Source organism: Manacus vitellinus, unplaced genomic scaffold, assembly GCF_001715985.3.
Source record: "Manacus vitellinus isolate BGI_N305 unplaced genomic scaffold, ASM171598v3 scaffold_67_pilon, whole genome shotgun sequence".
NCBI classification, from domain to species: Eukaryota; Metazoa; Chordata; class Aves; order Passeriformes; family Pipridae; genus Manacus; species Manacus vitellinus.
In genome coordinates this window covers 224927-369105 of record NW_021940737.1, presented here as the reverse complement: position 1 = coordinate 369105, position 144179 = coordinate 224927, and the positions used below count along the sequence as shown (strand labels likewise).

Below are 144179 nucleotides of genomic sequence, written 5' to 3'. Positions count from 1 at the left end.
GCTCAGGTCTTGCTCGTGCTCTCAGGAAGGACAGTTTTCCTCTGCATGCCTGTGATCCCTGACACAGTGCGGCTCTGACGCTCAGGAATCCTCTCCTTTAATATCTAAGAATATTGTGTGTTCTGTGTCCAGGACTGTTCAGAATCATGCCCAATGGGTTTGTTCAAGATGAGTTGATTTTATTTTTCCTTTACAACCGAGATGTTGGGGTCTTCACTGAAAACTAAACAGGAAACATCAGTGAGGCGCAGCATGATGTGAATGGACTCAAAGGACTGTTTAGAGATCTGTAGAGAATATATAACACATAGATCTCTCCTTTGGGAGGGAGCCTTTTTATCATTAGAATATATGTTTTCTCTCTTGCAGAACAGGACCCTGGGTTTTTAAATACAGAACAAACGCTCACAGCCCTGTAACGTGACATGCAGGAAAGCTGAATGTGGACAAACGGAGCAGTGAAGAGAACTGCAGCCCTCAGACCCAGCACTGTTCCTAACAGAGCTGCACAAGGACCCAGGGAGGCACCACGACAGAGAACCTGCGGGGGAAAACTCGCCTGTGGAGTACCCTGGAAATACCCTCACTGCACCTCAACTCGGAGCAGATCCCAGCCCATCTGCTCCTCCACTGCTGGCAAATGTTCACCAAGGAAGGACTAAAAAGCTACATGTGTCTCACCAGCAGCTGATATCACTGAGCCAGCACAGAGAACAGCAGAACATCCCCAAAGAAGGCAGGAGGACTGAAAGGCTGCACTGCTGGCAAGGAGACACCACGGTCAGTTTAACATTTGTCTGCTCCACTAACTGTGGATCACAGAGTTGAGTACGTCTGCTACATACGTTTATTTAACCTGTTGAAAAGTCATGGGGAGAGGAGAATGAGCTCAACGCTTTTACACATTTACAGTTGCTGGGAAAAACATTTCCTTTAAATCCACATGTTCAATATATCCATCTCACTTTGAGTCTGGCCCTCTGAAAGGAAAATTCACAGCCTAGCATTGGGAATGAAAAAAAAACTGAGAGAAAAATCCCTATTGACACATTAAATTAGACATGTTTGCAGGGCTGCCAGAGATAGCAATTACTCTACTGCAGCTTCTGTGGATGGATTATAGCAGAAAACACTGACTGCTATCAGGTAATTCTACCTGCTAATTACTTGGGAAGAATCAGGTACTAAACTGACCTGAATGTTTTCACAGGTCCTGGGACCCATTAAAGGAAAGAACTTTAAAAAGGCACACAGTGATGCTGACAGGAACTCTGGAGCTGTTGAAAATCCATCAAAAATATTCTTGCAGTATAATGATTAGAGTTTCAGTCAGCCCCAATCCGTGCAGGCATTCACATTTCTCAGCAGTTACAACAAAAAGAAGTACTTTAATGGGGTAGTGATTTTTTCCCCCTACTATATACTTTTTCTTTTTTTTTTTTTCCAAATTATGACCGTAAAAAACACCCACAGAGCTAGTCCTGGTGACGCCCTGAAGTTTTTGTGGTGCCGTGCTGAGACAATACCTGCAAAGGTCAGAATTGGGACCCAGGTTGCAAACAACTTTCTCTTGTGGCAATATCTGCCCCCAGCCCTTCTGCCAAAGAACACTCCGGTCAGCAAATCTCCTTTCTTTGATAGCTACTTGCCAAAGGGACTTCTTAACTGTGGAATGTCCAAAAAGAAACCCAGACCAAGGTGCAAACATCTTTCCATCACAAAGAAGGTTCTGCATGCAGTCACCAAGGTAGAAAACACACAGAAAGAATAAGGGAGATTTCTGTAAATAAATCTGCATGTACCAGCACTTCCCAAGCAGCAGACTCACCCCTTGGGGGACTGGAGTTGTCCAGTGTCAGACATTAAATCAGGCTGAGGTATCACAGTCAGGAGCACATGGCAAACAGACACACTGTTAAACAAGTTCACATCTCTTATCAGCATTTCTTTTAGCATCTTGTACAGTACGAAGGTAAGTGGAAAAAATCTGTCAGAGCTCCAATACACAGGCAAAGCCCAGATAATCCAGGACCCACAAAATCCGCATTTCACATCTAAAAATTCAAATCTTCCACCACTAAGACAACCTGCCATTTGCCATTCTGTAAGAATTTGGGCATGATTAAATACTGCTAGAGATGTAAGGAAAGTAGTGTTATTTCCTGTGACGAGAAAAGGGTGACTTAGAGGTTTTTAATATTATAGTTATTGCTTTTCAGAAAGTCTCCTCAGGAAACACCAGAAAATCCCTCATCTCCAAATAGACAAGCTTAAAATTACAGATTCATTAAATCAGTGTGTGGGAAAGAAGTTTCTTCATATAGTATCACTATGTTTAAAACAGAGAAAACACCACCTCTTTTCATCTGCTGAGGATGAGAAGTCTATAGCAAAAAGAGAATATATAAACAAAGCACACTGAGGCTCCCTGGCACAGTCTCTGCTGGCAAAACTTGCTCCTGCCCAGGGTCTGTTTCCCAATGCTACTGATGTTTAAACTACCACTGTCCCAAACTGTTATTCCAGGGTTGCATTAAACAAGCTAGGATTGACTTATTTAGCGAGCAACAATGCCACCAACCTTTCAGTTGACACCAAAGACATCTGATCAAGGCTCTACTACAGAATTTAATCCACTAGCAGCTACCATGAGAAAGTACTCTCTACACAATGTGTCTTATGACACACTTCTGAACAAAAATATTCTCTTCGCTATATCCAAAGAGTCCACTTATCTTTTTTTGAGATTACAGCATACATCAAATTAAGGAACAGTGCAGCAGAGACGTTAAATAAACAAGGTCCATGGTCTAAATCAGTTGAGAATTATGAGATATATATAAGTTTAGGTCAATCTGGTTATCTTCTAGTGAGTGTAACTAAACAAAATAAGCAGGGAGTAAACATTTTCATAAACTTAAATACTTTGAACTGCCCTAATCTATCTATTCCATCAGACTAATCTAATTTATCTGAGCCAGTAAACAACAAAAAATGTGAGCTGCTCACATTTTCCCACAAATAATATCCTGCCATGTTGTCTGTGACCACAACAATTCTTGTCCACATTCCACCAGGATTTGGTACATGTTACCACTAGGAATGATTTTTTTGTCTTCCAGACTTTGCTTCTCTTCTGTAAAATGAGCAGCTATTATCAACATGCAAGTTCCCCAGCTAGACAGGGAACCAGGTGTCCAAATCAGGACTCAGCAGAAGCTGATAATTATGGATGTCTACAGATTCTCTGGTTTCGTGGATCTGTGCTACCTCCTGAGCCAACACACAGCTCTGATAGCGAGGCACAGAGGCAGCAGCTGCCCTCTGGCTCTGTACTTCTGCAGAGGTGCAAACCACTTCATGTCAGCTTTCTTAAAGGCAGACTTGGAAAGTTTCGTGCCCCAACAACACGCTCAGATCCCAACGCTCTTTCACCCAGGACAACAGTGCCACCACAAACAAGGCTCCCAGGGCCCTGAAGCTAAATATGCACTCCAGAGCCTTGCTTAGTGCTTGCTTCCTTTCCTAGCTCTGGCTGCCAGAGCAGCTTCCTGCAGAGGTGCAGTGAGCTGGTGTCACACTGTAGATATGCTGGGAAAACAGGAGGATCTCCTGATGCATCTGTGATTGCAGGACAGGCAAATTTGTTTCCCTGAGAGTTGTGCCAAGTTCCAGCAGTGATCTGTAAGAAAATAGTTTTCTTTCTGAGCTCTGTTGCTGAAATGTAAAAGGGACTAATACTTGCATAATGACATTGCACCAACTCATGGAATATTGCAAACATTAATATCCATAAAGCACAATGAGCAGGAGACTGGGAAGAGTTACTAATCCTGCTCCAAGACTGCCCCCAGTGGCTCATTAGCAGTCGCCTTTACAGTTAAATATGCAGTTTTCCACATGGGCCACCTCTTAGGGAAAACAGATGGTGAGAAAGAACCTTCCTTCCCCTTACCACCATCCCCCCAAAGAAGTAACTTCTCCAGTTTGACAGGTTTTTTCCCCACTATTAACTTTTAACTTCACAAAAAGAAGAAAGTATTGGTGTGTCTTGGGCAAATAAACAGCTGTACACAAGAGAAACTAACACGTTCAAAATAAAAGGGATATTTCTATATTTGAAAAACTACATTTGTATTCTTTTTTTTCCTTCTCTTTACAGGAAGCTTGTAAATGTTAGAGACTTATTTGGTCAGTGCTTCCACTGGATTGTAACACATTACTATACAGCAGATGACAAATGAAATTATCTTTTATATTTATCATTGGTTTATATATTTCTTGACCTTCCCCATTTTTTTCCTCGCAGATGTACAGAAATGCAAGAGAATTCAAATGCATATTGCACTGGTCCAACAGTACAATTCTGCCTCTTACACAGCTCAAATAAAACTGTGCTATATTTTACTGAGTCCATGGATAACTTCCTCTGTTCCACATCATGGCAGTGGTCCTAATGGCAGGGAGGGCAAGTAAAACCTCATGGTCCTCCTTCCACTACACAAAAATATTTATCTGTGACATAAAACCACATACAAATCACCGGGTCCTATTTCCACCTAACACAGGCATGTTGATTCAGATAAAACCACAAAGCTTCCTTCTTCAACCTTGACACAAAATATTCCAAAAAGACAGGTAGAAATGTCTTTCACAAGTCAACCATGTTTCATATCTGTTTCTCTGATTATGTTGTAGTTGATTTAAAGGTATTTTTAAAAGACAAAGATTCGGGTATTTTGCTTGCAAAACCTACTGCCTAGTTTTCAGTAATTAGCTGCTGCTACTTTGAATAGAAGAGATAGAAGGGGACCATCCCAGGTCTGACACTCCAGGGGCACTCTGCCTCTGGCAGCACAGCCATATGCAAAAGCACACACACTAACCAACCGGCTAGCTCTTCAATAGCAGCTGATTTATATAAACTACAATGCTTTCTACTGAGTTAAATGTATTTATAACACAGTGCAACATATAAATATGCAGCAGGAGGGGACCCCATGCTTTGCATGTCTTTTGATCAGGCACTGTGTTTATTGTCACTCATATTGAAATTAGATGCCAAAGTAGAAGGGACTTCAATCACAGTAACCCTATCTCATGGTGGTTTCAGAGAGCACCCTCCAGCAAAATGCCTAATTAGCAGCATTTTCTGCAGATTTGGGGCACCCAACTTGAGACAATCTGTGTCTGATTTCCAGAAATGGTGAACATCTATAGCTCATGTTGAATCAGAAACAGCACAAGGTATCTCAGCCTGAAGGGCAGAGATGCTTCAGAAGACCAGACATTACAAGACACAGGATGGGTGGTCACTTCAGTCTGAACACACACCCAGCAGCAACAGAAAACATTACATGTTGCCTGATTCCATCAGCATAAAATTAAGCTTCTTGTTAACAGACAAGCAAAATTAAAAAGCCCTGTTCTGTATCTGAGTTGCTGCTTTGAAGACTGTGACATCTGTTGGTGTGTATCTGTTGTAGAATTAAGAGCAGCATCTCATGTACAGACTCATTTATCTTGGTATGCAAACTCTCCATTTTAAGGTGTTCTTAATTTCTATTTCTTTCTCTAGGATTCTGTAAAAAATTGTGATTTGGCAATTATAAGGTACATCTAGGAACTACCTGGAAGTATTTCTTATAGCAAGAATGAAACTCGAGAAATTTAGAGAAGCTTACCAAATGCCTCAATAATGCTAGAATTAAAGATATGGGAATATAATCCCCTATGCCTCCAGCACTTTGAAAGTAAAAGAAATATATATTCTTTCTTTCTTATTTTTTTTCTGGTCAGGAAAAGATCGGACAAGGTGTTAAGACAGCTAAAATGAACTACAGAACAAAAATGGTCACACTTCATTTACTCCTGTAGTGCCACACGATATGTAGAATATCTTTACCACCAAAATTTTCTACATTTAGACAACTTAGAGAAGAAAGTTCTTGGTTTAGAGAGTGTGGTAACTTTCCTGGTGAGGGTGTAATCTTTGTTTTTTAAAATCTAATGAATGGTATTTTTGCTTTATAGCTTCCTTTACAGTTGCTGGTTATGTATCTGATGTGACTGTCATTGATAAGAAAATACTGAACTGATTTTTATTAGGGGCAACAAGCATCCAAAGGCTGACCCAAACAAAAGTGATGTCATGGTTGCAAGGATTTGAATTGACATTAGAATTTAAATGCTTTCAATTACTGAACTGCATTTTCACTTTTTGGCTACAGGGTGATGGAGGCACAATGTTAAAACAGACCCACTGAGGGGGAAGCAGTCCCAGACCCTCTAATGGTGCTCTCCAACTGAGAACTATTTGAACTGGTCCAGACATGTGCTTGTGGGAAAGTGAAACAAGCCTCAGAATTCAGAGAACTGTTTCTAAAGCTACAGTTTACCTAGCACTGCTGTTAAGACAGACATTTCCAATCCATGCAAGGATGTGTACACTGAAGTACCAGAAGGGATAGCTCTCAATTCCCTTGAGCATGAAGTAGTCCAGTTAAACATTTTGCACAGGGACAATTTTAGCTCATTGTGTTACAAGTTTCATTGCTACAGCAAGTAACTGGCAGCGTGTTTATCTGCTCCACAAATAACTAATACCCTGTGTGCCATTGCAATGTGCTGTTACCAGGTAAACCCAGAGGAAGACCAAACAATGGGATACTTGCTGTTCACTCTTATACAGATTAAAGACACAGATAAATTCTATTTGGAGGGAGTAAAATATTTTCTACGTTACTATTAGAATTAGTAAAATGAGAGCTTAGATTTCACATTAACTACTGTGATCTCAAACAAAAACAAAGGATGTACAGTATCACCCTTCATGCTGCACATCCAGGAATTATGAAGAGAAGGGAAAATCCAGTCTGCATTGCTGGGAAAAGTTATAAAAAATTCAGAAGTATTTAATAATTTACACAGTCAGACCACTGACCTTAAAAGTTATGCTAAAAAATTAAGAACCTCAAAGAAAAGATATTCAAAACTATGGGCTATGTTTAAAATACATTATTAGCTCCCCAAAATCATTAAATATGACTGAATTTAATAACAAATTACATATGAACACAATGACATGGATAAGTAAATGTGATCAGATGGGAGGACTCGAGAGCACAGCTGTGCAGACCAAGTGAGGCAGGGAGTGAGTGTGACACCTCCGGAGGAAGCTGAGGCACTAACAGCTCATCTGTGCTCAGCTGCTGCCTGCCATAACACTGGGGACATTCGCAGCCTGGCAAAATATTTATTGTGAAACTCACCTGAATTTATATTTCACTGCAAATGAGACAACAATCCCTTTCTCCACCACACCTCATGTATGAAAAATTGTCTCTAAGTGTCAGATCCTTCCCCTCCATCTTATTATACCTGATCTATTCACCACACAGTCCAAAGTATAACAATATTTGAACAATGATTTAAGAAACCCAGCTATGATCTGAAATCTGGTTTAAAAAAGGATGTGTCACTAGCTGTCACTAACATGGCATTCAGTGGAATAAGTGTTAACATGCTACCTGAACAAAATTCAAGACTCAATTAAAAATGGAGAACATATTCTTCACATCTCATTAAAGCTATTACACAGATTTATTGGTACAGAATATCAGTAATTTGGTCGGTTGGCCAGTGATTAATCCCTAGATATACACTCTGTAAAGCACTTCATGATTCGCTGCAAAGAAATAAGCTCTGGACTGACTGTTACTTTACAGTACACACTGTGAAGATAACAAGCCCTTCACTTGAGAGGAACCTTTTTGGGTTTCAGGAAAAAAAGGAAAGCAGTGTTAACCTGCATGCATGAGAAGTGCATCTTTGATTGCCAGGTGCTGAAATATCTTACTCAGTTTGCCTTGACTCAGGAAGTGCTCTCTGATCTCAAAACTGTTGATGCTAAAGAAAAAAAGAGCATTGTCTTAAAAGAGCCAAGCAGACAGTACTATAAAAATAATGAGCTGGGAAGACTCTTAAGCCTTTTCCATAATAGAACCTCTCACTGCACTGAGGAAGATTCCCTCAAGGCCCAGTGTAGCTCTTTACTTTTATTTTGGTTTAAACAGGCAAACACCATAGCATCAATTAAAGAGGCCACTTACTTACTAAGCATTCAAAGTCTACAGCAGTTAAGAGGATTAATTGTCTCCATGCATATGAAATTTAAACATAAGAGATTAAAGACAAACCAACCTGGTCACACACAACTAACTTCAATTAACCTATCTGCACTCCCTAAGCATTTTTGTTAATAAGCACAGACCACTGGTCCTGATCCAGATCCTGATCTTGCAAGAAGTTTTCTCCATGTGAACTGTGAGAGAAGGAGTGCTGTCAGAACACAACTTGAGAAGGGAAAGGGAAAAAAAAAAGACAACTCCTGGAACAAACTGTAAGCAGCAGCTGCGACAGTATGCCCGTTGAACCACAGTGAAAAACACGTGGAGACGTCCACAGCCACCCTCAGAAACTACTGGCATTTGAGCATCCAAACACTGAAAACAACTGTACTGTAATCTGGAATTTGAAAATAGCTGCCTGCTAATGACAGCACAAGAAATGTCACAAGGTATAGCTGTGCCATTCATTTCAATGACATTACTATGCCAAATTGATTTATATCTACCATGTGCAACATCCCAAAATGGGCACTTCAGCCATTTTATCCTTACACAACTAAAATAATAAGTCTCAGACTTCAGCTCTGCCTGATTAGGAGGCTGTGTTCTTCTGACCTTCACTACACAGGAGACTGCCAGAAAAGAGCTGCTGCAGTACTGTCTTGAATAGCACACACTTGTCAATATTGGTTTTCAGTATTAGAATCAAGTCCAGTTCTTCCTAGTGAGACATTTTTCACAACAAAATACTATCTTTAAATCTTCCCGGGTTGTAGCACTTGCAGTCATTGCTATGGACCAATGCTGGGAGAGTAGAGGAAGGAGGAAAGGTTAAACACTCTCAGTGTTGTAACCATGGGGTTTATTTACCCAGAATGTTATGGACAAGTCCATAACAAATACAAGAAATTTCACTTAAGCATAAGAACAGCCTATTTTTATCCTGTAAGGGCAACTGAACACCGGAACACATTGCCCAGACAGAGACTGCAGTGTCTCCATCCTTGGAGATGTCCAAAACCCAGCTGGACACAGCTTTGAGCGACCTGTTCCAGCTGCCCCTGCTCTGAGCAGGAGGGTGGTTGCACCAGGGGATCTCCAAGCTACCCCACTTTCTCTTGGATTCTGTAAGAACTGTTACAATGGTGGTACCCACTGCTTCTGGTCTGTGAACATGCCTCAATCACCCAGCAGAACAACAGTAACAACAAACCTCTCCACAAATTCAGAAAGCTCTGTAACTCATCCATGGCATGGAAGTTTCCCTACTACTTATCTTCTGATACTTCTGTCTTATTTCAAACCACAGCACATCTTCAAACAGCCCCCCCAAGTATCATAATACAAGTCCCAACACAAGATACCATGGGGTTTTCAGCTTATTTGGGCTTTTTAAACAGAAGCAGATTCCTCTGACAGCTGTTACACTGTGCCTTCCCAGTGAACTGCAGGCCAAGTACACAACTGGGCAACAACGAGGAGTCACAGAGCAAAACTGAACCTAGGATCTCTAGTTTGCCTGATTAACAGTTCACTAGAAGGGGTCTTGAGATAATACTAGTTTTAGCCAATAGCTTCATTTGCAAAAGTGTCTATTCAGACAGATGATTTTACTACCCTTTAGTCCTTCTAGCCCTGTGCAGGTAATTACCCCAGACAGCTGCAAAGGATTGTGAATTTTACTCCTCCTTCTGAACTGCCAGCAGAATTATTGTCTAATTTCACTAATTTCCAGCCCATTACACCTGGACAAGCTCACGGGCCCTTCATAAAAGCAATATCAGAATTTGGCCTAATGCATCTTTACTGCTGGTGATGGCACACAAAGAGCATCCCCCAGCAACTGAACTGCCCCTTCAGCAGAGTATGCCTGGCTGTCACCCCTCCTGTCCCCTGCAGCCAGGCCTTTCCTGCTGCACACCCTTCCTGCTAAGGAGCCACCTAACTCTAGGTACCTGGAGAAATCCAGAGCTCCAACCGAAAAACACTATTCCTTTTTTTTAAATCAAGTTAGATTAAAATACCTCTTTTAAATAAACATTAATTAGAGCAGGACTGTATTTCTTTCTCTTCTAGATAGCTGCTTTAATGTCTGGTCTCAAGTGTACCTTTTTGGCTGTAGGAACAATTAGTCCATTTGTAAAAAAGCGAAGAGTTTCAATGCAAGAAATTTTGTGTATTCTCTCCTGCAACATTTCATATCCAGTCAGCCGACTCCACAGGCATCAAAATTTATCTGCAGTTCAATATCTAGGATATCATTTTAAGATACCAGAGACCCAAATTTAAATTTGTACTGCAAAGTAAAAAACAAAACTTAAAACCAGAATTTTTCTCACTCTGAGCAAGCACTGCAATCACAACATCTCACACACCATAGCTTCTCTGCTCTTGGTTTCAGCTGCTGTCAGCTCAAAAAGTGCCTCTGCAATTCAGCTTTGCTGATCTTCTTGCAGAGCTCTGGTTTCAAACAAACAGTTGTCTATGAGGTATCAACAAGTGGAGGTAGCAAGGGCTGGATGATTTTAAAACAATCAATGGCACTTAAAAGGCAAATCAAATGCCTAAGGGCTTACAGAGTTGTTGAGAACATTTGAGAACCTGAACCCAAATTATCATTCAGAAGTCCCAAAGAAAGCCTGAGCCTCCAAAAATCAAAGCACTTTAATCACAGCCTGATATTTTAGCATATTGCATACACAAGCAGAAGGCATATCTGTAATTTTAGAGAGACAACAGAATTGAGCAGACCCCTCCCCTTGTTATCCACTGCAGGGTTGAAGTCTACAGTGTTCCCTTTATTGGTTCCATCAACTGGTAGAGTGCTCTCAGCAACAGAAAAAGTGTTAGACTTGAAGGCACATCAGCTCAGTTAAACTGGTCAAAACAGCTGCCAAAGAACAGACCAGCAGTTTTGTAACAGTTCTCCAGGCAGCCACTGCACTCTCCAGTAACAGCTATTTTGTTTTAGAGAGACAGTACCAAAAGGACAGATGTACAGAATAAACAACCAATTCTGGAATGAAATGGTTCCATGAAAAGATACGTCCTTGCTTCTGGAAACTCTTGCTATTCAACAGACAGTAAAATTAACATCAAACCAACCAACAGGGGTTGGTTGCTTCAGCCAGCCTGAAAGGAAGAAAACGTTTTTCTCTGTTTTTCACATTCCCCCCTTCTTCACAGACCTGAACAGTCACATCAAGCAAGGTGCTGTCAGGTTTCCCTAGGCTGTAACATTTATAGTGTATCACTGATTTCCCAAACAGTGCCTGTCAACACTGGGAAAGGGGTCTAAAATGCACCATCCAATCTCATCAGTACAGAAGTGCACACACTGTAGCACACTGCAGTGGTAGGCCCAAACTAAAGTGTCAGTGTTCATTTGAGGCATCAAGCTTTCCTCAGTATACACACAGTAATTAAAAATAAATAAATAGATAGAGAGGTGATCATTTGACAATCAACAATTCTCTGCAAGGAAAGCAGAGGAAGTGCAGAGGAGGCTGACCCTGTAAGAAAGGATGTACAGTGACTGGGGGCCATCCTCAGACAGCACTGTAAGCCACATGAAAAAAAAAAAAAGCTCTTGCCTTTTTAAGGTGTGCCACTTAAATAACAAAGACCTCTTTTTTAACCTTGTATTTCACATTTGCTAGACTGGCAGAACCACTTTAACCTAGAAGTCTTTGTGTATAATCTTCATTTCTTGTCTGTCCTCTTTTGTTTTTATCTTACATTCTATGTGTGTACAGCTGGTATATAAAGAACCTTAGCCTGAACAGAACTAAAAATCACTCAGAAATCCTCACTGTAGAAAGAAATCACTGCATTATAGGATTAATCTGTTGAAAAAGCTTTTTTTTAAAGCTGCAAAAACTGCTGAAACTGGCCATGTGTAAAGTCAAGGTTAGCTGCTGACTCCAGGAGAAAGGCAGAGCAGTTGGTGTCACCAAACAAGAGATGATTCGTTTCACAGTCCCAGAGTGTCATTCCCAAACCTTTGATAACCTCCTCAGGTGAGAGGACTCACGTCATTTCACATTTCAAAGGTAAAGCCCTAAATAATTGCCTTAGTAAAAGCAATGAGGATTATAAAACCCAGAAAGCTGCGATTTTATCAAAACAAATATGAACAAGATTTCTGAAAGAAATTCTAAGTGTTCTCATGTATTTTAAAGCACCATTTTTCATTACACATTTAACACCACATTGCACTTTTGCAAATGTCTAAATTTCAAATAAGTCAGCTTTTCTTTCCAAATGTTTGCTTTCTTTCAGTTTAGGTACAAGTTTAGATACAACCCCCACATAATAGTACACGATATGATTTTTTAAATGATGTAGAATACAGATTTATGGCAAATGCTGCAGTAATCACGTGTATTCTGATGTTGATTACCCAAACCTCAGTTATCTGAAATTCCTGCTCGCTGAAATAAGGTTGTAATGCTGCTGTACCTAACTATCAGGGGAACCTATTTAACATGATTAACTGAAACCCTGATCCTCTGAATTCATGTTCCCTCTGACATTTAGATTATTAAAGCTATAACTGCTCTGAAAAAGAAAAGGCTAAAATGAGCTAAGAGGCAAAGACTTTTCTAAAGACTTTGTTATTTTAAAAGGAATGCCAGGTGCTTACCCAGGCAAGTAGAAGGCAGAGTCCCCATTTGGAGTGGCCTGCGATGCGCTCAGACACGACACCTGAAGGCACAGAAAGGCTGAGACCAAGGAGTACCAGAGTTACAGTAATATGATTACACGCTTGCATAGTTAAGGAATGTGAAAATCTTGATGGTTCAGTGGCAAGTCTGCTGGTCATTTTGTGTGTGTAATTATTATTGATTTACTTCTTGACAGCAACTCAGAGAAAGCACAAAAAAAAAAAGATCCAGATGTAAAGGCAGATTTTAAATGGTATTTTCATTTGGCGTTAATTATTTTTATGGTATGTTTAATTCTGCTTTCTAAGATATAATTTTTTTTCCCCTTGGCTTCAAGTTATCACGTACTCTGCTTTAGCAAAATGAAGCAATCAAGTGTGGAATGGACACTGAAGGCAAAGACTCAATAAAAGAGCAGCATGCTTTTCAATCTGGCCTTTTAAAACATCCACTATCAGAGGGCTTTGGAGGTTTAAGGGATTAGATACCATGACACATCTGTCAGATTATTATGTAAGAAAACTGTCCTGCTGTTTTCTGTGGGTAGAATGTCTGCTATGGAATATTTAAAAATAGTTTTAAAAACAAAACCACACAAAATAAGCAGTATTTCATTTGCTTCAAAGTGTGTTTTCATGGGAAAAAAAGATAACTTATTTTTCCTGGCCTAATATATTTAGCACTGTGACTGCAGGCTTCTATCTGAATATGGATTAACAGAATACACATGCTTTTACTGTTCACAGCAGAGATTATGCAAAGATATCAGGATTTGTAGGTTGGCCTAACTTAGCTATAATTTACAGAGCCAGGAATCACTGACAGCATGCAAAGAATAGCAATGAAATATGAAATGATAATTCATGTTACATTCCAGTTACATGCTTAACAGCATTTAAATGACTGCTGAACTTAGGAAGCTTTTTTTGTCTGAAACTAAAGCCAAACTAATTTTATGAAAAATACCAAACATCATCCTCGTGCTCACATGCTTTGTTTGGGTAACACAATTACACCTTGCCAGTGGTGTGGCAGCAGTGTCCACATCCTGCTGCTGAGGGCACTGCAGAGCAACGACCCATCTCCAAATTCACATCACACATGGCTGGAAAGCTGCTGCTTCATTAAAATTATGATGAGAAGCAGAAGTCTGAAGCCATCATCCACCACCAGTTGGATACTACAAATTTAAACAATTATTGTAAGTTCTGTATTGGTCAGTTCTGATCTTCAAGTTCTGCAATTCTCATGCCCCTGCTGTGCTCTTTTAGACATCTCACCCTTACAGCAGGGGAGCAGATGATGCAGGGCTGTTTAGGTGGTGAGAGCTACAGTACTGTGCTACACAAACAAGTCACAAGAAGCAAACACAGCAAGAGATGAATTGGATGTTTCTCCCATTCCCATAATTTTTCTCTCTCACAGCACCTGAAATCTACCTTTGCCAGGAATTCCATTATCAACTGCACAAAGCATTTTAGGCTCTGCTTTGCATAGACAGATGAACAGAAAATAGTTGTCAACAGACAGAAGCTAGAGAGGCAAACTAAAAATCATCAACTATAGATTATGATCGCTATTAAATATGGCCAAACATGGGGGAACAGATGGGGAGTTTTTTAAATACATATATTATAAATAAACAAACAAATAAACAGTTTCTCCCAAACCTGACCTTCACAGGAGCACGGTATGACCATGAGAAGTAATCCCTGCTCAAGGATCAATCCTAACTGTTTTTTTTATACTGACATTATCACAATTTGGAGCTACAGGGTTCCAGTCTCGAGCAATAACCCATTATTCTCAAAGGGTGCAGGCTGAAGCAAGAAACTCCTGTGCAGCTGCACTTCCTGATTACACAAAGGAAAAAATTATATCAGGGCACTTCCTGAGCACACAACGCTCTCAGTGCAGACACACGCTCACCACTCCAAGATCATCACCCCACTCACACAGTGGCCCTCAGTTTTTAATGTTTCCCTGCACTTTCCATGAGTGGGAACCTAAAGGCAGCATGTTCTCAGCCACACAAACTCATTTCACCAAAATCTCCCCGAACTTGTGGTCTAAGACTGTTTCACTCTTGTCATGTCTGTAAACCAGAGCATCCTGAGCAGAAGGCTTGCACTGACCAAAGACTGGGGGAGCAGGAGCCATGAAAATATACATTTCAGTCTAAATAAGAATGGCTCAATCACAGCATTGCAGATTATAAAGATGAATAGATAACTTGTTAGTAAAGGATAAACACCTTTTGTCCACAGGAATTGTACAAACTTAGTCTGTAAACATTAAGTCATATTTTCTCCTTGTGTGCACCACTGGCATTCATTCTGAAGTCAGTTTAATTCACATTGATAATTTTACACAGTTTAGTAGGTAAAATACCATTAATGATTGATTATGTACATACACAGACAACTACTACAGTGAGTCAAAAGAACAGTCAGGTCATCAATTCAACATTGTTCAGAAGAAGAGGGTTTCCAGGAAACTGTGTGACAGTGGAGATTCAGAAATGCACGAGGGTCTCTCGTTTAGATGTCTCCTGTGCCAGAGCTCCTCCCTCAGCTGGGTTCCCTTGCCTGGCTTTACAGCCCATGATTAATCTCACTAATCTAGGAAGAGAGAATACTCTTGCTGCATGTTGGAAGTCAGAATTAGGAATGCGAGTTCAGCCCATAGAACAAAGTGATCCATTATCTTGTACAGCGGCCTTCCTGAATTCAGCTTTTTAAACTATGCTAAACACTGCTCATTTGGGCAGAATCAATGTACCCCCACTGTATAAAACTAGCCAAACTTTGTTGCAAGAGCCCATACTCTTGAAACAGGAGTTTCGAAAGTGCTCTGTTTCAATCTGAGATGTGAAACATCCAGAGTCCTAAGGCTTGAAAGCTGTAGCAGCCCCAGAACTATTAGGCTATGCTTCTTTCAAATGATTATTTAGTCTGAAAATATTTGGAAAAGGGATGATGTCTTGGCTAGTAGTCAGAAAAACATACTTTTATTAAACAATCTATTCTACCAGAAATCTGGATCTAAATATTTTGAGCAAAATTCATGTGTGTACATACATGTAGATCTGTAAACATATACCCATTTTGTCTTATTTACATGCAGTCCTTAGATTTAGACTTTGGGCAGCTTATGCAGACATCTCTTCTAGTGGGAGTGAAAACCAGGTTCAATCCAATGTTTATACACAGCTGGCAAAGAGATGTGAGAGTGGCTCTTCAGGGGCAGAGTCTGCCTGGCACACACAGGGTCACTCTCTGTGCACAGAGGTCTCAGATGAAGAGCTACTTATTCCAACAGACACAGCACAACAAACAAACACAGGCTCAAAGCCTCCGGCACAGCCAAATCTTGCTGTATCTTCGCTCAGCTCTCCAGAGCCCAGCACACTCTCACTCCCACACCGAGCATCTCCCAGGGCTACCCTTTTGTTCTTCACAGGGAACTTCCACAGAATACTGAACTCTGAGATTAACTATTTATTTATTTTTAAACAGAAGTAAATAGGGGCACATACATTCAAGAATGCAGGCTATGGAAGGGTATCATTTTCTTTCCAGTGACACCCACACCCAGCAGTTCCTGGCTCCAGCAAGATTTTCATGCAAGGTTTCTATTAAAAATGTACCCTCATTTGCTTTGCCTCTGGCCACATTTAGATTCCAACTCACTTCTATTTTACATACAGTTCACATTTCATTTCTGTTACTATGCATCACCCACATTCCTAATAAACATGATGGGATGATGGTTTTCCTCCAGCCAGTTTTCAGCATTTTCTTTTTCCCTGTTTTCCTGCACTTTGACCCCCTCCATCCTGCCACAGGCCTGAAGATGTCATTCAGTTGACATTTTGCTGGACCCCCTGAAGTGAATGGTAGTGAAGCCATTTGGACTACAGGATCCTTCCAAGAGTCTCTGCGGAGTCTGGGACTTGCCTGAGGCTGTCGAGTGCCGGATGGCTGCTGGCACAACCCAACATCACACCTCCAGCCCCATCACTGTCCAAGGACCTCATCTCACAGGATGTCCTCCCAAACAGGGCTCTACTGTGTGCAGTGTTACTATATGGAAGAAATGTCTATTATTGGGACACTGGAAGTGACTGGGAAGTTTACAGACCTTAGTTACTATTGGCTTAGCAGGAACATAGCTGAAACAAACTTGCATCTGTTTTACTTCAACCTCTAGACTAAGAAGGAAAAAGTAGTCAAACCATTCATTCTCTCCTGCACACAGGAAAGAGGGAGGAGAAAATTGCCCTTCTCAGCCTGGCACGGGACAGACTTTGTTGCTCAGCTCCCCCTTTCCCTTCCCAGCTGCAGGAAGATCTACCCTTGTTTCAGCCTGCAAAGATCCCAGGATCCAGGAATGCTCTGAACCAGGTCACAAGACCACGCCCCAAACCCCTTCATGTCAGTGAAGGACCACGAGATACAGTAATACAGAGACTGTGAACAACCAAGGTGCCAGTAACCAACCCCAAATGCAAGGGACGGGAAAGGCGGCGGGTACGTTTTGGACACTGCACATAAGTACTGACTGTCTGAAAACAACCCTGGGCATTACCAATTCCTGGGTCTTTTATTTTGAGGATTGCTTGAGTTTTGCTTTAAAGAAATTCCCAGCTATGAACTTAAGATGGACACGATACTTTAGGAAAGAGACTTCAAAGAACTTTCACACACCTACCTAAATAAGTACTTTGACATATATGAGTGCATTTATTGGCTTTGGGGTTGAAAAGATTATTCAGCCAATTGAAACCAAATATAAAATAAAACGGTCTACACACTCAGGATGGTGAAAATCATTAATACAAAAAAAAAATGCTCATTTCTAAGCCTACAAGTGGGGGTTTTTTCAAGTGAATCAAAAACATCACTGATCTCATGCCAAAGCATTTAATAAAACTAAAAATGTTAAGTACATCTTAACGACTTTAGCCAAAGAAAATTCATTAATACAAATTCTGCTGCTGAAAAAAGTTTCTAGCAGAAAAAAAAAGCAGCAGTGTTTTAGCAAATGTATAAACATGTACTCTAAATGCAATAATAATGAATGAGGAAACATATTGTACATAAACATGTGAAAGACAAAAATATGGTCCATAAAACATACATCATCAATAACTATAAACCTAAATAATAACTGCACCACATCCATCCCGTTCAGAGGCAGGTACGATCCAGACTCTAAACCAGAGGACAACATGTTCCTGCTCACAGGGTAAAATGGCCCCTTGCCTGAAGCACCTTCAGCGTGCCGAGGTTGCTCTCTTTTGGTGAATGTGCAGTACTGACACAAATTTCTCTGTGCAGCAATTCCAGCCCTTAAAAAAATATTTATTCAACTCTAATTCCAAAACTGTTCTGACAAATAACTTTTAGCTTCTCATTTTAATACCATTAAAATGCTGATTCTTTTTTCATCATTATTATATCTAATAAATTGCTAATGATGCAAAAAGTTAGCTGCTTTTGTCCTAGCTCCTTCACCAGACTTATAGTCTTATATGTCACAGGCTACTTTATCAAAGTGATTAATACCTTATCTACATGCACAAAAATATTAATCAAAAATACGTATGTTGAAAGGGAAGAATAATTTTGGAAACAATATTATGATAAATTGCTTGGGTTCTTTCATGTGGCAATGGCAGCTGTACTTGACTACTCTTGAGGTTGAGGCAGGAAAAGCAAAGGCAAACAGTAAAGCATTCACTGAAAATTTCAGTGTAAATACAGCTGTTTGTGTGCAGTGGCAGAATAAACAGGATATGACAATTAAAGCAAACTGATTTGTTCACTTCATGCTTGTTGAGAGAACCCCATCACTGTTCACAGAGCAGAGACTGAGCACAGCATCACAACACAGCCCTTCCCACTTTGCTCTCCTGCAGCTCGCCCTCAGAGGCCCTTCCCACCCTCCCCATCCCCTGGGTAAAATCCTCCCTTGGCCAACGCCTTCTCACCACCGTTAACTCTACACCCTTGTTTTCCTCAGCTCTTGCCCTATTTTGTCTCCTCTCTGTTAGCCTGTTTGCTTGTACATATGTTGTGCTATAAAAATGTTTAATAGTAATCCCTGTCCTTTCCACCTGGGCTGCACAGAACTGCAGTAATAATGTTTATAACCAGTTCTATGTGGTAGTTACACAGGGCCCAGTAACTTTCAGGCTATTTCTCATTCGGGACAAATAATCTAAATTAAAGAGATTAATCCTTAGGGTACACATGGACTTAAGGTACTAAAGGAGGGCAAATACTCTGCTCCATTTATTTTTGTGAAAAAGCCTAATCAACAAAGGACAGTCTTAAAATAAGCATCCAAAATAAAGCTTTCAAACCTACATGAATAAAAATAGGTGAAAATCGTTCCTCATTAACACAGGAGAGCATTTATTGGTTCTCTCCGATTTCAATGGCCCAAAATGAAATTCTCAGAATCTTTAAATCCTCTTTCTTTTACTGAGATGTATTAACTGTGGTGGCATATTTTAGCCACCACAGTTTGAAAGCTTTGTCCTCTTTTTTCTGTGAACAACAAATAAAGAAATACAGATTTTGCATAAGTATAAAAAAAAAAGTAGTTACTGAAGGACTTAGTGATATTTTAGAAAAATCTTATCTTTTAACATATTTCAAAAAGCTGCTTATCCTATCCCACTTGATCCAGATGCACCCATCTAATCTGTAAATCAAAGAAATCACACCCAGAAGAGAGAGCTAAATCAGATGAGTTCCTGAACCTCTTTAAAACTTCCCTAAAAGTCCATGAGGGAACTTGTGTAGCTAAATTGCTGCATCCATATGTCGAACAGAGTAATAGCAGGAGAACTGTTGTGACCATGCCATTTGATGGATATTCCCACCACAGCTGCTGTCTCAGGAGTAACTAGAAGTTATACTTAATGCAGACATCCTGATAAGTGAAATTTTAAACTAATTATTACATATAAATAGTGAACAGAGAGATTAATGGAGCCATACTTCAGTCAAATGATTCTGCCAAAGTCAAGAATGGTAAGAACATAAACTGAATAATTCATAAACAGTAACACACCTTCTGGAGCAGAAGTTGTAGTAGGTGTTTTAACCAACTGCTCTAATGTGTATCTTTGCAACATCCAACAAAATCAATACAACAGTGCAATTCAACGGACAGGATATCAGATAAGCAGTAATAATGGAAACTGATATCAAATGCATCAGAATGATTGTAAAATCATAGAATCATCAAGGCTGGAAAAGACCTCTGTGATCAAGTCCAACCACTAAGCCAGCCCTGCCAAGTCCACCACTAAACCATGTCTCTAAGTGCCACATCTACATTTTTTTGAATACTTCCAGGGATGCTGATTCCACCGCTTCCCTGGGCAGCCTGTTATAATGCCTGACCACCCTTTCACTGAGGAAGTTTTTCCTAATATCCAATCTAAATGTCCCCTGGTGCAACTTGAGGCTGTCTCCTCTTGTCACCTGGGAGAAGAGACTGACTCACTGCTCTCTTCATTGCCTGTCCTTTCAGGTAATTGGAGAGAGTAGTAAGTTCCCTCCAGAGCCTCTTTTTTCTCCAACTCCCTCAGCTGCACCTCATAAGACTTGTGCTCCAGACCCTTCCCCAGCTCTGCTGCCCTTCTCTGGACTTGCTCTAGCACCTCAATGTCCTTCCTGAATTGAGGGGCCAGAGCTGGACACAGTACCTGGGGTGTGACCTCACCAAGGCCGAGTACAGGGGGACAATCACTGCCCTGCTCCTGCTGGCCACTGCAGTTTTCTATGCAACACTATAAATTGTCTCTTGATCCCCTAAAAGGACCACCCCATACAGCTCAGCAGCCTGCCCATCTTCCTTTTCTGCCATCCTGCAGACCAGCTATAGAGAGCAGGAGAGCAGCTGTCCCAGCCTGGAGAGCAGGGGGAAGGAGAGGAAGGCTCCAAACACTGCTCCGGGCTGGAGCTCCACAGCCGCAGGCACAGCCTGACACCCCTCACACCTCAGCCCGTTCATGCCCTGCTGCTGGGCTGGCTCACACCCGAGCTGGAACCACTGCACTGGAGCCCTGACTGAACAGGAGGCAGGAATGTGCTGGTTACACTCCCTCGGCACAGCTGATACATCCCAGACCAACTTTCTAGCACTGAGGTTTTATTGAGGTCACACAGATTATTTCCCCTTTTAATTTACAGCTTACAGAGTACATGCAGGGTCAAACACCCAATCCCAATAACCCATAGGAAGTGGGGAGAAAATATCCTGAAATATTAAGCTTTAAAAATTCAATTAAAAATATAAATAAATAAATAGCCAATCAGTGGTTTTGCAGTTATTCTAACTTTGATCTTTAAAATCTCCTTGTTGATTTATATCCTATTGCCACAGAAATCAAATCATTTTTACAGCTGATAAACACTCAAGTTTACTAGTTAATTAAATCCTTTTTGGATTTTTTTCCCCCCTCTCTTTCAGTTTTAATGGAGAAAAAGTTTAAGCTTTTAATAGCAAAGTGGAGCAGCATTAAATAATTCTTTTCGTTGATGTTCTTAATTGCAATTACTGGTTTAAACTAGAGAACTCCTCTGGGGGGGAAAGCCCAGGAAGAGTTTGGTTTTTCTTCCTTAACTAGAGCAGTAATTAGAAAATACTTAAGCTTTTTCTATACCTCTGATAATCTACCTTTTTCTCCTCCAAACAACTGTAAGTATTCCATATCACTAAGACTACATGTACTAGGTTTGCAAATTATCTGTGACATACTTAGTTCATGCAAGTTACGTGCTAGTGACATTTCAGACTCCTGAATAACACTCATATTTTATGCTAATAAAAGATACTAAAAATCTAATTTTCATATGATGCCACACAACTCAAAAATGTAGGAAAGCAAATGCTTTTAAAAAAGAGAAAACCTAAGGAGGTCACCTTTGATTTGTATTTTTGTATGTAATAATTGCAGGTTTGATGCTGAAAGCCTTCAGCCTGACAAGTATCACAACCCAGAGGAGCCTGGCTGAACTCACCTCAAAGCCTCCTGTTTTCCAGAAACCATCAGGGCAAATTTCCTTGCAACCTGCCAGCCTAACCCTGCGAGCTGAAACCCCTTCACCCCTGCTGCCCGAGCCCATGTCTCAGCAGCTTCACTGCCCACGGCTCCCACGGCCCCGAGAGCTCCCAGAAGGAGCTGCAGGGCAGGGCTGGCTGTGCCTTTGCTCACCTGAGGGCACAGCAGACCAGCCCTGACTGGGGTTGGTGCAAGCCCAGTTGGCTCAGACTTCCTGCAGATGAACACTCCTCAAACTACTGTCTGACAATATCTGGTTGCACAAATGCTGCTGGCCCCTACATTCCACCTGAGAAAATAACACAAGATAATAACTGGGGGGGGGGAAAAAAAACCCAAAACAAAAAAACCCCAAACAAAACAAACCCAGGCAAAACAAACCTTACTTGACGTTAATTTGTGGAAAACTACTGCTATCTTAAGAATAGCTCCTAAGTTAGGTAGGGGTAGGGTCATTTGCATTATGTGATTAAAGGGTGTTAGCAGGAATTAAAGCTTCCAGAAGAAAATGTTCCCAGAATCGATAATTACCAGTACAAAAAGGCCAGGGTAATTATTGCCAGACTGCTCTCTCGCTTGACCTTGGCAACAAGAAAATTTAACTTGGGAAAAAATCTCCCCAATCAATTTTGAATAAAATAGTAAAAGTAATAGTAGGTAAGAAAACTCATCATTGGTAGTGCCATTCCTTCACTGCCACGGCACCACAAAAATTGAGTCCTTTGTGCCGACGGGCTTGTAGCTGGAGGTGGATTGTTTCACTGGCGTTTGAACAAGCGTAACCTGCAGGCTGAGACAGCCCTCCCTCAGAGGAGGGCTCAGAAAGGAGAATTATTTCTTATAAGCTTGCCCACGCAGACTGACAGAACCCAAAGACAAACAAAGGCCAGCATTAGAGGAATGGGAGGAAGGGGACTTCTGTGGCTGCCAAGCCCTGCCTGACACAGAGCCCAAGAGCAGCTTTGCTGTTGGAAACGCTGATGGCACGTGCAGAGGGACAGGGGACAGGACTGACACCTGCTGAGCACGGGAGGTGACACACACACTGCCCTGGCAGGATGACAGTGACAATCTGCAGGGCCTTGGGGCTCCATGGCTTTCAGATTTCCACAATAAAGTTCCTGAAGTAGAAATAACCTCAACACTCAGTAGTCTAATACCAACATGACCAACCTGTGAAACCACTTCTCCCCACAGAATAGCAACAGTTGATATTAAATTTTATAGGTGTACAGACACAGGAAGGGAGCATTGCTAGACTCCAGTTATTAACTATACTGAAGAGCGATGGTTCACTCATAGGTGTGCAATGAAAGCAGAGTTGCTTCTGACAGACATGACATTTTATTTAAAAAGAATAAAACACAACAGTACAACACAGGAAAGTACAATTTAGTGTTGATTAAATAATTACAGTACAGTGTTATACTTCCTGCTGAGGCTCTGCAAGCTAAGCTGCAACTCAGGTGAGATACAAATTCCTAAATAACAAGAGTGCTGACATGACAATGCATATTAGTTACTGGATGTTGTTATCATTGTTGATATAAAAAAAAAGATATACAATTGTCCTCCTAGAGTTGCAGAACAGGTTATACAGCAGCCAACTCAAAGAAAAGCATATACCAACTTTATTTACTTGAATTGACCACAAGAGCCAGTAAAGCTATCCTCACTGTGCTGTTCCAGCCTGTACAGGAGAAAACAAATTACTGTGAAATAAACCCCATCACTGCAAAATCTTGACTGAGAGCCCAGCCTCTTCTCAGCACGGGTGTTTCTCAGGTAAGAGCAGACATCCAATTACTTCAGCATTCTAATCCTAAGTAGGATTTCCATTATCATTAATAACACCTGAATTGGTATACTTGAAAGAAGACATATAACAGGCAGAGGTGTTAAAAAGTATAATAATTGGATACCATTTGGGCAACTGAAATAAGTTTTTTAGCAAAAGAATGGTATTCAAACATAGACAAGAAGGTATACTGGGATAGTTTGAACACTGATTCACATCACAGGATGATGCATACTGCTATTAAAGCTTTTTCCTCAAATCCAGATTAGTTAGCATTTGGAAGCTGTAAGATATACAAAGCTTACTGTTTCCTCTACTTGAGCAGGCTGGGCGTGGAGGGAAGAAAGGGAAGAAAAACTGCAAAGTGCCACAGCTTCAAAAGAACAGTCTGCATTAGTGACACGTTCGTCCCCACAGCGGACAGCCACTGACAGCTGTAACAATGTGTGCAGGGAGATACCAACAGCTTGTAAGGTGGCAAGGATAAAACTACTGCACCATACCTGCTTTTCAGAAAATTTCCCTTGCCACCTAAGTCCCCATTATTCACCAGTTGTGACCAGTACTGTCATACTCAGTGGCACACTAGTGCAGGAAAGCATCTAGCTACTCAGGATGTCAAAAGGCATGTCACAGCCACTTCTCGTTCACCTCCCATTTCAAAACAAAACTAGAGGGTGTGGTGACAGGAGAGGAACACACACACTGAAACCACTGCAGACAAAAGTAAAGGTAAGCACCAACTCCGTCTGGGTGTGCCACAGAGTCAAGCTCAGTGCACCAGGAGTATAACCCAACCACACAGCTTCAGGCAGTCACGCTGATTCATCTGGCAAATCATCCCACAGATTAACTAATTTAAAGATTGGAAAGGTGCTGCCAGGTCCATTTTACCAATACTGGTAGAATTGTTTTAAATGCCAGAGGAACATATTTTTTACTATGCCAGTAAGCTGTCTCAGTTGTTCCTGGCTGCACAATGTACTGAACACCAGAGCAACCAAATGACATGACTGAAGTTAAACTGCCCCACAGCATACTGTGCCATTTTGATGCAGCTACTTTATGCATTCTCTGAATCAGAATAAAGGAAATCAGATGGCTTGAATCCTCCACAACTGGGAAAAAGCATTTCGCTCCCACGAAGAGGACAAACCCTGCATGGGGAGGGAGGAGGCTGTGTGCCCCATGGCCTGACTCAGCAGAACACCTGCAATCCCCTAGTAGGGCTGAACAGGAAAGGGTAGGTGGGATGGAAGAAAGTCCATCCAACACTGCCAGATCTCTGAGACTGCAGCTGACAACTGTTTATCAACATAGCCTATTACAAAAATATGTCTACACTGCACAGTGCCCCCTAATTCATTAGTTACCAGAGAAAAGTAGAGATGTTTGCACAGGACAATTTGCACTTCTCAATGGCAGTGGTTAGTTGTTTGACTAATTTAATGCCTTTGCGAGGGATATTGCGTATCAGTTATTTTAGCAAACAAACATTAGAACTAATGAATCCTGCAGCTGCATGTTTCATTAGACTGGCAGCACAAGCAGTGTCAGAGCTGCAAGGAAGCAACTTCAGTTTTGAGCCAGAGACCACTCAGCACTGAGCAGAGAGGCGCTTGCGCACAAGGGCTGCTCAGGGCACAGGTGTACACTCCTGGAGACACATACTGAGTTCTCATATTTGTCTACTCTTGTGCCAGATGCACCACTGCTGAGTCCACTTGTGTGTCACTCAGAGCTGTACTTCCCTTTGCAAAGTAAATTAATCCCATCCCTCTTGTGCAAGGACAACCAGAGGGCTTCTGATACCCAAGTCGGATGAAGAAATCTGTGCACTACATAGAAGTTTTCAATACAAGTACTGAATTACTTTTTTTTTTTAATCTTGAAATTGAAAGGATCTATTTAGAAAATAAGGCCCTCTACGTCCTTCTGAGAAGCTTCCAAGAAAGTGGATTGTGGGGAATTGTGGCAGGAACAACCGAGTGGGTATAATGATGCAGATGCTCAGATGGTCACTATGCCACTCACTTAAAAATCATATATAGCATTATATGAAACAGTCTGTTCTGCTGTGACAGAGTAAGTAATTTCCACAAAGGTGGGCACAAGGAAAACCTTTAATATGAAACCTTCTCCAGGATAATGTTTTTCCTCACCAGATCTCTTTATTCCTAATATCCTTTTTGGGCTCCAATCTACTTCACGACCGTCACCCTCAGCCTTCAAAGCCAGTGCTGTGCAGCGAGTGGACTGCCCGTGCTGCCAAACCTCCCTGGCGTGGCACAGCGTGTGATGGTGCTCAGCAGAACTGCTGACAGGAGCTGGGAGCAGTGGCTCTGTGGGGGCACAGCAGGAAAGGCTGGTAGGGGTCACTTCCCTACGCTCTTCTCCCCTTCCTGATGCTGCTGCTAACTCCTGACAGGGCCCACACGTAGTGTGACCGACTGCTGTGCAGCCACCTGAGCCACTGGGCACCCGTGTCAGCCACCATTCCAGCCAGGCCCAGGCTCCACTGGGATCCACGGCGCAAAGAGCAGGCTGACTCATCCAGAGAGCACTTGGGCCCACACACAGCACTCTTAACTGCACTGTTTTACAGTATAAGCTAAAGCAGCTGTGCTGAAAGGAGGACAGTACTCAGTTCAATATCATGAGTTCTCATTACTGCCTTTTGGTTTTTGTTTTGTTTTAAAAGAAGAAATGAGGATATGTTAAAAAACACCAGGAATACACCTGCTTTGATCCTCCACAAGCAGAACCTTTCATTCCATATATGTAAATGGTAAAATTAACCCCATTTCCTTAAGAGTCCTAAAGTGCTACAGGTGTTTACAGCCTAACAAAGAGTATTCTATGTTAACAAGAGATTTCAACATTGTAGGGAACTGCATAGGGGTAGCTGGCAGAGAACAAAGAACACAGATGCAGAATAGCAACAAATACGTGTGAATTTTACCACATACAGAAAAAATTACAAATGTTTTAGTAAATGCTGGAGTGAAAGATTTTCCAGTAAGCATGCCATGTAACAGCAAATTATTTCCTCCTGGAAACAGATTCCCATTTTAAGCTTCAAGTTAATTGTTTTAACAATGCATGCAAAGCTAACTTGCGGATACTTATACTTGCTAACACCTAATTACACATTATAACTGTCAATGCAATTCATTCTTTTGACAGAATCAGTTAGGTTGGAAAAGACCTCTGAGATCATCAAGTCCAGCCTGTGACCAAACATCACCTTGTCAACTAGATCATGGCACTGAGTGCCACATCCAGTCTTTTCCTAAACACCTTCAGGGATGGGCACTCTACAACCTCCCTGGGCAGCCCATTCCAACATCTAATCACCCTTTCAGTGAAGAAATTCCTCCTAATGTCCAACCTGAACCTGGTGCAACTTAAGACTATGTCCTCTTGTTCTGTCACTAGTTCCCTGGGAGAAGAGGCCGATGCCTACTTGGCCACAGTCGCCTTTCAGGGAGTTGTAAAGAGTCATAAGGTCACCCCTGAGGTGCCTCTTCTCCAGGCTGAACAACCCCAGCTCAGCTGCTTCTCACAGCACTTACCCTCTAGACCCTTCACCAGTTCCACTGCCCTTCTCTGGACTCCAGCATCTCAATGTCCTTCCTGAACCGAGGGACCCAGAACTGGACACAGCACTCGAGGTGTGGCCTCACCGGTCCAGGGGGACAATCACTGTCCTAGTCCTGCTGGCTGTATTATTTCTAATACAAGCCAGGATGCCATTGGCCTTCCTGGCCTATGCTGGCTCATGTTCAGCTGGTGTTAACCAGCACTCCCAGGTCCCTTTTCGCTGGGCAGCTTCCCAGCCCCTCTCCCAAACCCGCAGCACCACAGGGGTTGCTGTGACACAAGAGCAGGACTCGGCACTTGGCCCTGTGGAACCTCATACTGTTGGTCTCAGCCCAGCCAGCCTGTCCAGATCCATCTGGGCACATTTTCGGTATTTTCACTTCAACATACAGGGTAAGTCAAACTGTAAACTTAAGGTTTTATATATAAAAATGAATTTGTTCTAGAACTCCCAGAACTCCCAGCTAAGGAACCAGTCAGATGTAATTTTAAAAGCTAAATAATTTGTTTACTTTCCTGCACAGAGAATCAACAGTTAGAGACTAATTCCCCCATAAGGAGGATAAGACATTCCTGTCTAGACAGCACACTAACTCGAGGCCGAGATCTACCAACAGGGGCCCTTATGAGGTGCTTCGAGTAGCGTTTCAACATGGCTCCGTCAAAAGAACGGTTTCGAAAACGTGTTTTCCTTGCTCTTCGGACCTCAAATAACGTGTGAAGCCTTTGTAATGCTTCTTAATCGGCATTTCTGACCCACCCCTACAGGTGCCCCTCCTGCCCTCACGCTGGGGCAGTGCAAGCACCGGGCCCCCGTTCGCGGAGCCGCCCCTTACCTGCGGTGCCTTCCTGGCGGGGCTCCCTCGGGGCAGCGCTGGGCTCGGCTCCAGGACCCCGTCCCGGCGGCGGGGAGGGCACTGCCCGCGGCAGCGACCCCTCACGAGGCGGCCCCTCGCCGGCCCGGGCGAGGCGGGCCGGCCGGGCCCCTCACGCGAGGCGGCCCCTCGCCGGCCCGGGCCCCTCACCCCTCGGCCCCTCACGAGGCGGCCCCTCGCCGGCCCGGCCCCTCACGAGGCGGCCCCTCGCCGGCCCGGGCCCCTCACGAGGCGGCCCCCTCGCCGGCCCGGGCCCCTCACGAGGCGGCCCCTCCCGGCCCGGGCCCCTCACAGCCGGGCGCACCCGCGCTCAGGGGCGGCTCGCGCGGCCCGCGGGAACGCTCGGGGGCTCGGGACAAAGCACGACCCACGAGCTCAGGATCCACCGCACTCCACAACACCCCCTGACCTCCGCCCTCTCTTAAGTAGGCAAAGATCAACCCCTGCAGACATTTGTCCCCGCCCCGTCCCTTCTCACAGCTCCCCAGCACGTGGGGCCACGCCCGAGGTGTGCTCGCACTAGGACAGGCGCTGCGGGCGCTGCCCTCAGCTCCGCCGCGGTGAATTTGTTGCTCCCCAGGCACAGCTGGGCTGGCGGGGCCGGGTGAGCGGGGCACAGCCGCGGGCACCGGGCTGAAGGTGCCACCACGGCAGCGCTTGCAGGGCCAGACCCAGGTAATATTTCCCAGGAGCAGCGCTCTGATCCCAGAGGGAATGCTGCCGTTCTGCACAGAAAAGGGGGAAATGCTCCGCCCGGGGCTGGGCTCCAGGGGCAGCCCGAGTGACCGCAGCCCTCACGCGCTGGCTCTCAGGGGCAGCAAGGGGAGCACGACCTTTATTGAAGGGACCGATTCACACGTCAGTAGGAACAAGGACCACTTCAGGAAAGGTTATCAGAAATACAAATATATTAAGTAATGTCAGACGTAAACCACTGTCTGTTCCACTTTTGTACATGCTAAATGTGTTTTTTTCCCCAGTCTGGCCATACTGCATAGGTATGGTTAGTAGCCCTCTTTCTTTTGGCAGAGTGTTCTGTACAGACTGACTTGGCCCAGCACTGGCATTTGGGAATAGAAATCATAATGAAATTTAAAAAATAAAAAGGAAAAGGGGGGGGGGGATAAAAAGACATATGAACCTCCTACCTAAGCTCTGTTTGAGTCTGGCAAGCTAGGTTGGAAGCTGATCTTATCCTTATGGCCAAAAGTAGAATACAATGGAAGCCTTCTCCAAGGAGAGAAAATTTACAGCTTTTATTAGGTCTTACAGATAACCAGGGTAAGCTTTAGTAGTCACTGTATGGACCAAAAGAGATATACAATTAATGCAAACATGTTATATTACTGAACTAATATTACCACAAAAATTAAAAAGACTTCACCAGACAAAAAGACTGCTTTTATCTGGCTAATCTCAAGAGAGTTTTTTAATTGTTTACAAATAGTCTTCTGCACTTGTAGAGCTGAGGCACTACAGACAGGCATCAAAAATCTCACCCAAATTCCCAGTTTTATATATCCTATGACTAAAGTAAAAAAAAAAAAAAACAAAACCAAAATCAACACATTTCCATACAACTTCAACCTCAAATTTCTTAAGTCTCTTAAATTTGTCTTAAATTGCTGGATATCAAAAACTATTAACATACTTGCTCCTGAGGATAAGTAGCCCCCAAATTATTTTTTTAAGTATACCTGAAATACATCAATAATTTACAAACACATGTCAGGATTAAATGATTGGTAAGTACACAAGTCTTTGGTAAATAATAACTACTCTGTTCTTTACTCAGTTAAAAAACTTAATTAATTTTTAAATCTAGATTAACTGATTTGTTTAATAATTATTTCTATAATGAATAAGGCTCACATGACACAATGCTGAGTGGGATGAATGGCTGTATGTAGCAAAACCTGAATGATGTTTTCAGGCTACAAATCTTGTTAATACTAAGTTCCTGCTCTGGCTTGTTTTATTTTTGTGCCCTTCAGCCAGCCCCAGGAAGCTGGATCTGAGCGAGAGCTTTCAAATGAACTACATTTCCAACATGTAACCATGTCAGCAATCTAGAAAATACTGTCCATTGCAAGGATACATTCCACAGGAGGTACTGGATTGCATGCTAAAAACTACAACAAACCAATTAGGTTAAGTTCGAAACAATACATTACAGCTGCAGTAATTCCTAAAATGTCTGCTTTACCACTCGTGCAGTAAAACAGAAGAACTGTGCACTATGCATGCTTGGGCAGCTGGAGATGACTTCCTGCTCCCAAAGGAAACCTAAAGGCACAGGGTATGGGTAATGTGACCAAAAATCTGGAAACAAACATTGGCTTCCATTTTATCACAACAATGCAGTTAGAAAGTCAATGCTTAACTGATATTTTACTGTTTGTCTACTAGATGCCTTTGCTTTGGCTAAAAGATACTATATCATGTCCTTTAAGAAAAATAGCAGCATTAAATAGATCTTGTCATTTCAGAGGAGAAATAAAAATATGTCTGCTTTAGGTTTGGCTTACAGAGTTTTGGCTTTTATTTTAAACATGTCCAAGAACTGATCATATTATTTTCAATGCCTGTTACAGTTTTACTGTTCTACTAGAGTTTTTTAATTATCTGCCTTGTTAAAGGATCAATTACACTTGAGACAATAAATAATATAGTTTACAATAAATAATTTTCAAGTCAAAGTATTATACTTACAAAATAATGTAATACTGTAATAGAATCTTCAAGATCAATTCCATTTTATATATTCTGCAGCAAAAATAACATTTCTAGTAGGAAGGAATTACTTATAAACCTAGCAAGATCTACACATTCACATGTGTATGTAAACAACAAGATTTATTATGTTCCCAGAAAAGCTATGCTTTTACAGTAGGTTTTAAGCTAAATTTTATTATAATATGATGGTAGGAAATATATAACAGTGTTTATATTTAGCTTCATCACAAATTTTAAACTGAAAAAAAAATATTGGTGCTATTATTTACAAACAGCAACTTTCCTTTAACTTCACAAGTGACTGTATCTGTGTGTGAACAAAATGTTAGGGCGAGGCATTCCAGATGAACTGCAGCTAAGTTTGGATGAGGATGATTTCAGGATGAACAGTGAAGGTCCTGGCAATAAATACCTAGAAAGGATATGAAAAATATAGCAGAGTTTACAGACAAAGCAACATTCAAGAGCAAAAGAATTAATGTTTATGCACCATACCTTATAATTGTTGTATGCAAGGAACTGGGTACAGTAAATACTGTTAATAAAACACGGAGGGCAATAGGCACAAGCTAGCTCAGAAAAGGAATCTAAACTCTGAGAAACTCTTTGCAAAATTTCAAAATGTTGTATGAGGACCAAACAGCTTTCTAGACCTTTATGTTTCAAGCCATCTAATAAATAAACAATGAAACCCTGTGTAACACTACTACCAAAAATTAATACTATGACCAATAGTGTTTGTTATTATAGTACTATTTATTTAATTTAGACTAGGCAAAAACTGCAAGTGGCATTAAACAGCTTATAAAAAGTTAATTCATAAAAAAAAAAATTATTAGAGAAGAAAAAAGATTTTCAGCTTTGGTTTCCAGCTCTAATTCTCTAAAAATAGACATGTTATCATCACTACTCTTGTAAAGGAAGAAATAATGCTACACCTCGTAATTCACGTCAGCGACTATTTATCTTTTAAATTCAGGCAACTGTATAGCTTGTATTTCATATAATACTACAAACAATAGTTTATCGTATGCCTAATATTAATTCTTAAATATTTTCATGGTATAATTACCTAATTGTAGAAATCATTAAATGAGCACAGTTAAGTGTGCAAAAATAACATCCATACTAAATTAGAATTTCACATTTAATTATGTCAACGTTAGGAAGGATTAACACAACAAATTGTATAAATCATTGCTTAAAAATTGTTGTACAGTTCTAGTGAATCATATGGGCTAATGATGAATAAGTTAAAAGACTGATCACATGGACAGAAACAGCACCACAGTGTCAGCAGGAGACTGTACAGAGCAAATGTACACAGGAGGTTTGCTTAAGCTTGAGAAAAAGTTTTATTATAGAATATTATCACCAATATATTTTTAAACAATTTGCAAAAAAATAAAGTCAGGTTTGGAATGGGTTGATGTTGAGCTTGACAGTTCACTGTCACCAACCCGAGTCCTGCCTTTGCCTGATGATACAGTAAAAAACTCTGATACTTCCCAGGGTTACTTGCCATGTAATAGATAAGATCACTTAGCAACATGTAAGGACCTAGCAGTACATGTTCTGGGTTTTTTTTTAATTTTACAACACAGGTGAATTTATATAAATATTAAAGTCTGACTTTTTATACAGCTTGATTTTAGCTAATTTCTAAGAGCTTTTGGCATATTTTTTGAGCTCTTCCATTGTTTTATTTACACTTTTAATTTTTTGATGAAAAAAGTGTCATTAATAAACATTTCAATGCTCTTATTCAGGAGCATTGTATTCTTCATGACATACAGTGGATTTACAGTTAGGAGTAGGATTCAGAATAAATTTAATTTGTTCTCAGCTTTCATTATCTTTTTCTCTCTCCCTATACAAATAAATTTCCTCAGCTAAAGAGGTACCTATGTGTAATATTTGAAAGCTTTAGTTTCACATACTTTGTTTCTTAATCACAGGCAAAATAAAAAATTGGTTAGTGCTCAGAAAAAACGAAGTTCTTCAAATTAAATTTTTTTAAGTCCTGAAAAAATTTACTTCCCATACATTTATTGAATTATACTCTGATCTTTTCTTGCACCATAAAATTTTATGGCGAGTCAAGAAAACTATTATTAATAGTGCAGATTCATTAAAAACAGAAACCTAAGTGAAATAGTATTGTGGTTTTCCCATTTCTAGAAAAATATTTCATTACCTTACAATTGTGGACTATAACAGGTAAAAGCATTTATTTCCATATATATCCTTCATTTCACAAATTCAGAATATCAGTTACATAGCATATTGTTGTACTCAGCTATAGATGAAACATTTGTGGAGACATATAAAAACTGTAACTTAGATCAATCAGAGTTGTCATGACACTCCATTACTGATACTTCGAATAAAAAGGGCTTAAATTCCTCTACCCTGTGAAATTTATGAATAAATTCCCTTCAAGCATCCAAAGAAACACAGAAACTGGAGATGAGAGAGTTCTCTTGGACCATTCCTTTCACTGCTTTCCAAATGCAAGCCTGTTAGCTGCAGCACATTAATCTGAGCAGTTTGAATAGTTTGTGGTTGGTCATGATGTAAAATTTTCTGCAGCATTAACAGTAAAAGCAATAAAAACTTCAAGGTTGAAGATTTTCTAGTCTTAGCTAATCCAAATGACTTTACCATACTCCTGCTATAGCTGAGTAGATGGTAATATTGAATATGATTTGGTTTGTGGCTAACATACTTCTACTTTTGCTGTGACCAAACAAATTCAGTTTCTGATTGGTTTTACATTAAGTTAGAGTGTCTTGAGATCCACATGTCAATAACAAATGGGTTCAGTGTATCAAATAACTAATCTGAGCTATATCAAGTAAGCAATTAAGTCATAAAATAAGTTTAACAGATAATATATCAAAAGTTTGCTTTTCACATAATGTTTAACTCATAAAGCCCTTCTATGAAATAATATATATAAGATATTTTATATAAACGAAGCATTTGTAAGTTTATATACACAATAATTAAAATTGCCACTATGGATAGAATTTGGAACCTAAGTAATTTGAAACTGATATTTAATTCTCCACCTATGACTGTTTAATCCCAAATCATTGACTTCCACAGTTGGAGCATTTCCAGTAATCCCTGTACTGACAGTATTATAATCCCTGTTGTATCCAGTTGGAGAACTAAACCAGCCACTGGAGAATCGGGTAAGTGCCAAAGAATTCTTTTACTATATGATGCTGTTTTGCAAGGTTTGAAAATATATTTATGCTCTGTAAGATGAAATAATAAAACTTTCAGCCCATAGGTTTTGGAAATGACCTTTGCAAACCTGTGCAATACAGTAAATGAGATGGCACTTACCTGACCCTGGGCTGGAGCTGTGCCCCTATAGCATCCCACTGCGAATGTGGAGCCACAAGTGTCTGACATGTTAGGATACCTCTAGGAATGCAAATCTGGAAACAGTGACTTTGAGGGATCTGAGAAGGGGAAGAAAGGACATTTTCAGTTCACTTGATGGGAAGCCTTTGCTGCAGCTAATTAGGCAGTGGGCAATCAAGAGTTTAATAAGTGCACTTTCACACAAGATCTGTGTATCAAGTCTTCCTTTGGTAGCACTTCATAAGTGGGCTGGTGAGGTTGGAATGACTGAAACCCAGGAGCAAGGGAAATGTTGGGGAGTTTGCTTTTTGTTTTCCTTAAATACAGAGCGAAGCAGGCTTGAAAAGTGGAGTGGTAGCAACACAGACTGAAACCTGTTCCAATACTATCCGTTACACTTATAATATTCAAATTTATACCTTGTATCATCCCAGTGGTGCCTAATCCCAGTTGGGGATCCTCTTGAATCTGATGAGTATTTGTAAACTACCAGCAGGCAGCGTTTACAAAGCTGTACTACTCGTTGGCAACACTGCAGTTGCTCAGGAGTCACCACCTCTGTGCTTTTACTGAACATGGTTTCCCAAGAGCTCCTGTTGTGGAGAAAGACACAAACTCATGTTTTCTGTCACAAATTGCAATCTAAGAGCTTTATTGCTTTATATCAGATTTAACAGCAGAGGAACAAGAGAAAAGCATGACCTTGCCTGCGTACAGGAAAACTGTCCAATTTAACACAAATACTGGCAAATGCTGAGTCCAAAACACAAATTAAGAAGTTAATCTTCATATGGGAAATGTCCACTGCCATTTTTCACTTGGTTTGTTCCCTTAAGTGTTTATAGAACCATTACTTACGTTTAGCAGATAAACATTTACTGTCACATAATTCTCTATGTGTCTTACAACAGGAATAACAAAAAACACTTTTTAACAGGTTACCACCTGAATGCAAATGTGATATTAAAGGAATTAATAAAAGTAACAAATTATTTCTAAATGTCTTCACAGCATAATAATACTCTTTTTTTTAAGGGCATGACACTAAGAAACAAACACTAAATTCATTTACAGGAGATTAGTACATGCTCTGCTTCCTTATCAAAAAAAAAGTCATACGAGGAGAGTCTCTTGGTTTTCTCAGTTAAATACATGCTCTGCTTCCTTATCAAAAAAAAAATCATATGAGGAGAGTCTCTTGGTTTTCTCAGTTAAATACTACTTATTATTTCATCTGGTCATATGGGGTTGGTCTGCTACAATTAAGTGCAACTTGAAAAGCACATCTATAGAAACATTCCTTTTGTTTTCTTAAAAAGACATTTGTCTTTGAAAAGAAACCCACCAAATCCTACCACACTAACATAAAGCAGGTATGTTTTAGCACAGAAGACTACAATGGTTTTTTGCATACACCTCAACACTCCTGTTTGTGCAGAATTCTGACCAAATTACAGGTCATTCCATCTGTTTTAAAAGGCAACATGGTCCCTGTAAAGACTTTTTTTTTGTTCAAACTCTTATCCAGCAGCACAGATAGTTTGTAAACTTGAGGTTTTTTGTTTGTGTATGAAAGAAGCACTTTACAGAGTGAGGAAAATTTACTGCATCTGGCCTCAACACAGCATCTAAGATGATTTAACCTTGTCCATGGAGATCAGCAGTAACAATGCTGGTGTAGAAAGTTTGTCCTCAAAGCAACGTCAAAGAAGCAGCAAGCTTACTGCTGCCTAGTTAGATTTTTTAAATGAGCTTGTGTTTCACTGTGAGGGTGGTGAGACACTGGCACAAGTTGCCCAGGGACACTGTGGATGCCCCAACCCTGGCAGTGTTGGATAAGGCCTTGAGCAACCTGGTCTAGTGGGAGCATCCCTGCCCATGGCAGGGTGATCTATAGGGTCCATTCCAACCCCTTAACATTCTGTGATTCTAGGATTAGGTTGGCATTTGACCATTAATGACTAAAAGATAAGCTGTATGTATAGCTAAGTGATTTGTCAGCCTGGCTCCTCCAGATGACACGTTCCAGCTGAAACTGTTCAGTCCTACAGAATTTTCATTGCAAACATAATTTTCAAGTGATGCAAGCATTTCTCCTTAATTTTTATTCATACAATTAATTAAGAAGTATTGTTTGTTACAAATATAATAATCTATAATACAAATATAATAGATACAAACTGTTTAATTTCACAAACTGAATAATCAGAGAATCATTTAGGTTGGAAATGACCTCTAAGATCATTGCATCACAGTACTACTTGAACAGCTACTATTTTCTTTAATATATTTTTCTCAATTCAAGTTCAAGGGAACTTTCCACATGTATTTTTATCTGGAAATTAATCCATTGTCTTCATTCTTTCCTCATGAAGTCATGTGATGGTTGGTAGAAAGTACCAAGATGAAGTTCTAAGTATTACATTCATTCAACAGATTCACAGTGCTACACATAATTATATTATAATTCAATCCATAAACCTCAGAAATCCTGTAGAAGAAACTCTCCTGATAAATTCCTTAACTTCTGGATTTTAAAGTCTGTGATACCTTTCCTTTCCTACAGTTAGGAGGAATTTTTTCAGTGAAAAATAATATGTGGCCTGCTGTAACTATGGCTGACTACGAACAGAGTGCTGTCCTGTTACCCTGATAACAAAGGCTGACATTTGGACAGAAATGGGCCTGTGCAACCTCCTCCATGTGCTACACAGGTTCAGTTTATTCTCCATTATACTGCAGTCAACAGGGATCAGAGTACTGTTTCCTAAGAAAGCTTAATTTGTTGTGCTGTAACTTTAGTTTCCATATATTAGTAAGAAATCATGGGGTCCTCACCAGATCAGATAAAGACTAGTACACTTGATTGTGCAATATGGTCAATTATGTTCAATATGGTCAATTATGTGTTAGTCTTTTTCTAACCATCTGAAGTCAACAATTTGTCTTATTAGTTTTAATTGTTTATTATACAGTAAAACAAATGTAGCTTTATGAAACCATCTACATCCCTTTTTTTTCCCCTGAGATTTTCATTTTTCATTTTTTTTACTAAAATAGCACATACCAAGCAGAGATCTAATGATCAAGAGGAAACCTTAAGGCTATTAGCTCCTGTCTTCTCCCAAGACATATATCTTATGAATAGTTAACATACTGCATTGCTTAATATATTTTCATATAGTCATGCTGTTTCTGAATCAGCACATTAATACCCCCTTCCCAACATGTCTTCCCAAATTCTACACATGCCCTGTGTTTATCCCAGTCTGTTCTTTAAGATGGTACAGCAGGGCAGTGATGAGAATTGGCCTCTGTGCTGCAGAGGTGCTGTCAGGAGTTCTCAGCTGTGTGTTCCATGGCCAGAAGGTGCTTCAACTGAATAAACAAGACTGGGAAGGTACAAACAGCCTTTTTGTTTCCTTCCACCAATTAGGTACTAAGTGTATTACATGCAGAGGGATCTCTACCCATGCTGGATATTTGTATATTACTTTTACTTTTTTTTTTAATCTTTTACATAGCAACTCCTCCTACAAGGAACTGGACCTTTGCCAAAGAATAGCTCCACCTTGGAGTCAGCTGAGTCTTGTTCTGCATGAACAAAAAATCCTAGTCTCCCTTGAACTCTTCTTCTGGCTCAAAGACTCTTACCTCAGTGAGAACATTTCATATTCTGCATATGCTTAGGCTTCCACCAGTATGGGAAACAGTAAATGTAATCAAGCACAGAAATTTGAACTCGTTATTTGTAAACCACAGAAGTGACATTGCATTTGGCATGAGGTGTCAGATGCACTTGTGACTGAATTCTTCCCTTCTAAGTCTGGAGCTCAAACAGATGTGACAGTGATTTCTGTTGATGGCAAGTCCATGTTGGACACAGTGGCCTGGCCTGAAAATCATGCACCGTCCCATGGAAGAGTTGATTTAAGGCTCAGATATTTTGAAAATTAGATTATTTTCCCTAAATTATTATATTTGTAAATACATAACTAAATACTGGATTCCACTTCTGAAAAGGTTGGCCTAGATTATTAGATTTAATTATACCATATCTTTAGATGCTGTTAAAACAAGTTCACTGTATTACAGTATTCTCTTGAATAAAAATCAGCAACAAAGTATGCCAGCATTGACTGTAATGTTGAAGTTATGAAGAAGGCTAAGAAAAGAAAAGTAGGCTTACCCTGAATTACAGAAACAGTTCCATAGGCCCTGACCACGGCTCCAAAGCAAGCGACTAAACACGCGGTTAAACAGACGGTAGAGATGCAAACTCTCCACGTCTGGAGCTTTCCACACATGCTGCAGAACTGCACGAACACCTGTCCTGACTATATCCAAAACCTAGGAAAGAGTATTCCAAGGAAATTAAAGCAAAGGCATATTGCAAAACTGAAAACCAGCTGATGGCTGACTGACTGCACACACACACACAGATGACTGCACAGCTATAAATTCCCACAGATGTCTGTGTTTCATTTCTGTGCATTCATCAGCAAACTTTTATTAGATGCTTTTTCTGTCAATAACATTTTGCAAAGCCAAATCAAAATATTTTATTTTTACTAGAGAAAAGTTCATTTCTATTTTTTTCAGTCTGTTCAATACTAGTTCATTTAAATGACAAAAAGAGTTTAAAGAGAAAAAAAATTGACACAATTACAGACTAGAAGCAACTTAACTAACAACCCAAATATTATATATCTTCTTTTCTCACCCCCTTTTAAAATATCATCTATTTTACAAAGAACTAAAATGGCCTGAAGAGCTACAAACTGCTCAGTGTTACTCTGGATCAAACCATATTAGTTTACCTGGCAGGAGATAGTGCAGCAAAATCAATAAGTGAGAAAATGATCAGCAAGATATTTAAAATAGCCACATTTATAGAAATGTCATGGATTTATTCTACACAGACTACCTTTAAATGTAAGTACCTGCAGATGTGGGAGGAGAGCTGAGCTGCATTCTGTACAGCACAGACACCGAGGCAGCTGCACACCCAGCTCAGCACTCCTTTGGACACACCTCTGCACGTCCCACTGGACTGCACTGGGCTGTGGGAGGGAGCTGGGACTCACCTGGCCTGCTTTTAAATATCTGCATGTTCTCTGAAGTCGGGCCCCTGGAGAAAAACAGGTTCCAGAGTGTCGTGGATTCTGACTATTCCCAGACTTACTGACAGCATCTAAATGGTTTTGTGCCCAAAGTAGTGTTTAGGCCTGACACTGGCACTCAGAACAGTGTCAGATCTGTCCTACAAAAAAGCCCACGGTGCATGTAACAAAAAGTCAGTTAAATCAACATCATTTCCTCTAAAGGAAACAGCCTCTGCCTCTTTTGCCTGACAGCATCTTCCAAAAGCCAGTCAGACTCGAGTGAGTGGTAAACAGATGGAGGTATTTATTGATTTGATATAGGATTTTGTAAATGAGAAAGTACAACGCTTTCCCAGGAAACTTTCAGTTATGGATGACAAACTGATTCACATGGTCTCTCAAAAGGTGAAAGAGATTTAGTAGAACAGTAAAGTATGGAAGCATGGTGTAGAATTGCAATTTTTTGGTTCTGCATAACAAACTTGTTTATAAATAGCCTGATAGGACACCATGAAGGAAACAAAGCATAAATAAATAAAATGCTTGCAATAGCACAAGGAAGCTGTGTAGCAGTGCTTAATGGGCAGAAAATCTATAGATACCTAATAATGTCAGCCTTGATGAAATATGGGTTTTCCATGTTACTTAAGCTCTTTTTGAAGACCTCGAATTAGTTTGCATGCATAGGTCTTGCACTTAATCCATGCACATAATAATCCAATGCAAATACAATACTGTCATCTCTGTTGGGAATCTTTATGCATGCAGGTGTCTAGCCCACTAAAATTCACACCCATAGTCTCCTTCTCCCAAAGAGTGAGATGGAAAGAGGAAGAAATTATAACCTAAGGATGTTTATCTTTTTTTGTGACAGGAGGAGCTAAACCCAGGTTTTGGATTGCCCCATGCCTGAGGAATGGGTCCAGACTTTCAGACACTTCCTTAGGAGCATTAGCCTGTTGTCTTCATGCTTCTCAAGCACCTTTCCTTGTGTCTCACCTGTCTGAGGCTTTCCCACACAAATGGCAGGTATCTGTGGTTGTATCCACCCATTTGAACTAAGTCCCTAAATTACGTAAGGATCAACCATATATTTCTTTGCAATGTTGCACTGCCTAGTGGTAATTTACCTGTTGGGGTGGAACAGAACAATTCCACCCTGTATAGCCTCTATCACTAGTCCAATAGACATGAGCTAAGAACAGTGATGCCAATGTAGAGCTTTTACTTTAGCACCTGGAGTTGAAGAAAACTGGGTATCTTAGAGCAAGCCACAGACTGCCAGGTACTCTGGAAAAAAAAATTACTTTTCTTTGTCAATATGCCAGAGCAGGAAATGTACCAGTTAATTGTCCTTAATTTGCAAACATGGCCTCAATCATCCATTTAGGAAAAGAGACAAGGCATTGCACAAGGGCTGGAACGTCACAAAACCTACATCTTCACTTTTCTAAGTTAATTTCCCTAGCTTGCCTTCATCTTTCTGTTTACTTTAATTTACAACATTTACTTTAACAAAAGCAATTATCTGGGTGTAACGGAACAAGATGTTATGAAAGAGCATATTCAAAACCCTCTGGTAAGCATCAAAACACTTCTAAAGAAATTATGTAAAGTAATAGAACATGAAGCAGTCATAACTCCCCCTCCAGAAGTCTCTTTTTCTTGAAAGTCTTAGAGGTTAAATTTCTTTTTAGCATGCACTGATTGCATTGGTTTACTCTGAGCTTGCTTCTGAATGCCTCCTGTTCTTGTGCTGTAATTCTTGGATATTACACACTAAGAATATGAGCAGAAGTTTAATTTTTCTACACCATGCTCAATAATTGTTAAGCAAATACAGCTGTCAGGGATGAACACTGTGAAATCTAGTACATTGCCCAGATATTTTCTTTTTGTGTGTTAGAATTTCCCAGTAAGCATAGTGAAGGGGACCGAGATTCTGGTTTGTATTTCACAAAGTTGTGGAAAGGTACCTTTGAGACAGATTCCTTACATGCATAAATATTCCCCACCTTGTGCTCACTTCTCCTTCACCCACCTCATTGGAATATAAAACATACTTCTTTCAAATCAACAAAAGACATTTGGCAGTCCTCAGCTGCAATGTCATTGTCAAAGTTAATCCATTTTTATAAACTACCCTTCCAAGAATAACTATCTGATTGCTTGAAGGGATTGAGGTTAAAAGCAGTTAAAAAAAAAGGCAAATCATTTCCAGTGCAAGCAAAGATGAAGGGCTCGCTAGTGCTTCAGGAATGATAAGTCTCCTAAGTTGTAAAAGATATCCTCACAAGAAGAGCAAAAAGTCCCTGTTTCTGGTTGTGCAGTTTTTGTGAGTAACAACCTGGATCAATGTGTGTCATCCTGATCCTACATGTACCCCTGGTTTAACAGGACTGCCAGTCAAATAAAGGGCAGAACCTCCCTTTATTGTGGGCTTTCTGAAATAATGCTTAAAGGAGAAAATTCTTTGCTTGGCAGGTCCATTTTTTATTCAATATAATCTATTCTAATACTGTGGGTCAAAAACTCAAATAACCAAGTGCAACATCACTAACTCTGATGGAGTTTTAACATTCTTGGTCTGAAACTGCTGACTTTTTAACCCTTATGAATCAAACCTGCCGAGTCAATACACTTCTAAGAATGTTAGATAAAATTAGGTATTTAAGCTACTAATCATTTATTTGTTTCCTTTTCTTTCAGCAGATTAAGTTTTTAAGAAATTGGTTTTTAAATTATAATCCAGGATAATCATGCTTCTCCAAGTATGGAGCAAGATGATTTCCTACAATAGAATTAATTCATACATATGTTGGTATCAATAGCCAGGATTTCAGCATCTCAAGTCACTCCCAGCTACTGCTAAACACCAGTAGAAACACTGCTGTGCATCTAGTTCAGTTGACCTTCAGCAAATGAAATATGTCACTTACTTTTCGTTGCTTTGTTGGATCCAGTTTTACCAACCAATAGGATGACACTTTTGGTTTATGATACTTCCAATTATCCATAATCTGTAATCATTGTAAAACACAAGATAAAAAATACAACAACTGAAAGCTGGTATTTCGTTCATGAGCATTCCTAATGCTTAAAATTGTGAGCCTCTAAAAGACCACTGTGAGAAGAAGTTTTCTCTAAAACAAATAGAAAAACATTTGCAGATTTATGGGGCGGGAACGTTTGCAAAGACGTGCAATTTCTGCTTATATATCTTAATATTGTTTTTAATTGACCTTTAGTTGGGCACTGTTTCATGTCTTTGATAAACTACGAGGCTCAGGACTGTGTTGGATGTGAGAAAGGCTAAGCTGGTAGACCAGAAGAGCCAAAAAGTGTGTGACTGGTGTTCTTCATGAGCAGCAAACTCCAGTCTGCCTTGCAGATACCATTCTGAGTGCTCTGCTGTGCACATCTGAGAGCCAGTTAAACACGTCAGGATCTGTTTTAACAACATCAGATGAAATATTAATTGTGACATTCTTCTTGCCTTACTTAAAAGTTTTAACTTTCTCCACAATGAAAAATTGACTTTTCCTAACCTTCCTGATTGTTTCTCATATATTTTATAAGGACATAGGAATGCTTTCAGTGCTGCTTTTTTAAAGTCAGAAAGTGTGCAAAGCTCCAAACTTCCAAACTCTTCTGAATTATCCTGAGTTTTGGAAGTTCAAAGGCTGAAGGAGCTCAAGAATCATGGATTGAGCTTTTTACTTTGATTCATTTCAGTGGTCTAAACAGTGTCTAGCCTGTTCTTTTTTCTTATTTATAGATACTCACATCTTCTATAATTAATTCAGATTCTTCATCTGTTTTTCCTGGGAACTTGATTCTCATGTCATTGATAAGGAGAAGAGTCTCTTTTGTCAAAGCAACTTCTTGCTCTTTTGTTTTCTGTTGCAGCAAAGACTCACTCTAAAAACCAATACGAAGCAGAGGAAAAATTTCAAGAGTGTCATTAAATCACATTATAGAGATGTTTGCTTGAAAAAAATTTATAAATAGGGTGATATAAAATATATTCTTTAAATTTATAGACATATTATCTAAGATATAACTAATATACACACGTCTTGTACATTAATGCATCACCATTACTTAGAGTTGTCAAGAAATTCAAGAAAAACAGTTCAAATGTAACTTTGTTTGAAACAGAATACACAAATATATATTCAATATTTATGGTGCACACAATTTAAGTATAAATTTGAAATTTAGATAACAGACTTTGAATTCAAATTCAGCATTATGAAAAATATTATTAGTCACAAAAAGCATCCTTTCAGTTCTTCACTTCAGCAATTGAGCAGAAACTGGCAATATATCATTAAGCCAAGATTTCAGGAAGCATTAAAAAGTAAGGACACTTTGCTGCAGCTCTGGTCAGTCAGGGCTCTGACAGTGTCTTCAGTTGTCCAGAATTTTGTTTAAAATGTCAGTGCTTTTTATACCACCACTGATCAGAACCCCTACAGTGTCTGTAAAAGACCTTCTCTGGAGGGTTCGAGGGTTTCCTTTAAAACATAAGATACTATGTAGAAGTATTTCTGATCCTCTTTCTTTACTTTAACATACTTTTGCATTTTAATTTTTTTCAAGATGAAATTCAAAATTTTTAGGCATTTCTAAATCTTTGTATCTTGTAAAAATACAATACTTAAGGATATTTTTGCTCTAAGCGACGGATAAATACTTCCAAGTACAAAAAAATACCCTGCTATTTGATACATATTAATGTGGCTGAAATAAGATAGCAAATAGTTCCAAATTGTTTAGAACTGCTATAATAACGTCTGTAATTTCCAACTGTAAATGGCTTATTCTAAACTTTGTTTCCATATCTTTAGAACATTTGGATCTCAGCAGCCTCTAAAAAATGGCAACGTACTGCTCTTTTTTTGCCCAAAAGATAGATAAACTAACACTTCATCATGCACAAATGATTTCTTTTTAGGAAATCACAGTTTATCAATTTTAATTTTATTCTAGCAGTAATATATATTATATTATTCTTAGTTGCAAAAATAATTATGAAGAGAGTTCCATTCAGAATACGGTGCTAAATTATGAGTAGTTCTTATCCATTCTGTAAGTAATTTTACCAACATTATTTTTAGGAAGTGTGACCTAAGCTCTATCACCCAGTGTAATTGTTCTGCATATCAAGATCATTTCTGTGGTGGAGCCTTCTCAATGAAAAAGAGAGTATAGTTTCTTACTAATGTTAATTTAAGCAAGTAGCCCATTTTTAATGTCAGATGGTAAGAGACTGTTCTTAATCTTTCAGTAATTTATATTTGATATAAAGTTAATGTGAATAGAAAAATCTATATTAGCCCTGTCTCATTAAACTCTCGGAGTACATCATGATGATAAAAGGGTGCTTTTTAAACTCGAGATAGCTAATGCGATAAAAAATACCTTCGGCGCCTTGTTGTGAAGACACAATCTTAATGTCTTTCCAATTCTATTAACTGACTTTAGAGATGGAAAACTCTGTTAAGGAGTATTTCACAAGATGTCAGCACACAATTTTAACAGGATCCTTTTTCATCATTTAGACAAAGCCTCACAGGCAAAACAGACAATGAGTGTTCTACTGGATAAAAATGATGATTAAAGATAGTAAATACTATGAAGCAAGTTAATTAGCATCACAAAAGGATTTCTCAGAATCAAAGCTCACCACAATTCAGAAAGGCTGCAAATATGGGTTAAAAGTGCCAATTTGTTTTGCCCCATCTCCAGTGAATGATGTGGGTGATGGAATATATAGGTCAGGCATCAAAGCGGGAATGGCAAGGCTGTGGCACCACATGCAGTGCAGTGTGAGCCTGGGCCTGAGCCCCACCAACACTGCCTGGGTGAGTGAATGTGTGCCCCACCATGCAAACACAACAGCACAAATGCCTGGGCTGGGAAGGAGATGCCAAAGAGGATGACAGTCTGGTAACAAAATGAAAAAATATATATGGTTCAAAGTACATTGTGAAATTATAACTAACCACACAAATTCTAAACACCTATAAGTGTTTAATCTGATTATTAATTATTCAGTCTAGTTGCTTATCTGTCTCAAGGAGAGGCTTCAAAATGAAGGAAGCTTTTATCTTCCCTTTTAAAGAAAGAAAATGACTTGCAGTTATTGCAGTGGCAAATCCTGAAGACAACAAGCACCACATAAATTTTCAATTGTTCACTGTGGAAGTAGAGCTCTACTGCAGTGGTATAGCATACATAAAACAAGTACAGGTTGAAAATTATTTACACCTTCTTCTACAGTGGACACCTATACAAAGTCTTACTAATGTTTTATTTTGGTACAATATATTTACCCTTGGAGTATACACTGGGTTTGGAATATTGATCTATTTTTGTTACTGTAAAGATTTTGAAGGCAGGTGCATCCTTATTTCAGAACCAGAAGCCCCCAAACAAATCACAGAAAATTTTTGAGAGAGGTAATGACCCTTTCCATCTTCAAAAACCTATTTAGTAGAGAAGGCTGCCCATTCACAAAAACTCTTCAGGCTTCCATTCTCACAAAATGTAACATCTCTATTGCTGCACCAGGAACCCTGAAACATTACAGTTAGCACTCACCCCGAGTCATAGACAGGTCTGGAGATCTTACATTCCCAAGCATCTGTCAAAATAACCTTAGGCTTTCTGACATGGTGAAAATTAGTAATGTGTTTCTTGAGTTCTGGAGGAATGGAACACATTTTGAATGCAACTGCTGTGTTAACTCACCCCTGGAGAGTTCCCAGTCCCCCAGGTGGCTGTGTGAGAGACTCTGGCCGAGGATGGGCTGCGGTTTAAGGAGTGAGACCTGTTCACTGAGGATGTTCTCTGCAGCTGCAGAGGGGCTTTGGCTGAGCAGGGCCGTGGCTCAGCTGCCTGTGGCTGCACAGTGAGCACTGAGATGGAGCGAGGGCAGCTCACTGAGCGCCTCATGGGGCCTGGGCAGGACGTGGGGGACGAGTACGATGGAGATTTGACAGTTTTATTGGAGGGTTTCCAGTTCATTCTCCCTGCAGACAAATTAAATGAGAAGTAATTACTATTCTCTTAATGCCCATTTTTCAGTCTTTGTAACTAATAACATACATGATCAGCACGTGTGAACATATGCTGTACTACCCTGTATGATGAATAACAACAATAAATGTAGCACTCGGTCATGTCAGATCCCCTAATAAGACATCATTTCCACACTCTATAAGAAGATTTATTTCTTCCCCATATTCAGCTTTAATCAAGTAGACTCCAGTCCTCTATAACATCCATAAGATTTATTAGAGAGGGCATGTGCCCCGTAGGTCAAAAAGTATGTGACTACTGAGTGTGACTTCCTGACCGTAAGAATATGGAAACAGGAGAGAAAATGTGCTCGATGGATCCCATATTTGCAGATCTGGTATCCCTCCTCTGCTCCTGTATAGCTGTAGGTTTTTAATTCTGTCTTCTGCTAAACAAATGCTATGAAAAATAAAATTTTAGAAGCAGTACTACACATGTGCAATTACATTATGAAAGTCTTTGAGACAATATACTACTAAAACAAAAAAATAACATGCTATATCTATTAATTTAGAAAATACTTTAAAGAAAATGAAAGCAAACAGTGTTTACTCCTAAGATACAAATGTTGATACATTCTAAAATGCTGAAGAATTTCATGTAATTCATCATCAAAGCCAGACTTACTTGGAAAAATGATTTAACTTACCTGATCGTTCCAAAGGTTTGTATTTATTTTCTTCAAGATCATATGAAACTTTTTTCTCTTTTTTTTCATTGTGATCTTCCTTTTCAGTTTCCTCTCCCGACTCTGACTCACAGCTACCACTATCACAGCTACTATCACTACTGTGGTTCTTAATTTTCCTTAAGGACTGTGCACTTTCTGGCATTGAACACAAGGGCTAAAGAAAAAGGGGAAAAAAAAAGTACCCGATTCAGGCAGGTTCAGGCAGGATTTGCACAGCTATAAACCCTCCCAAATTAGACTGGAAGTTTGTTCTATATTTTAGAATAAATGCTTAAATATTTCATTAAATTGACTCCACAGTAATCCTAATCTTTCTCACATGAAGAACAGCATAATATAGTAATGGGAGGGGGGGAATTATTTTATTTCAAGTATGACTTGCACTACCAGACATATTGAATTATAGTTTGAAATCATAAATCAAGTGCTATAGAATACTATTTACAATCAGTTTAGGTCCTTTGCTGATATTTGCAATAACTGAAGTTAGAGTTCAGCCATGATCAACATGGAGTAAAAAAACATGCCAAGGAACTTCAGCTGCTATACTTCTGAAAAAGAAAGTGATTAATCCACATCCTGCAGAGAGCAGAAACTGGAAGAACATAGAAAGCTGTGCTGGGTGTTCTTGGTGTCCCATATGCACATGGGATTCAGTGCCATTGGCTAATGAATCCTGAGCTATTTCCAAGGATACTGCAAGACAAAAATCAGAAAGTAGGAGACAGAGAAACTGATACAAGAACAGAAACGACAAAGGAAAATTTTCCTTCTTCCATCTGTCATCCGTCAGACACGAAAAATGCAGTATCCTCCATTACCTCTATTATCCTAAGCAGATTTAACTGGTCACCTTCTTTTCCTACACATTTTCTTTCCAGTAACTCTCAGCTGTAGGAAGCTATGCTGATGGCAACATCTTCCTAGTCATCGAATGGATTGCAATTAAAGCTCAGATTTAAAAAAAAATATCGTCATTTCTGAATATACTTTGAGTCAGAGTGAAATAGAAGAACTCTCCAGAAGAATTTAAACTTTCCTAATGTATTAACATCATGTAATGCACCTAGATTTATTAGGAGAGGTAACAGAAAAAAGCCCCAAAACATGCTGTTGCTGCAAGATACATTTTATAACTAAACATATGCTTCCTAAACTTCCATTCCAGACAAAGCAGGGAAGAGATTTCTGCCTAAAAAGTGACAGGCTGTTTATGCAATCCCAAGCTGTTAGACCAGATAAAGAGAAGTTAAAGAAGAATATTCCATTGAGGAGAGCCCTGACAATTGCTGTTACACAAAGAATACATTGCTATGTATTTATCTATCTGCCAAAAGGACAGTGTGCCTTACTGCTTTCTTAAAAATAGCTGTCCTAACCATGAAATACTGTGTATGATAGAAATACATTGATCAGACATCCCTGATGAGTTAGGCAAGGTATAATAAACATTTTCACTCAAAACTCACAGGGGCTTTCCACTTATCATATACATGTTCCTCACACATTCTACACTAAACAGTAAGAACATCCTGACCAGGACTTCACATCAATTAACACAGAAGAACAAAAAGAAAAGTTGAAGAATTATGAAAAGCAGTAAGGACAAATGACCTCCTAAAGTAAGAGATATTTGATTGCTTAGCAAGTTTAATCACCTTGATTTTCTTCTTATGCTAACCTGATTTTTCTGTGATTAAACTCATCTGATCTTATAGCAAAGGACTGAAAAGGACAGTAATTGCTCATTTCCTCTCTACTAGCTGTTCTTTTCTTTGCCTAGCCCTTCGTCCCACACACACAGGTACAGTGTGAGACACGGTAACCCCGGCAGTGTGGAGGTGGAAGGAGACCTCTAGAGGCTACAAATAAAGTGGACATTTCCAGAAGGCATTTCTCAATCTACACAGAACTCAGTAACATTTTCATTGCAGGAAAAAAAAGGCCTTCATTCTGAGAAATTCTTGATTTTTTTTCTACACGGAGTTCCTAATCATGTTCAAATAAAAATAAGGCTGAAATTCCTGGCAATTATGGAACAGTTGTTTATACACACCCCCCTCTACCCTTCATATATAGATAGGTATGTGCAAATGTAGATATTTATATATGTTTCTATGTAGGGAGGAGGATGAGGAGGAACACACGTCTCCCCTGACTATTCCAGCTGTTCTGTACAGAGTTTTCTGAGTCCTGACTGTTCTTTTTTTCTGAGGAAGGGAGTGCATCTGACCTCCTAACAGTAGCTTCTGTCAGCAGGCCACCTACTGAATTTTAAGGGGGGACAGACTTTATGACCTTCTAAAAGAACCTTTCATGTTGGATAACATGATGTGAAAAGTACCTGTCCCATGGTCAGTTTAGGTTTTTTTTCTGTTAGAATTTGCATACGTTACTTTCTTAATATGCAAATAGTTCTTTATTTGTAGGATTTTATGGTTACCAAAAGAGTTTTACAGCTGGATTATTCTCCTACCTGACACATTGACAGGCAATAGTAAGTTCTACTGCCTGTCCCACTCTCCAGATTTCTATATAATAAATATTTAGAGCCTACACATCTCATAGCATCCCCTTTACAAAGAGGTGGCCAATTAAATGCATATCATTGGCCATATGCACCTCACCCCTTATAGGAAAGAGGTGCTGCTCTTTTGGTAACAGATCCAAGCCCATCCACAATGGGCATCTGTATTTCAAAGGGAGTGCACAGGACATCATACAACCAGGGAGGGTTAAATGATTGAGAAGTGTAACAGGACCATAACAAAGATGCAGGACTAGAAATCCTGTATACCATGAAGTGTGCACACTGCAAGGAAAAGAAACAATCTCCCTGGAATAGCTAGTTTCATTGCTTTCCCTTTTGATTTCATTGATTTTATCACCAAAAAAATGGAAATTTCCATCATAAGCAATGGTTTCTTTCTCCTCCAAATGCAAACAATATTGTACTGGTAGAGCAGCTTGTAAGCTATACAGTCCATTTGTCTGCTATAAAAGAAGGCTGTGGCATATAGTCTGACTCATAATTAATCAAAGTTCATCCTAAAACTAATTGAGAGAGGTTTTTCAATTTGGGCTTAGTACCCTTTTAAACATTTACAGCCTCCAGTTTGGGAATGGCTTGTGTGCAACCAGTGTAGAGGTAGAATAGATCAAGTCTGTGTGATACAGTCAAACAGGTGGATGCTCTCTGGGGGTTGCTGGGAAAAGACAGGCTTCTGGAAAAAGGAAAAAACGTGACTGAGATGTTAAACTTGAATTAAGTGACCCTATGTTAAAGAACTGAAAACAAACTTCCAGGAAAAGAATTCCTGAAGAATGGGGATTGAGTGTGTTGCTTGGGTGGACTGGATTTTTGTTTCTTCTTTAAATGAATCCACTGCTGTTAAAGCACTAGCTCACAAAATCCCCATATTTGTAATGAGGTCCCTGCAAATCTATCTTAATACCAGATTGGGTATGTAGATCCTCTTTCCAGTATGCATGCCTGTAATAAGAGGTAGCCCTTTGGATTCTTACACATATCTGAAGTACCTCTTCAAGCTCAGAACAATTGTCAGCATTCATTTTGCACTTAAATTCACAGATTTGTACACCATGTCACCAGAAACATGAAACGCTGTAAAAAAATCTACATGCATCAATAAACAAATCCCTCAGAGCTCAGGAACACAGATGCAGGCTCTTCTAAGCAGACTTGACCTAAAACATTTGGAGGATATAAAAAACATACTTATTTTAGCCAAGCTCAAACTATTTATCTTTACTGGCTTACAGAGATATGCCATTTATTTAAGGCAAAGACTCACATGAACTATGCACACAATCAGAAAGCATTAAGCTAAAAATAATATACATTCACATTAAAAGCAGATTTGGGATACAAAAGAGGTTCCAAGATACACTGTACAACTATTTTAGCAAGTGAGGAAGCCACAGACATACTAAAATTATAATTAATTCTTCGATCTTCCATAGTGCCTTTTATTCCATGATCTCAAAATTCCTAATTTTGGAACTAATCAATTAAAGATGAAAGCATTCTTTTGAGATAGGCTATTGATATAAAAATCCTTTCACACACTGAAATCAAGCAATCTCTTGCACAACAGCAGTTGCCAAGCATGGCAATTCCTCAAAACAGCTTAGAGAGGGAAAGAAGGATCTTATATACACTTAAAATTTTAATGGGATTTAGTTGGACAAATGGTAGTGATGCTTCTCTCCATACTTTAAAAAAAAAAAAGTTAGTGCCAGTCTGAAGAAAAAAACTTCCACCAGGACCAGCTAACTAAATTCCCCACTTAAAATTCCCAGAATACCTGTCTACGAGTGAAACAAAAAATTGGTATCTAGAAGTCAAATACCTTAGGTCCTCGCTGCCTGGTGCATTTTCCCATTAGCTTTTCATCATCTATTTCACACTGCTCCAGAAGATCCAAAATGTCCTCCTCCTAGAAATGGGAATTTCATTAAAATTCATTCAAAGCAGGACATACCCTGTCCTTCCAAAATTCAAGCAGAAGGTGGTAGGAATTTGAAATTACTCTGATTACTAATTCCCGAAATAAGACTATGAATTCCTCCACAGGAGGAAATAAAAGAATTTCTTCTCATGCATGCATCTCTCCTTACAAGCAAACTGAAAGTTAAAATCAAGTCTTAACATTTATTAAAAATAAAAGTCTGAAGAAAGGGTTAAACAAAGATTCCTGTAAAACTGCTGGATGATGCCAACTACAAAGATGCAAAATCATTTATTTCTCAGATTTCAAATTAAATCACATTAACTGGTTATTAATATAGTCATTTTCCTACTGTCTCTGACTAAATAAGTAAGCAAACAGGCAGAGTTTTTGGATGCCTTTAACTAGTGGAGCTGGTTTTAGGGTATCTCTTGTTCCAGTCCATAGAGGTGGATGAATAGGCTGGGAATGTTACTGGAGGAAGAAGGAGGCAATTACCAGCTCAAAAGCAGTTTCTGCCAACCTCTGGTTTGGCCAGGGGTAAGGCTGAGGATCAGGGATATGGCAAAGTAGCTTAAAGCCATCTAGCCTGTCTCCACCCTGGGTCCACTGCAGTTCATCCAGATTCAAGGATCTGGCCCACAAGCTGCGCAAAGAATAATAATAAAATCATGGAAACATTATCAAATGCTATTTATTGGCCATCACACATGATTATCGTGAAACTAAACCACAAGGTCATGAATTCAAAGATAAGTAACTTCTAAATACTTCATGTACTTCAGTACCTTCATTCTTTTCAAAGGATTATTCATTTCCCGCTGCAGTGAAGCTGCTCTTCCAGCAAGAAAGGTCTGGAAAGCAGTGGCTAACAAAGTGTCATACTTTTCAAGTAATGTCTTATCATCAGGAGGGTAAATTCGCCTAGCACAGGGAAAAGAGGAAAGGAGTTTAAGATAGAAGCTGAGCTGTTTATCAGGCTAAGAACAAAAGTAATGTCACTAATACAGTCTCTTCTATAATGCATGTGTGTCCCATCTGTAATAATTATATAATATCATACCATAAAACACAGACTCTGAACATTGCTCTCTAAATCTAATTTTAACTCAGTCAACACATCGTGTTTAAACCAGCAAAAAGAAAACCATGCAGGTCATTCCAGAGGTACACCAAAACCCAGTTTTGCAGTGCTCAGAAATTTCAGTGGGTGTGAATGATGCATGCAGGTGTGAATGATTCATTAAATATTAACAAAATATCACATGTAAAATGTAGAGCCACAAAATAATTTGTATTAGCAATAAAAGGACACAAACCAGTGAAAATCTGAACAATTGCTTTGATTTCGTGGACAGGATGTAAATTAAAGATTGAATATGTACTGAACTTGAATGCTAAATCCTCCAAGCCTCCAAAAAAATAGCAGAAAGAAATAGGCACTATAAGAAAGAAAACGAATTCTGGTACATGGATATATAGAGTGACCCTGATTTCCATTAGAGCAGCAATGCCATTATTCTCTAAAATCACAGGTAAGAAGATTATGGCAGTATGAGAAGCAGGATTTGGTGATTTATTCATGTTCATCAAGCAAGAATGGGCTTTGAAGAACACCACTCAATCCATCTGTCACAAATGCCTGAAACGCAGCCAGAAATTATGAAGATGGAAAACTTAATTTCTAATGAATTGTAAGGAGTAATCCATAAATTAATTTTGCCTGCAGTGTGCAAAGCATAGACGTTGTTTATATAGTGCTGGTATTATGTGACTTTTATGTATTTGTGAGTCCTTTCTGAACTTTTTACAAAGTTCTTTCTCCTTCTTCCTTTTCAGACTTTTTCTCCTTGGAAAGTTATCTATCATGAGGACTTTGTTGCAATGAAAATAGGATGGTTATAATATCATTAGACTCGGGGCAGTTCTAGAGCAAAACGAGGATGGTTTTGCTGAAGGAGCTCTAATTGAGGCTCAGCCAACATGTTTTAATGGTGTGGATTCTACTGCAGAAAAAGTGCCACAGAACAGTACTTTAAGGGAAGGATAATACTTTTAATATAGGTAGAAGTAGACTGCAGCTGAAAGCCATTTCAAAGTCATATATGTCCTTTCCAATTCCTCTGGAATTCCCAAAATCTGGAAAGCAGAGCTCCTCCTTGGGCTGCCCAGACTCCTGCTGGAGCCAGCTGTGCTTGCAGACAGCCATCAGCTGAGCCAACTGCTGAGCTGACACCCACAGACTAAACCCAAGCCTGCTGAGGGTCATTGAGGTTTCCCTGGATTTTTGTTCAGAGTGCAATATTAATCCAGGCAGCAATACTAGCACCCAAAATGTCCATGATTCCATGTCCCTGCCTGACAGAAGTTAGTCCTGCTTTGCAAAGGAATCTCACATGGAGAAAACACTGCATAACACTCCGATAAAATTCCTCTGCATCTCTGGCCAAGATTACTTTTCTTCTCAGGATCTACTGATTCTTCAGCCTTTTCTCTAGCCCATGGTAATAAGAAAATACAAAGCTGTTCTGCCCTTTTACAGGAGCACATTCCTCATGAAGTGACACTTCACTTTTTCCTGAGAAAAAAATATTGTTGTGTTTTTATTGACTGACATTAACCCAAAAGCTCAATAAGGAGAACATGTGGCTCATTTTCAGTCAAGAACTGCATAAACAACCTAAAACGTGATCATTTAACACGGGAGATTTTAAAGTTAGCAAAAAAGAAAAATGTGTTAAAGCACCACGGTGTTTCTCTAAATGATATGAAAATAACCACTTCATCACTTCATTTTACATTTAGGGGTTTTTTTACATACTAGTTCAGCTCCATCAAGAAAGGATGTAATTAAAACTGGGAAAGTTACAAAGACAGACGTTTTGAAAGCAAAATGTTAAGTCATCAAAAATGAAAATTTCACACAAACATCTATCTGTTTAAATGGGAACTTTTCTGGGAATTACAGAACATCTGCTCAAAAAAAGCCGTGATGAAGAACAGCAATAAAGGCATTCTGACTAATTCAGAATAAAATATGTAAACTCAGATCTCCCACGTTCTGGATGAATATTATAAAGAGTGGGCAAATATTCCCATCATCTCTTCCATATTCTGCTCCCTTTCAACAAATATTCATAGGCCTTGCTTTCACTTCTCATTGAAGCACAAATCAAGAAATAATAATAAAAACATCAGTAAACAAAATTTTTGTTTTCTGGCCAATGCCTATTGTAACTGACAAGATAAAGCTCTTGTTGAACATATTTTACCAAGGAATCTGAAGGTACTTATGTACAAATATAGTATTTCAAATATCACTCTATTAAAAATGGTGGATTCACCAATAAATTTTCTGAATTTTTGGCAAGCCTCTGAGATACAAATCAGACTTGATTTCTTTACAGGGGAATAATCATACCCCTATATTGCCCTCCCTAATCCCCAGTGAGATAAGAATGATCATATGTGTTTACAGGACAGGTCCATAACAACAGTCATGCTCCTTGGCACACTGAGTGTGAATAATCACGTCTTTCAAACAAATGTCTTGCACAAATACTAGGGTGACTGATGTCATATAAATTCCTAGTGCATATAAAAAATTAGAATCAAGAAAAGAACTACCTGGATAAAAACCTACCTGATGTAGATGTATATATTTTCTATAAATGCCTACACATTTTTAGCAGAAAATTGTCATCTACCACAAATACTTATTTCCATTATTCCTGATGAATGCATTGAATACTTCCTACTAATACAGTCAAAAATATGCACCTGTAGTTCCCCATGTGTCTATTTTCATGCTCCTCTTTGGAAATCTGTTTACGTACTTGTGCAAGTCTTTCCTTCTACAAATCAAGAAAATAAGACAATTAAAACAAAGAGACCATAAACCACGGGCAAGAAAGGGCACTTTTTTCCCCTTCCTACCAGCTCTTCTTTTCTCCTCTCCAGCGTGTGGCGCTGCTTCTCCCAGTCTGAGGAGCCTGGCAACAGTTTTCTCATCGACCCTTGACCATACAGTCTTTTTTGAGCCTCAGCCTTCTGCTGAGCTAAATTTCTCCTTTTATCACTTGTCCTGAAACACAGATGATATTAAGAAATGTCAATCCAATGCAGCTAAGATGCACTTTCATATCAAGTGTATCATCTGTATTTTCCAAACAGTCATGGGTGGTTTATTACATAAAATTAGAATTGAAACACTCACTAAGTTGGGAGTTTATTTAGTATTAACTTTCACGGCTACAAAATTCTTTAAGGGTACTGTATAAACTCTCTGCTATACTTTAATGTACAAACATGGTTGCTTCTCTTTTCCTGAAGTGTAGCTTTTTTCCAACATATCCCAGCTACAAACTTTTCCTGTAGAGGGTATGGCTTTTGGCTGTATATGACACTATCACCATGCCCATGACTGCACACACATCCCAACTTTGAGACCCCTTTGAAAAATAATTTTTTTTTAAAGTACAAAAATTACTATTACTATTCATTTTTTTTGCAAGCACATATGCAAGAAGAAAAATTAAATTTGGGTTATTTCTATAGCAAAACTGACAGCAAGGGAAACATTTACATTTTGAAAATATGAAGGTGAAAAAACAGTCTTCATTTTCTCCCTGACCAGTTCAAGTTTTAAAAAAGAAAAAATTTTAAAAAATCAAAGCAAACAACGATCCAGACTGAAGAAAAGAGGACAAGTTACCGTATGTTGAGAAGTTGTAATGCATTCAGCAGAACACCTTTTTTTACATCATAGTCTATTTTTTGATCCGTTCCAAAGCTTGGGGCACGATTAATCTGAAAAAAATAAGATATAGAATAGTCAGGAATGTTCAGGTTCATGTGGAACACACCTGTTGTAACAGGCTTTGGAGAAATGACTCTTTCAGATATAGCAGAGATTTACAGAACACATGTGGAGAAGCTCTTTTCCATTTGTATTTTTTAAAAAATAAGAGTATTGAGTATCACAGCTACTGGGAACCAGGAGCTGTACCTTTCAGTCACCAAGTTATCCAGCCACTTACAATGAACACCATTCAAGTACTGGCACTGTGAATCCAGTCTGATCTACTTGCACTTGCTGCAACCAGAAAATTTACCACACAAAGTGCTGTTAAACACATGTAACACATGATATGACATGCTGTGCTGTGGTGGTCTAGCACAGGAAGAGTTAAACTCTTTCCTAGTTCCCAGCCTGAAAGCCACTTTAAATACTACTCTAAAAGTAGCAACTATACAAGAACAAAAAGAGCCTCTAATTCAAGGTCTGCTCAAGCATATTTAAATAACTTTTCAGATGCACTTGACAGCAACACCTAGAGATCTATGTTATTAAATCAGTACATAGTGTGAAAACAAAAAATAATTAGATGTCTCAGTAACAAAAAGTTTATAAGCTAAGTACAAGAAAAGAGATTAAAAATGTTACCATAAGTATAGAGAAACAAGGAAATGCAACTGGGAATCAACAAGACTAAATCACACTCTTAACAGCCAGGAGTCTCAACCAGCCACCCTACAACTCTACCAAGCTGTGGAGTCCCTTCCATTTTCAGAAAGCTTTGAGAATGAATAATGATTTACTCTAGGAATCCTTTCCAGGATGGCATAAAAATTAATATTTGAGCAACGGGTGCTAGTGAGAGGCAGCAATCTCACCTTGATCGTGAATGAGCAGTGCTGGTTCCAGGAGGGACAGACACAAAAGGGCTTCAGCAGTGAATGCTAACACCTTGTGCCCCGTGCAAATCACAAGTGGGATAGTTTGTATGTCCAAAGCAGAGGGGAAAAGCGGTTAATTAATATGTTGTTTTAACACTCTAAGTACATCTTACAGCCTGTGCAGCTGTGGGACAGGACTGTGCTGCTGGTGAGCCACCAGCTGCCCTGTTCTGGGTCCCAGCTGCCCTGTCACTTATGCCCATAGCCAACAGGTGCCTTTCAGCTTTGGAATCAGCTTGTTGCCTGGTTTTGCAGACAGGCTGGCAAACTGAACAGTGAGTGCTGATGTTGAAACAAAAAACATGAAAATTTGGTAGAAATAGTGAAAAGATTTATACATATTGTTTTTTGGAAGACTTTCATCCAAATATCTAATTTTTTAACCTCTTTAGACTGACCCGTTCCTCTCCTATCACATCACAAAGGCTGATTTTTTTCTACACTGTTACAGTACAAACATTAATTTACATCCCTTTTTTCTTTTCGAGTGCCAATGAAATGTGATGAGATACATCAGAAATGTATTTCCACATGGTAGTACAAGGAATGCAAATACCATCACTCTCTATATTCAGCTGTTTGATATCTGCATATAAATTTACTTATGTAAGGAGCTAAATATTCACTGGAATAAAGTGTCTCGTTTTATCAATTGTGGTCATGGATGAAAAGCTTGAGAAGTCTTATGCAAAAACTGTATGTTAAGGCAATTGATTTTCCCTTCAATTATCCTTCAAAAGAAAGTACTGTCCCTTATCTGTCATGTGGTTATCCCTTACTTCCAGACAAGAAATATGACTGCTGACTAATCTGTAAGACAGTAGTACAGTAATGTTGATAACATACTAGTGATATGCCACAAGAGGTACTCCTTATAACTGGTTACCAAACCATGTGCATCTGCCAGCTGAGAGACTCTGATGTAGAGTTCAATGACCCATGAACTGGGACATACTCAACTAGGTTGTGTTAATGTAACATCAGTAATTTTATCAGGAAGGCACATCTTGAAGGTTGTTGACAAGAACAGGATTGTATGAGGGACTGCAAAAGTACAAGCAAATTATGACAGTGAAGGCCTTGGAAATCCAGAGGCTCAGATACACACAGAGCACAGTGGCCAAACTGCGTTCACTGCAGGAATGCAGCCTTGTACACTGGATAACACGGGGTCTGGGGATGACAAAGAGAGCACAAGAAGTGATTCCAGGAAATGTGAAAGACTGGTGGTAAAACTTAAACACAGTGTGGAATTGCTGGCCAGTGAATGAACAGCCAGCAAGTGGACATGGGCAGCAAATGAATAAAAATAACCCTAAAGTGAAGCTAAGAGCAAAGAGGAAGAAAACTTCACCATCACAACAGTATGTTCTTCCTGGTGAAGAACCCAAGACACTGAAAACTTCCTATAACCACCTACCCCTCTCTTTTTGGAGAAGCAGACCTCTCCTGCCTCATGTTGGCCTTTGGACCTCCAGGGACATAGGCAGGGCCAGTGTAACACGAGGGAATGGAGTCGATGCTGGAAAGCTTGTGTATGTGAACTTCAACTACTTCATTAATAGGAATTAGCAATAATTGGTGGGTCTAAGATGTTCACATTCATGGGCTGTTAACAAAGTTTTAAATAGATTTTGCTAGTTCAGTTACAGTAAATAATACACTTCTGAATGTGTGTATAAGGTTTGTGTTGACCACATAAATCACAAGAGAAGGTGGGTACCCTGCACTTCAGGCAGTTACTAAAATATATGTGATCTTTTTCTCCGATGATCACAACTGGATATAATGAGGTTGAACAAGGTTGGAGTCCATCCAAGAACCTCAAGTGTATGATTTTCCCTCTCATATAAAATAAGCAAGCTTGGAAATTTTGGTCAAAAAGAGTAAAACTGGATTTTATGGGAACTGAAAGGAGATCTAGATCTAGGTAGTTGTTGCTACTCAGAAAGGATGGAGGCTGCTGAGACTGCACAAATGCTTGCCAGAAACATTTGGTGCCACAAGATGGCAATCCTGCATTTCCCAGAGCCCTCGCTCCGGTAGAAGGTTCCGGAAGTTCAGTAGCATCAAGGAGCAGGAGAGCTACAACGCATCAAGGCAGTATAAACAAAAGTCAACTCAGGGAAGCAGAGTCATTATAATATGTTGCACAATTATTTCTTGTAATAGTTTATTAAGCTATCTTTATAACAGAAAAGCTACATGAGGCGTGGAAACATGAAACTAGATTTATCATCCTAATGCTATTTTGGCAATTTTCCCATAACACTGGGAACATTCAGGGCCTTGTGATTAGTACTTGTTACCACTGTTAGAAAGAATGATTCACTCCCCTAAGGGGGTTTTGGCCAGACTGGAATGGTGGAAAGAGATTAAGAGTGGAAATCTGGTGAAGAAGCCAGAACTGTTTTAGAAAAAAAAAATTATCTATATATGTACACATGGAATATATATATTATGTATAGTGTATTTATATACATTGAATTTTTGATCTTTACTACATTACATGTAGCATACATACAGTGTGCATACATATAAGTACTCTGTTGTGAGTGCTGCAAAAAACATGAACAAGCACAGTAAAAAATAGTAGACAAATACAGAAACCAAGTAAGTTTCAAAGTTTGAAATTTCTGTTAGTTTAGTTAAATGTCTGGCAAAGTACTTAGACTTTTGTATGAACAAAAAAAATAGTAACCAGGCATACAACTCCAAGCCCTGAAGTATTCTCCAGCAACTCAAAGTACCAGAGCAGCATTTACTCCTTTATGAGTTCTCTCTCTCATAAACCAGAAGTCTGGGATAGTATGATTCTCCTTGGAGACCCATTATCATAAGTGGTGAATCAAGCCCCCCAGAATCTCCATGCCTCATGCAAACATGAGAGGACATAGAGGTGTGTCCTTCAGAATGGATTTACTACACAGGCTGCCTCGCCATCTCTCACAGAAGAGCTCTACCAGCTTTAGCTACAAGGCTGGCTGCAATGTTACATGGACCAGCTTTAATCTGCACTTCAGTAACTACATCCAGTTATATGCAAGCCACAGGCAATCTACAGATGGTAATCTGGAAGTGTAGCACTAAATCAAAGGGACAGCAGGCTTCACTGGACAAAAACAGAAGATGTCAATGGAGCACAGACTAAGTTCATGTCATGTGCTGCTTTTGGCGAGAACATCAAAGCCACCAAATATGCCTGTGTCTGCATGGCAACAGTGGAGGAATTTTATTCTTCTAATTAGAATTATGATGAACCCCTGAGAGAAATAAGAATGACAAAACAATTGTTGGCAGTATTAATGGCCTAAGAATGAGGTTATAATTCACTAAGTTAATTGTGTACATTTTGCTCATCAGTAGCAAACCATATTCATGATTTACTGTCAAGACAGATTTTTAATACATTTTGCTGTTTTCCTCCAGCAGCATAGCCTCCCAATCAGTTAATAAAATGATGTAAGACAATCTGAAAAAGACAAGTGAGCTTCATCTATATGTCATTAATAGTGCAATTAAAGAGACACAACAAACAAACTTCAAACACTCCTGTTTGAAAATGTGTGTGAGCACCACTTGAGCTTAACTGTACCACTACCAAACATATCAGAGGAGAAATGTTTCTTCCAGTCCATTTATGCCAATTGCTTGCAGTATTTCATGTATACTGAATTAGTTTCCTCTATTTATGGGGGTGCTTTTAAAAAGCATAGGAGAGAAAAAGAACACATATCCCCAAAAGGGAGCAAATTAAGAGTGTACATTGACAAAAGTTGCCAGAGCTGTATTACACAGCCATGCTTCTGAAGGAAATCCATGTAGCACCCAGCTGCCTTAATCAGTGTCCTCCAGCTACAGTAACAACTACATTAACATCACAATTCCCATTACAACTTTCAAAAACATCTGAAATGCAACAGCTGTCCAGGAAAACAATTACTTTTACTTGAGTATCCAAAAATCACTGCAAGGTAGTGTTTCCATGGGGGTGCTGCAGAAAAAGCACCATTTATGTACTCAGCAACAGCACCTCCTGCAACGCACCGATTTTCTCTGCCAGTTTTCTTCCACAGATATGGATTCAGCTGGGGCTTAGTTACCTTTACTCCTAAAACTTTCCTTTACATGTGTGTGAAGAGGCTTACCTCTAGGAGCCATGGTTTTAGTTTTCTGTCCAGCAGAATATCAAAGCCCAGGACCTCGAAGCAGACGCTGTCGCTGCCCGGGGCCTGCCCGGGCCTGCACATGCGATAGGCGTGCAGGACGTGCGGCTCTGCAACGATCAGAGTCTTCACCACCAGCTCCTGCAGGGGTGGGGCCCACAGACACTCATCAGGACACAAGGCACCAGGATGTACCCAGTTACTGGGTTTCATACTTTACTAGTTTAAATTTCATTTACATATCTACTAAAAAAATTAAAGTACCAAACAAATAGTCTATAATAAATAAACTATTTCCATAGGAGGAAAACATATAATTTTATATAGTTCTAGACTATATTGTTATACTTCGCGTGGTACATATGAACTTGGAGAAAAATAATAAGTTAAATAATAAAAGCATATGGGGAACATAGTACAGTATAGTCAATCTTCACCCATTTCATTTTGCAATATCGTTTTCAGCAAGTATTCTCAGAATCATACATACAGCTCTAAGCTCTAACAGTCTTAGGCCTGTTCCTCACCTAAAGACACCTGTAATGCAACCACTTTAGTGGTGCTGGTCAAAGTCCACAGATATGTACAATACTGACTACAATATTGTAAATATTCACACATAAAATTCCCTTTATACTCTAGAAAAGTCTCCAAGAATTTAAATGGGATGGTTCCTTTGTATCACATGACTTATGTGAACCACTCTTTTAAAGGACTTTTGATCCTCAGAAAAACATTAACATTAAATTTGTCATCTGACTCTGAAGTTAGTCTTTTAAAAAACATAATAATCATTTCTAGTATGTCCTTTGTGGCATGCATTGCTGAGAATTTGGATTAATAAACTTTCAGAAATCATTCTGTATTGCAGTAAAACAGAAGCAACTAATTTTCTAAGAACACACAAAATAAATAAAAGCGCATTAGTTTGTCTTACTGAAATATCACTCCAGAATTTGGAGACATCAAGATTATTTGTTTCTAGAAACTCAGTAAACCATTTTATGGAGCGTTTGCTTCCTTTGTCTTCTGTTTCATCCCGTTCAAAGTGCTCATTATGTTTATTGACAGAGTAGTTAGTCAGATGCATATACAGTTGACTCTAAAAAAAGGGAAAAAGGATATAAAAAAAAAACTTAAATACAACTCCAGAATAGTCAATTCAAAACAATGAAAATTTTAAAAGTACATTAAATCAATAATGACATAGCCAAACAGTTCATATTTGCAAATACACTATATGCAATTCTTGGAGATTTATACTGAATGCTGAATGTTCTAACCCTCTTCCAGCAAAACCTGGGCTCATATTTAAGCCAGCTGCAGTCCACTGATCTGCCACTCAATATCTGGTTAGATAATATAATATATCTGCCATTTTTACAGGTCTGTATGTAAACAACTAGCTAAAAATGTGAAAAGCAATTATGATAACTTACAGAATGATTACATTCCACAAGAAGCAAACAATAAAGATGGTATTTTGAAGTGCTACTTTAAAAGTGCTAAAAAACACTCTGGCATCTGTTTCATAGACAATCCCACATTTCAGTTTTCACTGTAGCTTATTTATGAGAAATGTTCTCATTATAGTGATACTTTAAAATATCTTTTACATATAAACTCATCTGCCACATTGATATCTGCCAAAATTGCTCATTTTTAACTGGCTGGTAGCCATACATCAGAGGGAGGTAAATTTCAAGACATACACAACATAAATGAGTGAGTACTACAGTTACTTTAAGGAGCAAAATGTCACCAGCATTAGATTCATGTTATCAGTTGAATTTAAAAAAAACATTCCCTTTGCAAGGCCAATTTATAAATCATGCTCTGTAGATTTATATTATGTCCCAGTGCAGATATTAATTTAGCTTTCCACTTACACTACCATGAGGACTGTCCTCATCACAGTTCTCTGTCATGTTTGATTACATACAGGAGAGCAGTTGATATTCTAAGTTGACCATAAGCTTTCTGTTCCATTTCCTCTTTGATAGCTAACACAAGCCTTCTGCTGTCATTTATCTCACTATACTTCCTTATGTTTAAAAAAAACTTCATGAAATTTAACAAACAACTCGATTTAACTGCAAACTAGTTAAAAATATAGTGTAGTAGCACTAGAAGTAATGAATTTCTCCCATGGCTTCCAATTACTCCTTTGAGAATCATTCTGAAATCTATTGGTTTCAGTCATCATAACTGTAATCTTTCCATGAAATTCAAATTATTTCAGACAAAAGTAATTATTTTTCGGACTACAAAAAAAATGAAAGTGTTTTGTTAAACATGTGAACTAATAGTCTGAAGTTATTTGGAACAATGTCACTATGGAATAATGTCACCCAGAGAACAATGTCATTAGGGACAGGCCAGGTTATTTCATACAATAGACAAACCAGAGCATGAGCAGTTGTGAGAACAACAGAAACAACTGCCTGTTCCATTTATCCTCTCAGAGCATATTTCAGTGCTGCTAATGCCGAGATTAGTAGCAAAACAAAAATATTAAAAGCAAGCTATTCCAAATATAGTACTGGAACCCTTCCAAATACAGCATTTGTACTGGGCTACAAATTCTACCTGCGTTTTTCAAAGATGCACCAAGACACAGTCACAATTTTAAGTTGCAAGTAGGGAGAAAGGCTCTACATGTGTTGTCTGCTACATAATTACACTGAAGTAGCTCTAAAAGTATATGTTATGGAAAAAGAAATATACAATGGAGTACAGAGTGAGGTATAAGAAATCAAATCTACCAGTGCTTCAAATCTACTTCTTTCTTACATATCTGCATTTTAGTCTGTGCCAGAAGAGAAGGGTTACACCCCTCAACAGGCCAAGATGCTATCCAGTGAACAAGGGGATGAAAGTGTCCAAAATCTTTAGCATGCTCCTCACCATTTCTTGGTTTTCCCCAAGTTCACAGGCAGCCCTACTGATGACCCTAAAGCTCCAGGTCTGTCCTGTCCGTGCTGCAGCGGGCACTGGCCAAGAGCAGCAGATCCCTCAGTTCAGTGACCCCCTCCCACACTGCTCCCTTCTGCTGCTGCTTCCCTCTGTTCTGAAACCTGCAGCACCCTCAGCACAGGCTCTAAACTTCAGGGACATTAAACAACGACCTGGCAGGAGATAAACCTTATTACCACCTCCCACCCCAGCCCAGACTGAGTCTCACATGAACATAAAAGCCAAGTGACTGTTCTTGGAGTGAGCTGATTTACTTTATTTTTTCTTGGTTGAATGTCAATAATTGATATCTTTTGCTTTCTTGTAGAAAACATTTAAATATGTACGTATGTAGCATACATACATGCAGTCATATAAAATTTTTACACATAAGCAATAATATGGCTATGCTTGTGATTTTGAAAAGCATGAGTTAAGTACTTTCATTTTAATTTTTTCTCTTCAATGACAATGCAGAAGTTCATCCAGATGAGCATCCAATTAAATCTCACACTCCAATTTATTTTATCTTACCTTCTCCAAACCCTATACAGGTGGAAGTCTATATGCATAAGCAATAAATTGGAATGAACTCCAACTTACCAAATTTGAGTCACTGGGGGGGTGATACTTTTCCGTGCCCATTCTCACCAGTCCATCATGATATAAAAATACTTTTAATGGATCACAGGAGGTTACAAGAATATACACACGTAAATCAAACTTGTAGCCTTCCATAAGAAATGGTTTGTCAAGATATTCCTGAACAATTAAGTGATCCTGAGCTTGTAACTTTTCTCCATTTCTTATTAAAGAGATCCTGGTAAAAACAAAAGTTATTTTAAAAATGTGGAACTCGAACATTACTCTATGAAATACATTTCCATGGTCACTCAGCCAGGTAATCAGCTAAAGTCTACCCAGAGAAAGAGACGTACGTATCTAGTTTTTAGGGTAGAGAAAAGGTTCCATTCCCTTACATGGCTTTTGGTTTCCTGTCCTTTATGGTTCTTCACTGGATGAAAACAGGCAATGAGCCATTTCAAAATAACTTTCTGCTTGCTTTGATTCAACAATTTGTAGTAATGGGTTTGCTCTGCACTCAGAAATTGTTTGGCAGAACGACCAGTCTCCAGCTTCTGTGATTATTCCCCCTGCAGCTCTAAAAATAGACTTCCAGTCTTTGTCACAACTCCTGCACGAGGTACAGGCTGCAAAGAACTTTCAGTGCTAACCTGACATACTGATGATGTTTGCAAAGCAGGACACTGATCTGCATGGCTAAGAATGGCATAGATTAAGCTTAGTATTTCTGTTTTTCCAGTTTCCCCACATCAGAATGAAAAAAGGTTTATATATGAATTATGAACTCCCAATTTCTAACTACATAGACTTTTAAATAACTGTAAAAGCTAATATTTTAAGTATACAGTTATTAACCTCAAATTCCCAGAACTTTGCTACCTTAATCTTATTCTGTATTATTTAAGATACATTTCAGAGTTTTGGTGCTGAATATTCCTATCACTGAAGGTACTGAAGTACCTTCCAGGCATTCCTCTGAACTATGCTGGTACCTTTCCCTTCAGCTTATCTTTGTCCTTATCAAGAGGACTGAAAAATGAGGAAATGGAGAATTTCAGGGGCCTTACTTTTCTAGTAATTCTGATATATTTTGAATAACTAAGAGCTTTACTATATTGTATAGTCCAAATTGATATTAAAAGCAATAAAAGCTACAACTGAAATATCTAGAAACAAGAACTAATAATACAATTGCAATATTTATCTCATTAGATTTTTACTATGCAGCCCTGTTACAGACAAAACTGTTTCAATTCAGCTGCAGGTCGTGGTCTCTTCAGGGGTGTCCCTCTTCCAGCATGGGTGTCACCTCCTCCCAGGAGTGCACCTCCAGCCACATCCCCAAGAGCAGTTCCTCTTCTCTCCTATACCTTGCAGCTGCTGCTCTCAAACACATTTCTGCTCCTCTGCCTGGCTGTGATTTGGGAATGCAACGGGGTGTCTGGGCTGGTCTCAGAGCTGGGAAACATCCTGACATCCTCCCACACGACACCCCCACAGCCTCCAGCCACCAGAACCCTCCCCTTTATGCCCAGTGTGGTCTCACCCCATAAGTCTAAAAGCAGCAGATAAATTCATAATAAAATTATCATGAACTTAATAATTAAGTGAGCTTATTTGAGGCTTGTGAAGCCTTCACCCTATATATGGACCTTCATACAACTTGAAATACAATATTCTTACTAATACACAGCTTCTGTTAATGTTATTAGCACTGGATTTCACGTTTGATGGGTGAGAAGGTTGAAGTGAACTCACAACCTACCCATGTCCCATTGCACCATTAGCTGGTTTGACTATGAAAGTTTTCTGTCTACGTTTCTTCTTCAGTTCTTTTACATAGTTCTGAAACTGTGTGTATTCTGCAGGGAAGATCCACGTCCGAGGAATAAAACTGTACTCCTGAGGCTGACTCTTGATCATTCTGTAAAAAAAAGTTTATTGAGTTAAAATCTTCTGACTACTTTGATGTTTCAATCCTCAGGATTAAAAAGCATTTATGACAATGTGACAATGGAACTTTTTCAACAAAATTCTGTAACATGAAATCAAACTTCTGCATTTCTTTAAGCATAGTTTGAGCTCTGTAACATATTCATACGCATGTGCATATGTTATATTCAAACACAGACTGTCTTGTGCATTTTTGCTTATTATCAAATGTGCTTATTATGTTACTTGGCATCCATCTCATTCTTAGCATCCATTTGACTCCTGTTACAATTTTTGACCAGTTACTCAGATGATTTCCTGCTATTCCTATTCTTTGAAATATTTTAGAAATATGGATATTTTGGGGGGGAAGGGGCAGAGAGATATTTGGCAAGTATTTTAATTTTCATACTGTTATGTGTTTGGGGAGGTATGAGGATCAACACACACAAAGAAGAGGATAGGGGATATTTGGAGTTTCTTCATGGGTGCAAAAAATACTAATAACAGGCATCAAGATAAGTGTAAAAGAGGCAATATCATTTCCATTTTTCATTTCTACTATGAGCCTACATAATAATCCTGATGCAGTATAAGATACTTTTTCTTTAAGTGGCTTAAATACTAATGGAAAAAACAGAGCTGTCAGCCACATCTGTAAGGCTAGGACTGCAGCCAAGCCCTACTGGCATAATAGATATGCTGTCACCAAACTGCGTAGCCAACTCCCCAGCAAATATTCTGCAGAATCTACAATAGCTGGAGTATAGTCCTGCATGAGGGTCAGTGCTTTCACAGCTTCATCATAACTATTATTTTTAGAAATCTGATTTAATGAAAACCACTAAATATTCAGGAAAATTTTAAAAAACATAAGTAGACATTATAATTCCTGATTCATGCATATTGTTAAACTACTCTCCATCTGCTCTATATTTACAAGTGTTATTACTTTGCCAACTGAGTAGCTTATCTAGGCAGAAATTGTCTTATTTTTAGGCAAAAAGCAATTTCTGTGTTAGTTTAAATCCCTCTCCAGATTATTTATCATATGCATCCTGTTACATGTTAGAGACTTGCCATTTAACTTACTCAAGGGTTTCAATACACACACTCCCTACTCAATGAATATAGCTTCAAAGTATTCCAGATATATTCATAGTATTCTGTGACTGCAAGTACATCAGTCCTATATGCCTTTTCCTTTTGATGCATAACTGGGTAGATTACAAACACTTAATAATATGAAGTGGAATACTTGGGCATTGTTTACAAGTTCTGGGGCTCACTAAAACTTTCAACAAAAGAATTCAGCTCTGTTCTTTCCTCGCTTGGCCCTATTCAGAAAGGGCTTAGGAACATAATCAAGTAGCTTGTGGAATCAAGGCCTATTCCACTACAATAGCCCTATTTTTCAGCACATCTGCTGTCCACTGCTGTGGGTAACCACTTTTTCACTGTGCTGCTCTATTCTTTAGCCTTCACAGTCCTTACCAGGAGGTCTGAGAATTAAACACCAAATTATTGTTCTTCTGAGTGCTATTTTAGCTCACAGATGTGGTCAGACTGTGCTCTTGATCTCAGAGTACTTTCTGTTCAGCAGAGTCCAAGGTATTGAACAAAACACAGTTTACTAAAGACATGACTTGTCAGTCCAACAACACAGGTTCCACTGCCCAGGTTTCAAAATCCTCCGGCTTTTCAAGTATGAAAGGAGGTTAGTAGGTAGGGATGGATGAGAATGATTCTTGGCCCATGATCAGTTCATGAACCTTTTAAATATAAATAACAGAGGAGCTGCAAAAAACCACCATCTTACAGATGGATCCATTCATCCATTCTCCCCCATTTACTGTATTCATTCTCTAAGCACACTTATCCTTCACATGAGGAGCTCTCATCTAAGAGTGCATTCAAAAATGGTCTCTTAAGATCTAGCTGGCCCTACAATGGCACTTCTATTACTATTATTTTTTTCTCTCTTGTGTTCTGATTATCACCCTTGAAAATGTTGCTCATGCCTGTTTTTGTTCTCCATTACATTCCTCTTTCTACCTGTTCCATTACTCCACGTTCACTTTCTTTGCTGGGTTGTCTCCATTCATATTACACATGCTACATATTACACTGCCCCCTTCCACTCTTCTGCATGTGAAAACCACGTTGTCCTATGATCCAGACCCTGGATATTAGCTGCAAAAGGAGTTCCTGAAGTGCCTTTCCTCCTGAATAGTATTTGCCTATAGTCAGGTAGATTTGCTCTTTCACTCCATTCCCAATAACTTGCATAAAATGGAAGGGTGAGATCAGTATAACATCAAATGTAGAAGTAAAAGAAAAAAAGACTCTACTCCCCACCAATTCTCAAGAGAAGTTCATGAACTGTCAATGATAGCAATCAGTAGAGTCAGTAATGGGAATAGAAAAGATGGCATGCAGCAGAAAAGCAAGAGAATAGAATTAGTGTTTCTGCACAATCCTGTTTAAATAAATTTTAAGACAGAACAACAGCTGTAGGGGAAAAAATCCTGCACTCTACAGGAAAGAGCCTGCTCAACCATGTATCCCAACTGGCTTGTGATTTCACAAGCAGTCTCAGGGCACATAATTTTGTGTGTTCTAGTTACAGAACAGAAAAGGGAAGAGAAAGAAACTGAGAGAGAAAGAGGAGATAGCACATTAATTACATTAATATGAAAACAAATTCTCTTCTGGTAACAGTAAATGCAGTGTAAGTAATGTTGGGAGCCAGAAGATTAATTCTATTAATAACTGCTCTTCAAACTAACTTAGATTAGAATAACCAAAATACTGACACATATTTATCCCCAAAGTTTTCCTTATTTTCAGGCTGTCAAATCATTATTTAGTAGTGTTTTCTTACAGGTCTTGCTCACAGATTCCCAGTGAGGATAATTCCTCAGAAGCCAGTTACTCCACTATAGTGAGAACGTTTAATTAGACAAATGAGCCTCACTGACTTACTTTTTATATAAACAATAAGATGCTTCACCTTTGGTCATCTGGTCCAACCTCCCTGCTCAAGCAGGGCTATCCTAGAGCACATTGCACAGGATTCCAGATTCACTATCCATCCACATACTAGTTATTTTTCTGTTCTACCACTATAGGATATATAGCTGGGTGTATTATGGATTAAGTTTATTGTACAATAATTCAAGGCTCACCTACATTCTTCAATGTGCAGACAGAGAACTGAACCCACATCATTTTCCATTGAAGTCAATTGGAGAGATACAGTAGCCCACTCCAATACTACAGATCCAGGACCAAAGCAAAAGTTATTAAAGAACTTTGGAAATTATTCTTGGTCCTCTCACAGTTTCTCAGTAAAAATGAACTAACTTTACAAGCAAGAGTTCCATATTGTATTGCATTAAATACTATAGCTGGAAAACTTCTTAATATTAAAAGAAATATTACTTAGTCATGTTTCTTGCCAGAAAATCCTTTCTGCATATCTCTCCCATTCCTGGAAAATGGTTGATTCTCTGAGGAAGTAGAAAAAAAAGAAAGCTGGTTGATACTTCCTAGTTTTTCTGGTATACCTAATACAATCATTTAAAACATTCAACTGCATGCTCAGACAAAAATAAATAGTATTAAATCTAAATTATTTAAGATAATATCTTACATTATACTACATATTCTTAGCAATAGTAAAGATGCTGTAAGTTGTATTCTCCTCCATCAACATAAGTGCCTATTGATTTCATTTCATACATGAGACTATCGTACCCTTATTCACCAAGCTATCTAGGAACAAAGAATGCTATCACAAACTAATGGTAAAGAAAACAAATTATTTATTCACAGAAACTGTGGAGAGAGCTCTGGTTGTTAACTTACTGCTTAAAGGCTTACGAGATACTTATACATGAAGTTTTGCGTTTCTTTCAAACTCTGATATTCACAACACCCCCCAACTGGCAGACAAAACATGAAAGAACAGCCCCAAATATTTAAGCACCAGATTCCAAGTGGTTTGAACAAATAACTCTGGGAAAGAGAATAGGATTTTAAGATAGGCAGTGGTACAGCCTCATTGAGCCTGGCTGGTTGTGTTTTGTGGGGGTTTCTTTGCCCTCCACACCAGTGAAACGGAGCACTGACACGTTACTGAATATTTCAGAGTGAAGCAGTGTACTGAAACATGTCACAAATCTGAAGTACCAAAAACCTCCTCTACCTGATAGTTCCGCAGCTCAGCAATCTTCTCTTGCTGCACAGCACAATCACTCCAGATAAGATTGGCTGTTTCATCTTCATCAGGTGTTTTCTCAAATCCCATTTCTTTTATTACTATACGTACTACGGAGAAATCACACACATAGGGACTATTTTGAAACTGTAAAATAGATTAATTTTCAAAATTTAAAAAACCAAGATTTTAAGCACTTCCAATATACGACCCTTTGTCTGAGAACAATGTTAGCATGCAAGCTATTTATCTTGCAATATCAGCTATTGCAAACCTGCCATTAAAATGTTACAGCACCTTGCACTGAGGCAGGAGTCAGAGCACAACCACTGTGGGAACTGAAAAAAGCCTCAGCGTATTCCCCAGTCATCTGGCAAAAGTCCACTCGTACAGCAGTCAGACTTAATCATGGTTATGACATAAGTTAATTTTAAAACAGTGATGCCTGTAAGTGTCAGTGCAGATAGGGACAAGAATGCCTCCTTAGTCCAGCTGCACTAGTTTCCAAAGCAAATGCATGCATTATTTTAATTAAAAAAAAAAAAAGAAAGAGAAAAAAAGAAAAAAGGCTGATTCTGTGCCATACATAACTCTGATTGTAGGAAACAAGATTTTAGCACCAAGAATGAAAATACAAAACATTAGCAGATTTTATTGAAAAGCCTCTGTGTTATAATTAGAGTATTTAAATTTACACTGTTCATGTTTCAAGGCTTTAAGACTTACAAACACATATATAACACATATATAGAGGGCTCTTCCCCAGCCTTCTTGATTACTTAAGTTTTTACCTTTCAAGGCCCTTCCCTGAGTAACAAATGGGGATTAACAGATGCACAGTGCTCAAAGCTATGAATTCAATGTTACAAGAAAACTCCAGGTTTCTTACAAAATACACTCCTTTGGAAATGTCTCACTGTCAGCTTGATGCAAAGTCTGTTAATTCACTCCATTTCTTAGTAATTCACTCACATCAATGGCTATTAGGATGAAAACAAAATATGTAGCTTCCTACCAATTTCATATTTTGTGCCAGCAATGTTTGCAGTGATGGCTCCATTGTTCTTCTTCTTTCTGACTTTTCTTTTAGTTGTGCCTTGATAGGGTAGTTCTGAACTCAAAGTCAGAGGATCAGTTCCACGGTTATCTTTGAAAAATAATGTTGCAACTATCAACATTTTTATATCTCAAATAACATACACAAATGAACTAAAACTAAAAAAAAATGTACTTCATCACAATTTAGAGGTACAGCTATACTGAATAATTAATAGGTTATATTAAAAATTCAAGACTGTCATACCTCCCTCATTAGAAAAGGACGGCATTATAACCTAGGACAGTGCAGAAGTAGAGTTCAAATTCTGCTCCAAGTTCTTAGAAAATGGTGAAACTGTCAAACTCAAATTACTTAAAACTCCAGTCAGGCCATTTCAGTCTCTGGTTGTAGCAAAAATTAGTTCTGGAATGGATAGATATCTGCGTTAAAAAAATGTAAGAGAGACTTTGTTATAGAGAAATCCTGAAAAAATAAACAGCAGAAAACTAAACATGGAAACACTTTTAATAACAAGTATAAAGAGTTGCTTATTTTGAAAGATTGATCAAGTTATTGTACATACAAAACTTTGTTCATTACAATTCAATTGTTTTCTTTCTGGGAAAAATCATTTGCATATTAATTTTCAAAATGAAATTATATTACCTTATCTTCCGATTTTCATTTGGATATGGGAGATTTTGGACATGCAAATAAGTAACACTGAATTCAATCAATACTGCTAATTTCTATCTCCACAAAGCTCAATGAATGGGTTGAAATATCAGGAAAAAACTCAGGAATAAAGCACTTCTAAACACACTGCTACACGACTTCGGGCATGCAGCGCTGTTATACCAAAGTCTGCAAGGAAACAAACACTGTCTTTGGCAGGCGGCCTCAAAAAAATCTACCAGTGTTCAAAACATATACAATATGTCACTGATTTTTCAATGCTTTCATTTCTTTTCTGCATTTATATGTGTAGCCTAAGTTCCTTACACTAGCTTGAGATTATTGCTGCTTTTAGTGATTGCAAAACTTATTTAAAAGAGCACAAGGAATTTCTTCTGCTATAAATAGCAGAAAATTACAGGAAAGTCAAATTCAGCCATGACTTATGATTGGTCATAATATCGGATAAGATGTGCATTAACAAAATTACCAAAACATTACTTATAAATCTTCATTTTTAATTTGTGCCTGTCTGTGTGTGTATACACATGACAGAGAGAGAAGAGATGCAAGTATGTTCTGGACAAGTCACACACTTGGTGAGAAAACACAAAACCAGATATTTTGAGCTGTAAGATCTTACTTCCTTTCAAGACAGACATTTACCCTTGGCAGTCCATTAACACAAAAGGATCAAAAGAACAGATTACGGTTCTATTATGACTGCCAGAAATGTACCAGGAGCCAAAACCTGCTTTGTAACAAGACGACCAAATATCCCTCATGTCCACTTAGTGGACCATGTGCATTTACCCACAAAGTAAGAACAGGGGATGTTTTATACACAGCTACAATGTCAGACAGCACAGCAGTAACACCCAGCCATTTTGAAGTTTTAATGTTTTGGATGACATTATCCAAGAAGGTGGCCTGAAAGTCCTCCAGCCTGCTGGCAGACTAAAATTAGACACAGAGATGGGAAAGCAAAGCATTCATCCTCCTTAAAACCACTGTGAAGGAAAGGCAGTGCTGGGCACAGTGAGTCACTGGATATTGCATGTTATCTGTCTCTCAAGCTAAGAATACCATCAGAGTCCAAGACACGTTGAGTTCCTGGGAATAATACTGAAGTACGTCTGTTAGCCAGTTAAGGACTCCCATGCACGGACTCAAATGCCTGCCAGTTGTTTCTTTGCTGTACTGACTAAGAACTTTAAACAAATATGGAAGAATGCTAGGAGGACTAACATTTCACTGTGAGAAGCACCAGCCCTTTACTAATGCAGCATGATTAACAAGCTATGATATGCCAATAAAAAGCAAGCACCTCATAGAGCTTTCATTCAGCTTACAGTCAAAGAAAACTATCTGCCTAAGGTTACTATAACACACTGTATTCTGGAGGCTCTGAACTGCACCACATTGTTGAATTACTGCTTTTCTTTATATAGAAACTATTCTATTTCTTTTAAGAAGAATACTCTCTAGTATATAAATAGAATGTACCAACACTCAGGGTCTGTGACTTTCAACCAGTCAACTTCTTAGCACATACATGAGCTGAAAGTAAAGATTTATGATCACCTTTAGAGTAAACTATGGACAATTTGTAGTTCAGCCATATGGAAAACGAAGCAATGGGACTGTACTCTGTATTAAACCTTACTCTAGGATTTTCACTTTTCACAAGCACTGTCCCATACTAATAAACTGTATTCTGCCTTAAACTTTCATATAATAATTCAAAATTGTTTTACAACTGCTTCACTTCTCTTCAGTAGCCCATCTCCAAACAACCATTTAACTGAATACCAAAACACCAGCAGTTCTTAATCAGTAGTTTTCAAAAATATTTACATAGGATACAGTCCTTTTCTTTGTCCCTTTCCAAAGGGCAAATACAAGTCCAATGAAATGGGACAGTTTCAGCTTTTCTTCCCACCATGTCGAGTGACAGATGAGAGACACTGCACCCCATCTAGGGGGATACACTACCCAAAGCACTACCTGGGAATCGTACACTAAGCCATGGGAGCAGCAGACTTGTCCCTGTTTAGACCTCCATGCTTTCTATGTCCCCAGCAGCACAGTAGTGGGAATTCCAATTCTGCAGCAAGAAAACCTAATACCAGCCTTCTGAGGAAGCTGCAATCTTTCCAGGTAAACTGCAACTGTTCCTCAAACTCCCCTTTAGATGAGCAGTTCTCTAACTGGAGGAACGGGTCACTTGGAAGAGAGGAAGACACCTCTGAGAGCAGTAGATGAAGGGCTGCTGCTGAGGGGGGAGAGCTGGAAGGACAGGGGCCCACTCTGACAGAGCACTGTGATGCAACATTGCAGGGCACAGGCCCTGGCAGCCACAAGCTCCTACACATCTTTCTCACTCTCTTTTTGAATTCTATACAGCAGAAATCACTCCAGAGTCACTTCGTCCTCTGACCCAGGTCCTCCCCAGGCACCTTTTCTTGGGTAACACCTCTTGATTTGTTATTATTGCCCAGCCCTACTCCTAGGTCAGAGCACAGGGGAAGGAAAAGACTTGGAGCACACACTCTGTGGGGAGCCTGTGCCACCTGATGGAATTGGCAGTTACAAGGCACAGCTCAGAGCAGGACTCACCTGCATCATGCACAGTAAGAGCAGCAGCACTGTCAGGTTATGATTACATCGAATTCTGAGGCAGTTCTTACAGCTGTGACAAGTTTTTACTTATAAAATAAGCACAACCCATAACCTGTTTTCAGCTACAGCAATGTAGAGGCATATCTCACTAGTAGTCTACCTGAAAGGCTTGTTTCTAAGAGATTGCTTTTAACAATATAGAAGAAAGTGTTCTATTTTCAAACTGGGACTTATGGAGCAAGTCAGCTGTCAGAAGTCTCTGAATTCACACTCAGAGAGAAAAGGATTGCAGTTCCTGCTGCATATCCCATTTCTCTGCTGAAATCCTGATACACATAAATTGGTGAAGGTTTGTTGCTCAACCACACAGATTCAAGGGTAGCTGAACAAAAATGGTTAATCTAAAAATGGAGAAAGATTTGTGAAGAAGAAACGAATGCGTCTTCCTCAGGTTAGCACATTCTTATATAAACAACCACTTTGACTAAAAGTGCTCTACAGGGAAAAAAAAGATGAGATGTTATCTTTACAGCTGCCTGGCAAAGGTGTGAGAGTGCCAGGAGGAGAGATACATTGCACACAATCCTGTCCTAGAAAGTGACAGAAGAAAAAAAAAAGAAAAAAGAAAAGAAAAAAGGATCTTTCTTCCTCCAGGGACAGGAGAAGCAGGATACTCTTGTTGGGGAGGGAAATGTTGCACACAGAGAGAGACCAAAGCAGATGCCTGAGTCCATCTAAGGGCACAGTCTGAGCAAGACACAAAGGTGCCTCAGTAAAGAGCACAGGACAGTGGGAAGAAGTGGTTTCATAGTTAATGGAATGATCCCTGTTTCCTTGATAACAAGTTGTAACATATTACAGAAAATTAAAATCTAAGAGTATTTTGTGCTGTTACACAAAGTGTAAGGAAACATAAGTTAGGAAATTGCCTGGAAAAAATTCCTCGATTATCTACAAGTATTTTTTAACAAACCCCTCTTATTTCCTGTTATTTGCACCAGACTCCTCACGAGTAACCTCTGCCTTTCACGCTCCTTCTCTTTACATCTTGATGCAGTAGGGAGCTGAAAAGATGATTTTTCATCTCTAAATAGGAATTGCAGGCCATTAGACCCCAGGTTTTTGTTTTGTTTTGTTTTTGCCAAAAAGTAAGCTTCGCAGAAAAAGGTTAATTAAATCAGGTCAAAAAAGAGAATGGAGAGTAAAATTCAAACTGAAAATAAAGGAGTGCACCTTGAGAATCTATTCCAAAAAAGTCAATGAGATTCTTCAACCTAACTTGGATCATACCAGTAACTATGAAACTACTACTGTGTACCCTAACAAAAAGATACTGGATTGCACATTTAAAATGGATTTAGTCTAATAGATTTAAGCATTAAGAATGGTACAATCACCTACTATCAAATACTCCATGTTCCAAAACAGAGACAACACTGTCATTCAATGTGCTGTTTTTAATGTGAACTTCTTCCTTCCTTCTAAGCTATTGTGACACTACTGGTGGCCAGTTTAAAAGGCTCCATGGACTAAGCATGTGCTTAACTTTACATACATGACCTGAAAACATGACTTCAGACCTTAGTCATGGTACATATGACAAGACCTCTCAAAGACAACTAACATTTCTCAAGTATCTTCCTATTTACCTAGGTGAAATACTACAAAAAATAGATTGCCGGGAGGTTTTTTTTAATTCCCTGCATTATTTGGGTACAGATAAATAATCACTCATCAACAGTGGAATATTTTAGAATAGATTTTAAAACCAGCAGACTGCTTTCCTCTGAGCCCATCAGTACAATTTACCCAGTGCTGTCACAAGTGGCTGGAAATGCAGTGGCTGGAAAGAAATCCTCAAAGCTCCTGACATAAGGAGCTTTCATTGTGAAATGGAGACGCACTGAAGACACAGTTACAGAACTTGGCAGGTGACCATAGGTGGGAAAGACAGCATCACAGTGCTGCAATCCCCACTCTGCAATTAGCTGGAAAATCAAAATAACAAAAATTTCACAGAAACATGAAAAAGAAAGAAGTGAAAATAGTCTTCAGAGCATTGACCTAGTAAACATCTGAGTTCTGTTTTTTTTCACTCTATTCTAGATAATAAAGTTTTTCAGTCCCTTAGATCTTAGAATGTGGAAGTTTGGATACACTGTAGCAAGGGGTTTGCTATTTATTACAATTATGCAAGACTATAATCTACTGTTGATCTGGAATTAACATATAAAATTCAGATCCACAATGAGATTAAGAAATTAACAAAAATTATGATAGAGAAAAATGCCTTTCTCAGTACCAGCCTCAGCAAGGCAGTAACAATTTTCAGTAATGAAACTGCACAACTAAAAGTCTCACACACTTTCAGGATTTTTTTAATATGTGTCCTGATAAAATGTATGTTGAAGTGTTCCTGCTACAAGCAAGCATAGCAACCAGATTTATTGTTACATGCTCAAAGAACAATTTGGTGGCAAGTTCTCACTCTTACAGAGAAATTCTAAATGCAAAAACCAATCCTCATTTTAAGGCTTGATATGTCAAAGTTACAAGCTTGTTTTTAAAAGGCTATCTGTCAACTGGCTTAAAATTGCACATAATTAGGGTTTGGTTCAAAATATTCTGAAGTCAAATGAAATCTATTAATACCAACATCCTTCATTCTCACCATGAAATGAGATGAGATGAGATGTATACTGAGCAGTTCTTTCAGATACAGTGAATGCATGGAGTTCTCAGGTGCTTGGTTTGCTAAATGGACAACTACAAGCTACAAAGGAATACAAACAAGCATGATTTACACAACTTTTTTTGAATCATGCAGTTCTGTAAAATGATTCTCTGAACTAGGTTATCTGAATGGCCAGCATTTCTAAAACTTCCAACTTTTCCCCGAGCTACCAAACAAACCAACCGAGCCAAGCTATGGTAACAGCACTCTGCCTCTGAGCCCACAGGCTACATTTAGTGTGAGTTTAACCTCCCAACAGCCATTCCAGACCCCAGTCAGTAAAGGCCCTAGAATTAGTCTTCTGCAACACAGGACATATATCAGACATGACTCAGCACCACCTATTTAGTAATACTGAAAGCACAAACTATCCTGACCCTTCCAGTCTACCTTCCAAGCACCATGCAAAGCAGAGTGTGCACCACAGTTGTGAACCTGTGTCTTTTGCTGGGGAATGTAAAAGGTGTGTTATCTCAAATAGTTGGAGCCTGTCAGGAACTGACCCTTCAGAGCCAGCTCAGAGGCTCAGCCACACACAGCAGCACAGAGCCTCGGGAGCTCTGCACTGTTAGTTCTTTGGGCTTCTCCTGACTTTGCACTTCACAGCTTTGGATGGAATTTTTTCATTGTTTCATATCACAAAAGGTCTACGAAATGATAAGTATAGATTCTCCAATTCAGAAAACAGGAAATGTATAGGAAGCTGTTAAGATGGTAGAAGTTTCACATCTGAGTTTCACAGGCATTAATCATTTTCTACTCACAATATACGGAGATCAGAATTGAGCATAGAAGCAATTTTTTTTCTTTTCAGTGTTGTCTTGGAGTAATATTACTTTTTTTTTTGCATTCATCCATTTCCCAAAAGGAAACTTCAAATCACTGGCCAAATTTATACCAATGTCAAATGTTTCAAAGCTGAAGATTGATTTTCTGTTTAAAAAATGACCTCCAAACTGTCTTTCATAGCAGAGCCCACAGTGTGATTGTTAGCTCATTCTCACCCTTCAAAAGCCTTTTCTAATGTGATAATGTATTTCAGACTGTTAGAAAATTGAGTACTATAGAGTTTCATATTTACGCTCTGAATATTGAAAGAGGGCCATCAAAGAAAGTGAAACCAAATTAGAAGACTGCAGTAAAAGGATAAGGTTTGAATCTTTTCCTTGTTCAGTAAAACATAGAAAATATATTAATTGACAAAAGAATTTGCATGACTTACAAATCAATAATTCAAAAATAAAGTGCAGGGAACTTTAAATAAGCATTATTTAGCATTCATAATGGCAAGGAAAAATATTGACAGAATAGTCCAAACAAGCAAGCATAACCATGTTTTTATATAGTAAAATCTGAATTTCAGAAAATACATACCTCTGTCACTTGCTGCTAAAAAAACTATCAGCTTTCACATTGTACTCTCTGCCAGCAAAAAGCATAGACAACGCATGGGTCTTGTACTACTGTTCCCCACTTCAGTGGGGATAAGACCATAAATCTGTCAGCAGGACAGCATTTCACCAACTCTGGAACACAAAGTATTCCTAGCCCCTGATCACAGTAAATTCCACTGAACACTGTTGGATGGAAAACCCATCTCTATTTATTATAGAATCATTATATACAACCATTTAATATATATATATAACATACATTATACATTTTATGTATTATATATGATGGTTGTGTGTATATTTATATTACATTCTATACAACGATTCCACCTTCATTTGGTGTGATCCAGGCATGTCCAGCCTGGAAACACACCCTGCATTAGAGCACATTGGCCCCACTAGCTCTGCAAGCTGAGCAGCAGGACAGCTGGAGCCCGTGCAGGGCTGGAGCCCATGCAGGGCTGGAGCCCTGTCCCCTCAAATGAAGCACTCCCTTTAAAGCAGAGAGCCCAAGCCCCTGGTGTGATTTGCCCTGAGGACCCAGAGCAGCAAGCCGTGCTGGCTGAGGGACCACCACGCTCCAAGGGCCGAGGCTCTAGTGCTGAGATAGCCAGGCCACTGCTGGAAGGAACAGAGCTGACAGTGTGCAGGAATGATTACCTGAACAGAAATATTGAGATGTGAGAGTGACAATGTGGGTTTGGGAGGGGAGAGGGTAAATGAGAGAGTTAGGAAGGAATTTGAGTTGTGGCACCTGTGGGAACATCTCTGCTGTCATCTCTGTGCCATCCACGCTCTTCATTACAGTGTGTCAACATACACCAATAGCTACCACAGTGTGCTTTAAATTCTGTACACCACACACCAATCACTGCTGGAATTATGCTACTCCTTTCTTTATCATTCACTTCTCAAAAGATTTATTTCTCTAGCAAGAGCTAGAGGTCTTAGGGATCTACAAGATAGAACAATTTATCATTTTACATATACTGAGACAACTCTGCTGTTATAACAGAAAAAGCACTAATCCTTTAATAAAGCTGATACGTTTGCAGTGATTTATTATATTATAAGTAGACCTTAGGGGAGAGACTTACTAAGGATCTGGAGAAAGAAAATAAAGAAAAAGATATCTTTAGACAGTTCCCCCTCACACATCCAATTTTCTCTCCTCTGTGACAAGCTGGCAGCATTGGCTTAGTGTGAAAACAGCATCAAGCTCGGGGACAAAAGAACACAAATATGGTTAAATTCACTTCTACAGATCTCTGTGTATCACAAGAGCCACACCTTAGCCCTACATGGTCTGCCCTGTTTCATCTTGTATTTTATAGGCCTACAATTCATAGATCCATTTTAGCATCTCTAGACATGGACTGCAGTCATCATACAGCCCACAACAATGCTGATTGAGGATGACATCATCCTCATTCACACGCTGCAACATAACAATGTTTTCCAGTTTAGCAACAAGGGAGACACTCCCACAGCAGCCTGAAATACAAATTGGCAGACATTAGCCTGCAGTTTCAGCACCCAAGGTGCAAATGTTAGACAAAAATCAGCCTTTGAATAAGTTAAAGTTTCTTACACTTACAAGAAACATCTACTCAAAGGCTTCTTGACCACAAAAGTACAACAAAGGTGCTCTTACACAATCACCAAATTCTTTATCACATTATCCTGACACTTCCAGCTATGAATCCATTTGTTCAGCTCCACTGGCAACGCTCGTGTGCTTGTATGAGTGTTGGTAGACCTCTAATATTTTAATGACTACATCATATACTTCTACCCTGAAAAGAATAAGTGACAGTCAGAAATATTCACAGTTGGCCTACAGTATCACTGAGACTACTGCAACCAATAGTGCTAGTAACAGTTTGCAAAGAGCTGATAAATGAACCAGAAACATTTCACAAAAACATGCTTTCCTCCCCACAGCTTAGTACTTGGGGCTCAGTGGGGTACCACTGATTGAAAATATTTTTGTAAATGAAAACAGGAGAACATCAGCAGTTTCAAACAGATGTGAGTCCTCAGAAGCTTCTCTAACTAGAATTGACCCAATTTATAGCAATTCCTTTAAAAGACTGGATTGGCTCCAAACCCTCTGTGTCACACTGTTTTTATCCATTGTAGGGGATGTAAAGAGTCACTATCCTCATCAGTAAAGAGATGAGACTCCAGTATCCTGCTATAGGAATATTTTTGTATATACTGTTCACCTGTAGAAAAATACAGCATGTGGCCACAAAGCCTAGAAAAATAATGTCTTAAATATTGACCCTAAATTGAACACACTGAATACCCAAAAGAAGAGACAAAACTGAAGTGCATCAGACTTTACACACACTAGTTTTAGTTTTTACTTAAAAGAACAAAGCATGAGAATAGCCTACCGAAAAGTAATTTTCCAGCATGTATTTGGACTCATAGGATCAGGATAATGTACCTTCTGAATGGTAAGTACAGCATTACTGATGAAACCTTGTAGTATTCAACAGTTTACTTATTGAGTAATCATACATTGCCTCTGAGCTGCAGAGACCAGACTGACAATTGCATCGTGGCTTTTACTGTCCTTTAAAATAACTCCAGAATCCAAGAGATAACTGCCCTAAGCATGACTATTTGCCTCCATCACTTTAATCATAGCAGAAGCAGAATTCCAAGTTTGGAACAATATCACAGTTAGTCCTGTCCTCATCCATCTTGGTCAACTCCCAAAAACCAACACCTAAAAGCAATTTGCTCTGGCATTTGTGTATTGTTTTTTTTTTTTTTCCTTTTCTTTTAAACTAAAAAAAAAAGAAAAAGGATTCTGTGTTGCTTAAGAGCTAAACTTGAGAAATGTTCTGAAACAAAAGTCCTCAGTCAGAGGCTAGAGCAGTGGGATATTAAATTCATTTAGCAGGGCTCCATTTTATTTTTCATTGCTTTAATCTTGTATTTTTTAATGGTACATTCTTAACCAAACAAAAAGGCATAAAGTTATACCCTGAAATACATGCTGGCTGCAAAGCTAACTGGTTTTCAAATATTCAAAAGAAACAAACACGATAATTTCTTATTATGTCATCAAAATGTACATCACTGCCACTCAAACCAAAACGTGACTGGGAACTGAACCACACACTATTTTTTTAAATCATATTATCTTAGGTTGAAAATTACAAAGTTTATTCTTTGTGCTTCTGACTCTCTCAGACATTCCATACCCTTCATGCTATACAAAAATTTTTTGTAGCCAGAGAGTAGTATATTTGCCTGATAACCACAATTAAGGAAAAAATAAATGTACCCAGTTGAGTCAAAGGCATTTATAAATACAAAGGTATGGAAAAGTTACAACACACCTAATAAGCAGGACAATAAATCTTTCAGAAAAAAGTTTAATGCAAAGTGTTAGTAGAAACAAGAAGGAAGGAGAGGACAATTGATATACCAAATAGAAAGAAAAGGAGAATAAACTGGGATTCAGAGTTGGCTATTGATGCAGGACACAAATATGAAACTTCTTCCCAGTTTTTTATGCTCCTTTGATTGCTCAAAGGAAGAAAGAGCTTTCTCCAGGAAATTTCCCAGTCCCATCACCTTGAAGATATGTACACGTAGTACAAAATTTGTCTCAAGTCTACAGTGTAAATGAGTTCAAGCCATGCATAACAGGATTTTCTCTGTGGCCCAGTGAAGTAAACGTAGATATTTCTATTGACTTTTGTGGACTTTATATCATAATGTTTCAGTTCCAGGACAGATCTGCTGGTGACACAATTCAGAACTATAATTAAGACACAGACTCGTTTGGTCTCATCCCTGTCAAAACTAGAGTATGCTTCAATCAAACCTTCATCTCACCTTGAGATTACAGCTCAAATTAACTGAGTTGCCTCTGAATTACTCTCTTTCTTGACAAAGATTACAAGCTCCCAGTATCACTTGCAGAACTGCTCTGCTGTCTAGAGGCAGCACTTCATATTTCATAGCTCATGTAGGATTCACATGTTCAGAAACAGGGATTACTGTGCAGGTGACATAAACATGTATTGCCACAGAAAATGTTTCGTGCTGTTCTCCAGAAGCATATTTTTGTCTAACTAATGTTTTACAATTTAATGCATTCAGTAGATGCTCTTGAATCTAGTTCTCTGTTATAAGGAAAAATAAACTGCAAGCTAAAGGATGGATGAGAAAGAGCATAAAAACAAAGAAAAGTAGCAAGAATGATGGAAAAGGAACTTACTACAAAATATGTGGTGGACAGAATGCATAAGTATTCAAACTGAGGGTAATGAATTTCAATTAACACAGTCTGCAATAGAGAGCAATAAGGGAAAATTACACAAACAAAAACTCCTAACAAAAAAAAAACCTTTGAAGCAGCATGTGGCAGGACAATATAACGAATTCTTCTGCACACAAATTATCGATAACAGTGTAAAATGTTTATTTATCATGGACTTAACTGACAAGATTACATACTGCAGAATACTCAGTCCTACCAGGACCTCCCACTAATATGGAAACAGATTTAAAAGAATTCTGCAGTAGAAGTAGCAAAATGAAATCACCTACCGTTAGTGTTGCATTGCTGAAACTATCTGAAGAGTCAGCCCTCTGGAAACATTTTTGTATCAATAATTGAGAGCTGATACCCTTTCAGGCAGTGATACACCAGGGAAAGACAGGCTGCAGCAGCAGCTCCTTCCCACTTAGCCCGTCCCTAGCACTTTTTAGATCTCCTTCTTAACCCTTTCTAGGTATTTTCTCGCTGTGTTTTGGGTGAAAAGACAAAGGCATGGTACATGCTATAAGAAAAGAATGCATTATTTCCCACTTTACTCAAAATGTCAAAAGAGCCGTGGGAAGAAAGTCGGTAGGATTTAGTCATAACAATAAGCTAAAAAGAAGTAAAATCTAAAAACAGAAAATGACTCAGAGACTGAAAGAGATATGAAGAGATATGAGCTACTGTAACCAGGACAATGGTTTCTCCAAATGTAGAATTAAGAGGTCAAGATCACAATAACATAAGACACTTGCATAGAAGTAAGCTAAAGGAGAAGTTAATAACTTCCTATAAGAAAAAAAGGTTACAATTCTCTTCCAGCCTTGGACCAATGAGATTTGAGCTTTGAAATCAAACCTATTTGGTTTCATTGAGGCCAGCATTACAGTTTTATAGACTAATTTTTAAACCAAATGAAATCTTAAGTGAACTGATGGAAAAAGAAAATTTACTTCCTTTACTGGAATAACTTTTTCTGTAGTATTCTAAAACCATTAATTTTCCTTAAATGAGGTTGTATTCTTTTGGAATGTCAATTATAATCCATAAGAAATTGTTTTCTGACATCACTTCACAAGATGACTTTTCTTTGTCATATTATTCTTTTACTTTAAGGAAAGATTGGTCTGATCTGACAGCTCAGTACATTTTAATGGACTGTGGACCACAAAGGCTATCTGACAATAAAAGGTTTGAAAAATTCTTTTGTTCAAATGGGTTATTTCTCCCCACAGAAAAAATAAGCAAACAAACAAAAGCCAAGAAAAAAATCAGCACTGAAGAAAACTGGAGAAACAGACTGCACTCCATTCTTTCCCAACAGTTTTACAGCAGTCGGGCCCATCGGATGTGCCAGACAAGACTGACTGCACCACTGCTGGCACACCTATCCTACAAAGATGAAGTAGTGGGGAAAGGCAGATTCTAATGAGGTGGAGGAGGATATATTCACATAAAGTGGTGGTAGTCCTACTAGCTGAAAAGCCAGCCTTTGGAAATCATGCACGGGTAGAATGCAGCTGGGAGAAGAACGTATGTACATTTACAATGTATGTAAAAGACATTTCCTCTTACTTCCTACCCTCTTAGTTTACAAATTATAAGAGTAGATATTCTCTCTGACCACGGAGAACGTCTTGCTTGCCTATTCAAGTGAGATAGAAAATCAAACAAATGTGCAGATTTGTCCCGTAAGTACAAAGAAATAAGGCTCAGAAAATTCAATAGCTCTGTAAGTTTGTTGCAATTTGCCCCAGTTCACAACAAGTATAGTTCTCCCAGTCACACAAAAAACCCAAACCAAACCAAACAAAAATAACAAAACAAACAAAAAAACCCAAAACAAAACACAAAAAAAAACCCCAAACCCCCTAACAAACCAAACCAAACCAAACAAAAAAAAAACACACGCAAAGGATTAAGGCATCCTCTTTGGTTGTGATTGGACAGGTACGTTTCCAAAATTGAAGAAATTACTTCAAGGACTTTGAAACAGTGGGAAATAGGGGGAAACTCAGTGCAACTAACTGAGAAAAAATTTCCTGTGGAAGAAGAGAACTGGGAGTGAAATCCAGACATCTCTCCTTAAGTCTCTTCCCACAGACAATTTTTTCTATGCTCCTCATACTGTCTTGGTTCAAGGTTTCTTACATCTAGCTGTTGCAGAGAGTCAGCTTCAACTGGACCATTAATCTCTTCTCCTCAAACAGCTGGAACTGCACTATGAGTGCATGTCCCATGACTGAGAGGTATTTCTTCTTTATCAATGAAACTAAATGGTCTGCTCACTGTCTGCATCAGGTTCCCAAACACCCCCTCACAAGAATATATCTTCTTTTTTACTTCCATTTCTCATAAATTTATTTCATTTTTCTCATAGATTATCAAAGACTTGCTTCCTATATGTGTTTGTATTCCTGAGTGTTGCTTTTGGCAAAAAAAAGGCCACGATGTCCTTTCATTTTCTCTTCATACCTAGAGGCAACAGAGGGAAGTAATATATAGGCTTTTTTAATCGACTGCTTGGGGTCATTAACTGCCTGATTTCTCAGCTGGTGTCCAGAATTTCAAATCTAGTTCTGTGTTGTTCCCTTACTGCACTTGCAGATGCTGCTCTGGGTCAGCATCTGTCATGGTTTGAGCTGAGTTGTCAAGTAAGCACCACCAGCCACTTGCTCAGTCACCCATCACCTCACTCTCCTGGGACAGGGGAGAGAATCAGAAGGGTTAAAGTAAGAAAAGTCATGGGTTGAGATAAAGACAGTTTAACAAGGAAAGCAAAAGCTGCATGCATAAGCAAAGTGAAACAATAATTTGTTAACCACCTCCCTTGGACAGGCAGGTGTTCAGCACTGCTCAAAACTAAGTGTTAGTGTAAGCACTAACAAAAACACCTCTATTAACAACACTGTTTTCTGCACAACTCCAAAACGTAGCCCCAAACTACATACTGTGAAGAAAATTAGTTCTATCCCAGCCAAAACCAGCACAACATCTTAAAAGATTCCCAACTCTATGAGTGCCTTTGCAACAGTTTCATTTGATACAGCACTGATTCCTGTACCTCCATGCTTTATTTTACTGAATATCTCCTTTCCATCCTCAGAGACATTGTTTTCAGTAAATGCTTCCGTTTTTAAAATGGCACAAAATGTACTAAATTCATGTTCTCACATTATTCTCGTTTATTTTTAAGCAGAAAAACCCTTTTATTCAAATAAATGCATAATCGTTAATGCTCACTAATAATTTATAGTCTTTCAAAGACTTCAGGTTCACATAAAGATAAAAAGTTAGGATAATATGATACCCCTCTAAAAATCCCCGTGAAATAAAATGTAATTAAAAGTGTGGGTTTTCCTGGGTGAATAAATTGCACATATTTGAGATTTCTTTCATCAATAATTCATATGAAGTGTTTTTGCATGTTTTTCCCACCCCCCACACCACCAAGATAAGCTTGGAAGGACAAAGCAATATAACAAATTCATAGAAACTTCATGTTCAATGAACACTAAACACTTGACAACCACCCACAAAAGCAAAGAAAGTACTGCCTTCCATCACATAGCTCTATTCTATATTTTTCACAAAAGATCATTCTGAGCGAGTAAATAAGAGCGATTTCCCCATCAAATCTCACAGTCTTCTGCCCTGTCAATCCACTCACTTTTTGTGTCCATAATCAGTATCAAGACTTTGCCTCTTCACCTGCAAGAATTCAGTATTAAGCATCTGATTTCATTTTCTCATGCTATACTCCAGTGCTTCCACTGCACCCTATAGGGATATTACCGTGCTGGTTTTCAAGTGCTAAAAATAAAACAAACACATGTCAAACCACGGACAAAGTTGAAAGGAAACATACTTTAATGTAACTAAAGAAGAATATATTTAGCATTTTGCTACTAAGCAAGGATGAAAATAAACTTGTCAACACACTGTGTCTAACTGAAACCCACACCCTACTCAATTCTCTGTGCAGCATTTATTATATACGAAAAGTGGATTTAGTCTTTCTTCTTTCTTCTGAGGAGTGACTGTCAGTACTCTGTTACTACTGCTGGCCAGAAAGGGCTTCTGAACTGCAGCATAAAGCACCTCCATCCTTTTAGGCAGTCAGTTTTTCTGTCAATCACTAGTCATGCAGCCATCTGAGTGAGATGCATTTGGGCAGTGGTGCATATCAGACTTCAATCTGGAATCCTTCCAAAACCAAATACAAGCGTACAGTGGGAACTGGCAAGACACTCACTCCACAGAAAGTGAAAAGTGAGTCCTAAACCAGAATGTTGTTTTCTTTTGTCTTTCTTTCATTATTATTGTTAATTTGGACTCTCCCTAAAGCTGTACTGTTCATATGTCCCTAGAAATGAAGGCTCATCCAAAAACCATGGGATTACATTTTTAAATATTGCCTTTGAAACAATGTAGATCTATATTTTTACTATTTTAAACTATCTGTACTTTTATTTGTAACATCTGGGAAACAAGTACTATAACTGTATACACTGATCTTCATTTTGGAGGTCCTGTATTCTAATTAAACCTCATATTGAAGGCAAGAACCATTATGTCTGCTTTATTTAGCCCTCTGAAACACAAAGCCAAAAATTTGTTCTAACATCTTAGAGCTTGTTTCCTGGCATATGGAATTCAAGGCAGAGCAAAAATATTGATAAATGAGTATAAATTAATGTGGTAGCATTGTGAAACTATACTGTACAACTGTATGAACATTTAAGAGAGAAGGTAAGGAAGAAAACTGGAAAATGTTCTTAGCAAAAGCTATTACTTTCGCCCCTACAGAACCTGTAGGTTCCTGCACCCACCACCATGAAGAAGAATGTTCAGTAGACCAAGGCACTATGGAACCTCCTGGTGTGAAAGAGCCTCTGGCTCCAACAGGGGTGTTCCTGTGGAACAGGAAGATTTGCTCTAATACCCACCAGGTTCAGAGGTTGACTGCTTCAGCGTGTCACCTTTTTTCTCCCATATCCATTCAATTGCAAATGATTCCCTTAGCCCTGTCAGTGTAGCAGAGTCAACGAACTCCATTCTAAACTTGAAATACACTAATACTTTAAATATTAATAATTAAAAGGTTCATTGGTTCCAGTAAACTTTCAAGGAAGCTCGTAATGTCTGTAAAAGGAGTAGTTGCAAAGGACCATTCTGGCAGGATCTTATGTAAGCATTACTGGAGCTCTAAAGAGCTCCTCATGCTTAATAAGGGCCACTTGACTTCTGGCAGTAGGATTCCAATGGCCCCAATTACCTTTCAGGTGTGCAGAAAATAAAAATGAATCTAAGGCTAAGTACTCTAAAGGGAAAAACAAAATCCAGCAATATCCTCCAATACGTACGCTGTGGTACCTGCAATGAAAGTTCTTAACTTTGACACTTCGTATGCATCTTTCCAAATAAAATGAACTTCCTCTTTTAGGGAAATACCAACTATTCCTTCCCCGGAAGGGATCATTGCAGAGGCACCATGTCAATGACGGCGATGGAAATACCTCATCAAGCATTCACCTATGTCATCAGGGACTGATACAAAGCCTAACGGAAAAATTCAAGGTCTTCGGGATTTAGGATTGTCCAAAAGCCACAACACTTCAAGGCAGTAATAACACTCGGAATTTTCTGAAGATTTGCAGAAACATACAGAAGTGAGAAATAAGCATTGCTGGTTTCTACAAGATGTCTTTACACTGATAAAATCATGGCACAAAAGTAAAAAAAATTAGTAACCCACATAGCAAAAAATTATCTTGCAACATGCTGCCATGTGCATTTTTTAAGACGGGAGCTTTGCAAAAGTAGAAGCAGGGTAGCTTGGAATGTGTGATCAATCTCTCCATTTCTGACATTAAGATTTCACTTCAATTTCTTATTTTCTAAGGATTTACACCCTTAAGTTAATGTGTTCTCATTTAGTACGAGACATGTAGAAATACGCCTTAATACAGCATTAAAACAGAGGGAAGAAGAAAAAACATGAAAAAAAATCCCAGTTCATTAGAAAATGTGGAAGTTCAAGAAATTACTCATTTGCCTTATTTATTCTACAGAGATTTTTAAAATTTATAATAAATATCCACAGATGGAGATTCAAATCAAGAAATCATATTTCAGTCATTCTTGATGCTGACAATTCAGAGCAAGCACATTCAGCAGTCAGCATCAGTCTGCCACATTTCAGCTTCAGAAATGTATTTGTGGCTTTCGTTATCAACATACAGTATAATAAACATCTTAGAAAAAATCCTAACTATACAAAAAAACTGCAAGATGGCTTAGTGTCTAACTGCTTGTTGACCCATTCATCTCCAAGTTCTTCAGACTTGTCCACAACTAAATCTACGGTGCCAACTTATCACTGTCAGCTTTGGAAGAACATGGGAACAAACTTTTAGTTTGATTGCAAACCTGAGCCTCAGATTACTAACATAACTGCTAGATTACTGGAATATTTACCTAATAATTGCTGACAGGCTCGATCTCCTGGCCTCTTTTAACACTCCCAAAGTGCTGGGTAGATCCCTTCGGAAGTATGTGGAATGTATCCAAACCATCAGAAATTTAGAATGGGGCGTTCTTCTAAAACAAACAAACAAACAAACAAACAAACAAAATTAGCAACCATTGTTCTAGACTTTCTTGTATAATACTGGCAATACCTACAGGTAAAGACATATTCTTTCCTTACGAAAATCACATATTCAGAAACTTTGTAACATTTTTCTCCAGGGAATCTTGCTTCAGAAGTACTACTTCCGTATGTTATCAGAGACATTATATTTACTCACCGTGTAGGAAAACCCCTGGCATAATAACTGATTTCTGTCATTGTTTGTTCAAAGTACCATTGACACAAATCTTATTTCTATTAAAACCAACATCACAGCACTTAAAACAGGGGCAAAAGCTTCTACAGATGCCAAGACATTGTATATTTTGAGATACTTTGCAGAATTTGGGGGACAACCAATTCTCACAGAGAAAAGTACTTCTACTCTTTCAAGCATGCAAAGAACCAGCAGGGTTTCTCTGAATATTGTTGAGATAGGTGCTAGCACCCTGGTACATAAAATTAATGAGGGATTTAGGCAGAAAAGTACACTGAATTGTGGGGTGGGTGGAATATGTGCATTTGGTTGGTTTAGAGGGGATTTGAGAAGGAATAAAATCTAATTTTGGTACTCAAAATGCAAATACATAAGAAAAGCACAAAAGCAATCAATACTGAGACCTTAAGTCAGCTCCTCAGAGTTCAGCACTGAGTTCAAATTGCAGGATGAACTGCTTTTCCCTTCTGCTCACAGTTATGTGTGGTTTGAACAGCAGAAATTCAAAAAGACCTCACAGATTATGGGCTTCCAGCTAAGCACAGAAAGCACAGGAAGATATTTGACTTGCATCTCCAGAGATTTAACTTGTTCTACATTTCAGCCTCCACCGGGTACCACTGCCAAAGGACGAGCCCATTTTAACCTTAACCGGCTCTGAAGAGATCCGGCCGCACATGCAACACGACCCGCACAGATGATGGGCTTCGCAAGCAAAAATTCGGGGGAGGAGGGACGGGAAGAGAAAATTAATACCTTTAATCCCGAACCGCCTCCTGGCTCCCTGTTCCTCACACTGCGACACGCGCAGTCATCCTCCCTGCCCGCGCGAGGGCTGCGCTCAGCACCTTCCCGAGGGGCCCGCCGCACACCGGCCACTTCCCCGCGCTCCCGCCCGGAGCATCGCCCCGAGCCGCCGGCAGACCCCGCTCCGCACCCCGCAGCCCCCCGCCGGCGGCGCTGCCCGTCCCCGCCGGCGATGCTGAATCACGGCGGGCCGGCCGCTCCCGCCGCCTCTCCTCGGGGCGGGCAGCAGAGGCGGGGAGCACCCGCCGCCCCTCACCCTGAGCTCACCTGTGGGGCGGGGGGCGGGAGGTCCCGGAGCGCTCGGGGCTCCCGGGCGGCGCGTGCGGCGCCTCACGGCGGGCGATCCCGGGCGGGGCGATCCCGCGCGGCCGCATCCGCGGGGCACGGGCGGGAGAGGAGCGGGAGGTTACGGCGGGAGCCGGGACAAACCATTCCCGCGAGGGGGCACCGCCGGCGGACGGGCGGGCGGGGCCGGAGCGACGGGCCCTCCCACACAGGTACGTGCGAGGAGACCGCCGAGGGGGGCGGGCGGGCCGCGGACCGGACCCGCGGCGCGGCGGGCGGGGGCGCGCTGGCCGTCCGCCGGCGTCCCCCCTGCGCCGGCGGTGGGAGCGGCCCGCGCTGTCTCGCCGCCGAGGACGCGAGCGGACCCGGCGGCCCGCGCGGGCAGCGCCCGGCCCGGCCCGGCCGTGAGGCGCGGGGCCCTCAGCGCCGGCAGCGGCCGCTCCCCTCGGCCCCTCCGAGGCGGGCGGCCCCGGGGCCGGCCCCGGCTGCCGGGAAGCGCCTGGGAGCTCCGCGGAGCGCTGCCGCGGGCCAGGCGCTTCCCCGACCGAGAGCCCCGCGGGCGCCCCGAGCGCGTCGGCCCTGAGGCGCCGGAGCCTCCCGAGCGCGGCGGGTGGAGCTGCCGGCGGGTCCCTGCGCTCAAGGCCCGGCCCCCCCGGCCCGCCGCCCCGGCGGCCCTTCAGACCTGCGTGCCGTGCCGGACCGTGCTGTTCCTCTTCCCGTTTGGACCCGCGGCCGAGCGTTGTCCTCCCGTTTGCACAGCCCGCTGTTTGCCACTCTGAAAGAGCCATTTCGGGCTTCTCCTGACATACTTTGCATCCTCGCATAAGGCGCGTGACCTAATCAGATAAAGGCATTAACGATTAAAAAAATAGAGAAACATTTGTCAAATAAAATTTTTTAAAAATTTATCAAAAGCATAAAAAACTTCGAAAAATTGTTAAGAATAAGTAATAGAAGCCCAACTGAAATTTAGTCAATTATCTCAATAGGTTACGTAGTATCCTCTGTGTTTATCACGGTTAGGAGCCTGATTCACAAGTACGGAAGTCACTGGGGCAGCATTTGATTTAGGCTGAATTATGTTTGCCGTGGAACCAGCTGTACGCTTTTATTGACTTCTTCTGGTTGCTAATGCTTGAGTTTTCTTCTATCAATTAATTAACTTATTTGTACTATTACTTTCTTACATCACGCATTCCTCACTTTAAAATCAATTCCAGTCTAACCTTTTCGGCCCAATCTCTTGGCTAAAATAGGCCTTCCATGAGAATCTCTACAACTACCTTTCTAAGGCAGTTAGGAATTAATATATTCAGTAGGCTTAGTTTCAAGTTTCATTTTCTTGGTCAGAAAGAACTGGAACAGAAAGTTGACAATGTCAAATGATGTGAAGCAAGTTTGTTGAAAGTTCAATTGCACCCTGATCAGCATTAATTTTTTTATTCTACTTTACCATCTTGCAAGGTAAGCTGATATTTTAAAAGGAACAGATTGTGGGCTTCTTGCAAATACTAAAATGATTGTTAAGGACAGAAAACCACATGAAAAACCCTTTAGGAAATCCTAGAGAGAAGTCAGACTATTTCTCATGTGTGGTATTGATTTATAAAATAGAAGAATTTACTTTTTACAGAAATGGTATTTTTCATTTGGTTTGATTACAGTTTGCATCGTGTTTTTTACTGATATGCAGAAATTTTCATTTATTTACAGCTTAAACCTTTGTCGGGCTTGTCAAAAAAAAAGCAAAGGTATAATTTCTGCTCACAAACATGATAGAAACTCCCATGCTTGTTTGTGTAGATAAGTGTTTGTAGTAACAGATCTAAATTTTAATGATAGAAGTCCCGTGCTAAAGCCATGGGATCTAAGCTCATCCCCATGTAAGCATTCATTGTTTTTCTCACAGCTGTGAAGAAGCTGTGTTACAGGATGCTCCTAGGGAAGGTTTGATTCTCTTTCCGTTAGTCACTTGGAATGCTGCCACTGACTGCAGATGAAGCCATTTGCAAGGTTTACAGGCATTACATGTTATCTCTGGGGCAAAGTTTGCTTTGGGCCTACAGCACATTCTGCCTGCGATCTGCATTCTGAATCGCTCTGAAATAGATGGTACTCTTACCTCCATGTGGAAACATTAGAGCTAACAAAATGCAGTAAGAAACAAAAGCAGGGTATTAAATACACAGATGCTTAATTAGGATCATTAGAGTTTTATTTTTAATATTAAACTATTTTAAATATTGAACATTGATGCACTTGAGAACAGATGTGCCTAGATAATTACTGTAAATAGAACTAGTAATAAAAATACCTTTTGTATGGTGTGAAGATTATCTTATGAATTTCACAAATAAACAAACACAGGCAAAACAGAAAACCAGAGATCAGGAAGAATGTGCTTTCTCAGAAATCTACATATTTCTATGAATTTTCTAAGTTTTTTCCTGTTTTTCCATCCAGGAATCGTGGGTTCCTGTATGAATTTAATTGTCACAGTAGAAGAATTGTAGGGGCAATTGGATCAATTCTATCTTTGAGAGAAAGCTTGAAGATTTGAGCATAGTTCCTATTTCACCTTTCCTATTACTACTAACATACTTCCTGAATAATTATGAGGTCTGTAATGCTGTGTATATGTGATCCATCTCAAATCCAGTAAATACAATGTCTTCAAATTACAAAGAGGATAATTAAATTCTCTGAAGATCGCTGGTCTTTGAACAAAGTCACAAAATAGTCTTTGAAATGCAAACCTAATTCTCCTGCCCAGTCAACCATCAGCTTGCAGAGTTGCAGTAGGATTCATAGTCTGATATGATCCAGAAAATTTGAAGTTGCATTTTACTTCTGCTGTTGAAACATGTTCCATGTTTGTGCAACTGTTGGCACTGGCAAATGCCAAAAAGGGTTTCAAAACATTAAATGTAACAATCATGAAGTTCAAAAGCTTTGAAACAGAACCAGAATGTAGCTGTATAATAGGAATAATAGCTATTCCCACTGTTTTCATCTGTTTGCACAACATTCATCTTAGAATATATTTACTAAGTAGATCATTATGCTTTTCTAAACAGGTGCATTTTCCCACTTACTATAAAGCCATGTCCAAACATAGTCTGTGCTGTCCTAAACCACCCATTTTCTAGTGTCAGACTAGAAAACATTACCAATGAAGAAACAAGTTCGGCTCAACTTCCCTCCCTATGCTATATATTCCCTTGGGATTCTTGCTACAAGATTTCTCAGCCCCTACATAATTTTTGCTTCAAAAAGCAACACCTATTTCTTTTATAAGCCATCTGCTCAGTGTGTTAGCAAAATCCATGCAACAGCTTCCCAGCAGCACCAACACCTGCTAATAGGGGATGGTGTTTCAGGCCGATACTGCCAGCCTGTCACAGCTTCTTATCTCCTCTCTCTCTAATCTTCAGAGTACTGTCTGGGATTATCTCCTGGAAATCAAATGCCCAGCAAGATGGCTTGTTATTTTTTTATGTATCAGCAAACATGCACTTGATTGAGTTCATCACTGCTGTAAGCATCTTTTATTATGCAGATCAATGTGAATTTACAAGCTATAGCATTATGATATTGACATAGCATAGCATCTCATGTACAATAACTTTTTATAGTCCTCAGCACTCCAAACATGCTCTGGGTGAAGCTCAGTACTGGTGTAAGCAGACACCATAACACCAAGGGTATCCACAGACTACAGGCAGTTACTCTCAACTTAACTTGGCCCCTTTGGTTCAGGCCATGGTTTTGAGCAGCTTTAAGACAGGAACACGTCTGTTTTTAACCACACAAAATATCATTTCAGAGCATCTTTATCTGTTTAGCAATCAAAGCTTGGAGGTTCTTTTTCAAATATCTTCAAGTTCCCATCTGCTGTCTGCCCCTGTTTAAGAAAGGAAGACTCTCAGAACTTCAGCAGTTAGGAGAGGCATTTCTTTTTGTTGAGCAGCCATAAAGCCAGCTCCCTCAGCCTCTCCCCATAGGACTTGTGCTCCAGTCCCTTCACCAGCCTTGTTGCTCTTCTCTGGACCCACCCCAGCACCTCAATATCCTTTCTGAACTGAGGGGCCCAGAACTGAACACAATACTCAAGGTGTGGCCTTTGCTCTTTTCCTGTAACTTTTACAGACTGAAAATTTGTCTCTCTTGTGTAGCATTCACCAACAGAAACTATTAACAGAGACTGTAAAATCAACTGAAATGTGTGGGGTGAAGACTTGTGGAATAGCACACTGTGAAATTATCTCACTGAGTGTATGTGAATTTCCATGCAAAAAATAGCTCATGTCTGGAAAGCTGTTTTATCTCCTTTTAAGATAATGAGTAGGATGCAAATGTAGAACAGATAGCCTGATATTAACCCTTATTTCTTTAAAGCACAGTGCTTCTGTTAAAAATAAAGAGTTTTTCAGCTGATGATCCAGAGCAGACAGTGGCAGATTATGGGTTTGCTACAATCCGAGTCCCATCCTATTCCTATGTCAGACTAAAAAAGTCTCCTTCAACACAGTTTGTAGAAGAGAAATGACACTTCACATTTTATAAAAAATGCACTGAAATCTGCAGCTCCAGGAAGATTTTACCATTCCGAGTTCCAACCACAGTTACACAGGATTTAAATTCACATTCAGTTTAATTGTTCTGCATTTTACCCTGTTTTGACTCATTTATATATTCTGGTTACTTTGTTCTCATTTGAAAGGCTATGTAAGACTTAAGATGACATGAATTTTGATTACATAAGCAAGAATTGCTTTAACTGCCTTTTCTTCTCTCAGAAAAATGAAGGGAAGAATGACATTCACAGGATTCAACCAAAACTTCCAAATAGCTTAATACTCATTTGTGAGATCCAGTTAGTCTAATAAAGTTACTACTTCAGACTTTTTTCATCATCTGATCACAAAACCACGGGTTTTACATATGAAATAGTATGAGTTTTTTCATAACTAAATTTTAAGAGGTGTATTTTTATATCAAATACAAGTTATAGAGCTACAATATTAACGCAACCTAAATGGAGATTTTAATCTTAAATATTAGAGACATAAAATGGAGTTCAAAATTTAAATCTGGAAAAGCAGTAATATACTAACATTATATTACTACTTTTAACAAAACATACAGCAGTAATAGTAATAGTTTTCTAAAGCAACTAGTATTGAAACACTGCCAGGAGAGGAGGCAAACTAGATAAACTTTTAATCTCCTTTTAAAACATTATCTGGGGAGAAAAAAGTGATTCTGAAGTATCAGGGACACAGAACTGCCAGATTGTTTTGTTGTTTTCATTTTTTTGTTATTTTTTCAGAATTCTGTATAAGATAGAACTTGCTGTTTCATATCAGTAAGAGCAAGCTATGAAATATTTATGAGCTAGCAAATATTTAACCCCTCTATTTGTTACGTCTAATGGCAACTCATTGCAAAGGCTACCATTTTCACTCTTATTTGAATTTCCCTAGTATTTTTAATTAGCTTTCTAATAGACTTTTCAGCTTTCTCAGTCACCTCAAAAGGCACAATAAAAACAGCATTATCAAAATAAAATGATAAGTGGAGTTTTGAGTTTTGTATAGTCAAAGTATTCTTTCTGATATTCTTCTTTTGTTTTATATAAATATTTAATCAATAAATATTTATATCACAACAGAAAGCAATACACAAAACAAGAAAAAAAGCTGCCACCAGAAAAACAGGTTTATTTTTGCCATATATCACAAATTAAAACTGACTGTAAAAGCAAAAAGAATTCAAAAAGAAATGTGCAAATTAAGTCTGTGCAAAAACGTGTGCTGCTCATACAGGTGTGGTTACACAGGATCTCTCTGTCCCCACATGACCCAGCTTTTCCTCAAGGTCCCAGCTTTTTGAAGACCACGAGTTGTTCCACTGATGTTTGCAGGGGTTGTCCTGGGCAACCAGATAAAACAAAGAGATTTAAAGGGGCCTGCCCTGACTGTGCTGTAGTCTCCAAAATCCCAAGGAAGGGAACTCTGCAGGGTGCCCTGCCCACAGAGGAACACAGCCCGGGGGACGAGAATCCTGCAAATTTTTAGCAAATCCTTTGATACAACTGCTTGTTGTAGCAAACAAACAAAAGACTACTACAATTGTACTTTACACAGACATTGGGTGTTTTGCTTCAGACTATGGATTGTAGGTTTTTTTACTATAATAGATAATATTAATATAATTTATGTTTTCTTATGATGTCTTGGATTTTTATGTCCAAGAAGTGATAGTGGCAACATTATTGAGTGATTATGATTTATTATTTCAATTATGGTAGAAAACAGAGACCTCATTCAAAATTAGGCCCCCATTGTGATGCAGCTGTCCAAACATATATTAAAAGACTGCATCTGGACCAGAAGTCTGCAAATTAATCCACTCAGAGCCATCAGGGAAAAGACAGCACCACCCATGGAGCAGACACAGGCAGGGATGAACCCAGACTGTCCATGCATCGTCCAAGTTGTAACAAAATCACAGCTTCTCCCAGTCATAAGCAACACCTTTTCTCTCCAAATGAGATAGGTTACCATCTCCTCCTATTTTCTTTCTTAAAAGACCATATTGCATATTTTCCTGTTGCATGAAGCAAGTTCTACAATTCCTCTATTACTATTTTATCTGTTCTTCTTTCTTCTGCACTTGCATGTGCTCCAATTCTCCCAGGTTCATTTTCCTCTGCTTACCATTCTCAAACCTCCTTCTCTTCTGTCTTGCAGTATTTCTTTCCTTTACCATGCTCTCCTCTCCATGGCAGGGTGAAGCTTCCCTCTCCAAGGGGTCCTGCTGCTCTGCCTGAACCTCCTCCAGCCTTTCTCCTCCCTCGTCCCTTGAGATCCCAGCTACCATTGGATTGCTGCTCTCCAACACCACTGGAACTTTCAAAAGTCTCTTGCTTCACCTGACTATCTAACCCTGAGACTTGTGGATGAAAAAGCACTGTGTAAATGGTAAGTATTGGTATTGATTATGTTGTTAATATTTGCATGTTAAAGGATCAATATATAAACTATTTAGCTCCCCCTTCAAAAAGCCAGCAAATAGAAAAAAAATATCCTTCCCTCATTCTCCATAGGGGAAGTGTTTTAAACTGAAGGAGAGCAATTGCAGCCTGGATTTAGCATTTCCAAGATATTACAGGAATAAATTATTTACCTAAGAGAACCATTTCTAACATGTCTTTTGTGCCCATTCAATATACCATGCCATGCTGACTTTGATGGAGTGGATATGGCTAATTATACTCTTGTCTCTTCAATAAATTGATGAAATTTTTATGAAAACATGAAAGAGAGGATGCAACAAAGGTGTTTTCTTTGAGATAGTTTATGAGGAGTTACAGGCACAAAATCTGAAAACCTACCCAGGCCCAGTGTTGCAGGTGACATCCTGGTGTCACTGATGGCCAAACTTCATCAGAGTATGAAGAAACCAAGATTCCATTTGACACTTCACAAAAACAGTTTCTCCTCAGCAATGGCTTTTATGGCCTTTGCCTCTGCTTGTGTTTGCCAGGGGATCAGAAACCTGGTTTGTCTTTTCACTAATGACCAGGAAGGGCTCTGGCTGACTTAGACATGCCTGCATCTTTGTTCAACACTAGTAGTGAAAATAAGATCTAATGTACCAAATATTTGGAGGAGGCAGGGATGCTAAACACTGTGCTGCTGAATGCCATTGGTTTGTGAACTCCTCTTACAAAATAGCAATTCTAGTAGTAAATCTGCAGTACAGTAAAGAGCAAGTAAATGGAAGAGAGTGGGAGAGAGAATGAAGGTGGGCAAAAGGGATAGAAAAGGGGGGAAAGCAGAGTGTAAGACTAAAGGCATATTAAGTCTTTGGGGTACAGAAAAGGACATTTCTTGGGGAGGAATGGAAATATTTTTTTTAGCAATATAAAGAAGTAAAACCAGGAGGAACAAAGAAATATGTTTAAATCACAGGATAACTTTTACTGTGATAAAGTAGACTGAAGGGAAGATTTCTGAGGGGAGATATCAAAGGACAAAAAAGCAGCTATTTCAAGTGATCTACACATAAAATCCCATCACCTCTGAGTTAAAATGTTGCACCTGAGCATAACAAATAAGAGCAGACGTTATCTCTAAGGCAGTCAGATTTCTATACATCCTCTGTTAAAGACCCTGATTGATTGTTTTTACCTGAAATTATTCAGAAGAAATTACAGTATTGGAAATGAGAAATTCTTGAGGATAATTTTTATATGTATACATTTACTGGTCTTAATATATTACTTGGGAATGGATCTACTCTTTGCACAAAATGGAATGGAACTCTTTCTTGTAAATGTAATTATTAAAATCAGACTACTTAATACCAATTGCAAAATACCATGTGCAAAAACTGTATTTCACATGGTTACCATCTTTTAATATGGATTAAAACAAAAAAAGTTTCACTGGAAGCTCTACGTTTATTTCAACTATTATTAGAAAATTACCTCAGCATTTCAGATGTGAAACTGAGCTAAAAGAAAATCTGTCTTGGACTAAATGCAAATGGAAGTCAAAGTTCTCTGTTTCATGAGATTAAAAAAATGCTTGAAAACATTCGACTTCCCTTTCTTGGTGAATCAGTCGTGCATCTATCAAATATGCAGAATATCTACCAATACCAAATCACATTCTGCCAATGGCTTCCCAGACTGTGGAGCTGAGAGGAAAAAGCTTTTACATTGACATTTACATTACAACTACTTGAAATAATCACTTCTTTATGCTAATGAGGATTAATATGTTCTACTTGGCTAGCACCATAGATATTTCTTCTAGCTTTGTCAGTCAAACATAAGCCAAAAGCAATCTAAAAATAGTAAATTAACTTTATAGACCGATTTATTGGCTGCTTTTTTTCATATGCAAAGTGGCTTTTACTGTTTTCAATACTGTTTTTCAATAGATTCACACCTATGAATATGATACTATAATTTTTTTCTCATTATTTCTCCTAATGAAAGGTTACTGGTCTAAATGTTCTTTTTGAGATTTAGCTTTCTGGTTTAAAAGTGTGAGGAAAAGGCACTGCAGACACGTGATTAAAGAACATCTACTGAAACTCTCTGAGCCTGGAATGACTCCTCATTCATGGCACTAACAGTAAAAAGAAATCAAAAAAAGACACTGAGAAGAAATTGAAGCATTGAAAGGCTCGAACTCTGGAAATACCAGAAACCACTGGAAAAGAGGCAAGAACTTCAGTGCACATCTGACAGCAGTAAGTGTTTATTAAAAGCAAGTCTATCAGAAGGAGGTTTCCCTTTGGAAAATAGCAAGTGCTGATGCATTTGGTGTATTTAACAATTCTCAAAAACACAAGAGAAGGAGGATATTCATGAGGCTGTTACAAAAAAATGGGGGGCATTGCAGTCTAAATAAAAATGAAGCATATAAATGTTATATGCTTTGATCCTGAAGGTTTAAAACTATCTTGTACGTTATAAGACTGGGGTGACAATTTTATCTGCTAGAGGTGTACGACAAAGCATGACATTAACCTGCCTTAGGGGGAGATCTGGGGAAGATTTACAGACTAAAAAAATACTAAAAACACCCTTAAAACTTTAAAAAGCCACTGGTTTTCAACAGAAAGTGGAGCAAATAATACAGAAATAGACTCCTGGGAGAAGCAGACTCTAGATGAGGCAATTTAGAAGCTGCCAAGATACTAGTACTTGAATAAGTGTTGGACTGGACAGTGCTCTGAAACCTTAGATATTGCCAAGAGCTCAAAATACCGTAAGACAGAGATGTTAGAGGCAGAAAAGCACACAGATCTTGAAATCATAATCAAGGAATAACAACACAACTAAAGTAGATGGAGGATGCTGAAAAGCAAAAGCTTGTATTAATTTGACTGTAAGTGCCAGAGGTCTGAACCATGAACAAACTGCATGTTGCTGCCTTGGATGAGTGTTTTCTTTGGAACAGAAGACACCTGCAGCAAAAGATGAGAGCAAATGGGACATACTACCTTCAGTGAGGCATATGTGCCCAACTCCCAGTTTCTAGAACTGTGCTAAGAGAAAATGAACAGGCTGTAGAAAGACAAGTGGGTAAAATTAAAGGTTTATGAAAGTGATCTTTTTTTCTGTTTTAAAAATATGCTCCTAGAAACAAATAATAAACCAGGAAAACCATCTTAGATTGTTTTCCTATTTTTAGATGGCACTAGTAAAGATACTACAGCAGAAGAGCTGATTACACATTAAGAACCTTTTTAGCTAGACTTCTTTACCCAATACTGTGATATGTGCCAGTGGGACACAATTTACAGGACATGCATTTGAGCAGAATACAATAAAGCTTAGATTTAGATATGTGACTACTAGTTCCTCATCATTACTCACTTATTGGGTGCAGAATATGTACAAAACTTGGTGAACTCTTTGTGTGAACTCTCCTAGTTAGAATTAAAACGACCTTCAGTTAACCTAGCTTATTTCACTTCCAAAGTGAGGTAGGCTACATTGAATTAAGGTCATTTTTAATTCTGAAGAAAAATAGATACTGAGGCATTTAACATAGCTTAGTCTACTTTAAATTAACAGCTGTAATTAACTTGGAGATCTCTGTAGAAAGACATAAGAAGATAAATTAAAAAACACCACTACTTTTGTTTTTAATCTTCTTTATTCCATAGAAGGTAAGTGATTCAGAGTCTCAATATATGTAAGAACAAACAGTCATCAGTAAAATATTGGTCACCTCTCAATTATGGTAAGCATGCAGATAATTAAGTCAACTACCCTGAAACTGGTTTACTATACAGGTTTTTTAAGAGCTATGCATTTTAAAATAACTTTGACTAGACAAGAAGTCAAATTTCTATTCAAATCTCTGTGACTAAATGAGAATCTAATGTCAGACAACTATATCATCAATTTTGATTTATGTTTCATTCCTTCTATAGTTCACGTGCAGCAAAACAAATATATTGCTAAACTACTAAAAATACAAGACAAAATGTGCATTTGTTTGTTTGTTTGTTTTCCTCTACTCAGTATGTACAAAATCGATTTTTCAGAAGTGCAGCAAATAAAGATAATGTAAAATATCTTGCTTTTCTTAGGCTGAGCAATCTATCATGGACTTAAAAAACCTGGAACACCTGTGCAGAACAGCAAAGAACTTACAGAATCATAGAATTATTTAGGTCAGAAAAAGGCCTTTAAGATCATTGACTTCTCTTGATGCAAATAAGGAAATTTTTTAAATGAGCCTGATGCCAGCCAGATACCCACAAAATGATCACAAAGCCAGTTACAGAGACAGGTCAGTATGAATTTTCTGTAACAGTAATTAGGAATTTCTTCTGAATCACAAATTTGCAGGCAGTATCTTCTACAAATATGGAATAACCTGCAGAACAGTTACAAGCAACTGACCAAAGTGCTGCCTGGCTGATATGGAGAGACTACACCCACTGAGCCCAATGATCGTGGGAGATAAAGGCTGAGAACTGAGCAGCTGCACTTGCCCACTAAGGACATCTGTAGTTTATCTCTGAAAAAAACACGTCTACTCAGCAGGACGTTGATCATAAGACAGCACCTGTCACTTCCTGTGACTGAATATGTAGTCACTATCCATGGAAAATTTGATAAAATGCTCTCTTGTCAAGGGGCAATACTGACGGCAAAAGCATAGTACCAGTTTCTTTAAATAAGTGTAAAACATCAGGAAAAAACCCCACCTTGCAACTTTAGGGCTCTTGAGAGGTTTGTGGTGAACCGTAGTTAAAAATCAAGAAGGAAATATATAAATCCCTTGCTTTTATATTTACATGGGGTGGTTTTGATCACTGGCTACCTTGGGAAACATTTGGGAAACATCCCATGCCAAGACGGAAGGGTGGCAGTAGTGAAGTGTTGGCTGCTGGTGTAAACTTTCTTTGGAGCTTTTTACTCTAAGTGTACCTAGCCATACTGAAGGAAGCCCAAGTTGCCCTTAATTAAGACTCCCTCCTTTGAACCAAAATGTCCCTCAAAATTATGGTGTTTGGGACACTTTCCTGAGGCTCCAGATTCCATCTGGATTCCCAGTTGAAGGGCATTGAAGAACATTTTTCAGATCTGGCAGAGAAAGTTCTTGGCCAAGCTGCTTAAATTTCGTCGTGGATTCAGGGGCTGACAATCTGAGATATTGTGGAAAAGCCATGTAAGACCTTTTACTCCTCTCTGAGCGAGTGGGTCCTCAACAGGACTGAATTTGGCATCAGTGGATTTGGCCTTACCTGCCCAAGCTGTGGTTTATTCTGTCTGTGTAGCTGGTGTGAGGAGCAGGGGAAATTGCTGTACTCCTGCTTTCAGCCTTTCCCTTAGCACGCCTACATGACATAATTGATATATTCTTGGCAGATCTGAAATTATGCTGCAGTGATGAATATTCCTGTTTCTGGGTCAGAAGCTGTAAAATTTGGAAAATATCTTCCATGTTCACAAAGAGATACATATGCTTCTTGGCACGTTAGCAACCTGCTAGAAAAACATCCCACGCTGGCAGAGCAGGGGTTAGCTGAGAGCGGGAAATGTGCCAGGAGCCTGGAACAACCCGAAAGGAAAACAAAGAGTTAAGTGCCAAATATATCAGTCCGTTTAGGAACAGAGAAGGAGGCTGCTAGGGGTATTCAAAAATGCAGGAATGTGGGATTTGGGGAAGAGCAGTCTAATGGTATTCAAACCCTGCAGTTTACAGGCACTGCTGCAATGGTAAGGCAGGCTGGCCATAAAAAGAGAATTACAACTAAGGCAGGTACATATTCATAACCTGAGCAGAGCCTACGCCCTCGGGGTAAGAATTATTAGTACAGATGGGCAAACCCATCAATCTGTATATGCCAATCCCTTGCAATGCGGGCACACCTTAAATGCCAGAGAAGAAAAAGAAGATGCGTAATGATTTAAATTTAGTGACTTGTTTCAAATGTGTATTGAAAACAACTGCTGTAGTTGCTACAGAAATGCTGCTATCTCATCTAGAAATCAGAATTATTATGGAGTGAAATGATATGTGGCTCCAGAAGTCATTACCATAGGAACAGGTGATTTCTATTAAAAGCACGTGAGAATCTTTGATCTAGCAGAAATTTATCTTTTCTGTCCTGAAATGATCCTCTCATTTTTAGTTCTAAGTCTATGTAGAGTAAAATATGTGTTTCATGAGGGAACTATACATCTGCTACAGAGCTTTCAGCTTTATCAGAGAAAAAGACTGGTCTTACTAGGATATTTCTAATTGATATTGTTGATTCCCAACAAATATATAGAAAAGTGGATGAAAACCTGCTGAGAGTCACTGAAGCTCCATCATTAAATGCATAGAGTTGTAAAACTGCTGAGCTGAGTATATTTTTTAAAATCTCATACAGATCAGCAAAACAAATGGAATTTGAATTTTTTTAGATTGCACTCTCAGTGAAATATTTTAACATACCCAAAGAAAACATTTTTTGTATTTGCATAATTTGATTTTTTAATCAATTGTCTTGAAAGAAAGAAGACAAACTACTTTTGTATGAGCAGTGATATGAGACATTTCAGCATAAAAGGATTTTATATAAGAAAATTAAGGCAACTGAAGACTAGGGCTAGAATAAGAGTTGACAGTCTGAATGCTAAGTAATTATATATACATAACATCTATAATCTATACTACATTAGTATGCTCTGCAATCAATGAGTATTAACTTGTTAATATAGCATTTGTGTAAGTGGTGTGAATGAGAATACAAATGTCCAGCCCTAATTCCTTGTTTCTGTTATCTTTGCTGAGATGTGTAATGCCAGGACCGTGGAAACGGTTCACTTATTGTTTCACAGCACAGTTCACTTATTTTGTTATGTTTCTGATTAGGAGGGTGCTTGGGTATAAGCATTTATGCAAAGCCATCAGTGCTCCATGTGCATTCAGAGCACGTGCTTACTTAAGAACCAGTGTCATTGCATTGGTGCACATATATATATATCTGTGGTGCTGGATGTGTATATGTAGGATTTTGCTGGAGTACATGCAATGACCAACTGATCCGTGTCCACTAAATCCCAAAGGGCAGTAATGACTATTGGACCTTGGGGGATCCCCACATGTGCAGCCTCTGCAGCATAATTGGCTAGCGAAGGGATGAGCTGTAAAGACAAGAATATGCTAAAGAGGCTGCAGCACATCTCATTTGTTAGTGATGCTGCTGCTGTCTTCTCAAGGATATCAAAATGCCTGTCAGCACCTGGATAAAAATCAGCTGACTCAGACTCAATCTGGCCAAAACGAAAATGATGATGGCTGGAGCGGGGAAAATGTTTAAAACTGGGATAAGATCTTCACCTATCTGAGATAGCATCTTCAGATATTTATTTAAACTCTACAGCATCTCAGATTTCTGTTCTTTGTCATTGTATGAGTGATCAAGATGATAGGTGACAAAAGTACCCTCTCCTTTTCCCATGCTTAACTTCTCCTCCTGGTACAGATCTGGCCATTGCAAACTACATGCCTTTGCTTGGCAGTGAATTACCAGTTAATCACTGAACCTCTGGGTAAGTGCCTAAAGAACGCACAGATTCCAGCTTTGGCAAAATGAGACAGCTCTCTTCAACACTAGCAGCTTCACCGCCTCCAATGGTTTGCAGGTTATTTCCTCACCATGTCTACATCTTCTTTCTGATCTTCAAAGCAATAAAGACCTGGCTTCCTCAGAGACTGCTTCTTTAATCATAGAAGCACAGGTACTTCCCTGAAGCAAGTAGTTTCACACAGATCAGGATAATGCAAGTGTAAAGGTGAAGAAAATCAAGAGAAAGTCCCTTAACTGAAAAGTTCATTGATCAAACCTCAACCTACAAAACATCAAGATAATTAGTGTTCCCAAAACTTTGCAGCTATATAATCCAGGCAGTTTGTACAACTGTCAAGGTAGAGCCACACGCTGGCTAAATCTGCCCAGTGTTCACATACAATGTACTCCACTGCACAGTCTCAGGAGACTGGAAAGTTCCTAGAAGTATGTGCTTTAGTGGGCATTAACGTATGTGTGTAAAATCCTGTCTTAGAGAATAAGGAAATTCAGTATTGGGCTGTGACAGCATGTGCTTCACAGGCAAGCAGCCCACTTGTTGGGAGAGGATTTTGATAGCCCCTCTGTGAAGGATGATAGCCTGGACGGCTGCTGCCTTGGGGAAAAAAGGCAGCCAGAAACATGGGTATGACATACATTGTCCTGGCAGAATATACAGTTTGTGATCCATAAGATTAGCACTTCTGCTCTCCACTCTCCTCACATAAAATAGAGCCTTTTTTTTTATAAGCATTTCCTTCCAGAGCTAAAACGCTCAAAGTGCTTCATATGGTAAATATATAAAGAGAGCTATCATCGACTTGAAAGTCACAATACCGCTTGAAAATGCGTAGCTGTAGCTATTTATGATGGGTGGCAGCTAAAGGGGGGGAGGAAAAAAATTTTTTTTCCTGGCAACCCGCTTACTTTCTACGGTTTTTTTTCTATAGTCTGATGAGCCACGTAAAAACAGTCAGTGAACAGGCGGCAAGTGCGAGTTCCCTCCCGTCCGCCCGCGGGGCGCGGGCCCGGCGGGTGTCCCCGGGGATGCTCGGGGGCGCGGGGCGGGCGGCGCCGCAGGGCGACGCAGGCCTCGCGGGGTCACATTGGGCACGGCGGGCTTAGCGTCGCGCCGGCCGCCGCGGGCGCGCCGGGCTGCCTCGGCAGCGGGGGCGCTCCGGGCGCGCCGCCAGCCGGGCTGGCGGAGGCGGCCGGGAGGCCGCGGGCCCCCGCCGGCCCTGCCCCGCGAGAGAGCCGCCGGCCGGGCGGGGCGCATGCCCGGGCCTCCGCGGCCCTCGCCGGGCCGCGCCGGAGTCGCCCCGGCCCGAGGCCAGCGGCAGGCGGCCCGGGGCCGCCGGCGGGCCCGTGGTCGGCGGGCCCCCGGCGGGGGCGCAGCGGGCAGGAGGGCGCCGCCCGCGGCGTTCATTTTCAGCCGAGGCGGGGCGGGGGAGGGGGCAGAGCGCTTCGCCTCCTCATCCGCGGCGGCCGAGAGAACACAGAGACCCAGCGCGGACCAGGCAGCTCGCCGCCGCCGCTGCCCGCGCGCGACCGCGGCCGCGCCGCCCGCAGCCGAGCCGCCCGGCCTCCGCCCGATCGCCCCCCCGGCCGGCAAATGGGGCACGCCGCCACCCATGCCAAGAAGGGCAACGAGATCGGCAGCGGTGAGTGAGGGGGAACGGCGCGCTCCGACGCTCTCTCGGCGCCGCTCCGAGGGGGCCCGGGCCGGCCCGGCGCGCCCGCCCGGCCCGAGGCCCGCGGCTCGGGCCGGCCCCCCGCCCGCCAGGCGGCCGGCCCGGCGCGGCCTGCGCGGGCGAACGCGCCCGGCCCGACCGGCCACGGCCCGACGGGGGCCTCGCGGACCGGCGGCGCGGCCCGCCAGGCCGCGCTGGCCGCAGCGCTGTCCGCAGCAGGTGTCCGTGCCGCGCGGCGAGGAGGACCCGCGGTGTAGGCGCGGTGCCGGCGCCTCCCGCTGCCTCAGCCTCCATCCCTCGCACCGGCCCGCTTCGCTTTTCACCCAAGCCCGAACACACCTGCCGGCCGGGGGATGGCTACTCGCCCGCCGCGCGTCTGCGGCGGGAGGGTTTTCATCTCGCTGCGGGGAATATAGGTCAGAAACTCGTGTGCCCGCCCGCATCGTGCAGCCCCGCTGACCCCGCGGCGCGGCCCCGGCCCCGGGCGTGTTTACATGGCTCGGGAGCGCGCCGGGAGAGCGCTCGGTGCAACGCTGCTCTCCTGAGCCCTGGGTAAAATGGAAGACAAAAGCATTGATCCGAACTCGCCATGGCAGGGAGCTTTATGCTGGTGTTCCCGTTCGTTTGTTTTGATTGGGGTTTGAGTTTTTTTCTCCCGTCGAAGTATTTCAGCACAACTTTAAATTATATAAAATCGATTCGGTTGTTCGGAAAAAATACCTAGACTTTATTTTTAGTAAGATAACTTCCTTAACTTCGCTTCTAATGAAAAACTTTGGGTATGTTTTGTGATGGATAAGAGAAAAGAGATGGAGAGCAGGCAGTTGTGCAAGCTCAGTGTTCTGACAACAATACCCCTTGTTACTGGAAATTCCTTGGGCATTAAAATGGAAAAGAACTTTAAACATCCAAGTTACTTTTTTTTTTTTTTTTTAATTTGTTTACTCTTTTTGTGTTTACTGTTGAGGTCTGGGGTAGAACCGGGTAACCCGATTTGCATAGGCCAGTGCCTGCCCACCCGGCATTCCTCTGCCTTCCCAGGGATCTGCATGGGTGCCTCCAGCTGTGGGGCCGGGGGCTCTGCTTGGCCGACCCAGCTCTGACATGTGGGTTTGTCTTTCCGTTCTTGCCTCTTATCTCACTCTTATTATAGAGTTCACAATCCAAGTATGTTATGAGTATTTGACCACTATTATTTAGGGGTCTGGGGCTTTTTTATATATTTAGCTGAGTGCATTAATTTTTGACGGGAAGTATTTTAGCCTACCTATAAAGATATGTGTGGAGAGAGAGGGTGGATTGTTCGAAGTACTTCACAATAACTCTACTGCTATTAGTACGTGCAGTTAAATAACACAACACACAGTGTTTACTTCCATTTTAATTCTTTGCTCTTATTACCTAATAAAGTGGGTTTTAAGTTGCAGAAGGAGTTTCTTTTTGAACTCCTCTCTCTCTCCCTTTGTTATAACAGCATAAAAATGAATTGCTGCTACAGACATCAATCTCAGACGTTCAGTTACTCAGTATATTTAGCAGCAAAAAGCTCTATAATGATACAACTTCTGTAACTGGGAGAAAAAATTGGTCATCAGTGACATACTGCTGGGAAAGACTTATTCATTTACTATGGAATATCAGTAACATATGAAGACTATACACACAATAAACTATTAGTTGCAACATTTGGTTTACTATCAGTAAATGTTGATTGTCAGTTATTCAAATGATACATGGCAACTAAAAACTAAAGAAACATAAAATGTGATGGAGGTTTAGTATTTCTGATATATATTTGCCTTGTTGAGCCAGTTTAACAGTTGCGTGTTAAGTGTCCTCAGTAGCATATTTTCCAGACTTCAGGACACTTAAAATGAAGTTGTTTGAAGTGGTAACAGTTAAATATCCAGGTTTGAATTGTAAAGGTGATGTTATGCCCTTGATCCACTCATGAAGCTTATGGTATTGCCTGGATCAAGGACATGCTGAGGTCCCAGAAAGAACAATGAAGGGTAACACAGCTTCCCCTGATAACTATACTTACTAGTTCATGAAGTGTAATTTGAGACCTCTTCCACTGTCTGCGGTCAGCACAGTAAATGCTGTTCACCTAAGCGTGGCCCTTATATTCTTTTTGTTTATTTTAGTTTTTCATGTATTATTCAAATACCTTTAATACTTGTTACTTCACTCAGGCTATGAAGTGGAATAAAACCATTTGTATGTGAACACCAGTAGCAGACTGGAGCAAAAGTTTTGGAGTATTTCTAGACAGAAGTTGCAGGTGAATGAAATCTGAATGCAGGTGAAGTTTCTCAAGCTTAGCCACCAAAAGAGTGAACTGGGCTTGTGTAGCAGGAAGAGCAAGAGACTTGTGTGTCTACAGGAGATGGAAAGCTTCAGTGTAATCTGCTATGTCCTTCTTTCTATGCCCTTCTGCTCCAGGTTCTCCTAATGTGCATTGGATTTTGATTTGGAGGACCAAAATTAAAAGTTATCCCTTAGTAAAGAGAAGCTTAGGTGTACCCATTTTAAACAGCTTCTTGGTTTTCTATGGGGCACAGCAACCTGCAAATTCTCAGAGCCCTTTAGAAGAGTAATACAAGTATCTGTCTTTTGAAATCTGAAGACAGAATTATTAGTTGCCATAAAAGTTATTCTAAGTTTGATCCCTCATCCTAATATTCATTTAATTATTCACTGTTTGTTGGGATTTTTTCAGCTGCTCAATTTACAGTAGTTGAGAACTTCTTTTCAACCTAGAAGTTAAAAATGTCAACATGTAGCAGGTTACATTTTGTTAAAAAGGCTACAGGGAGTCTACCTTAGCTTGTTGTGATTAATATAGGAAAATGTTAGCTTAATTATTATTCATTATCTTGGAATTATTTGTTGAAGTAGCATGAAACATAACTACAATCCGTGTCTTAGGTTTAAAAATGGCCACATAGTAACTTTTTAATTCAGTAAGTGAATCTGTTACTTTTAAGATCATTATTGATTACACGAAACAGAAATGTTGTAACTTTGCTAGAACTTCTTTCTAAAGTAGAAGGAATGTCAGGCCAGCAAATTGTATAGTTTGTAGAAAGTTTTGTGTGTGTTTTTCTTCAGTTAACTCAATATTACAGATTTTTAAAAGTAATGATGATGTATGGCCCTGAATTATTTACCCCTTTAGATATGCAAGATAATGTCATACATGACAGCAAGAAATTTGGCTATAAATTAATAGTAATCTCCCTTGGTGTTTTGTTTGTGGTTTTTGTTGGGTATTTTTTTGTTTGTTTCCTGCTCCCCCCCCAGTTCCCCACTGTTCCCCTACCCTCCCCTCCCTCCCAACTCAAGAACACTTAGCTGTGATATTTTCTGTTTCTTTGTGATCACCAAGCTGGGTTAGAGACCCGGGGATTAGAGTACACTCTTTGGTGACTGGAAGATTTGTATGCTTTCTCTTATTCCAATAGATTTTGAAAATGTATGGGTTTGGCTTCTGAGTTCTATTTGCTGGGATTCAGATGGCCCTTGCTGCTCTTTCTGTAGCAATATGTGGTAGCAAATTGCTCTTAAAATGTATTTTAAAAGTAAACTACACAATTTTCAAAGCATAATGCTGTGTACGTATCCTGTTACCTGGTAGCCAGATCTCCGGCTTGCAGTGCGTGAGGAATTTATTAATCTAACGTGATTTTACTAACTTTGACTTCTGTGGTCTTTAAATAGCCAAGTACAGTGTGTGTGATGTGTATTCTGCACGTGAGTTTTATGTTCATTCACTCCTCCTCCTCCTCAAAGTGTTCCCACTACAGTATCTTCAGTATGACAGAGTTCCTATTATAGTCAACTCTTTCCTTTTTAACTCTTACAATCGTTCTGTAAGTAGTGCTCCTTTGAAGTGTGCTTGACAGGAAGATGCAGCCTTTTTCTTTTTCTTTTCCCAGTAGACTTAAACCTCCTCAGGGTACATTTTTTAAGAATTATTTTTTATTTTTCGTGTGCATTCAGTGCTGGGTCATTCTGCTATTGACTCATTAAGGACCAAAAGGCACCACAAATTTGTTTATTGTGAAGACTGGCTGAGGCAAGACTCTGTCACTGCTGACCTTGATTAGATTAAAACCAGGGAAGCAGAGGTGAAAAACTCCATATCCATTGCTATCCCATGGTTGCTGATTCTCTGTCACTTTTCCAGAGACCCTTGTTTCATTTTTTTTGATCAGAGTGTAGTTTCGTTCAACAGATACCATCTTTTTCTCTTGCTCATTGTGCTTATGCTCTCTGGTTTTGAAAATGGTAGCTGTTGGAGCCTTGTTTACACATTTTAGAACATCAGCTATAGTATATATTGTATAAAGGGTAATTAATAATATATATTCCACTGATGTTGGAATGGTCTCCATGGTTAATATCTCTACAAAATGTATTTAAAGCTTCTTTCCCAATATTTTTGGTCTTGCATTTTTTTTATTGGTCAGGTAGGTTTCAGCAATAAGGAACTCTGTCATATGAATATCAAAAATAGTCATAATTACTTGCTGAAGAAATATCTGAAAACTCCTTTGTTGTAATCGCCAATGTAAGACTACCAGTATGCACCATCTGAAAATTCTGCTTGGATTCAAAACAAAATACTTATCTACATCTTGGACTAGCAAAGAGAGAGGTTATCCCTCAATAAGTGATAGCCACGTGGTAGCATTACAAAAGGTCACAAGAACCTCCAAGTGATGAATTAGTTTGTGTTTAGGTGTTGTGGTTAGGCCATTATTACAGGCTCAGGCTGCTTTAAAGACAGAATATTTTAAATTACTTGACATTCCCTCGTTCCTGGGTGTCTTTACTGTTTGTTCATTTATCCATATATCCACATTTGTAGAAATTACACAATCAAAAGCAATATCTTGAAAAATACTCATATTTCTTCTATTTTTAGCAACAGTCACTTTGTTCCTTAGCCTAATTAGGGCTATGCTGCAAAAATTCCCCATCTCATGGGTACAGGGAGCAGGATGTGGACAGAGCAGGACGTAGGGCTGGAACACTGCAGGGCCACCCTGCCGGGGCAGAGGGCTGTGCCCACGCCGTGCCAGGCTGCCAGGGAGCCTCCAGGTAGTGAAGTTCTTCTCTAACTGACATGTCTCTCCTTTGGACAGAGCTGTGGAAAGGCTCTTGGATGGCTGTCAGATTTTGTGCTTTGCCTGCATCTTTACCAGAGATCATGAAGGACTTGTTTGTCCACAAGCTTTTTTTTTTCCCAAACTGCAGCTGTTGGTTTAATAAATAAATTGCTTCTGCTATACCGTAGGTGAGCTCTAGATCAGATCTGAGTAGACTGTATTTTTTTAATCAGTGCTTCTAGCATTTAAGCTTGCAGTGTTTTCAGTGTTAGGAGCCTTGAGTCAGTGGGGATTTTCCGTATAAACTTTTGAAATTTAGTGCTGGAACTTGGTAAAGAGTCAAGCTCTCAAGCTTTGTTTTGTTACAGGTGCAAGGTGCTATTTCACAGGCATTTCTTTTAGTTGCAGTTGTGCTTTTCTGTCCCCTGCCACTTGTCTTCTTGCCTCTGTGCCCTCAAGTGTGCTGGAGCAACTGTTTGAGACAACAAGGTGAACTGAATTTGAGATTGATCTAGGTTAAAAATAACCCTGCAGAAAAGGGAAAGCAGGAAGGACGTTGGTTAACCTGGATCAGCTTCCTGCTCCAGTTCCCCTCAGGTAGCAGCCAGTTGTAGCAGTGCAGCTGGGTTAGGGCACCGGGGAGGGCTGCCTGGCCTGCTGCTGTGCTGCTGTGCTTGCAGGCTGTGCTGTGAGGATTTTCCTACCATAGCAGTTTCTACAGCGTGAGGCAGAAGTGTTTCCTGAGGAATGGGAAAGTACCAGTGGAGCTGTGAGGAGGTAAGTAAAGTGAGGAATGCGTTGTCTTAGAGTTGCGAAACTAGAAGACAAAATCAGTTTGTTTCCTCTTTTTTTTTGCCTTTTCCTGCTGTTGTCTGGAAAGGATTACACACATTTCTCTGATTTTATTTATTTGTGTTATCCTGGTGTTCATGAGTTAGGACCCTATTTTGTTTGTAGAAACACAACAAAATTTGTTCCCTGAAACTCGTGTGTTCTGTTTTGGAAAATAAGGTGAATACAAAAAGATGGGAAATAAAAGATGAAAGGGAGACTCTTAGTTTGTGTAGCAGGAGAATTGGGGCAGCACTTTAGAGGGTATGCTGTGCAGGGAGCTAAAAGAAAGATGCTGGGGTAGCCCTGCATGTGGTGTTAGGAATGAACAGTGGTAAACACCAGTCTCTTAGTGCTCATCTTGGCTTTTCTCTTTGGCATCTCACTTGCTGTTTCTTCAGCATCTCCACAGAGAACATCCGCTAAGAGTAAGGTTTCACAAAACAGCTGAACCCATCTGGTGACTTGCACTGTTGAAAAAGCCATTTTTATTCCGAGACCCTTCACAGGTCACAATTCACGTGTTTTTCCGATGCATTGTAAAGCTGTTTTACATAGGCAGAAAACTATGTGGGTTTTATCTCTTTGCTTTATCCATAATTATTTTGCACGGCAAATCAATTCACTGAGGTGTCAGATGGCAAGAGACAGGTTCAAAGGAGGCACTGAAAGCGCTGTTGGCAATGAAATAGTCCGGTGGCAAGAAAAAGGAGTGTATTTTCTTAGCGCTGAGCTCTTTAAGACCTCACTCTGCTAACTCCTTGAAAAAATGATTACTCCAAACTACCACTTTCCCATCTGTCTTTGTTCATATAATGAATTACTTCAAGACTTCAAGTTTTCAGGGAGAGGTGTTAGCACCTAGCAGTTGGACATTTAGAGCTATGTGAAGATAGAGAAAAATAGAGCAAAACGTTGCTTGTTTCTGTCTTTATAATTATCAGGTGAATTTTTAAGAAAATAATATTTTAGAATTTGTTTTGGAATTTTTTATTTTTCATTTTGTATTTAGCTTCTTTTTTTTTTTGCCAATTTGATATTCAAACCAAGTACCAAAGTTTTTATTTCTTCCATCAAACTATTTTCTGCTTTTCCCTGCCCAGAGGGACAAGGGGCTCACTGGTTTCAGATAGAATGAGTTCTGCTGCATATTCCATGATATACACCTAGTAAGGGTTAGGCCAACTGCTTCACATTCTGCCATGCAGCAAAGGTGTGGAAATACCTTGTTGTTTTGGATTTTGGCGTTTATTATGTTTGGGGGGGGGTGTTAATGGCCACAATTTCTGTGACTTCAGAATAAACAACCAGTTCCTTACATTGGGTATCATCTGTCTGTAGTTCTGAGCAATAGTTTTGTGCGTTTTAGAATATCTTTTCAGAAAGTCAGGGGTGCATGTTAGAGCCAAATGGATGTCCGGATTCTGAGAAAGCGTAAGTCTTTTCTGTGACGTAACTGTTCACTACCAGAGAAAGAGTGATGAGCAGTTTTGAGCCAAATTGTCCCCTTAGGAAGGGCAGAGAGGTGCTGTTCTACCTTGCACTGACTGTTTCTTCAGAGAGATATGATATCTCTGTGATAGACTAACACTGAATAGCAAGATATCTTACCTGTGATATTAAAACAAAAGACATAGAAAATCCTCCTTCATCACACTGCTAGATGAATGAACATCTAATCTGTTGGGTGATTTGTAAAGGTAAGCATTAGTTCTGTTATTCCTCTGCCTCTTGTTAACTTGTACCCTTTTGTTAAAATACTATAATATTTAAACAGAGGACATCAGGAACTTTTTGTATGTTTTATTTCGTTCAGGTTAAGCTGCTTCCAGGAAGTGTGTACTCATTAACCAACTGCACTTGCTGCTAACACTTGTCTGTAAACTCACAGACATCCACAGCTGCTGTGTGGCTCAAGGAATAAAAACAAAGGAAAGTGCATTTCTGGCACAAAGATGGAAACTTGAAAGATAGGAAAGATTGTTACTTTGCCTGTGCCCAGAATCTGTTTGCTTTCCCCTCTCATGAAATGACATAATTAAGGGTGTACGTACTGCAGTACATCAGCAGGTGCATTGTAATATTAATTAAGGCTAGTTTTGATTACTATAACATGAAGCAGTTTGAAGTTCTTTGTCTTGTAGTAGGTAGCAGTAATAGGTGTATTGTATATGTAAATTGTGATTGTTAGGCATATGATAATCTAGCCTGACTCTGCACAGGGCAAAAATGTGACTTAACTGCACCCAAAGTCTGTCATTAAGATGAAGTTTTTAATGCAAATTACCTGTATTCAAGCATTTTATTAACCAATCCATAGATTAATGTGGGAGATGGAGGTTTTAATCAGGGTTTGTCGTTGAAAAATGGGGTAGGTGCTGAGAGAGAGGGGAAAAGCATTACATAGCTAAAATCATGCCAAGCCCATTTGAAAGATCATGGTATTTCCCTCTAACTGGTGTCATTATGATAAAAGGAGATTTTTTCATTGACTTGTTGAGGACTATTTTATATTGGGCAGTTTTTAAACCTTTAGTACTTCAGCTGTACATTTGCTCCTTGTGAAAACTAGTTCAGTGAGAAGTGGGGGTCTCACTGAGCTCTAGGGCTGTGCATGCTCTGCAGATCCCAGCACTGTTGCTCTGCTCAGGGAACTATGGGGTAAGCACTCTAAAGCTGTGGAGGCTGCACTGGTGCATCCCATGGGCAAGCTGCATTCTCTGAAAAATCTACAGTTAGTGCTACATGTTTATGTGAACTGAACTTCAGAGTCAAACGATGTGCTTGATCATTTAGCTTAATTTAATGGCAAATGTGAATATCAAATTGCGAAACAAATAAGTTTTGCAGTTTAAGTGTACAGCAGCTTCATGGGATATGGAATCACCTGGGACCTTGAGAGTGTATAGTGCTTTGTAGTGGCTCTTTGGGTGTCTCCAGGTTCTTTTGCAAATTAGCAAATTTCTTTCCTCTTTGCATTTCCTGAGGACTAATGATCAGATGCAAACCCGACACAAAACAAAATTAGCTTCAGTTTTTCACATGGAATGTGCTAGTACCTAAGGAAAAGTCCCATTTCCGTCTAAATTTGGCCAGTTGTTATGACATGCTTTCTGTGAAGATGGGTCTTTTGCTTGTACCTACATGATTATCCAACTGCTCATTTAATATTCAAATCCAGAATTTATTTCATTTACATATTAACTTAGGGTTTTTTATATTGAACTCTAAGGCAGGACATTCTTGAACTTTAAATGAATGTGTTCACAGTCTGTTTTTTTCCCACTCCTATTTTCGTTTATTACCGTTTGTTGGTGACAAGTATCAAACAACTCGCATCTCAGATGAGCACTCAGAAAAAGGTTGACAAGGATGGAATGATGTCCATGTGAAGGATTATTATGTAATTGCTGTGTAAGTGACATCTCTTATCCAGAATAGTTAGAGGACATGATCTGTAAAACTGTGTGTGGCGTGAGAAATGTTCAGGGCTTGCCTGCTTCTTGCATTTGCTAAGCAGCTGCTTTGAGTCACTGCTTCTGTTGGCTTTTTCCTTAGGAACAGATATCAATTTATTCCTAATAAAACATTAGAGCCCTTCTTGAGAATGAGAAACTACAGAAAAAGAGGATGCAGAAAAACCAGGCAGCAGCTGGTAAAAGGAGTGTGGGTCAAGAAATGTAAAAGGAGGGAGCCAAAGGGAGCACTAAGTGGAATATGTTCTGGGTCTTGTCCGTGTTCTCCCATCTCAGAAAAGGGAGCTGATAACTGCTGGCCAGAGATGCTCTTCCTGAGGAGGTCAAAGTAAATACCACAGGTGTCAGGGCATCCCGAAAAGCTTCTTCCACCTGGTTGCAGCTTGTTCAGAGCAGTGGAATTGATGAAGAGATCCTACATCGTGTAGAGCCTTAGAAGGGAAATGTATAGAAAAAAAGTGAGCCAAGACCATCTTAATAAGAGGTTTTGGAGAAGCTGGAGTAAGGGTTGCCATTTGTCCCATTTGGGCCATGATACATGTGTGTTCCACCTTACCCACGGGGAGCTGGCTCTCAGGACCCCAGGAACAGCATTATGGATGTGCTCATATCTTTCAGCCCTGTTTTTCCTGGCTGGGCTCTGGATTTAGCCCAGAGTACAAGCTGATCCACCTGGCATCATGCCTCTTCTGGTGGTAGGAGATCCTGTCCCCTGCTGTTTAGGCAGGGCAAATGGTGAGGAAGTGAAGTACGAGGGCACAGTGGAATTTTCCAAGGCGAGGTGTGAAGATGAACTGGATGCCATGCAGCCTACGGAAATACTGCCTGGAAGAGGCATGTGTGTCTCAGGACAACAATCTTCTGCTGGTGTTACACTTCCCTCAGGCTGTAGTCCGGAGTTACGCTGTTGCTGCAGAGGTGGCATTGCAGGTCAGGACACTGGTGACCGCCTTCATGCCAGATGCCCAAAGCTACATTCTGTATTTTTGTTCTGCTGTGGGTGCCAAGTATACTTGGCACGTTCTCTAGTTTCACCCACTTGTGCTTGTTTGGGGGGATTGGTGTTTTTTGGTTTTGATTTGGCTACTGTTAGGACTACATTTTTGCCTTCTTAAATTGTAACAACTTGAAGGACCGGATTTATATCTGCTTGTAGGTCATCTTTCAAAACTGTTCTAATTTTACTGTTCTTTCTTATGTACTTGAGCAGAACAATTACCTGGGGGTACTTTTTAAACAGCACGGTATTTTAGTACTTCACATAGCAGTCCTCTAAGTTCAGATCTAAATTATCCAGTGCTGTGACAATTAAGCCACGTTTAGACCACAAAACCACCCCAGTGAGTTCAGACATCTATAAAAATGAAATACTGCTTTTGTTGTGGTTACATATTGTTTCCTATCAGAGGATACTGCAAAGTTGTTGCTGCTGCAGCAGACGTGTAATTCTGATTCAGATAACACTCCTCCAAATACACAAAGAAACAAGAACCTCCCAAACAATAACAGATGTCAGCAGCATCTGCAATTTAATATTTCATGAGAGAATATGCTCTGCCATGTGATGAAATGCCTGAAAAAATTTAATGCTACCTTTCATTCAGTAGTTTTTGATGTAATCACAAATAGGGAGATTGATGTTTCATCGTATTCTTGGAGTGCAAGCCAATGGGCTGTTGTCAGCAAAGAAGTGAAGGTCCCAAAGAGGAGTAACATTGAGACAAGTCAATGATTATTTTTTTAAACACATAACACTAGTGTGCTTCTGTATTTTGGAAGAGAAAAAATACTCCTCAAGCTATAATGCTATTGCTAATACCTATATAATTACTAAATACTTAATAGGGACTATTTATACCGTTTCTTAATTTTCTTGCATCTTCCCTCTTCAGTATTACTGCTACTTTGACTTAAAAAACTGCCAATAGTTTTGGCTTATGCCCATATACTGAACATATTCCATCTTTGGCAACCGAAGCATACATTTTCCCCAAACTCAGTCTCTTTTTCATTATTAAATGTACATTCAACAAGAAATCAAAACTGTTTTTCATATAACTCTTGCCCTCTTGAGGCTACCCAACTACAGTCACACCACTTGAGAGGAATCAAATTCTCACCACAGCTTTATTCTGTAAAATGTACCTGATCTCTGTCTATTCTGTCCTCCCTAACTTGCAGTCACTTTTTATCAACCCCTCTCTAGTGCTGCACACGTATCAAACAGTCTCAGGCTCAATAGACTCGTTCTACTCAGCTTTCCTGTGACATGTCACGGAATCGTAGAACACCAGGTTGGAAGGGACCCTGAGGGTCATCTGGTCCAATCTTTCTCAGCAAAAGCATGCACTAGATAGGATGGCCCAGCACCAGTTGAACCTTAGAAGTGTCCTACTGTTGAAGAGTCCCCCAGTTCCCTGTGGAAATTATTCTAATGGCTGAGAGTACTCACTGTGAGAAATGTTCCTCTTGTGTCCAAGTCCAAGGGGGCTGCATGTGAAAGGCTTGCACTTAGATGCTCTCCATACTGAACATCGACTCCTCTGTTTCCTCAGCCATGTGTTCTGGGCTAGTCTTGTGAACAACAGGACTGGCAGCAGAACAAGTAAGTTTGTGTGTATTAGTGGAAATGAACGAGTTGATTTAGTTGGTGGAGAAAATTATAGTGTTCTGAATAGAACTGTGGAAAATCAGCCAACTACTATTTTCTGTTTGGAATTATTTTCACACAAAGAAAGGCAGAACTACTACAAGTTATCTTCTGAAAGAAGGGACATTAGGGTAGGGTTCATAGCAGTAGGCTACAAACTTTATTTTCACTTTAGGTGAAAAATACATCCTGCAGAAAATCAATATCTTCACCATTAGGTGGAAAATACAGTTCAGCTGCAGAAAAGGTAAATGCAAGAGGTGCCTTCATTTTTTTTGTCAAAGATCATAGTAAATTTGCCATGCTCATACCTATGGCCTTACAGTATCGTTTAGGGTAACTTCAGTATGGATTCTGTCACATCTCCTCGTGCTGCTGCACAGTTCTGTGCATCTCTTCCTCCTGTTACTGCCTACTCACATGCTGGATCTAAAATGAGTGTGTGTGTATTAGTCATCTTCCAGTTTTATTTGTCCTAACAAATACTTGAGTACATTCTGGAGCAATTAAAAATATGAAGAGGAAGACTAGTGATCTTGGTCAAAATAGATTGTGCTCTGACAACCATGAGGGTAATCACATTTAACAGAACTAAAATGATACAAAAACTGTTTTGGTCTCAGTTGTAAGTAAAAATGGGACAACTTTTGCTGGTAGTATTTGAGAATGGTATGGTGATGCATATCATTACTCAGTCAGTCAGCAGCATCTGTGGTTCAAGAGAAGGCTCCAAAGAGTCCCTCAAATTAAAAACTGTCTTATGTTAACGTATCTAAAAACTGAGATCAATACCACACAACACTAGTGCTTTCTCCTTCCCTTCAGTGAAACACTTAAGTGTGTGTTCTTCGATGGCAAAATCCACTTGCAGCAGCATTTCACCCTTGTTTCACATCCCTGCTTTTTATCAGCCCAGCACAAGGTGGGGCAGTGTTTTAAGGGAGGTCCATGAAATTAAAGGGTTAAAACAGCCAGGCCAGGTGGGGGCAAAGGTCTTAACTATTTTGGTGGCACTTCAGAGCAGTCCTTGAACAGCTGTATCAGCACAGGAGGAGCAGCAAATTGTAGCTCTGAGCAGAGCAGCAGGGCTGGTAAGGGCAGGATTTTTTCAAGTCAGCTTTACTGCCAAAGAAAATTGGTCATGTAAGTACTCCACGAGCAGCAAGTAGAAGATTGTTTCATAATTATAGCCTCAAACCTCAAGCTGGAGACAGTACAAACATGTTTGGGGTTTTTTTCAAAAAAAACCATCATGCCAGCAGAAATCAGGTTCTACTCTGAAAGCTCTTGCCCACCAGAAATTATAAAATTGCTTCTAAAAGTGGTCCTGAAAAAAAACACTTTAAGCAATAGCAAGAAGTAATTGGGGCTACGGCCAATTTAGAAATTCAACCAGATCATCATACAACACTGTCCTATGGTTGAAAAGCACAACAGTTACTTATGTTCTGTATTTCTGCCATCAGTTACTTAACATAAGTTCTTCTTTAATAAACGACATGGTTTCAAACATCTGCTTAAAAAGAGAAAACACAAAACCAAACCCAAAACCCACCAGCACATAATCCCAACTCTTCTGAAGGGAACAACTTCGTAATACCACTTTAGCTCCTGAAAACAACAAGCTTCTAAAGAGATGGGTGGCTCAAATGTTATGGATAAGTTAATATTTATTTTGTAATGGTCAGTTGGGATCTTTTTATCCCCACTGCACGTGGTCCAAGTTAAATGTTAGAACTTTTCTATCAGGATTTCACCTCATCAAACAAAACAAAACACAAAAAACCCGAACGAACAACCCTCCCTCCATATCATTGTGATTTTTGGGGTTAGAGAAAGTGAGGAGAATAACAGTTTTATTACAACAAATATGATTATGTTCTAGGCAATATCACTGTTTGTAAACATTTTATTGTATTTTGACAAATATGATGTTGGTGAGTGATACATTGGAGTTGAAGTTAGAAAAATGGGAAGAAGTGGTCACTAATATATCAACAGTTGCATCTTAAAGCCTTCGTGTATTAGTAATTTAAAATTCTGTAATGTACCTGAATAGTCTGTAGAGTTATGTGAGATATAACAGGAAATCAGATATCAGTTTTACCTTTTTACAAGGAAATGTACAAAAGAGTGGAGATGATGGTCAGTTCTTGTTCCATTCACATCTTAGCCACCAATTTTGATAAGGCAGCCAATATAAGAAGCCTGTTTCAAGGGAAAGTCTTTTAATATGTTGTGGTTTGTTGGTGGGTTTTTTGGTGGCTTTTTGTTTGGTTGTTTTTTTTTAGCAGGTGTATTTGATTTATTTATATAAAAGGGAATAAAGTGTATTTGAAATATTTATTCTCTTAGAGAATTTTTTGGTTTTTCATTTGAGTCCCAATATGTGTGGGTCACACTGCTATTCCAAACCCAGCAATTTTGATCTGAACATAATGTATGTAACATCCTTGTAAATATGCCATAAATTATTTGCAGTCTGCTGCTGGTGGTGTGGTAGTTATATTTTGAATTTGGGTGTCTGGTTAAGGGTAGAAAAAATTGTACATTTATCGTCGAAGTTGAATTTTTTAAACTATGTTCATTAATAGGTAAAGAATTTGCTTTTCTGCTGTTGTTCTCCTGGCACTTGTTCATGCTAGCATGGTACAATTGACTTGTGTCTTACCTCAAAGAATTTTAGCCTCTTAATAAAAGCATTTTTAAGAAGACTTTAGGAAACTGAAAATCTTTTTACGGTGAAATCTGATATTCTGGTCTTCTGTTAGACGATGGAAGTACAGCATTTTCATTCATTCAAGCTATATGTTTCAGTATTACTTGGGATGTATTAACAAAGAGAATATATCTTAGGAACAAATTAGTTTATGAGGATCAAGACAGTTTGTCTTAATTCAGTGTTTCTATTTTAGCACATGTAGCAACGTAAAAGATGTGAATATCTTCTTTATTGAAGAGTATTTTCTGTTACTTTCTTTCCACTGAGTTATTTTAATGACAAGCACTACTAAGATTCTCACGAAAAGAAAATATTTTGAATTTTGGATGTGGCTTTCCTGCCAACAGGTGTTTATATACCTTGTCCCTGTCTCCTGTTTTGTCTTTTGTCTCCTAAATTCTGGTACAGCCAAGATTGTCAGTCATTCATACTAAACTGTACCTGTTCAGGTACAGTTTGGAAATTCTGCACCTGTTCAGGTAATCAGGAAGACATTTCCACTTTTAAAAAAGAAAACTGATAGGTACATCTTCTTGAAACAGGGTGTCATTGGGTGCTTTTTAACACTTTGTATTTCAAGGAGATACTTTAATCTCATATTTCAGGATAATAATGTTGCTTTAATTAGTAAATGGTGAAGTCTATTGCAGGTTAAAACCTATGCATTTTAGTATTTTGAACTACTAGTTATTAGTTAAAATTTGCTTTGCCTAAAGATTACGTTATTTCAGTGTGGTTTTCAGTGTCTTACTTTATTTGGTAAGAGTAGGATTATTCAAACCCTTCTTATGCTACCTCTTACTGTGACGCTTGTGACATTATGGGTTGGATAAATTTTTAGTGAAAGTGAAGGATGGAAATGCAACTTTCCTGGTTTTGCTAAATAAAACAAAAAAACCCCACCAAAATTCAAACCAATCAAATTAATGTTTTCAAATTAAAAAAGCAGGCAGCACACTGCTGAACTGTTTCAGGCAGGAGAACTGTAGCACTTGTGTAGGGTTGTATCCTTTGGTGAAGATGTGTGCCTGTGTTTCTGAGGGGAATTGAAGACACAGCAAGGGAGCCCCAGGGAGAATTGGAGCCAGCAGTGGAACACAGCCTGTGAAAAACACAGGAAGGTGTTTTTTGGCTGAGCACGGCTAAAGAAGCCTTACTGTGGACTTTGCACATTTATTTCTTTGTAGAGGTAGAATTTTATAGTTCTTTGTAAATGCCCAGGACCAAATCAAGATGCTCTGCAGAGAGCAGCCCCTCCCCTGTTTCTTCTGTTCCAGTGACGAGTGGGTGATGGAAACAAGCAGCCAGCTCAGGTCAGATAGGCAGCAATGTGCATTTATTTGTGTGGGGAGCCTGGGGTTTTTCTTGGCTGACAGAGATATAAAGGTATGTACTGTCCCAAAGATTTTTTTGCTCTATCACCTAGTCATGTTTCTTTGCTTTCATGTTATGGCTTATTATTTCTATCAACAGGCTGAGATGTGAATTTTCAGCTGATATGTCATTTTCCTTTCCTGGGCAGTTAAATACCAATATATGCTTTCTCTATGGAAACAACTTCTCAGAGCTTGTGATCAGAGGCCACCAGATATAAAGTGTATCAGTTTATTTTGCAAAACTGATGCTTTCTTGCTGCTAAGAAAGTTTGCAATTCTTATGTAAATTTATAAGCTTTAAAAAAATGCTGTTGCAACTTTTCCAATTCTGCCAGACCTTTATTGTCCATAATAAAGAGTCAGCTTAAAAAATGAATTTTTATACCTGTATAGCTCTGATAACAATTGAAGGATTCCTTGCTTGGGCAAATTAAAATCAGTCTCATGGAGGGGAGGAGGGAGGAGAAGGGTTTTGTTGAGGAATTGAACTTTTATTCCTGTGTGTTCTTCTTACGATTCCTCTTGAACTTCTTTCAGATGTAATTAGCACAGACACACATGCACACACCCTTTGTGGTTTTTATTGCACCTTTTTTCCAAGCTGTCTTTCTATCTAGCTCTGTTTTATCTCTCTATTATGATTTTGTTCAAATTGGAATTTGTACAATAGTGTACACACACGCATATCTTCAAACTATTTTCTGTTGAAGTTCTATGTGAAAGTTACTTAATTTGTTACCAAAACTTTACCAATGCAGTGGGTCGAAAATTAAATATAACCTGAATTTCCTCCCTGCTTATTTTCTTATCATTCTAATAACTTTATTTCTTCTTCTTTATGAAATAGGCACCCACATACCATTTGATCATCATGGGGATAAAAAAAACCAGTACCTGCAACTGCAAATAGTATGGTTTAAATAAGCTGTCACAGAGCAAGGCTAGTGTCTCCTCAAGGGTGTTGTTGAGTAGCCTTCAGTAGCAGTGTGTCCAGTGTGTCCTGGTGCTGCTGGGGGCCACTTGGTCCCGCTCCCAGAATTGTGTAGATCTTCCCATCCTACACAAAGGAGCTCAAAGGATGCATTTCCTTCACTGCCTAATCCCAAATGAGTGCCAGGGTAGTTCAATACACTGTTCTGCAGGAGGTACCAGTCTGTGGAATAAAGAATACATGACTGCATCTGTTATAAAAAAAAAACATGTGAAAGAGGATCATGCAGGGGTTACTAAAAAGATGCTAATCCTGGCTTTTTAATGCCTTTGAATACCAAAATATGAAATATAAATCATGTCTTTAAAACATAGTTTTCTGTTTAAGTTATGTAGACAAGTACTTGTTTATACAGTTTGATTTGTAAATGTCTTTCTGTGAAAAGGCAGTAACTTTTACTAGTCATTTCCTGTCTTTATTCAGAAACATTCATAATTAGTATGACAGTAGGTTGACAGCGGTTTAGTTCACTTTATCCAGTGTCAGTTGAATTTCTGGTTATTATTTTTAGAATGTACAATAAAGCTAAGAGGTAATATAGTAGCTTTTTCAGTGGCAAAGCTTGTAGCTTGTATGTTTTTATGTTCAAGTTAGAGGAATTTTATTAAAAATTTTGAGAAGACATCAGTTTGGATAGATATTACATCAAGTTTAACAAAGACAGTTTGGGATCATGGGAAAGGGAATAGGTACTGGTGCTAAGCTATTGTTCTCTGGAACTCTTAGAGAGTTCTTTTTTCTAAACTCAGAAGTGCTCCTAAAAACCCTGTTAAAAGCCCACCTGTCTGTGTTTTGTAGGAACAACAGAAATATGTCAGGCTGTGGTATCACAGTAGGAGAGTTGCTTGTAGATACTATTTGACTCTTATCCGAGGTCAAAGCACAGTATTTGTTGACCTTCCTATGTAGGCTTGATGCACTGAAAATCTGGGCTGTTAAACTTGGGAGTCATATGATTGTCTAAATCCTTACTTCTCATTCCCGATGTTCCAGAAAAACAAGGCAGAGGCAATTCAATCAGGCTTAACAGTCCTATGGCTTTTAACCATTTCTGAATGCCTGTTAGGGGAAATGGCGCTTCTGGGAAAACCATTAGCTTTTAAAATTAGTTGGCACTATTAAGCACCTTTCATCTGAAAACTGGCAAGTAACTGCAAACATTTATTAAACAATTAACTCTTTAAAAGACCTAGACACACAGCAATACAGTGAAGTGACTTCTTATAATTACCATAGGCTTATAGTAACACTTCTAGTAACTTAAAATAATGTGTATATTCATTTTTTTGCCAGTCATGCATGTGAATTGGCAAGTCTGTTACAGAGAGAAAACTACACCTTATTTTATGGCAATTAGTATATCAATTTACTTCACATTCTCAAAGTGCTTATTAATTTTAGCTCAAAATAGATCAAATGTACCACATGTGACTGCTGTATCATAATACTACTTATCTATTTTTAAATCTAAATGGACTCTGGGAAAGTACTTTGCAAACTTTTGGCTTCTGTTGCAGAGGAGGTTTCCTATGTGTTCCTGGGTAAAGTGCCTCGCAGTGGAGTCCTGTAGTATCCATTCTGGCTGTGTTTTAAGCTTTTATGTGTGTTAATAATAAAAACCTGAAATAAAACTCAGGTGAATTGTGTAAATCCCTTTTCAAAATGAGCGAGCTGGGGAAACTCCATCTGCTTCATTTTAGTCCTGAAAATGTCCAGCTATTGCAAAAGAAAATGAGATGTATGCTGCAAGTCATGAGCTCAGAATCATATTAATGGTATTTTGTTTTGTAAATGTTTTTTCTGTGAACTTACATTCAACACCAAAGAAATAATTATTGTTTTCCTGTGTGTTAAGTTTACAAGCTTTTCAAAACTTATTAAGTGTTTCTTATTAAAAATATATCAACTACTGGAAAACAGTCTTCACCTTTCTTACTCTGCAATCATGGAATCACGACTCAAATGTTATGGGTAAGTTAATATTTATTTTGTAATGGTCAGTTGGGATCTCTTTATCCCCACTGCATGTGGTCCAAGTTAAATGTTAGAACTTTTCTATCAGGATTTCACCTCACCAAATTATCATAGTTGTGAAAATGGATAAAGTAAGAGTTGCCAAGGCAGTGAAGAGTTTTGGTGTTTTTTAGGGCGAAGGCTGCTGTAAAATACAACAGATAAATCTAAGGAGAGCAGATGAAATGCTGCTAAACTGGTTGGTTCCATGGTTCCATCGGAGCATTGTGGTGGTGTATTCTGATTGTAGTTTGGGTTTTGAGCATAAATATGTGTAATTGTCGCTTGCAGTAATTCAGTTTGAGAGTTACAGACAAAAATACCAATGGCAAGCAGCACCATGGAGATATCAGGGGAGTACTCCAGGGGAGTACCCTTTGGTGGCAGCCACTGACAAACACAGTCCTCAGTAGACTGTGGCTCTTTGGTTGCTCAGCCTGTGAGCCAAGCAGCAGCAGTGCTGGGGCTTCCTCAGCTCACTTCATGCTGCAGTCTTGGCTCTGGCTGAAGAGACAGCACGCCAAGGTCAGATTTTTTTATTTTCTTTTACTTCATATGAAGACATCAACATGTTAGTGACGCTGCAGCCACCAAGTTTTACAACTTGAACATTTTAATTGTTATCTATAGCAGTATCAGGTACAAATGAAGCAGGACAGCAAAACAGATTTAGCAAACATTAATGTTGGGGTTCATTTTCTCAGCATGCCTGAAGTGTATCTGTAGTTTGGTATTCATATTTGAGTCAGCTATTGCCAAGTCAGACGTTGCTAAAATATTGAAGAATATTGAAGAAGTGGGTGTTTTGTCTTTCATTTGCGCCCAGTTGGCAGTCAGTAACTAAATTAAGTTTTCATTAAGTTTGAGAACTGAAATGAAAAAAAGTTGAGATAATGAGATTGTGTTAAATCAGTTTTTGGCCTTTGACCTTCTAAAATTAATGTTTAAAACAGAATTAAGTGTGGAATTTTATATAGACGTGGAGTATTGTCCTTTAAGTTTAAATGGCTGAAGAATTGGGGCAGTGAGGGGTTAGGCTATTTTCTTCTCCATCAACAGTAATAGACCAGACCTCTTTTTATCTGGAAAAACTTTGCCTGCACTACACTTTGGGGGCTTGCATTGTACAACATATATATATACATATTTTAATGATATGAGAGACTAAAACTGTTGTAATTGTTTGAGACAATACTGGTGAAGGTGCCTTTTCTTGCTTTCTAACTTACCCTCAAACTGAAGTTTTGCCTGCTCAGATGCAGAACCCTCCTCCTGTCCTTCCTTAGCTCCTTGGATCACTTTTGCCTCTGCCTTGTGTCAGCTCCCTAGAGCAGTCTTGCGTCAGGACTCAATTCCTTGCTATTAGCCCTTCCTCTGCTTTTTTTCTCCCTTTCCTCCCCCCAGTTCTGTTGCAAAATTCTAATTTTTGACTGAGTGTTTGCAACATTCTGGTGTATTCTAATACTGTTACGTTCCCCATGTTTGTGTCATAGTTGTGTCATATTTCAACCTGTTGTAACAATGATTAATCTCAAAGTTGCTGGTGTAAATATTACTATCATACCTTTAAAAGATCTATTTCACTCAACATGTTTTCTTAGGAGGGTCTAATTTGGTTTTTTTTTTTATTTAGGACAAAAATCAGACCTTATTAAATATGTCCTTTTTTTCTTTATAATACCGATTCTCTTAATCTGTAATATGTCAGCCAGTTTAAATTGTTTACTGTCAGAAGTCTAATGTTAATCCGTCTTCTTGTCTGATGAAAAAAAAATTTAACAACAATGTTTGAACTTGAGGATGCCAATGTAAGCATATGAAACACCAAAATAAGTCTTCTTTTTAATTTAAACAAAACCCAGTCAATTTTATTTGAAATTGTTTCCATGTATTTGACTTAGTTTTCTATTAAATTTCAGGCTACCAATTATTTTTAGACCACATAAATTAATGAGAACAGGTGGAATGTATGATTAGAGATTTTGGCATATTGAGCAGTCAGACTGAACTGAAAAATACTTAAAAGTATAATATGTGGGACAAAATTATATCAAAGAGGTATTTGCAAAAGCAGGGGTGCAAAAGGATGCTTTGGAGAAAGGCAGAGGGAGCCCCAGGGCTCAGCCCCTCTCACACTGTGCAAGGTGTGAGGAGTGGCAGTGTCTCCAAGGGGTGACAGTGTCTCCAAAGGGTGACAGTGTCTCCAAGGAGTGACTGTCTCCAAGGGGTGACAGTGTCTCCAAGGGGTGACTGTCTCCAAGGGGTGACAGTGTCTCCAAGGGGTGACTGTCTCCAAGGGGTGACAGTGTCTCCAAGGGGTGGCAGTGTCTCCAAGGGGTGACAGTGTCTCCAAGGAGTGGCAGTGTCTCCAAGGGGTGACAGTGTCTCCAAGGAGTGACAGTGTCTCCAAGGGGTGACTGTCTCCAAGGGGTGACAGTGTCTCCAAGGGGTGACAGTGTCTCCAAGGAGTGGCAGTGTCTCCAAGGGGTGACAGTGTCTCCAAAGGGTGACAGTGTCTCCAAGGAGTGGCAGTGTCTCCAAGGAGTGGCAGTGTCTCCAAGGGGGGACAGTGTCTCCAAGGGGTGACAGTGTCTCCAAGGGGTGACAGTGTCTCCAAGGAGTGACAGTGTCTCCAAGGGGTGACAGTGTCTCCAAGGGGTGACAGTGTCTCCAAGGGGTGACTGTCTCCAAGGGGTGACAGTGTCTCCAAGGAGTGACTGTCTCCAAGGGGTGACAGTGTCTCCAAGGAGTGACAGTGTCTCCAAGGGGTGACAGTGTCTCCAAGGGACGGTGGCCAGTGTCTGGAGAACTGTATCTGTGCACGTGAATTCACTCCCTTAAGGGCCTGAACCAAAGAATTTCAGTAAAAACTGACCAAAGGAGTGGAAGGAGGAGAGAGATTCTGCTTTTCAAAAACACTACCTAATGTATATTTGTATAATGATGTTCATATATGATGTTTGGAATTAAAATATTTACCACGAGGCATGAATTGCATTTTTTTAATAGTATAGAGAAGAATTTGTCTTTGTAGAAAAGGAGAAGAGTTAAAAGTTCATGCTAAGTTTGTTGCCCTGCTATTTTCAAATCTATTGTAGGTGACTTGCCAGCATTTTATTATCAGGGTTGTTAGTTATGGTTTTGTTTGGAGTTCTACTGAAAGTATTCTTTTCTTATTTGTGTTCCTTGAGGTGGTTGCTTTAAGAACAAATTTGTACCCAGGATATCAGCCTTCCTTTTCCTTTTCTTAGAGTGAGTATATACGTACCCACTTTCCTTAGAAAGTTGTGTTTCAACATGAATGGCTATGGGGCTGCAAGTTTTCCAGCAGTGCATAAAGCTTTGATCTTCTAGCTGGAGTTGTTGTAATTCAGGAGTAAAAGAAACTTTTCTGTGTAGGCTGTGTAGAGTGTTAGGAAGGAGCTCAATAAGCTACATCCAAGTGAATGCATATGAAGGAAGTGTAAGAGGTGTAAAGTAATTTGGGATCCTGTGTTTGCTTTTGGGCAATTTGCCAAGTCTTTGTTGTTAATTCTATGAAATAGTAGATTGAGGAACTATATACAGTTTTAAATGCTCCAGTCTTGGTGGAGGGTGGTGATGAGCATTAATGAGGTGCTTTTGATAAAGACTGTTCTTGAATTGGAACTCGTGGTGTAGCTTTTCAGTTATGAGAATTTGCTGCTCTGTTCCTAGAGTTCATGGTTATGTCCTAGAGTCCCAGAGTTATCCTACAAAAAGCAGGGAGCTAAGATACCTTTGGAGCCTGCCATCTGTCTGGTGTGTTTTCCCTGGGTGCAGAACCCTGTTCTCCAGGGGGCTGGTGCTGCGCAGACACTGCTGCTGCTGGGGGACTAACGCAGAGCTGCTGAGGCTGCAGCACTGATGGAGTGTGGATTACTGCTGGATTTAATCTGCTCTTCATTACCTCATGGGCACAGGTCTTAATGAACATATACCTGAAGATAATAAGTGTGCAGAGATGTAGTTAATCCAGTAATTGTCACAAATGAATCTTCAAAAAGGACAGAAGGTGAGCAAAGGTTATAAAATCTAGTACTGCTTTTGTTTTTGCAAAGGAAAGAGCAGCAAAATTTGAGTTAGTTTAAATAATATCCTTCATGGTCACCTTCTGCCTATATCCTCTTTTCTCTTCCTACCCATCTTTCCATATATGCATTTTAGCCCTGGGGTGTCTTTGGCACCTTGATAGGTTCCAAATTGGATCATTAAGGACTCAAAAGTAATATTTTGAGTTGTTTTCCAGGATCTATCTATTCATTCTACCCTCTGAAAAGTTCTGTAAGAAACTGTATTCAGTGTGCCTAAACAGTATTTTACTTTGGTGAAAATAGTAGGGGTTGCATAGATTTAAGGTGTGCCTGAAAAGGTAATGCAAGTGTAGATTTCAGACTGAGTAGAACTTAGAATCACATTCAACATGGACTCCCAAAAGCCATTCATCTTCAGAACTTGGCCATGTTTGACATCCTGAATGCCCAACAAACCTCCAGGAACTGGGCAGAGTTGCATTAGACAATATTAGCTTTGTTAGCCTTGCACAACTTTTCAGAAAAATTGGGTATCAGCAGTGTTTTCAAAAATTACAGTAATGCTACATTTGCCTTATTTGGCTGACAAATCAGTTGATATTTACTTCTGAAAGTATCGACTTCACGGAGGCAGAGGAATGGGAATGTCAGAGTAGGTTACCTAGTAATACATAAGCAGTCATTTCCACTTCAGATAAGTATTCATTTAGGCTTTTATTTCTGTGTAATTTAGATGTTGGGCTTTTTTTTATCATATAGGAAAGATGAGGACAGGGCTCAGTTATTGCAATTACTGAGTTCATTATTTTGATATTTTGCTTAAATGGGATGCCATGTGTTTCCTTCCACCCACCCCCCCAAGAGTGGAGGGAGGTGGATCTTATAGTGGAAATAAGTTTAGAAAAAATTGCCCAATGTATTGCAGCTGGTACCTCATTTTGGCAGTTTTCTTGGATAGAGTTTAACATGAGAGGAATTGGAAGAAAACCAGAACCTTCCCACATGCCATGTGACTCCCAGAAATAACAACTCTGTATTGAGCTTGTTAGGAAGAATTATGAGCATCTGAGACTGGCTCAAAGGGAAACATGGTTGTTCTTCCAGGAGGAAGAAATGAAGCCTCTGCCTAGTTACAAACTTTTAAGTGTTTTTCTCAAAATGGTTCAAGTAAAGGAAGATAACAAACTCAAGAGATAACATGTCTTCCAGCTCTGCTGAATTAGAGGGGTTTTTACTTCCCAGAAAATAGAAGGGCCTGCAAGATGCTATCATGAGATAGACTTCAAAACTTTTCCTTTATTTTGGAGTAATCATGGTTAGGATGGCCTATGCTATGATGTGACTGCTACAAGATTAAGGGTAGCATTGGCAGCTCTTGGCAGGAGCTGCCCCAGTGGGGAGGGCTGGCTGGGCAGTGCTCTGTTCTCCAGGGGTTGCAGTGTGCAGTGCAGGTGGGCACAGTGTGCAGGGGAAGTGTGTACTGGCCTGCACATTGGCAGGGAAAACTCCCATGGGATTCTTGGCCAGGAGGGGATGGGCTTGACTGTCAGTGCTTTGAGGTGACTACTGTGAGAAGCTACTTTTAGTAGCAATTCGCAGTATGAAATGCAGTGATTTTCAGAAAGCATGTTTAATTATTCTTTGTTCCTGTTTCTCTTCAGAGAAAATGAAAGGTAAATACAATTACAACTAATGGATGTTCTTGTATCTAATTAAAAACTAACTTGAAGATTTACTGTGATTTAACCTGTCAGTTAAAAGTTTACATTACATTTGATTTAAAATTGTTTCTTAGTTTAAATATTGTTGAATGGTGGAAAAGTTTATTTTTTGTGAAATCTAATCAAGTGAGCTCTATCACAGCTAGTCAGCATAATGAAAACCTGCTTACTAGAAAGAAAATATTTGGGTTTTAAGCAAAGCGTAGAATTGTCAGACTTCTCGGAATAAAGATGTTGTGTATTATCAAGCACTGATTTTTGCACTAAAAATAAGCAAAAATTTTATGTTCAGCACAGCTTGTAACTTATTCTGTGTAAGCTGGTGAAGGAATCACTAGTTTCTTTTGATCTTATTAAAAAAAATCTTTGATCGTTTTGCTTTGAAAGTGAAAATACAATTGAAAGGTTGAGGCTGCTTGAGGATACAGTATTAAGGCATTATATCTTTGCTGACATTCATAGTGCATGCAGAGCTGACATGCCATGGGAATTGTTTGACTTTGTTCAGAGAATTACAAGTAGTGGGGTATTTTATGCATAAAAAAGAAGAGAGGAAACACTGTGCATTTCTTCTTGTAGGATTTCTATCCTGGAAAGTGCTTTCTGCTTTCCTGTGTTTTTAAACAAATATAAAAATAAATTAAATATATTTGTGGTCATGTGTTTCTCTCATTCTTAGTAAGTGTAAGAGTGTAAGGTAGATCTGACCATTCTACCTGTCCAAGCTTTAGTTGTTTGGCCTTTATTGTAAAGTAACACTTGGGAAATGCCAAAGGATACTGTGGACTGAGAAGTAAATGCCTGTTGCTTACTGATAGCTGGAAAACACATTTCATAAATAGCAAAAGGGAAATGTTTCTTTTTTTCTTTTAACTTGGTAAATTATTTCTGTTATATGCAAATATAAATACAATTTAAGAATATATTCAGACTGCTAGTGAATAAGTTCACCTTAAGTGAAACAAAGTGGATATAATTTATAAATTAAAACACATCACAGATGGGGGGAAAAAGTAAGATCTGTGCACTTTGCTGCTGCCTCACTAAGAAAAATAGCCAGTAATTAGGATGTTGGTGTGTGAATTATTTCCCCTCTAAAAAATCTGATATATGTAGTTGTGTTTATCCAACATATGACACGTGAATGACTGAGTACTTTTAAAATTTATTGTTCAGTATTGCAGTTTCTGTACCTCACACTTTGTTTGGTCTTAAACCAGCAGACGGCATTTGTTATTTAAGTGCAGGCTAACATAAATTTTGTAAATGTGGTGTAATTAACTTCAGTATATAGAGAAATGCTGTTGTCTGAGCTTTACTTCAGATGCCTCTGCACTCATGCAAGTTCCTGTAACAGACTCTGCTTGCTTGGCCCAGCGTGTGTGAGGAGCACAGAGTGACCCTCGAAATGCCCTCTCACACGCTGGGCAGCCCTTGTCCTGTGGCCAGCAGCAGGCTCTCTGCTGGCAGGGATTTAATGCCATTTTCCACTCCAGCTGCTTTAGTCATCCCACTGGTTTGGGGAATCTCTGAAGCTGAGCAGGGTGGCAGGAGTGGGGGAGCAGGATGCTCTCCAGGGTAACCTGTAGTCTGTGGGGGAGGCACTGGAATACAGGGTCTGTACAGTGGTGAGATCATCTCCACAGCACATGGCCAATGTTTGGTACTTCACACCATACTTTATGGAAGCCACTACTGTATTCTAGTTTGCACTCTGTATACTCTTCCATTCCATGAAAAAGCACTATCCCTTCCATTGGAGTTACTTTGGGTTTGCTTTCTTTCTTATTTGGATATTTTTTAATTGAACCTAAGTGTCATATAATCAAAGAACACTCCCGTTTTGGAGGAAAACAAAGGTATGAATTTAAAATATTTAGCTCGAGGTGGAGTCAGTTGGTTTTGTTCATTTTTTTCTCTAGGAAATGTGCTGGTCATTTAAAATGCAGATAGGCTTCCTGAAAGAGGTATTAAAGTGGCTCCAGTTACTCTAATATTTAGTATTCTGGTCTTTTACTCTACGGTACAGATCCGATAGTAGAGTGTAGCTGCTAATATTGTGAATAATTTTTGCCTACAAGATTTTAGTTTAGGTGAACATTTTACTGCTGTCTCTTCTCTTCCTCTCAGTTTCTCATATCAAAAATTACCTCTAAATGTGACTCCAGATCTCTCAGAGTTAGTAATAATTAGTTATGTGAGGCACTCTGACTCCGGGGTTTTCAAACCCAAGCGTGCCTCGTATGGGGCAGTTCCTTGTAGTGCTAAGTGACTAAACCAAGGAAGAACAGACCAAACCTGCAGACTGTAGGAGAAGCAGAGCTCCTCTATCCAAGGCTTCTGGTAGCCAAGATCCTCTGCACAGCAGCTGCTTGCCTGCAGGGGCCTTTGTGGTTTCTGTGTGAGCCGGGTCTTCAACATCCTTGTTCTGGGAGAGCAGCCAGAACTGGGGGTGACTTCTCCTTGAGCCCAGTCAGACGCTGACCAAAATGTCCATGTGGTTCTTCTAATTCAGGCATTTTATCTTACTCTTTTTGGATCAATAACCTATTAATGCTCATTACTAATCGACATTAGTAATTAGTTTGATGTAAATTAAGTGGACCAAAACCTTTGTCTGCTGTTAGGTTTTTCAGAGAGACAAAATCCACTTATTTTCTCTTTTGCTGAAAAGTAGCAAGCTTTGTGCAAAACTTCTGATTGTGTGTCAAACTGCCTGAAATTGTGCTAGAAAGTAACTATGGAGGGTTATTTGAGTAGCTTGTGATTTTGAAAAGGCATGGACCAAGCAAATTTTGCACGTACTTTCAGATTTCTTGTACTTATGGGAAAGCAGCTGTTTCAAAAATGGTTCTTGGCTAACCTTTGCTTTATTATGGAGCAGCTGTATAATTTGTATTCTCATTCTGAAAACATCGATCTTGTGGTCTGAACTGCCATATGGCAATCACCAGTGAGCACAGCACCTTGATGGAAGCTGTGTGAAAAGCACAGAGAAGGTGATGTGTTAGGAGAGAAATCCAGTTCTCCTTGACAAATTGGACAGTTTTGTGGAGGATTTGGCTTTTATAATGAGACCTCTGTCCCCTACTTGTGTGCACTAGATTTGGGACTATGACCACAAGGTATTTGATTTCAAAAAGGCCAGGTAATACATTGGTAGAAGTGAGGAACCTTGATCTGCTGCCATGGTATGTGCACATCGAAAATCGCATCATCTTAGATGATGAATTTGTCAAATTTTGACAAGAAAACTGATGGGAAGAGTGAGAACTCTTAGCTTGCATATGAAAAATCAGATGCCAAATTTGACGTTTTTCTTTTTTTTTCACCAGGTTCTTACTTATTTTTTTATTCATTTTGTATCATCCTGGTTAACAAGTAAATGATGCTGTTGGACCATGCAAGCCTAAATGTATGCTTCCTGAGGAGATCTGAAGGCATTAGATGTGTGCTGCAGTTAGGCTGGTGTACAGCAGATGCCAGTAGAGGCCTACTGAGTCAAAATAGAAATATGACCAGCGTTTCCATAGCAACACCTTCTTCCTGGCAGTCCTATTTATAGCAGTGCTGCAGCCCCAGCCTCGGCGCAGCTCTCGCAGGGACTCTCGAGGAAGGGTTAACCTTGTTAGTCAAAAATGGAGGCGTAAAGGTACACCAAGAGCGCATGGGGTTGCTTTCCTGGGTTTTAGTCAACAATGAAGTTACTGGTGGTGTTTATTTTGAAAAATCTCTGTTTCAAAATGGAGAGCCATCGAATCTGTAAGCTGTGAGCAAACACTGCTCCTCCTTCCGTGTGTTCAAGGAGAAGTGCAACCTCGTGGCATAGTGCTGGATGTATAGTGAAAACACATCTGCTTTTTCAAGAGCCTTTTTCTGCCTCTGCTTCTACCCATAATTCCTTCTGAAATATGCATGCCTGGCAGGATTCAAAATGGATTTTGTTCCATTACATAATTTCTGGTGAAAATGTTTGGGGGGGTTAAGTTACAAAATGGCTATCTGTATACTTTGTTTTACATCCTTTTCTCTCAAGGTTTATATAACAACTAGAAAAATACCACACGTATTGCCTCAGGCTTATAGCAAAGACAGTCTAGGTTCTTTAGTGTATGTCAGGTAACAAATTTGAGTCATTAAATGCTTATAAACTTTTGTATTTTCTAATTCAAAATTAGACAGGTAAATTGTTTTCTTTTTATGAAATGTGTTGGCTGCATCTTTTGACTTAAAAATACCTTCTTTATTGATCAGTAAGATACCTGGAAAATTCAGCAAGATTCCCAAGCTCTTAAAAATGGAGGATCCCTCCCTAACACTTTGTATCAAGTAATTGCTCAGTCCTTTTGTAATAAATAATAAATACTTAAGTTGTATTTTCATCTTTCATTCTTGAAATAACTGATACATAAAGGAAAAGGTGTTTCATCCAGCCATCAATTTTTAAAGCAAATAAATAAACTTTCTCTAACCTCTAGAAAAAAAAAGTTCTTCATTATTCATTTATAAGGTTTCTTCAAGTTATTTTTTCCACAGATTACAAAGAAAATATGCATAAAATGTCACAAGATGTCTTTTTTTAATGCAGATAAAGACCTCCTGTGAAATTAAGAAATATTTAAATTTAATATTATGTTTAATATTTAAAATAAGAAGATAGAATATTTTTATTTAGAGAAATAAAACATGAAACCAGGAAGATACTAAGTTTCAGGATTTGGAATTAAAACCTGAATTTTGGTTAGCTGTAGGTGATCTGAAATTTGTTAGCATCATAAATCCATTTTTCACGGTTCTGTCAAGGAATACGGTTAATTGTCTTAAAACTCCTGTTCTTGACTGCAAGATACTCAAGGTATTCAAGGTATTGACCTTTGTTAAACACTAGAGAATGTCATTGTTTGCACAGTCCTGGTTTGCTTGAGTATAGAGAAGTGCCCACGTTATCCTTTAGGGCCACGTTCCGTGTTCTCCCAGGGAAGTGTCACCATACAGTGACATGCTGTTACTCAACAGCGGGGTCCTGGGAGGAGAGGAGGGGGCTCACTTTCTTAATCCTTCGCTTTTAAGGCTTGACTGGTAGGGCAGAATTGCTTCTTAGTCATTGAGAAATGATGTTTTAGCTGAGATGATGAAAAATAAATTGTCCACGTAGCTCCATGATTCCTGACTGTTTTTCAGCAAGGAGCTGGGAGGTCTGTGCCTGGGTTATAGTGCTCTTCGTTACCTGTTACAGGGCAGCAGACCCTGGCAGATGTGCACAAGGTTATGGGTTGGCCATCAGGAAAAGTATAAATGGCTTGGTTGCCTTTATCAGCTTAGAGGACCACTATGTTAGCCCTTGTCTATGGCTGTCATCATTATGTTGCTTTTTATTAAACTGTGGGAGAGCAGCTTAAAAGTTTTTACTGAAATAATATTTATCAAAATACCAGACCTTGAGCATGCAACGTTCAGATTCATGGTTGAATCTCTTACCCACTGCTTGGAGTTTTTAATGTGTTTTAAAATAATGTGAAGACTCTGTGGCTAGAATTTAGCAAAAATAAAATTTCTGCTGAAAGGAAATTCTTAACATTTCAGTGTTAACTTTGGCTGCAAGAGTTGGAACTTTGCTATCTCTCGTAGAACAGAAATTTAGATTCTATTTTGGGCTCTGTTCTTCATATATAGCATATAAAATACTTACTGTGGATAAATTAATTGGAACACTGGAGTGTCAATAAGATGAAAGATTAAGTAAAAGGAAATAGGAAGTTCCACCTTTAAAAATCATGGACTTCATTTGAAGATGTTGAAGACCATGTAGGATGTGGGTTTCCCATAAAATCAGTGTGTTAGTATTTTGTATTGTCATTGAGCAATTGCCTAGATTAGGAAAGTGTATCACTACCTGTACGAATATAACCAGCACTTTCTTTTCAGGTTTTACATGTGCAGAATTTCTGTAACTGTGTTCGCTGGCAGCGGTTTGTAAAATTCTGGCAAATTCATGCTTTCTTTTAGGAACTCTTCTAACAATTCCTTTTTGGTAACCTGTTTTCACTTAAACCAGTGCACTTCTGTAATCTCACAGGACAGGTATTTCTGATTCCAATTTTTGACACCTCATTCAAGTGTCCAGGTTAGTCATTTGGGTGCATTTCAGAGCTCTGAATTTTGCTGGGCACATTTGCCCTGTGGCGGTTTCCACATCCCTCTATGGACTCTAGATGGCTGGCAGCCTCTAACTTATGTCATGTGAAGCAATGTGAATTTTGTAAATTGCTCTCTTAGATCAGGGAAACAAAATGTTTTAGTTGAAGAACTGTGCAAAGGATGACAGTGTAAAGGCTCAGTACCATGGGAGAGGAGAGGGACAAGACGAGCACACCATCATACCAGGGGGCTTCGTTTACTGGAGAAAACAGACAAATATAGGAAGAATATTAAGTCTCTTGGAAGAGTTTCCTGAATGCCCAAAGATTTGCAGTGAGCTACAGGGAGAGCATGTCTGTATAATTCCAGAGGGGCTCTTCAGTCCTGCAAAGTTCACCAGGCAGGGAAATAAGTATCTTGATGTTGTGTAAGCACTTTTTATGTTGCTGTATGGAAGGTGCGTAACATTACTCTGTCATAAAGTGGTAACGTATAGCATATAATATATCCCCTCTGCCTGTTTGTGACCCCTGGTAAGGCAAGCACATCCTCCTGGTCTTCACTAGCTCTTGTTTATGGCAGCAAAGCCTTGAACCGATGGGATGTTATGGATGTCATAATTGATCTTGGAACAGAGCAGGTGAACAGCTGGAAGGCATAAGGTGGCACATGTAATGAGGTGGCTTCCAGGGAGGGTTGAGGCACCAGGCCCTGACAGGAAAGCAGCCTGGTCACCTCCAAGATATCTGGTGCTCACCTGGATTTACAAATGACTGTGTAAAATGTAAGCATTTAGACAGTTGGTTCCAAATTTTGAACAGGTGCTGGAGAAAGAATTTACATTTCCAGAGTGTGTGGAGCCTAAAAGCAAAGAGTCTAGAAAAGTAATCTGTGGTGTGGCCAAGGCCCCCCACGAGTGTCGCGGTGCCTGCTAGGAAGGACGGCCAGATCCGTGCAGTCTGTCTGTCGGCATTTGGATTGTTTGATCATGGTCGTGGGCAGTTTGTCATCAGGAGGTTTTTTTCTGAGGCACAGGGCTGTTATGAAATGGTTATGTAATGTCCAAGGGTGGGTATCTGCTGACATTTGAAAACTATGCAGTGAGAAGTATGGTGGTGAAAAATGAGAGGTATGTCTTTAACACGTGTTGACTGTAAGGCAGGAGACAGATTGTGGAAAAGTTATTTCAATCTTTCTTAAGAATAGCCTAAATTTTTAAGAAGCCACATCATAGATGTGCGAAGGATATACTGGAAAACCGGTCTAATGTATTTATTTTCATTTTCACAAAAATTAATATTTAGTATTACCCATTGTAGGCATGCAAAATCACATCATTTGCAAACTAATGTAATGTTAAATACAGCTATCACTTTATTTTCCTTATGTTTTGTGCTGTTAAAAAATATGCTTTCTAGACTTACTCCACAGTTGAAAGTACTCAAAAATATTTAAAATACTGAAAGTATGAAAATACCGATGTATTGAAAATACTCTTTCTTGTGAAAGAACTAAATTGTATTCTCCAAAAAGTTAAATGCATTTGGTTCATTCTTAGAGAAAGTAGAACCCAGTTTGAAAAAGTATAATGCAGTTTTGTTTATATGTACAATAGAATTCAACTTCTTCAGACTGGTTTCCCTCAAAGGAGGAAAATAATACCTTTTTTCCACCCCATATTAAAATAAGCTTATTCAGTTGTGGTTGCAAGTAACTTCCTTGCTTAGAAAGTTGATTAGCTGAAAGCATGAGATTACTAATGATTAGATTCCAGCTGGTTTTGTTTGCTATGATGATTTCTCAATAACAAGGGAGGAACTGCAGAATAAGTCACTTTTGTTTTTTTTCACACGTGGTTGTGGTAAATTAAAAAAATATATACCTGCCTTCTGATCTTTACTTCTGAACAAGATGTTTATAGTATTCTAACATAAAATTTATTTATATTTAAATATAAAATGTAACGCGTTCAAAAGCTACGAGAACGTAGGCTAGAGGAATGAGTGCTGTTTTGTTTGTTTTTTAAGAAACAAACCACTTTTCAGTTTCCATGAGAAGAGACCTTTGGGAGTATAAGGCAGTCCCTGAGAGCTTCTCTCCGCAGGAAGCGGAGCAGAGCAGTGGTGGCCCCGCTGCCGGCAGGAAGCTGCCCCGTGCTCAGCTCTGTGGGGCCGGGCTGTCCCGCTCCCGGCCAGGTTCTCTGCGCCTCTGGGCCAGGAAGCTGCCCCGTGCTCAGCTCTGTGGGGCCGGGCTGTCCCGCTCCCCGGCCAGGTTCTCTGGGCCAGGAAGCTGCCCCGTGCTCAGCTCTGTGGGGCCGGGCTGTCCCGCTCCCCGGCCAGGTTCTCTGCGCCTCTGGGCCAGCCCTGGGAGTGCGGATGGCAGCGCCCAGGGAGGGGCCGTGTCACCAGGGCACGGGCACCGCGCTGCAGAGACTGGAGGGTTTTGCTAATCGCCTCTTCCATAGGCACTCCAAGCATGGTGCACAGGAGCAGAAAGGCACTCAGGACAGGGAGAGCCCACGGTGCTCTGAATTCACTGCCCGGTGGGATGCAGAGAGTAAGTAGTGGGCTTGGTTCGCTGAGAGATGTTTGCAGTTCAGTTTGCCTCCTAAGGGAAGCACTTGTGTGTTTGTGATCAAGGCTGAACACCGACGGGTGATACATTTCCAGCTCCTCACCTGAAGGTATCGGTGTGAAGGACAGCACATTGCATCAGGCAGGGGACATGGGGCTGCTTCATGAACTGCTGGCTGGCAGGAGAATTTATCCCCTATTCCTTCTTTTCTTTCAAAGCACAGTTGACTTGTTTTGGCAAGCCCTTGCCCCAGTTCTTACTTCTAAAGTACTTCCTTTATTTTCAAATGAAATCAGCGAGTTTAGCAGAAATAGAAAACTCTTAACTAAAGACTGTTTAAATGTTTAAACTTTCAAATGGGTAGACGTTGCTGCACAGATTAAACTTCTAATTATAGGGGTTTTCATCATTCATGGTTCTATTTTAAGGGATATATACATTAGAAATGCTTTATATAGTGTAAGCAATATAACATTCTGTTTGATTTTAACTATTACATATTAACTTAGTGTAGGAATGCTGGTTATCATTAGCGTTAATTTCTTAATTAGCGAACAGTTTACAGTATTTGTATGGTTAAAAAGTTTTCATGGTTGTATTTTGGCTAATAAGAGAGATTTCAAAAAAATCTCAATCTAAACAAATTGATGTTTGATTTTCTTTTTTTTTTTTAATTTTTAATTTTAAAGCCATGCAGTATTTTGCAGAGCAATTCTTGTGTCTGGTTAAATACTCATTTTAAAATGTTACAATATGGTAATTTATGATAATTTTGTTCCAAATTTCAGATTCATTGATGGGTTTGAGATAGCACAATTATTTCAGTTGAAGATAGGCTGTGTTGGAAATGCTTAACATCACAGTGTTACCATGAAGAAAACCAGTGTTTATACATCTTGCTTGCAACTTAAAATGTTATATGAGTAGGGAGTGAATCTGTTCTCAGAGGATAAGCAGTAAACAGGGAAACAAAAAGGTGTTAATGCATTGACCTAAAATAGATTGAATCTAGGTCTCCCAAATGAGATAGGAAAGAATTGACTCGTTTTGTTGGGAAGATAAATGATGAAAGTGCATAAATTCTGAGCTTCCACTTCTCCAAAATACTTTCAGCTTGGTAAAAATAGACACATACTTGTGTTTATGTAGAAGCTCTTTTTTATGTAAATAGCTATTTGAAAAAATAACACTGAAGCATTTCTGTTTATATAACATGAAGAAAAAAATGGTATTGACCTACTGACACTTACAAATTGTGACCTGTTTGTGTACAAGTCTGTACTTTTTTCCCCTCTATTTAAGGCAGGCTTCCTCATGTGACATGTTTGATGAGGAAATGGACTGTCGTGTCTCTTGATAAACGTGGTGAAAATGGCTGTTCTGTGAATGCTATTTTAAGTCATAATTAAGCAGAGTGGTTGCATGCAGTGTTCTGAGCTGAAGTTGCTGAGCTGGTAGCTGAATAGTGGGTGTCTATGCAGCTTTGGTTTTGAGGTGAAATTCTGAATCTTTATCCTGAAACTTTACTTTCAATTTCTAGATTATTTAAAAAAATAATAATTACTGTAGGTACCCATGAACTAAGTCCACATTTAGCTGGAGTGATAGAGAAAATAAGGAGTACAGGGAAGGGAGTATTTCTCTCTACTCCTGACTCCTAATTAGATCTTCAGAAAAATACATCTTCTGTGAAAATTCTTTGTGAAACATAAAAGAGAAACAAGGTGTTGGGGTTCTTTTGTTTGTTTTGGTTTAGGTTTTTGTTCATTTGTTTGGAGGTTGTTTTGTTTGTTTGTGGTTTTTTTAATACCCAAGAGTTCAATGTCATAGAATTGCTTAGTGTCACTGAATTCAGGTTGTAGATTAATTTCACAAAAAGTTTAATGAATAAGCAGTGTTTTAGAAACATGCTGGTGTTTGTCTTATAAGGATATTTGAATATTCTCAACTATTTTGTCCGTATCACTGCAACTTAGAGATATAAGGTTTTAGGTGAACCTACATGGCAGACAGCGTGAATTACTCTCAGAAGTTCAAGGCAAAAGCACTCTTAATTCCTGAAAAAAGTTTGGAAAATAACTTCTCAAAATTTTTGTTATTTTAGGCTTGAGGTGGAATCCATTTGAACAGGAAGTTAATATACTGATACCATCTGCTGTAATGAAATACAGTAACAGGTCTGTGTCTATTCTTTCACAAGCAGTTCCTGCTGAAGCTCTGGGTTTGCTGCAGGGGAAGGAGCTGTGCTTGTTGGGTGGACTTTGTGTTGTCAGTCGCCTGGTGTTGTGGGTTTAAATA

The 144179-nt window shown here is 39.5% G+C and overlaps 2 protein-coding genes and 1 long non-coding RNA gene across 7 annotated transcripts in view; 2 read left to right on the top strand and 1 right to left on the bottom strand.

Moving 5' to 3' along the window:
- Positions 1-29388: 29388 nt before the first annotated feature.
- TTLL7 (tubulin tyrosine ligase like 7) lies at positions 29389-90574 on the bottom strand. Of its 4 annotated transcripts, XR_001922057.2 has the most exons (23): positions 90463-90574; positions 72531-72706; positions 72243-72374; positions 71216-71337; positions 70450-70517; positions 66839-66997; positions 65092-65308; positions 62471-62635; positions 61516-61674; positions 56343-56437; positions 55565-55712; positions 55409-55482; positions 52417-52552; positions 51530-51616; positions 47115-47310; positions 46136-46416; positions 44804-44878; positions 43163-43297; positions 42316-42396; positions 38461-38621; positions 34691-34864; positions 34251-34369; positions 29389-31305 (listed from the first exon to the last, which is right to left on the bottom strand). XR_001922057.2 is itself a non-coding variant. In XM_018083772.2 (22 exons), the coding sequence occupies exons 2-22, from the start codon at positions 72553-72555 to the stop codon at positions 31185-31187; spliced, it is 2811 nt and encodes a 936-aa protein (XP_017939261.1). In that variant the 5' UTR covers positions 72556-72706; positions 90463-90574; the 3' UTR covers positions 29389-31184. The 4 variants fall into 4 exon arrangements, 3 of the variants coding, with proteins under 3 accessions (XP_017939261.1, XP_017939262.1, XP_017939263.1); XM_018083772.2 differs by lacking the exon at positions 34251-34369; XM_018083773.1 differs by lacking the exon at positions 34251-34369 and having other exon boundaries at positions 31185-31305; positions 72531-72689; positions 90463-90564.
- A 1466-nt stretch (positions 90575-92040) lies between these two features.
- LOC108641528 lies at positions 92041-106656 on the top strand. The gene is made up of 4 exons (XR_003916254.1): positions 92041-92137; positions 98719-98911; positions 100966-101195; positions 103312-106656. It is a non-coding gene; the product is annotated as an uncharacterized LOC108641528 (long non-coding RNA).
- A 33288-nt stretch (positions 106657-139944) lies between these two features.
- The window catches only part of PRKACB (protein kinase cAMP-activated catalytic subunit beta), a 35884-nt gene continuing 31649 nt past the window's right edge, over positions 139945-144179 (top strand). The window contains exons 1-2 of one of the 2 annotated variants that reach the window (XM_018083743.3): positions 139945-140091; positions 141772-141863. In XM_018083743.3, the coding sequence (XP_017939232.1) occupies positions 140090-140091; positions 141772-141863 (94 nt within the window). In that variant the 5' untranslated portion in view covers positions 139945-140089. Of the gene's footprint in view, positions 140092-141682; positions 141864-144179 lie in introns of those variants that run through there. The other variant, XM_018083742.2, reaches the window with a different exon arrangement.

What these genes read in the sequence shown, in the direction of transcription:
- TTLL7 (XM_018083772.2), bottom strand. Translation starts at nt 72,555, where the DNA reads ATGCCGTCCTTTTCTAATGAGGGAG. An exon ending in TTCACAACAAGGCGCCGAAG is followed by an intron (nt 43,298 to 44,803) that starts GTATTTTTTATC and finishes ATTGGTTTTTAG; the next exon opens with AGTGAGTCTTTGCTGCAACA. An exon ending in AACTGTTTCTGTAATTCAGG is followed by an intron (nt 34,865 to 38,460) that starts GTAAGCCTACTT and finishes TCTCCACAACAG; the next exon opens with GAGCTCTTGGGAAACCATGT.